This window comes from Labeo rohita, chromosome 15 (assembly GCF_022985175.1).
Source record: "Labeo rohita strain BAU-BD-2019 chromosome 15, IGBB_LRoh.1.0, whole genome shotgun sequence".
Taxonomy (NCBI): Eukaryota; Metazoa; Chordata; class Actinopteri; order Cypriniformes; family Cyprinidae; genus Labeo; species Labeo rohita.
Genome location: NC_066883.1, coordinates 27192443 through 27296917, shown reverse-complemented (window position 1 = coordinate 27296917; position 104475 = coordinate 27192443). Strand labels below are relative to the sequence as shown.

Sequence of the window (104475 nt, the reverse complement as noted above, 5' to 3'; positions counted from 1 at the left end):
CACCTCCATCTGCCACACCTCCGGTAGCACCACCCACTCGTTCATCATCACCCAAATTCTAATCAGTTGCACCTGGACCTCATTGAGCCACGCCCTATTTAAGAGACACTCACGCACACACTCACTGTCTGGTTTACTGTTCACATGCTACTTCCTTGTCTCTATGCTGTTTCCACGTGGACTACTACATTGTGCTCTGGAGATTGGCGTGGCTCAATACTTAGACTCCGTTTCATCTCAACGCTACAAAACCATTCAGTTAAGAACTCTTTATTCTGCTATTTACCCTGCTGTTCATCACTCACATGTTTTAATAAAACATTGGATTGGATTGGATTGGATTGCCACTCACCTCTTGTCTCCTCCATCTTAGTCTGTGTGTGTTTGTGACAGAAGACCAGACCGCTAAAACAACGAATGATGAGCACCGAAACACCCGCTGCAGCGAACCCTCTCACAGAATTGGTGAATGCCTTGAAGGTGGCATTTCAACCCACACCTGCGCTGCCATCTGCCTCAGGATCTCCCATGGCCATGCCTGCTACACTTGCAGGCAAGGCGGCTGAGTGTAGCGGTTTCCTTCAAGTCAACTTATTCATCCAGATGCAACCACAAATGTTCCCGTTGGAGAACGCGAAGGTCGCCTTCCTTATTTCACTACTCACCGGTAAGGCCCTACAATGGGCAAAAGCAATTTGGAACGCTGAAAATCTTATTCATTCCTACGAACAGTTCACGAACCATTTCTCCGAGGTTTTCAGTACGACCACGGGTTCACTTTCCACTTCTGATCAGCTCTTCCGGATTCAGCAAGGCACTTCTTCGGTGACAGAATACACTTCACTTCCGTACGCTGGCGGCGGCTAGGGGCTGGAATGAGACTGCGCTGTTGGGAGCCTACAGACAGGGACAACTCAGACATTCGTGCCGCGATGGCTTTGTACGACGACAGTATTGGACTGGAGTCCTTTCTGCAGAGAACCACTCAGGTTTCCCAAGGCGCCTGCCAGCCCTAGCTGCCTCGGTGGCCAGCTCCCCAGTACCAGAACCCATGCAAACCGACTCAACTGGACTCCTCGCACCGCAGAGGAAATGGATTATGTATTTATTGTGGTACTGGTCAGGTACCTGTCCCATCAGACCCCCAGTACCCTTTCCACATTGAGACCACCTCTCTTACTCTAGTGGTGACATTGCATACTTCTAATATGTCAATATGTGTTTCCGCTCTGGTAGACTCTGGATCATCTGGCAACTTTTATCTCCCAAGACTGTTTAAACCAGCTTCAACTCTCCTGTTGTCGACATTCACAAATACTGGCAGTGAAGACGATTCAGGGAAAACCACTGGGGTGTGGGAGGATTCGTCAATAACTGTTCATCACACTACAAGTTGGACTGTTTCACTCGGAGGAAATAAGGTTTCTGGTACTGGAGGATTCCACCGTCAGTATCATTCTGGGACGCCCATGGCTACAACAACATCGTCCTGAACTCAGCTGGGGTCCGTGTGACATCATCTGCTGGAGTGAACATTGCCGAACCAACTGCCTTGTCAACTTACCTCATTCATCTCCCGTTCCAGTTTACCTTTCATCGACACGAGTGGAAAGTCCAGAACCATCCTTCACCCCGGAGATCCCAGCTGAGTACATGGTGTTCCAGGATGTTCAGTAAGCAAGCAGCCACCCACCTACCACCGCATCGGCCATGGGATTGTGCCATCAAGCTGCTACCTGGGGCCCAGCTCCCCAAGGGGCGAGTATACCCTCTGTCCATCCCGGAGCGCCAGGTGATGGAGGAGTATATTGCAGAGGCTCTGAGTCAGGGATTTATTCAACCATCCACCTCGCCGGCCACTTCCAGCTTCTTCGTGGGCAAAAAGGATGGAGGTTTACGCCCCTGCATCGATAACCATACCTGCTCCCTCTGGTCCCAGCCACCCTCGAAGAGCTTTGTGGAGCCCAAGTCTTCACGAAGCTGGACCTGCGGAGTGCTTACAACCTCGTTCGTATTCGTGCGGGGGACAAATGGAAGACGGCATTTGTGACCCCTACTGGCCACTATGAGTACCGGGTCATGCCGTACGGCTTATCCATCAGCCCATCCGTCTTCCAAACGTTTATGAACGAGGTGTTCCGGGAGTTCCTCCATCGGTTCGTGGTTGTCTACATTGACGATATTCTGATCTACTCCCGGAACTTGGCCGAACATCGCCAGCACGTCCAGCAGGTCCTCCACAAACTATGTGATCACAGCCTCTATCTCAAACTTGAAAAATGTGAATTCCATCGTCCATCCATTCAGTTCCTGGGATACATCATCACTGCCGAGGGCGTGCAGATGGATCAGGGGAAGGTTTCTGCAATTCTGGAATGGCCACAACCCCTCACTGTTAAAGAACTTCAACGTTTCCTCGGATTCTCCAACTTCTACAGACGTTTCATCAAGGACTACAGTTCCATCACGGCTCCGTTAACCTCCCTCCTGAGGGGTAAACCTAAAGCTCTCATCTGGAACCCCTCTGCTCACGAAGCATTCCAGCGGCTCAAGGAGATTTTCAGCACCGCACCCTTACTACATCACCCAGATCCTGAACTTCCATTTACCCTTTATATCCAATACCTGAGGCAAGAAGGCTCTACCCCAGGCAAGACAGTTCTCTGCTGACCACCCTGTTGAACGTATCTGCTGAATCACCCATCACCCTGCTGAACCGGAACCCATCCTACCCTCCAACCTGATCCTCAGCCCCATCCTCTGGGAGCAGGATGACAACATCAGGCACGCCACCCTCCAGGAGCCCGCTCCGCCGGAATGCCCAGAAGGTAAGATCTTTGTTCCTCGTTCCCAACGACTAACCCTTCTGGGCACAGCTCATCAGTATCCGGGCTCTGGACACCCAGGTAGCCAACGGACCCTCTCGCTCCTTCAAACCCGATACTGGTGGCCCAGTATGCGCCGTGATACCATCAGGTACGTCCAGAGCTGCTCTGTCTGTGCTATGTCTACCTTTCCTTGTCAACTTCCTACAGGAAAACTGGTACCACTACCCATCCCACAGAGGCCCTGGTCCCATATAGTAGTGGACTTCGTGACCGATCTCCCGGGCTCCGAAGGTAACACCTGTATCCTAGTTATGGTGGATCGTTTCTCTAAGATGTGCAAGTTTTTCCCTTTAAGGGGGTTGCCCACGGCATTGGAGACTGCTGAACATCTGTTCCAACAGCTGTTTCACTTTGGCTTGCCTGAGGAGATCGTGTCGGACTGGGGACCTCTCTCACATATGGAAAGCTTTCTTCAAGCTTCTTGGTGTTTCTGTTAATCTCTCCTCCGGTTATCATCCACAGACCAATGGCCAGACAGAGAGAAAGATCCAAGAGCTGGGACGTTACCTCCGGGCATACTGTCACGAGGACCAGCACAGCTGGAGCAGGTTCCTCCCATGGGCCGAGTACGCACAGAACTCTCTCCGCCAAAATACCACCGGCTTAACACCATTCCAGTGCGTACTCCGTTACCAGCCTCCGCTGTTCCCCTGGACGGAGGAACCATCCCATGTTCCAGCTGTTGACCACTGGTTTCGACAAGAGGTTTGCCGACATCAGGAGAAGACCTGCTCCTGCTTACCAACCTGGGGATCAGGCCTGGCTATCGACACGTGACCTTCGTCTGCGTCAGCCCTGCCGCAAGATGAGTCCCCGCTATATTGGTCCGTTCAAGATCCTGAGGCGGATCAACGATGTCACCTTTCAGCTTCAGCTCCCTCCAAGGTACCGCATACACCCTACTTTCCATGTGTCACTTCTTAAACCCTTCTATCCCTCTGTCACAGACACACCGGGAGCTGAAGCGGAACCTCCTCCTCCAGAAGTCCTCGATCAACCTTCCATCTACACAGTTCACGAGATCCTGGGCTCACGGCCTCAAGGGGGCCACCTAGAATACCTCGTGGACTGGGAGGGGTACAGACCCGAGGAATGATGCTGGGTATCCCGAGATGACATCCTAGATCCCACCTTACTTCTGGACTTCCATAGGAGTCACCCGGATCGTCCTGCCCCTCGCGGTCGTGGTCGCCCTCGGCGTCGTGTAAGGGCGTCGGGAGCTGCCCCTGGAGGAGGGGGTAGTGTCAGGCATTCACCACAGCCACCTCCATCTGCCACACCTCCGGTAGCACCGCCCACTCATTCATCATCATCCGAGTTCTAATCTGTTGCACCTGGACCTCATTGAGCCACGCCCTATTTAAGAGACACTCGCGCATTCACTCATTGTCTGGTCTACCGTTCACATGCTGACTTCCTTGTTCTCTGTGCTGTTTCCACGTGGACTGCTACATTGTGCTCTGGAGATTGGCGTGGCTCAATACCTGGACTCTGTGTCATCTCAACGCTACAACACCATTCAGTTAAGAACTCATTATTCTGCTTTTCACCATGTTGTTCAGCAAACAAGCTTGTTAATAAAACATTGGATTGGATTGCCACTCACCTCTTGTCTCCTCCATCTCAGTGTGTGTGTGTTTGTGACACTTTTTTGATAGCAAAGTTTATTTATTTAAACTTTAAACTGGAAAGTAATACATCTAAGAAAGTAATAAATTAAAATATGTATTTATCAAAACAAACTGATTCAATGATGTTAAATTATACTTATGAAAATATTTAATACATTGTATATATATAACTGCACTCTATTTCAGTGGGCAGCAGAGGGCAATATACTTAGACTTCTGTCTCATGTAAAAATATTGATCTGTAGAGCATGTCACTTGGTTAGAATCTAATGTGCGCATGCTAAATGCCATCGTCCATTCCCATAGTAAACACACAAGTATAAATAAGATGACGAAAACAACAAAGCACTTTCCAACAACACCGAAGTAAGATAAGCTGCCACCTTTAGCTTCTGATATGTGAATGTCCTGCCATCATTTTGTCTTACTGAATATGTTGTGGAGAATCAAATGTGCTGTAGGTAAAAGTACTGATGACTTTTCAAGGATGTATAAGATGCAACAAGGAAAAATGAAAAAATTACTGCTCAAGTTTGGACAGCAACACAGATTCAACGGTTAGGTGAGATTTAGATTTAATCTAAATGCTTCATTAGTTTATATATACTGAAAATGCAAATTACCCAATATTCAACTTAGTTTAAAATTTTTTTTAACAGGTCATCACTAAGTAACATTTACCATGTATCCAAATGGATCTGTCCTCTCACTGGTCCTGACTTTGCACTCTTTGGAACTGCCTGAGACGAGCATTTATCCTGCATTTTTATTTGGGTTAACAACATACTTGTTTATCTTACTCTGCAATGTTACAATTGTTGTCACTATTTGCTTGAACAGGAATCTTCACAAACCAATGTACATACTGTTGCTTAACATGCCTATCAATGACACAATGGGTGCAACAAACCTTTTTTCTCAGCTGCTGTATAGTATATGGTCTCAGGACACATCAATATCGTACCCTGCATGTATGCTTCAAGGGTTTATAGTACATTTGTATGGTAGTGCATCGTATGTTATTCTTACTGCTATGGCCTTTGACAGGTATATCGCTATCTGCTCCCCACTGAGGTATGGAGCCATTATGAATACCAATAACTTGGTGAAAATCATAACTGGGATGTGGCTTTTTAATTTTACTGTAATAATTGTTCTTTTCTCTCTTTTTCTGAATTACAAAATTTGCCAGACGCACATGACAGATCTCATCTGCTATAATCCATCGATAATGAAACTCATGTGTGAAGACACAAGAGTGAACAATATCTATGGATTGTTTACGCTGGTTTTGTATCACGTCCTTGCATTTTCTGTTGTGGTATTTACATATATTCATATATTAATCACCTGTATTACTAATAAGCAGTCTGATGCAAAGAATAAGGCACTTCAGACATGTGGCACTCATTTGGTCATCTTTCTTTTCTTGGAGTTCAATACTCTTTTTCCTCTAGTTGCACATCGATCTGAAAGTGTTCCAGCTTACATACGCAGGATGTTTTCCATAACGTTTTTTGTGTTTCCTCCCCTTGTAAATCCACTTGTTTATGGTTTTAAAACTAAAGAGATCAGACAGAAAATTCTCACCTGTTTCAGGAGTAAGATACACAGTGTCTGAACATGCTTGTTTGAAGATGACATATTAAAACATTTTGAGCTTTTTCCTCACAGTTACTGTTTTTAATTATTATACATTCATTTTTATTCATCTATTGTCAGTAGTAAAAAATGAAATACTTGAAAGCTCACAAACCTTTAGCCGACAAATGTTTTTTATTAGCATTAATTATTAAAATTACTAAACAAATGTGGATCATTAATCTGCTGACATGCTACAATGTATTTTTTTGTACATTCTGCTATGCAGTGGCTTCCTTTTTCTTTTTTTTTTTTTATAAAGAATCTAACCTGCTGTTGATAAAAATGATTCAAAACAAATAAAATACTTTAGCTGGATATGTCAGAATGAAAGGATGATATACGTCCATTTTAAAAAGCAACAAAACTTCAAAACAACTAAGATTTAAATAATTTATCTTAATTAAAAAAAAAAACTCCTATTTATAATGTAAACAGGCATTGTATGAAAACTATTAATTAACTATGAATTAATGGGTAAAAATGACAAATTATTTAATATTCTTGTTATTAATACTTTCTTCCTCTTTCACAGATAAGAGTTATTGTTTTAAATTACTGTACTTTACGTTTTCCTGATCTGTAGTCAGTAACATCATTCGTGATCCAGCTTCACTTACTGCAGAAGTGAGTATAAGGGGTTTTTATGAATCTTTGCAATCGCCTTTCCTAATAACTAGCTAGTTAGCAAGTTTAATGGCTAAACGTGGCTAAATGTGGCTAAAGTAAACAGGCTCGTCACTCCACAGAGAGAAGAGAGGGGTTGTAACGAGGACGCTGAGGCGGCGTTAGAATCCAAATGCGGAACTTTATTAATCACAGCAGCAGACATAAACGTATAAACAGGCAGAGGGTCGAAACCAAAAGCAGTCCAATAGCAACCAAAACAACAGGGGTAATCCAGATAGCAATAGTCAAAAGGCAGATGAGGGTCAAACCTTGAAAACAGTCCACACAGGCAAACAATCCAAACAGGGGTAATCCGTAAACACAAAATCCAATAACAGAGCAAGACGGCAACAGGTAATCCAACAGAGTATATAATAAACGCTCGGTAAGGCAGGTTGAACTGGCAATACTTCGCAAAGGTGTGAGCACATGGTGAGTCCTTAAATACTGCCAAACAGGAAGTAGCAGTAGAAGCAGCAGAGGGAGCATGCAGGCAGTACTGGGGTGAGGGCTCCCTCTGCTGGCTTGGCGTTACAGAATCCCCCCCCCCTAGGAGCGACTCCTGGCACTCAAACAACAGTCCAGGTGGGTGGGGGAACAGAGGCAAAACAGGGGGTGGGACGGAGGGCCAGGTCCATGTAGAGCAGGTGGGCCTGGATCGTGGAGCAGGGACAGACAGTGAAGCACTGGAGGACCTGGGCCGTGGGGCTGTGGCAGACAGTAGAACCCTGGAGGTCCTGGGCCGTGGTGCAGTGGCAGACAGTGAAGCACTGGAGGACCTGGGCCGTGGGGCTGTGGCAGACAGTAGAACCCTGGAGGTCCTGGGCCGTGGTGCTGTGGCAGACAGTGGAAACCTGGAGGACCTGGGCCGTGGAGCGACAGCAGACCGTGAAATACTGACGTGCCTGGGCCGCAGAGCAATGACAGACAGTGGAACACTGGAGGTCCTGGGCCGTGAAGCAGTAGCAGACCATGTAGTACTGGAAGGCCAGGGCCGTGGAGCAAAGCCAGAGTAGGGAACCATGGTGGGGCAGGCAGAGCAGGTAGAGCTGGGAGCCATGGCGACACGGGCAGAGCAGACAGAACAAGGGGCCACAGCGAGGCAGGCAGAGCAGGCAGAGCAGAGAGCCGTGGCGAGGCAGGCAGAGCAGGCGTAACAGGGAGCCATTGCAGGGCAGGCAGAGCGGTGTGTACATGAATGATTTCCTTGGCCTTCTTGATTGCGACATGACGGGCAGAGAGTTCATGATAGGACGCCGCCCCCATAGGAGGATCTACAGCTTGCGCTGACACCTCTGGGGGCATGGGCGCAGATGCTCGGGCAGGTGTGGCAGGGCAATTATAAATGGCCTTCATGGCTGTGACAGGACAGGTAGAGAGTCCGTGGGGAAACGCCGCCCCTTTAAGAGGTTCTGCAGCCGGAGCTGCCACTTCTGGGGGCATGGGCGCAGACTCTTTGACAGAAGAGACCTCTGGCGTAGACTCGTGGACAGGCGAGGCCTCTGGGGCTGACTTGTGGGCAGGTGAGGCCTCCGGAGCAGACTCGTGGACAGGCGAGGCCTCAGGGGCAGACTCGTGGACAGGCGCGGCCTCTGGAGCAGACTTGTGGACAGGCGAGGTCTCTCGAACACAGTGTGCAGCCCACACACTGAAAATGGCTACCGCCATTACAGGCAGCACGGTAGATAGTGGGGTGTCTGGTGACCTTGTGGGTGTGGATGTTATGGACTCATGGCTTGCGAGTGTGGGCTCTGCGTGGCTTGGGAGCGTGGGCTCTGCGTGGCTTGGGAGCGTGGGCTCTGCGTGGCTTGGGAGCGTGGGCTCTGCGTGGCTTGGGTCAGTAGGTACGTGAGGTGGATTGAAAAGGTTGGAAGGGACCTGATGAGGTTTTGGTAAGACAATAGCTTTTTGCCTTAACTCGGGGAGGCCTGCCGTGGCCGGACTTGACTCGGGGAGGCCTGCCGTGGCCGGACTTGACTCGGGAAGAACGGCAGTGACTTGACCTGGCTTGTGCAGTCCAGCTGTGACTTGACTTGGCTTGTGAAGGTCAACTGTGACTTGACTTGGCTCAGGGACAATAGTAGCAGCTTGACTTGGCTCATGAAGAACAACCGTGGCGTAGCTTAGCTCAGGGAAGACAGCAGCAATTTGACTTGGCTTGTGAAGATCTGCTGTAACGTGGCTTGACTCAGGAACAACATGGCTTGACTCAGGAACAACATGGCTTGACTCAGGAACAACATGGCTTGACTCAGGAACAACATGGCTTGACTCAGGAACAACATGGCTTGACTCAGGAACAACATGGCTTGACTCGTGGGGCACAGCTGTGACTTGGCTCGACTCGTGGGGCACAGCTGTGACTTGGCTCGACTCGTGGGGCACAGCTGTGACTTGGCTCGACTCGTGGGGCACAGCTGTGACTTGGCTCGACTCGTGGGGCACAGCTGTGACTTGGCTCGACTCGTGGGGCACAGCTGTGACTTGGCTCGACTCGTGGGGCACAGCTGTGACTTGGCTCGACTCGTGGGGCACAGCTGTGACTTGGCTCGACTCGTGGGGAACAGCTGTGACTTGGCTCGACTCGTGGGGAACAGCTGTGACTTGGCATGACTCGTGGGGAACAGCTGTGACTTGGCTTGATTCGTGGGGAACAACTATGTCCTTGCTTGACTCATGGAGAACTACAGCTGTGACTTGGCATGGCTCATAGAGAACAGCTGTATCTTGGCTTGACTCATGGGGAATAACAGCTGTATCTTGGCTTGGTTCATGGGGAACAGCAACGTTGGCTTGACTTGACTCTGTTGCTTGACTTGACTCTGTTGCTTGACCGGGCTCTGAAGCTTGACCGGGCTCTGAAGCTTGACCGGGCTCTGAAGCTTGACCGGGCTCTGAAGCTTGACCGGGCTCTGAAGCTTGACCGGGCTCTGAAGCTTGGCCGGGCTCTGAAGCTTGGCCTTACGCTGTAGCTGGACTTGACGCTGTAGCTGGACTTGACTTGGAAGCCTGACTGGACTTGGAAACTTGACTTGACCCTGGAACTCGACTTGACTTGGAAGCCTGACTGGACTTGGAAATTTGACTTGACCCTGGAACTCGACTGGACTCGGAAGCTTTTGACCCTGGAGCAGCAACTGTGGCTTGACTTAGTTCTGCAGCTTGACTTGGTTCTGCAGCTGGACTTGGCTCTGCAGCTGGACTTGGCTCAGGGGTAGCGGCCGTGACATGAGCTGCCCATACAGCCATTAGGGGTGAGTCCAGCACGTGGGCCATCATGAGGCGTGGCTTGGAGACAGCGATTATCTTGTGGAGTGGCTCTGGGATGGTGGCCATCTTGTGAACAGGTTTGGGAATGGCGGCCATCTTGTGGACTGGCTCTGGGATGGTGGCCATCTTGTGGCCTAGCTCTGGGACGGCAGGCATGGCGTGAGCAGGCCCTGGGGCGGCAGGCATGGCGTGAGCAGGCCCTGGGGCGGCAGGCATGGCGTGAGCAGGCCCTGGGGCGGCAGGAGACGTGACGTGAGCAGGCTTTGGCTTTACAGGCATGACGTGAACAGGCTTTGGCTTGGTGGATGTGGCCTGAGCAGGCTTTGGCTTGGCAGACGTGACGCTAGCAGACTTGGTTTGAGGGGGTTCTGGCACAATGGTGACAATACCAGACATGAAGGTTGGGGTGTGAAGGGTCTCTGGTTTGTTTGAGATGACGTGAGCTGGTTGTGATGTGGTGGTTACTGCGGGATTGCGGGGTCCCTCGTCCGCAATCCCCACAGTAAATGTGGATCCACTTAATAGCAGGGCATGATCAATATATCTCTCCAGTGACCAATGAATCTTTCCCCCAGGTAGCCACGAACGAATGGGATCATTCAAACCCACCCGAAAAATGTCCTTCAGTGCCACGTCATTAAAATCAACAAGGTAACACAGTCCACAAAATTCCTCTACATATTCCTCTATAGCCTTATCCCCTTGACGAAGGCAGAGGAGACGAGATACTGCTGGGTTCATGTTGGCTGATCGTTTCCGCTGGATTCTTGGTAGGCGAAGTATTCTGTAACGAGGACGCTGAGGCGGCGTTAGAATCCAAATGCGGAACTTTATTAATCACAGCAGCAGACATAAACGTATAAACAGGCAGAGGGTCGAAACCAAAAGCAGTCCAATAGCAACCAAAACAACAGGGGTAATCCAGATAGCAATAGTCAAAAGGCAGATGAGGGTCAAACCTTGAAAACAGTCCACACAGGCAAACAATCCAAACAGGGGTAATCCGTAAACACAAAATCCAATAACAGAGCAAGACGGCAACAGGTAATCCAACAGAGTATATAATAAACGCTCGGTAAGGCAGGTTGAACTGGCAATACTTCGCAAAGGTGTGAGCACATGGTGAGTCCTTAAATACTGCCAAACAGGAAGTAGCAGTAGAAGCAGCAGAGGGAGCATGCAGGCAGTACTGGGGTGAGGGCTCCCTCTGCTGGCTTGGCGTTACAGGGGTGAGCAGAGCTCATTAACATTTAAAGCAACATCGACCAGAATAGGTTGATTTTTGAAGAGCTGTTTTTGGTGAGGTAAAAAAGGTGTTTTTTACACTACCATAGAGAAATTTGAACTAAAGCTTGTTATACACTTTTCATTAAGACCCTAAAGAATCATATCAACTTCTAGAAAATGGGCATCCGATGACCCCTTTAAGAAGTGTTTTGATGACTGATGATTTGAAAGTATGTTTACCAGTTTACTAGTTGAACATCATTTCACAAATAAAATATGCAAGTCTGATTATTTGTTACTGCATTCACTTAGTTATTCATTTAGAATAAATGTAAAAATAATAATAATAATTGTAAATGTGTGCTTTTTGAAAGCAATGTTTATTTATTTAAACTTTAAACTGGAAAGTAACACATCTAAGAAAGTAATAAATTAAAATATGTATTTATCAAAAGAAAATGATTCAATGGTTTAAAATTATGCTTATGAAAATATTTAATGCTTTGTTTGGATATATAACTGCACTCTATTTCAGTGGGCAGCAGAGGGCAATATACTTAGACTTCTGTCTCATGTAAAAATATTGATCTGTAGCGCATGTCACTTGATTAGAATCTAATGTGCGCATGCTAAATGCCATCATCCATTCCCACAGTAAACACACAAGTATAAATAAGATGACAACAACAAAGCGCTTTCCAACAACACTGAAGTAAGATAAGCTGCCACCTTTAGCTTCTGATATGTGAATGTCCTGCCATCATTTTGTCTTACTGAATATGTTGTGGAGAATCAAATGTGCTGTAGGTAAAAGTACTGATGAGTTTTCAAGGATATATAAGATGCAACAAGGAAAAATTAAAAATGACAGCTCAAGTTTGGACAGCAACATAGATTCAACGGTTAGGTGAGATTTAGATTTAATCTAAATGCTTCATTGGTTTATATATACTGAAAATGTAAATTACCCGATATTCAACTTAGTTTACATTTTTTTAAACAGGCCATCAATAAGCAACATTCGCCATGTATCCAAATGGATCTGTCCTCTCACTGGTCCTGACTTTGCACTCTTTGGAACTGCCTGAGACGAGCATTTATCCTGCATTTGTATTTGGATTAGCAACATACTTGTTTATCTTACTCTGCAATGTTACAATTGTTGTCACTATTTGCTTGAACAGGAATCTTCACAAACCAATGTACATACTGTTGCTTAACATGCCTATCAATGATGCAATGGGTGCAACAATCCTTTTTTCTCAGCTGCTGTATAGTATATGGTCTCAGGACACATCAATATCCTACCCTGCATGTATGCTTCAAGGCTTTATAGTACATGTATATGGTGGTGCATCGTATGTTATTCTTACTGCTATGGCCTTTGACAGGTATATCGCTATCTGCTTCCCACTGAGATATGGAGCCATTATGAATACCAATAACTTGGTGAAAATCATAACTGGGATGTGGCTTTTTAATTTTACTGTCAAATTTGTTCTTTTCTCTCTTTTTCTGAATTACAAAATTTGCCAGACACACATGACAGATCTCATCTGCTATAATCCATCGATAATGAAACTCATGTGTGACGACACAAGAGTGAACAATATCTATGGATTGTTTACGCTGGTTTTGTATCACATCCTTGCATTTTCTGTTGTGGTATTTACATATATTCATATATTAATCACCTGTATTACTAATAAGCAGTCTGATGCAAAGAATAAGGCACTTCAGACATGTGGCACTCATTTGGTCATCTTTCTTTTCTTGGAGTTCAACACTCTTTTTCCTCTAGTTGCACATCGATCTGAAAGTGTTCCAGCTTACATACGCAGGATGTTTTCCATAACAGTTTTTGTGTTTCCTCCCCTTGTAAATCCACTTGTTTATGGTTTTAAAACTAAAGAGATCAGACAGAAAATTCTCACCTGTTTCAGGAGTAAGATAAATAGTGTCTGAACATGCTTGTTTGAAGATGACATAATAAAACATTTTGAGATTTTTTTCCTCACAGTTATTGTTTTTAATTATTATACATTCATTTTTTATTCATCTATTGTCAGTAGCAAAAAATGAAATACTATTTGAAAGCTCACAAAACTTTAGCTGACAAATGTTTTTTATTAGCATTAATTATTAAAATTAGTAAACAAATGTGGATCATTAATCTGCTGACATGCTACAATGTATTTTTTGTACATTCTGTTATGTAGTGGCTTCCTTTTTCTTTCTTTTTTTATAAAGAATCTAACCTGCTGTTGATAAAAATGATTCAAAACAAATAAAATACTTTAGCTGGATATGTCAGAATGAAAGGATGATATACGTCCATTTTAGAAAGCAACAAAACTTCAAAACAACTAAGATTTAAATTATTTATCTTAATTTTTAAAAAAAAATCCTATTTATAATGTAAACAGGCATTGTATGAAAACTATTAATTAACTATGAATTAATGGGTAAAAATGACAAAATATTTAATATTCTTGTTATTAATACTTTCTTCCTCTTTCACAGATAAGAGTTATTGTTTTAAATTACTGTACTTTAAGTTTTCCTGATCTGTAGTCAGTAACATCATTCGTGATCCAGCTTCACTTACAGCAGAAGTGAGTATAAGAGTTTTTTATGAATCTTTGCAATCGCCTTTCCTAATAACTAGCTAGTTAGCAAATTTAACGGCTAAACGTGGCTAAATGCAGCTAAAGTAAACAGGCACTTCACTCCACAGAGTGAAGAGAGGGGGTTGAGCAGAGCTCATTAACATTTAAAGCAATATCGACCAGAATAGGTTGATTTTTGCAGAGCTGTTTTTGGTGAGGTAAAAAAGGTGTTTTTACACTACCATCAAGAAATTTTAACCAAAGAATGTTGTAGACTTTTCATTAAGACCCTAAAGAATCATATCAACTTGTGTAAAATGGGCATCCGATGACCCCTTTAAGAAGTGTTTCTTTGCAGAGTTTTGATGACTGATGATTTGAAAGTGTGTTGACTACCAGTTTACTAGTTGAACATCATTTACAAATAAAATATGCAAGTCGGATCATTTGTTACTGCATTCACATAGTTATTCATTTAGAATAAATGTAAAAATAATAATAATAATTATTGTAAATATGTGCTTTTTGATAGCAATGTTTATTTATTTAAACTTTAAACTGGAAAGTAATACATCTAAGAAAGTAATAAATTAAAATATGTATTTATAAAAACAAAATGATTCAATGGTTTAAAATTATGCTTATGAAAATATGCTTACATTCGCAGGATGTTTTCCATAACGGTTTTTGTGTTTCCTCCCCTTGTAAATCCACTTGTTTATGGTTTTAAAACTAAAGAGATCAGACAGAAAATTCTCACCTGTTTCAGGAGTAAGATACATAGTGTCTGAACATGCTTGTTTGAAGATGACATAATAAAACTTATTAAGAGCTTTTTCCTCACAGTTATTGTTTCCAGGTCTGAGGACGGGGACAGTGTGTTAACTGCGTTAAAATATTGTAATAGCACTATTTTTTTTATAACTGATTAATTAAGTTAACGCGTTAAACTGACAGCACTAGTATTTATGTGTGGAGAGATTTGTAAATTGAGATCTGGCTAGTCATTTAAATAAATAAATCCATAGAGTGTCCATACATGGGATTTCTTTACATCCTCTTGCACATATATGAGTTCTATCTAAGCATTTACTTGTCTGAGAGCTAGAGCTCGATCAACAAGATCTCTGAGCAAAGCGAAGTGTATAATTCTCAAAACCAGTAATCAACTGTAAACACTGTAAAAGTAAACATACTCTTTGAAATTTTACATTTAATATTAAAGGAATAGTTCATTCAAAAAAATAGAATCTGCAGTGAATGGGTGCCGTCAGAATGAGAGTCCAAACAGCTTATAAAAACATCACAATAATCCACATGACAACAATTAATGGCTTTTGAAGTGAAAAACTTCAATTTCAAACCAAAATACTATAATCCAAACAAAAATGGCTATCCCCTGTTGTCCTCTCATATCGAAATCAATGACATATTTGTGTAGAACTGTTCTGGCCTGTTTTTGCTTGATCTGTGCATATTTCTCTCCTGATTCAGATGGGATTTTATCAGCTGTTTGAGCTCTCATTCTGATGACACCCATTCGCTGCAGAGGATCTACTCATTCTGACGGCACCCATTTACTAGTATATTTTAAGCCAATTTGAATTTTTCTTTGAAATGTTCCTTGAAAACAGTCTGAATTTGCTGTATATGGAATGTTAATTGCTTTAACTTCACCATTTAAATCATAATGGCAGTATAATTTGCAGTTCAAATGTGGCCCAACTCATGATATCTCTCCTAATCAAGTAACAAAGCTAATATCTAACCAGAATACAGCACATGATCAGTGCATTTCTGGTCTAAACTGGTATTTTCAGTGGGGCCTGTGGTAACATGAAGAGTCTCAAGGCAACTCAGAAGTATAATTTCCCATGTGAATATCATTCTAGAGTCTCATTTGTTAAGTTCAAGATTTGAATGTAATGTGCAAATGCAACATAACACCACCCATTTCCATGGTTAACCCAAAGTAAACAAAGAGTTTTCAGCCCAGTGTGGTCCATTAGTATAAATCAGATGATCACAGATGATAACAACATTCAGCTGTGGAGAAGGATGATCACTTAAGGTGGCTAAATATTACATTTAGAGCTTTTGTCTTTAGGAATTAATGTGAACAAGTTACAGTAATGGGATATTAAAATGGATGCAAATCTAAATATTGATTATTAAAATTTAACTACTTTAAAGTAATTTAGATCATTAATCTGCTAACATGCTACAACGCATGTCTTGTATATTCTGCAGTTGCTTTTTTCTTGTTTGCTTATTTGTTTGTTTTTGAAGAGTTTATGGAGGATTTAACATGGTGTTGATAGAATTATTGCTTTTTCCCCAAGGTTGTAAGAACAATGATTCAGGATATGTCAGAATAAAAGGATGATTGATGAATGTCCTTTTTGGAAAGCAACAAAGCTTCAAAGGTTTTATTGAGATTTAATGATGTAAACAAGCGTTATTAGCTTTCAGGGTTATAAGAGCATTCAGCATGTACCCAAATGAATCTGTCCTCTCAGTGATCCTGACTTTGCACTCTTTGGAACTGCCTCAGGCAAGCATTTACCCTGCGTTCATATTTGGAATAGCAACATACTTTACTATCTTACTCTGCAATTTCACGATTGTTGTCACCATTTGTGAAAACAGGAATCTTCATAAACCAATGTACATACTGTTGCTTAACCTGCCTATCAATGACGCAATGGGTGCAACAAGCCTTTTTCCTCAGCTGCTGTATAGCATATTGTCTCAGGACAGATCAATATCATATCCTGCATGTTTGCTTCAAGGCTTTTTTATACATATATATGGTGGTGCATCTCATGTAATTCTTACCGCTATGGCCTTTGACAGATATATCGCTATCTGCTTCCCACTGAGATATGGAGCAATTATGACTACCAGTAACTTAGTGAGAATCATAACTATGATGTGGCTCATTCATTTTATTATTATATTTGTACTTTTCTGTCTTCTAATGCCATACAAGATTTGCCAGAAATACATGGCAGAGCTTGTCTGCTATAACCCATCTTTAATGAAAATCATGTGCGAAGATACAAGAGTGAACAATATCTATGGTTTGTTTATTTTATCTTTATACCACTCTATTTCACTTTCTGTTGTGGCATTTACATACATTCATATATTAATCACTTGTGTTACCAATAAGCAGTCTGATGCAAAGATTAAGGCACTTCAGACATGTGGCACTCATTTAGTGGTCTTCCTGTTCTTGGAATTCAACACTTTTTTCCCTCTTATCGCACATCGTTCTGAAAATGCTCCAGCTCACCTACGCAGGGTGTTTTCTGTATCTGTTCTTGTGTTTCCTCCCATTGTGAATCCACTTATTTATGGGTTTAAAACGAAGGAAATTAGACAGAAAATTGTCAGTTGTTTTAAGAGTAAGATACACAGTGTGCAATAAAACGTACACTGATGCTTATGTAAGAAATTACATCAAATGTCATTCAATAACATATTAAAATGATAATTTGATCATGCAATATATTCAAATGGTTATTTGCTGTATATGTATGTGACACATATGATGAAATATAAATTACATATGTATCTTTCACAAGTGCTTTAGATACAAGTTGTTGATAACAGTTTAAATACAAGGAGAAAAAAAGTCCTTCTTGGCCTGTTTATTAATCTTTGAAATGCACTTAAATTACCAGTCCTTAACTGAGTAATAAATGTTCAGTTCAACTGAACTGTCAGTGAATTATTTTTGTATGTCCCATGCAACCAACTTTAAAACTTTAAAACTGTAATTTGCACATGTTACGTAACAGCACCTGTACCTATGACTAACCCAATGCAAGCGGGGGCTTTTCCACCCAACTCCATGAGTATAAATCATTAGCCTACACGTGACATTTAGCAGTGGTGAAGAATAATCACTTAAGGTGACTAAATACTACGTGTGCAGCTTTTAAGAGTTTGTTAGGCCACATTAATACAAATCTCAACAACCGCTTATGGGCTTAATGAGAACTAAACATTATCATTTAACTTATAGAGTAATGTGCCTTATTAATCTGCTGCCATGTAAATTTTACAAGGAAATTCTGCTTTTCATTTTCTTTAATGACGTTTTATTTTATCTGTTGTTGTCTGTTTTTTAGGTTGTAAGAAAGATTATGCTGCATATGCCAAAATGACTGAATGACAATCAAACTTTAGATTACTGTTTATGTGCTTCTGTAAGCAACATGTATCCAAATGAATCTGTCCTCTCACTGGTCCTGACTTTGCACTCTTTGAAACTGCCTGAGGCGAGCATTTATCCTGCATTCATATTTGGATTAATAACATATTCGCTCATCTTACTCTGCAATCTAACAATTATTATTACAATTTGCTTGAACAGAAATCTTCACAAACATGTACATACTGTTGCTTAACCTGCCTGTCAATGATGCAATGGGTGCCACATGCTTTTTTCCTCAGCTGCTGTATAGTATATGGTCTCAGGACAGATCAATATCTGGTCATCTTTCTTTTCTTGAAGTTCAACACTCTTTTTCCTCCAGTTGCACATCGATCTGAAAGTGTTCCAGCTTACATACGCAGGATGTTTTCTATAACGGTTTTTGTGTTTCCTCCCCTTGTAAATCCACTTGTTTATGGTTTTAAAACTAAAGAGATCAGACAGAAAATTCTCACCTGTTTCAGGAGTAAGATAAATAGTGTCTGAACATGCTTGTTTGAAGATGACATAATAAAACTTATTAAGAGTTTTTTTCCTTACAGTTATTGTTTCCAGGTCTGGGGTGGGGCCAGTATATTATCTGCGTTAAAATATTTTAATCGCGTTATTTTTTCAGAACTAATTAATTCAGTTAATGCGTTAAACTGACAGCACTAGTATTTATGTGTGGAGAGGATTGTAAATTCAGATGGGATGACCTTTTTAATGGAGAAAGCAATATCAGCTGTTTTATCAGCTGTTTGAGCTCTCATTCTGACGGCACTCATTTACTAGTATATTTTAAGCCAATTTGAATTTTTCTTTGAAATGTTCCTTGAAAGCAGTCTGATTTTGCTGTATATGGAATGTTAATTGCCCTTACTTCACCATTTAAATCATAATGGCAGTATAATTTGCAGTTCAAATGTGGCCTCATGATATCTCTCGTAACCAAGTAACAAAGCTAATATCTAACCAGAATGCTATAGCACATGATCAGCGCATTTCTGGTCTAAACTGGTATTTTCAGAGGGGACTGTGGTAACATGAAGAGTCTCAAGGCAACTCAGAAGTATAATTTCCCATGTGAATATCATTCTAGAGTCTCATTTGTTACATTCAAGATTTTAATGTAATATGCCACATAACACCACCCATTTCCATGGTTAACCCAAAGTAAACAAAGAGTTTTCAGCCCAGCGTGGTCCATTGGTATAAATCAGATGATCACAGATGATAACAACATTTAGCTGTGGAGAAGGATGATCACTTAAGGTGGCTAAATATTACATTTAGAGCTTTTGTCTTAGCCATATGAGATTAGCAATTCATGTGAACAAGTAATAGTAATGGGACATTAAAATGGATGCAAATCTAAATATTAATTATTAAAATGTAACTACTTTAAAGTAATTTAGATTATTAATCTGCTAATATGCTTCAACGTGTGTGTTGTATATTTTGTTATGCAATTGCTTTTTTGCTTGTTTGCTTATTTGTTTGTTTTTGATTAGGATTTATCAAATAATTTTGATAGAATTATTGCTGTTTTCCCCTAGGTTGTAAGAACAATGATTTTGGATACAAGTATGTCAGAATAAAAGGATGACTGTTGAATGTCCTTTTTGGAAAGCAACAAAACTTCAAAAGTTCTGAGATTTAATTATATAAACAAGCATTATTAGCTTTTAAGGTTATAAGAGTATTCAGCATGTATCTAAATGGATCTATCCTCTCAGTGATCCTGACTTTGCACTCTTTGGAACTGCCTCAGGCAAGCATTTATCCTGCGTTCATATTTGGAATGGCAACATACTCTACTATCTTACTCTGCAATCTCACGATTGTTGTCACCATTTGTGAAAACAGGAATCTTCATAAACCAATGTACATACTGTTGCTTAACCTGCCTATCAATGACGCAATGGGTGCTTCAAGCCTTTTTCCTCAGCTGCTGTATAGCATATTGTCTCAGGACAGATCAATATCATATCCTGCATGTATGCTTCAGGGCTTTTTTATACATATGTATGGTGGTGCATCTCATGTAATTCTTACCGCTATGGCCTTTGACAGGTATATCGCTATCTGCTTCCCACTGAGATATGGAGCAATTATGACTACCAGTAACTTAGTGAGAATCATAACTATGATGTGGCTCATTCATTTTATTATTATAATTGTACTTTTCTGTCTTCTAATGCCATACAAGATTTGCCAGAAATACATGGCAGAGCTTGTCTGCTATAACCCATCTTTAATGAAAATAATGTGCGAAGATACAACAGTGAACAATATCTATGGTTTGTTTATTTTATGTTTATATCACTGTATTTCCCTTTCTGTTGTGGCATTTACATACATTCATATATTAATCACTTGTGTTACCAATAAGCAGTCTGATGCAAAGATTAAGGCACTTCAGACATGTGGCACTCATTTAGTGGTCTTCCTGTTCTTGGAGTTCAACACTTTTTTCCCTCTTATTGCACATCGTTCTGAAAATGCTCCAGCTCACCTACGCAGGGTGTTTTCTATATCTGCTCTTGTGTTTCCTCCCATTGTGAATCCACTTATTTATGGGTTTAAAACGAAGGAAATTAGACAGAAAATTGTCAGCTGTTTTAAGAGTAAGATACACAGTCTGCAATAAAACGTACACTGATGCTTATGTAAGAAATTACATCAAATGTCATTCAATAACATTAAAATGATAATTTGATCATGCAATATATTCAAATGGTTATTTGCTGTATATATATGTGACACATATGATGAAATATATATTACATATGTATCTTCCACAAGTGTTTTAGATACAAGTTGTTGATGACAGTTTAAATATAAGGAGAAAAAGAAAGTCCTTCTTGGCCTGTTTATTAATCTGTGAAATGCACTTAAATCACCAGTCCTTGACTGAGTAATAAATGTTCAGTTCAACTGAACTGTCAGTGAATTATTTATTATGTGCCATGCAACCAACTCTAAAACCATTGTGTCAACCATCCCCACTCACACCCATTAGGCGAATAATATTATCCAGATTACATCATTTATCACAGGCCAAATGTTATATCAAAATATAATTAGTTCACATTTCTGTAATCATTTACGTTTTGACAGACAGCTTTGACAAAATAAATTACTATAGACTATTTTTGGCAGAATCTAAGATCAGGATGTGCTCTGCTTTTGTAATCCATCAACAGCAATGGGGGAGCCCTGATATTGGAAAATAAAAAAAAAAAAAAAATCAACCCAAATACTGTATGTTATGCTATCCACCAGCAGGCCTCTCATATAATATGAATGTAATTTACACATTACGTAACAGCACCTGTACTCATGACTAACCCAATGCATACGGGGGTTTTTCCACCCCACTCCATGAGTATAAATCATTAGCCTACATGTGACATTTAGCGGTGGTGAAGAATAATCACTTAAGTTTTGGCCTATGACAGCTACATCGCTATCTGCTGCCTGCTGAGATATGGAGCCATTATGACTACCAATAAGTTGGTGAAAATCATAACTGGGATGTGGCTTTTAAATTTTGCTCTTATAATTGCAATGTTCCTTCTTCTCTTGCCAGACACACATGGCAGACCTTTCTGCTATTAGCCTACATTAATGAAACTCTTCTGTGACGGCAAAGAAGTGAACAATATCTTTGGGTTGTGTTGTATAGCATTTTACCACAGCTTTTCACTTTCTGTTGTGGTATTTACATAATATTCATATATTAATCACTTGTGTTACTAATAAGCTAATAAGTAATACTAATAATAATCAGACTGCAAAGATTAAGGCACTTCAGACATGTGGTACTCATTTGGTCGTTTTTCTGTTGTTAGAGGTTACCACTCTTTTTCCTTTGCTTGCACATCGATCTGAGTTTGCTTCCGGTTTCCTACGCAAAGTTTTTTCCATATTCAATTTTATCTTTCCTCCTCTTGTAAATCCACTTGTGTATGGTTTTAAAACAAAAGAGATTAGACAGAAAATTTGTATCTGTTTCAAGAACAAGAAGGTAAGCAGTTTCTGATGTAATCACATCTTTGTGTAAAATTGTCATGAACTGAGAACATATATTTTCTGTGCCACAAGTGCCAGTTGGTCATTTGCCATGAAGCTTAACATGTTTTTAATCATATTGTAATCTAGAATGGGTCAGTTTGTTTGACAGACACCCTTGTAGAAATTTTCTTTGCACAGACATTTTCTGAATGTGTCTAAAATTAGGCAGATTACAGAAATTAAAAAGTATTCAGCTGGTCATGTGATCTCAACATGATAGCCATATAAAGGGATAACCCTCCTTACAGAAACAATTTTTCTAGTTTCTGAACATTTAACTTAATCATAAAGAATATGCAGTTGTTTGATAGCAAAAGAGCTACAGGAAAAGAATTGCAATGCAGTGGACATGACATTGGTGGTTTACAATGTTAAACTTAACAGATTCAATTAAAGAACTGTATATAATCATAATAGTTATTTTATTGACCCACCCTAATAACTAAATTTGTTTCTCTACACAACAGCTTGAGTCTGTCCACACTGGATGCGACAAATCAACCATTGCAGATCATTTGTACTTGTTTCAATAAACAGTTCTGAATTCAAAATAGACCATTTGTGTGATTCAAGTAGATCCTATGAGTTTTTAAAACCCTTGCAGCTCATTCTTCAGTGCAAAACAATGCTTAACTTTGACAAAAAAAAAGTGATTTTTAAATGCTATAATACTGATTTTTATAATGTCTAAATATAAATCCAAAAGCAAAGCATGTGAAAAGAACTATATTACAGGGTGAAAAAGAGCCCATAAGTGATCCTCTGCAGCCAGCTACTGGTTATAGTGGAAATATCGTGACATTTTAATTTCAATAGTGCACCGGACAGCATCACTGATTATAATGGGTTGTATTGTATTTTTTTGTATTTGTTCTTCAAATCTGATTTGCTGAGAAGAGTGTGATATTCTAGTGATAACAAAACTCCAACTGTTTGATCGTTTGTATCACTCCGCTTGCTGTATTTTTCGCAGGGAGTGTCATGTTGGATGCCCAAATACAGTATAATATTAAAAATAATACTGTTTTTTAAGTGAGAATGTACTTGTTTAAACTTCATTTATGCGGTTTGTTAATTAAGATGTTTGTTTGAAAATTTGTGCTCATGAACCTGCTGCTGACTCTGATGTCTCTATAGTGGTTAAACATGAGATATAATTTGTTTTGGATAAGTCTAAGGGGCAGCCCTTGGTCTCATTAATCTATTACTTTTTCCAGAGCGAATAGTTTTGGCTGAAGTAAAATCTAATCACGTTACATTTTATGTAACATTAATGCTGTATATCAGAGCACTGCCCTTGTACTTTAAATGATTTGCCTAGCAACTTTATGGTGGCTGTTGTTATTTATTAAATATTATTATTCAATAAATATTTATATTAATAATAGTAGTATGTAATAACGTTATTTGGGATTGTACTGCACACACTTTTACTCATTCCCATTAACTGTGCATAGGGGGTTGTCTGTCTTTTTATTTGTTAACAGCCCAGGTACAATGTGATATTTTAGTATTTTTATCAACTTTTGAACGACAAAGCAGACAGATGTTTTTTAAACCATATGGTGTACTTATGACATCTTCGTGCAGGGCTGTGCGCATGCTACAAAACAATATCTGTTTCCATGACTAATCCAACACAAATGGGAGTTTTACCGCCCAGCTCCATGAGTATAAATCATTAGCCCACAGGTGATATTCAACAGTGCTGAAGGATGATCACTTAAGGTGACATTATGCATGACAGTATGTGCAAATAGATTTATTTAGAATTAGAATAGACTTAATTATTTCAAATCTCAACATTTGTGTATTTTTTTTTTTTCAGCAAATGAGGGCTAACAACTGGTTAAAATATAGAGTGAAAGATGTACCTTATTAATCTAATGAGACTAACCTGCTTTTTTTTAACGTTTATTCCTTTTTCAGGTTGTAGCCTCAGTAAGATAATGCTGGATATGCCAAAATGACAGGATGAAATGGAATAATGTTGGACACCAACTTCTCATAAGTTCTGAAAAGATTTTCACTTTTTTTTTTAATAATTACTCTTTGTTTATTTTGATAGCATTAACAGCTTGTTTGTGTAGGCGTCATGTATCCAAATGAATCTGTCCTCTCACTGGTCCTGACTTTGCACTCTCTGGAACTGCCTGAGGCGAGCGTTTATCCTGCATTCATATTTGGATTAACAACATACATGTTTATCTTACTCTGCAATCTAACAATTATTTTTACAATTTGCTGGAACAGAAATCTTCACAAACCAATGTACATACTGTTGCTTAACCTGCCAATCAATGATGCAATGAATGCTACAATCCTTTTTCCTCACCTGCTGTATAGTATATGGTCTCAGGACAGATCAATATCATATCCTGCATGTTTTATTCAAGGTTTTTTAGCACACCTGTATGGCGGAGCATCATATCTTATTCTTACCGCTATGGCCTATGACAGGTATATCGCTATCTGCTGCCCCCTGAGATATGGAGCCATTATGACTACCAATAACTTGGTAAAAATCATAACTGGGATGTGGTTTTTAAATTTTGCTCTTATAATAGTAGTTTTCGCTCTTCTATTACCTTACAGAACTTGCCAGACACACATGACAGATCTAGTCTGCTATAAGACAGCATTAATGAAACTCTTATGTGATGGCACAGAGGTGAACAATATCTTTGGGTTGAGTTGCATCATTTTTTACCATGGCCTTTCACTGTCTGTTGTGGCATTTACATACATTCATATATTAATCACTTGTGTTACTAATAAGCAGTCTGACGCAAAGATAAAAGCACTTCAGACATGTGGTACTCATTTGGTCGTCTTCCTGTTATTAGAGTTGAACACTCTTTTTCCTCTTATTTCACATCGATCTGAGGTTGTTCCTGCTTTCCTACGCAGAGTGTTTTCCATATCCAATTTTATCTTTCCTCCTCTTGTGAATCCCCTTGTGTATGGTTTTAAAACTAAAGAGATCAGACAGAAAATTTTCACCTGTTTAAATCGCAAGAAGATACGCAGTTTCTGATGTAATTAGATTAAATTATCATGAACTGATTTTATGTAACTTTTATGTTACATAAGTGCCTTGAATGCACCGTTTTGATTAACCTGTTCAATTTGTCATGTTGTAATATAAGCGGCAGTTTGTTTAACAGACACTATTATAAAAATTATTTTTGCACAGATACATTTTCTTAAAGTGTCAAAAAATAGGCACATTACTGAAATTAAATGAATAGTATTCAGCAGGTCATGTAATTTCAATATGACAGCCACCATGAATGGATGACCCTCCTTATGGAATCAGTTTTTCTAGGTCACTGATGATACAAGTCTTCATGCAAGGGTACTTAATTTTAATTTTAAACATATTTGTACTATTAATTTTGTAGGTGTACTTCTTTTTTCATCTTAATAATGAGGGATGAAATTGTTTAATATTTAGTAAAAAAGCTACAGGTAAAGAATTTAAGTGCTGTGTACATGACATAGTTTGTTTACAATGTGTAACACAACAGATTAAATAAAATAATTGTACATTATCATATAGTTATTTTATTGCCCCACACGATCTGTGTTTGAAACTAGAAACTAGTAGGGACTTATGGAGACACTTATGGAACGGCAATGGCATTACGACATCATATTGCACTTCGCGACTTCGACTCGCAACTTTTTGATGTTCTGCTGTAACTGTCTACCACGGAAGAGCAGCTGGTTTGCTGTCTTTCCAACATGACAGATTAGGTAGATAAATGTTACGTTTTATAGTATATACCACTGTAATTCCATCAGTATACGAGTCTACCATAGTTTTTCATTTAATCTGTTTTGATATGTTTTAAACTTAAGATAATCCACCATTTGTACTTAAATAACCCTTTGCTGGTTTTTGCTGGTCATGTTGCTGGTCAAGGACCAGCATGAACCAGCAAAGAACCAGCATAAACCAGCTAAGGACCAGCATAAACCAGCAAAAGACCAGCTTAAACCAGCATCAGAACCTACCTAACCAGCATTCCAGTATCAAAACATACCTACCAGCATATGCTGTTTTTTTCACCAGGGAAACGACTGAATGCTGCATTGCACGTCTTGTTTACGGTTGCTTAATGGTTTTTACGATCTTGGCTATGGCGGTGTAACAGCTTAGTTCCAGTCATGGAAACCGTTCCATTGGAAGCTGTTGCTTAAAGTCTCTATGCTGCCGTCGGATAACACATTCCAAGGCAGGAAAACATCAAAGCACGTTCAAATCCGATGCAGGGCTGCCAGATTTTCACAACAAAACCCATCCGAATTGCTAGTCAAAACTAGCCCAATCGCATTTTGAGGTTTGTCCACTGGTAAAAACAGTTCCCCTGGTAAAATTAGTATTCCAGGGGCAAAATATCACATTATTGTTGTAGCTTCAATCCGTGGACATGAAAAACAACCCGCGGCAACAATGTTAAAGTAGCCCAATTCCGCGGGAAAAGCGCGGACTTGGCATCACTGATCCAAGGTTATCTTCACTTCCTGCCACCTGAGATACCTTCATCTAGTTGATTTTTAAAGGCAGCATAGATGTATCCTTCCCTGCCTTAGATATCCCGCAATCCTGTGCATTCCATTCCGTGATGGTTGAGCAAAAAAATAAAGATGGCGTCTGAAAGTTGCGTTTGGTGGTCAGTTTGTGTGTAAATGTGTGTTTCTGCTCAACTTTGTACACTTTTGATGTTATTTCTAGTGAGAAATCAGTATTACAATAATGAAATATTCATTTAGTTATCACCAAAGATAACTAGATCATTAAACCATTGTTGTAGATCATTAAACCAGTACGCTGCCTCAGAAGCGTGTCTGAAATCAGTTTCAGAAGGTGCTTGGGTGGAAAATCAATACAGAATACAATAATTTGCCTGGCCTATTGGATTGAGACAGGGATGGGTGGAATTTCAGCACAATTCCCAATGTAGGAAGTCATAGCATAGCTTTTATTTTTTTAATCTAAATTAAAAATCTTCATCAACCAAAAAGGTTAACTGACATTTTATTTGTCAAAAACCTAGGTACAATGTGATATTGTACATTTTGACTGATGTAGAAGAGAGAGACGTTATTTAAAATCTTATTGTGTAGTTATGACATCTTCGAGCAGGGCCGTGCGCATGCTACAAAACAACACCTTTTCCCATGACTAATCCAAAGCAGGAGTTTTTTCACCAAACTCCATGAGTATAAATCATTAGCCTACAGGTGATATTCAGTAGTGCTGAAGGATGATCACTTAAGGTGACTAAATACCACATGTGCTGCTTTTAAGGCAGTTTGTCTTGTGAATACAGAGTAACGTGATCTAAATACTAATAGGAGATAAATTAGGATAGGATTTAAATTATACAGTGGAATATGTGCCTTATTAGTCTGATGAGATGTGGATCTAACAAAAATAAGGAAAAATCATATTGTGGCAAATATAACCTGCTGTTGTTTAACGTTTATTGCTTTTTTCAGGTTGAAGCCTCAGTAAGATGAAGCTGTTTATGGCAAAATGAAAGGATGAAACTGTTCAATGTTGGACACCAACTTACCATAAATTCTGGCAGGATTTTTAATTATCATTTTTAATCATTACTCTTTATTTACACTGATAGCATTAACAAATTGTTTATGCTATACTGTGTAGGCCGTAAATAGTAAGAACAATCACCATGTATCCAAATGAATCTGTCCTCTCACTGGTCCTGACTCTGCACTCTTTGGAACTGCCTGAGACAAGCATTTATCCTGCATTCATATTTGGACTAACAACATACTTGTTTATCTTAATCTGCAATCTAACAATTGTTATTACAATTTGCTTGAACAGAAATCTTCACAAACCGATGTACATACTGTTGCTTAACCTGCCAATCAATGACACAATCGGTGCTACAAGCCTTTTTCCTCAGCTGCTGTATAGCATGTGGTCTCAAGACAGATCAATATCATATCCTGCATGTTTGCTTCAAGGCTTTTTCGTACACCTGAATGGCGGAGCATCTTATCTTATACTTACCGCTATGGCCTATGACAGGTATATCGCTATCTGCTGCCCCCTGAGATATGGAGCCATTATGACTACCAATAACCTGGTGAAAATCATAACTGGCATGTGGCTTTTTAATTTTATTGTCATAATTGTAGTTTTCTCTCTTCTAACACCTTACAGGATTTGCCAGACACACATGACAGATCTAGTCTGCTATAAGACAGCATTAACAAAACTCTTATGTGACGGCACAGAGGTGAACAATATCTTTGGGTTGAGTTGCCTAATTGTTTACCACGTCCTTTCGCTGTCTGTTGTAGCATTTACATACATTCATATATTAATCACTTGTGTTACTAATAAGCAGTCTGATGCAAAGAATAAGGCACTGCAGACATGTGGCACTCATTTGGTTGTCTTCTTGTTGATGGAGTTTCATACTCTTTTTCCTACTCTTTCACATCGTTCTGAGTTCATTCCTGCTTTCCTACGCAGGGTGTTTTCTATTTCCAATTTTATCTTTCCTCCTCTTGTTAATCCACTTGTGTATGGTTTTAAAACTAAAGAGATCAGACAGAAAATTCTCACCTGTTTCAAAAACAAGAAGATAAGAAGTTTCTGATGTTAATGGCTCCTTTGGTGTAACTTTTTCTGTTACAGTTGTGTCAAACTGAATCTGTTTATTATATTGTTATCTATAAAGTGTCCAAAATTAGGCAGATTAATTAAATAAAATTAGTACTGTTTGGCTGGTCATGTGATGATGCTGCCATGACGGGACGACCTGCCTTATGTAAAATAAAAGCTTTTTCTAGACTATACTAATATAACAGTAATGTTTATGTGAGATTACATATTTGTGTAAATCTTTTATGGAGTGACAAAAATGTATTTCATTTCTTTTAGTGATGCTCTATTGTTATATCTCTAATAGCACATTTTTGTATTATAAAATAATTCCCTTTAGGAATAAAGGTCACCAAAGCATCAAATGTTTCAAATATTCAATATTTTATTTTTTTATTGCAGCCAGAACTCAAATTAAATGAATAATGATTTGTATTTGCCACTATATTTGGATCATTTTAAAACCTGCTTTATTATTCAAATGTTGGACTAGGTTTAAATTAATTTTCACTACTCATCATTGCTTGTTTGTCAGCATTATGCAATTTCAAATCTTTCCTTTGCATTTTAATCTCTTTATTTGGTTTTCTCTGTGTAGTGGAAACAAAACATACTTGTACAACAGCATAAATAGTCTTTGTGGGGAAATAATATATTTGTTTTCACTATTTGTTAATGTCATTCTGTTTATTTCATGACAAATGCATGCGAAAGTTTGGGAACCCCTTGCTGAATCTGTGAAAATGTGAATAATTTTAACAAAATAAGAGAGGTCATACAAAATGTGTGTTATTTTTTATTTAGTACTGTCCTGAGTAAGATATTCCACATAAAAGATGTTTACATATAGTCCACAAGACAAAAAATAGCTGAAATTATTAAAATACCCCTTTTCAAATGTTTGGGAACCCTTGGTTCTTCATACTGTGTGGTTACCTGGATGATCTACGACTGTTTTTTGTTCATGAGTCCCTTGTTTGTTCTGAACAGTTAAACTGAGCACTGTTCTTCAGAAAATCCTCCAGGTCCTGCAGATTCTTCAGTTTTCAAGCATCTTTTGCATATTTAGAAACACAATGCATTAAGAGCTGAGGGGTGAAAACTTTTTGAATTTGAAGATCAAATTAAATTTTACTTCATTTGTCTTCCGGGAAACATGTAAATATCTTCTTTTGCTTCTGAATAGCAGTACTAAATGAAAAAAAAATAATATTAAAACAAAATAAGAAAAATTCTGTTCAACAGTTTTCACCCCCCTGCTCCTAATGCATCGTGTTTTTTTCTGGAGCATCAGTGAATGTTTGAAACTTTTTTAATAGTTGTGTTTGAGTCCCTCAGTTGTCCTCAGTGTGAAAAGATGGATCTCAAAATCATACACTGCTGGAAACATTTTTATGTAAAATATTTTACTCAGGACAGTACTAAACAATAAATAACATGCATTTAGTATGATCTCTCTTATTTTGTTAAAATTATTCACATTTTCACAGATTCTGCAAAGGGTTCCCAAACTTTCACATACCACTGTATTCACACATGAAAAAAAGCCTAGTAACAAGTAAATTATAAACAGATAATACAACATTTATTTAAATGTTTTTAATGCATTCACAACAATTACAAAGAAACGATTTACACCAAAAGATGATGTAATAAAATTTTCTTTTTTTAAATTATCTTATTATACAGTTGTTTAGTTTTTGTTTGTTTGTTTGTTTGTTTGTTTTTTTTTCCATGATTAGTCGTACACAGTTACAATTAAACTTGTCTATTACATCTAAAATACAACATCAAGAAACATTTTTCAATGATTACATGCAATAATAATTATTATTTTCTGTTTTTAACAGCAGATGTATTTTTACCCGGGTTAACTTTGTGCCTTTTCAAAACCAAAAAGAATGCTATTCTAATATCTTTAGTTTTCATTCCATATATGACTGGATTGACAGCCGGAAGGACTGTGTAAATCATCAAGCCACAAATCCTCCGTGCATTGGCAGAGATGCTGGGGATCCGATATGATAAAATAGCAATGCTTGTCACTATTTCAAAAAGGAAAAATGTAGCGATCTGGGCTATACACGTATTCAGAGCCTTAACTTTTGAATCAGCATGTGTTTGTTTTATACATGTAATGAGAATCTGCGTATAAGAGTACAGCTGGATAGAGATACTGATTATCTGCATAAATGCTGTTATAAATAAACCATAAATGTTGTTCACAGTTAAATCCTCTCCACATGAAAGCGAAAGCAAAGATGGGTTGTCACAGTACACGTTCGTAATAAAAGAGTTGCATTTTTCCATTCTAGCCTGAAGGGAAAACAACACTAGTATTAAGGCAAAGTCAAGGCCCCATGCCAGCATTATGATTCCATATATTTTGCAAGGTGTCATGATAGAATTATATCTGAGAGGGTTGCATATTGCTATGTAGCGGTCTACTGACATGGCTGCCAGTAAAAAAAGTACTGAACCTGCATAAAAATGTAGCAGAAAAGCCTGAAGAACACATGTAGGGTAATACACATCATTTGTTTCTGTTAAAATGTCCAAAAGCACCCTGGGCAGACAGGCTGTGATTCCGATTAAATCGGTAAAAGGGAGGCTGAACAGGATGTAGAACATCGGCTTGTGAAGGCTTCTCTGAGTGATTATCAGTCCAAGAATGGTTCCGTTACAGAGCACAGAGAACACGTAGATCAGAGCTCCAGCCAAGAACACAGGATATATTGCTTTGGGATGGATATCAAGTTTTGCAATTTTAAGATTAAATGTGAAAGTAGGATTTGAAAGATTTCCAGCCATTAAAATCCTTGATGGAAAACAAAAATGAACACATTTTCACCATAAAGAATTTTACATAAATGATCGTGTGACAAGTTTTGTAAATCTGACTGCATGCTTAATCATGCAGTTTAAGTCACAATATGTCTTACCTTAGCTCACTTATGCTGTAAGATGTATGACCTGAATACACTAGCTATACCGCTGTAGGCTATGGTACAGAATCTTTTATGCAGAAAAAAACAGTCGTGGGACTTGAAGTCTTGGGAAGTCATGGGACTTCAGATGGTGCTTTATTGAAAACAATAACAGAAACAGTTGTCTGTTTTAGACTATGATTCCACCCAGTCTTTAGAGATCAAACATTTTTGATATTTTGTGGGGTGTAGTAATGGTAATTTTAGATGTCCTCTCGGCTGTATTTAATTATAAAACCTTTTATAATCTATAATAACCTTAAACTTATTTCATATTTTCTCTAAACCTTCTTGGATAATAAGACAAGCACCTGCAATTATGGCCAAATTAAAGATTTGTTGTATGTTATGTGCTCCCACTGAGAAAAAAACAAAACAAACTTAGGAACACCTTCTGATCAATGACAGAAATTTACCTTCCCATTATGAAGCAATATTTAACTTTTTGGAAGTTTTTTTTTTTTTTTTTTTAACTTTTGTAATGCCATTTTTCTAACTTTATTAAATGTATGTCATCTTTTATGACAAAAAAAAAAAAAGATTTTTTGTTTGTTTTTTGTTTTGTTTTTTGTTTTGTGTTTTTCAAAAATTTGAATTTAACCATAAATTAAATTAAAATAATAGGATACAATCAGGAAGAATAAGTTACCAGTCAAATTAAATCAGCAACAATTCACCTTTGCGTGGCACAAAAGTGCAAATGTAGCATTAAGGAATATTTACAGAATTTTTGACAAGATTTAGAGGAGGTATTAATGCATTCATAATAACAAGGTTTTAAGATCAATGCTTTCAATATAAAGTTTTGAATATATAAATATTAAATATTAATTAATATTTAAAAGTCTCAATTTATACTTTAAAAATGAAACTGAAACCGCCAGTAGGTGGCAGCAAGTCAAAGTCTTTGTGACTGAATCATTCATTCAATTGATTCCAAAACGTAGATTCATTCATAAACGAAAGAGCGCTCTGTCAGAGACTATAGATGCACAGCGGCTCAGCTGGGACTTTATTTGGAACTATTTTTATTGACAAAATATAGTACAATCAGACAACAGTGTTCCTAAAATGTAAGTCACTTAATAATAACTTTTGTATAAAATGTATAAAACTGTTGTATAAATTCAGTTTCACTTTTGCAAACTCTTTATAATCATTAAAAACTGTCCGCGATCTCACAGACTTGCTTTTTTAATTAATGAAGCTCTCTCCACTGCATACAGAATCTATTATATACATCGTCTTTACACATCGTTATAATGAATTACAAAAACCGCAGTCTGCTTTCAAGATCTGAGCTGTGAGGAGCAGGACGCACACCGATAGAGAAGCATTTCTATTGGCTGCAGTCTGCAGGTATTATGGCCAATCACAAAAGACGGTATTACGCAGCGAAACATAGACACAAATATTCTGCTTTGTTTTTAGTCTACATTGTGCTACTTTTACTCGAAGAACTAGGATCGCTTTCGTAGTCTTTTGAATGGATAAAATATAGAAATCACTTTAATTTACAAATAAAACTAACCTTGGAACTTGAAACCCCATCCCTCGCCCCCAGTTTGTTACACCAATGTGGTACAGCGTCACCTTTTATGCAGAAAAAGTCATTGTACACATCAACCCTATTATGACAAAAATCTATGCAGTGGTTTATAATTAATCTGTAAAAATAATATCCCCTTTTTCAAATCGAGTCATTTGGAGTCACACCGACAGAGGCCGCTCCCACAATAGTTGATTGACATGAGCGTCTTACCTCAGATCAGCTGTAACAGTCCGACCTCCATTGTTTCGATGCCGGAGCAGGGATGTTAGACAAGAATATCTCGGATTGAGCGATTGAGGTGTTGTGTTGCTGGATGTAATGATGAACATAGTGGTCGTCATTCAGTCCAGACATCTGAGCCGCTGAAGATGCAGTGGATTACGTTTGTTTGTGAAGGGAATGCACCTCCTGATCTACATAAATGCGTCTATGTTCACGCAAATCATTCGTGATCCAGCTTCACCTACAACAGAAGTGAGTATAAGGTTTTTTTTATGAATTTCTGCAATCACCTTTCCTAATAACGTGCTAATTAGCAAGTTTTGCATGTGGCTAAAGTAAACAATCTCTCCTAGCAGCAGAGAGAAGAGAGGGGCGGGGCGAGCAGAGCTCATTTGCATTTAAGGAACAACCCCTTAGAATGGGATGATTTTTGACAAGGTAAAAAGGGTGTTGTTTTACACAACGATTGAGAATTTTTAACCAAAGTATGTTGTAGACTTTTCATTAAGACCCTAAAGAATCATATCAACTTGTGGAAAATGGCCATCCAATGACCCCTTTAAGAGATGTGTTGTGTATTACTGGAAACAATGACAGACCTTCAATGACAGTACCTTCCACACATTATTTTAAACACTAAAGGAATGGACTGCAAAATTTTTATCCAGGTTTTTGGAGTTTCTAGTTGCCAAATGTTTTTTTATAAATAATTAAACAATATGTGACAGAATATCACATAATGTGTGACGAACATAGGTTTTATTTTTATTTTTTTTTTTTTTTGGTTTTTTTTGAAGCGATGATTCCACCCAGTCATCAGAGATTAAACATCTTTTATATTTTGAGCCAATTTTTGAACACATTTTCATTTTTCAAACATCTCCTAACAAAGAGGTGCATGTTTCTACTAAAGTCTGTTCGGAAGTGTGTGATCAGTCTTTAGTGAATTATTATTATTATTTTATTTTATTTTTTTTTTTTGGATTTAGTCACTGTTTACAAAATTGTCATGTGTTGTAAAGATCTGTTCATTCGTTCCAGACTTCAGGGGAAAAGTGGTTGAGTTTCTTTTTTTCTTTCTTTTTCTTTTTTTTAGCCATTTCCCTTTTCCAGTTTTAAAACCATTAAAAAAAAATTCTAAGATAAATAGACCAAAAAAAGTTGCATTCTCCCTAATACAGTTAAAGTTAAAGTGTTATAAAAATGTATTTGACAGCCTGTTGTGTTTGTATATTTCATTACAAAGCAGGAAAAAAAGCCCTGTTGCATTGAGTATACATTTTTAATAAAAGACATTTATGCAAATATGCCTTGAAAATAATTGCAATTACATTAACCATTGACATTTGTGCATACAGTATGTAGATATCATATTCTACGAAAAGTGATCAAGAACAGTGTTGGGAAAAGTTACTTTTAAAAGTAATGCATTACAATATTGAGCTACTCCCTAAAAAAAGTAACTAATTATGTTAGTTACTTTTTATGAAAAGTAATGTGTTACTTTACTTCTGCATTACTTCTTAAATCTGGGCAGGGCTTGATTGTTTGTTTTTAATATAAAACTTTTTGACAAAGTTTGACAAATGTAAAAGCCTTTTCACACCAAAAGCCTCAGGCTTTGAGAAAAGTAAATTCACGTATGTACAGTAGACCGCAGAAGAAAAAAATATCAACTCTTCAGCACTAAAAAGAAAAACAATGTTAGATTATCTTGAGTAATTTTTGCTTATTAGTATGGTTGAACTGGATCATTGAATGTCGGCAGCAAAGAAATCGGTTAATAAAATTGGATTAAATGCATAAAGGATATTTGTATTATTTAACATATTTAATCATTGCAGGTTTGCATCATATTCTGAGTTGAATTTCACTGTTTTTATTCATTTTGAGGAGTGAGACGAATTAATGCATGTTCACTTTTATTCTGGAACTAACATCTTATTCCTGATTTCTCTCAACATGGGGACAGGAGAGCTTTTAATCAATAAATGGGGGGGAAAAGTAACTGACGTTACTTATTTGAAAAAAGTAACTCAGATATTTTCTTGTCAATTAAAAAGAAATGCGTTACTTTACTAGTTACTTGGAAAAAGTAATAATATTACATAACTCACGTTACTTGTAAACACTAAAAGACTGAATGATGGCTATTTCTAACCCACAGTCTCTTTTGGACTGTTTTTGGACTAAGAGAGAAACCAGTGATGGAGGCCTTCATATAAAACATAACAAGAGTAAATTCTAAATTAACCAATTAACGTGTTCTTTTGACCTAATCAAAACCCATTGGATATAAAACTTTAATATTATGTTTTACTATGCATGTTAACACATGCACTTTTCAGAAATGTGAGATTGTTATAGTAGTTGTGCACACAAAACATACAAAGATATCAACATATCAGAACAAACAGTTTACAGGAATGTATCTTCTGTGATAATTCATGTTTTATACCTGACGTCTCTGAGACTCTCCAAAAGAGTAATACATTGTTCATAGATGTATCATTGTGAAAACTGAACTGTATACACTAATTGAAATAAGTGCATTTTAAAAGCAGTTTCTTTTGCTTAAAATGCCTAAATGGCTCATCCTGCTACACTTTTATAATTAATCATAACACTACTATGTAAAAGGTTTTTTGGAATCTCTTGGCATAAACAGTGACAAAAATATATGTTAGAAATATTTTACATTTTAGAGATTTTTCTGCGCAAGATTTTTAACAGGTTATTTCGTAATTCGTGGCTGTTCAATCCATAAACTATTGGATTCAGAAGTGGAGGCACTAGAAAAATGAGCATTCCCATAATCTTTTGCAGATTTGCGTTTACATTTGAAAACCTGTGTGACAGGATGGTGAAACTTCCAACAACCTCAAACATGATGAAAATAACCAGTTGGGCAATACAAGTGTTGATGGCCTTGCTCTTTGCGTCAGACCTACTCGTGGCCAAGCAGGTAATCAAAATCTTCACATACGAAAATACTTGAATGGAAACGCTAATAATCTGCATCATGGCTGTTGTAAATAAGCCAAAGATGTTGTTAACTGTAGTATTACCACAGGCCAGCTTAACAAGAGAAGGGTTATCACAAAACACACTCACAATATGGGATCTACATCTTGAATGCATTCCCTGCAAAGAAAAGAGCACAACGATGAAAAAAAGGTCAAGGCCCCATACAAAAGCAACAATTCCCATCACAAACTTTGGTGTCATGAGAGCATTGTAACGCAGAGGCATGCAAATGGCAATATAGCGATCAAAAGCCATGGCAGCCAGGATGAACAACACAGCACCCCCATACATGTGGAGCAGAAATCCCTGGAGCACACAGAGGGGATAGTATGTGTCATTGGTTTCCATCACAATGTCAGAGAGCACCTTGGGAAGCATAGAAGTGATTCCCACAAAATCATTCAGAGGGAGGCTGAACAGAATGAAGTAAATTGGCTTGTGGAGACTTTGTTTCAGAATAATGAGCAGCAACAGGGTCAGATTACAAAAAGCACCAAACATGTAGATGAAGATGCCAAAAAGAAATATGGGATATTTTGCTCTTGGAGGGATGGAAAATGGATCCAGGGTCAGCTCAAAACTGACTATGATGGATAAGTTCTCCATTATGACTCTAGAACCTGTGGAAAATAAGAAAAATAATAGTAAGGTTACATTCATATCAATAAAACACCAAACGACAACCATAATTGAAAAATAAAACAGCATGTCACTCACCTCATCCACACTTTAAACCTCTAACAGCACCTCAGTTAAAAGAAACTACAGTGTGTTGATGTTGTCATGTTTGCAAGGTCTTGTTGAACGTCTTATATAGACAGTCAACATACTGACATCATCCACATTATAACCCCTAAAGACAAATTATGTGAAAGTGCATATTACTTGTCACAGGTTGACGATGTGTGATGACACAGATTTGATGTACATATACATATCACATAATTAATTCCAGCACTGAAAAATCCACGCACTTTAAAAAATGTGTTTCAGTAGCATTTATAATAAAAAATAATAGGGCCAATTTTAAATTCATGCTGATTTCAAACACTAAAAAATGCTGGGTTATTTTTTTTAACCCAAATGCTGGGTTCAGCCCCATTGGGTCATTTTATTTGGGTTGTTTTTAATATTTTTACCCAGGTGCTGGGTTATTTTTTTTAACCCAAATGCTGGGTTTAACTGTTGGGTTATTTTATTTGGATGTTTTAAATATGTTTTATCAGGTGCTTGGTATTTTTCCGGTAACTAAGTTGCTACGTCATTTTTTTTGATGGGTTAAGCCTGTCTCTGACAAAACATCCCAGCTCCTGAGTTACAGTCAGAGTGCGGGCTTTTTGTGTCCTCTACAGGAAAGAGCAGTTCTCAGTGCCACCGATTGTTGCTCTAAATTGTATTATTTTATGCAACACAACATAAGGACGAGATGTCAGTCAGCTGCATCAGCAGCGGTCACTTTGCATGATGGAAACACCTTTTGCCATGCATAAAGTAAATGAATTTTTTTTATTAATAGTACTGAGTATAATTTAATTTGATGTTAAAATATGTTCTCTAATGTCAGTAGTGTTTGTTTATGGGCAGGTTTTGGAGTCAGTCATGGCATCTTTCAGCTACGAGTGAAACACGAGGCCGTGGTCTAAAGTTCGCGCTTACCCCGGCGAACAGCAGCCCGGCTAATATTTTGCGACACACCGGCACAAAAATTAGTGGTATTTCGGTAAAAAGTGATTACAGAGAATGGCTACACTAAAATAGAATACACTAAAATTACTACTACTACTACTACTTTTAAATGTTTCTTTTTTAAAAAAATCTTTATCTAAAACATGGTCATGCAGGATGAGGCATTAATATGTGCTTTATAAGTACTAATGAATAGTCAATATGCTAGTAATATGTCTGCTAATAAGCATCTTAATAGTGAGAATTGGTCCTTAAAATAAAATGTTACCAAAAGATTTTTAAAAAGTTTTTTGCTGCTTTTACTTGGAGGTCCAACCATGTGTTATCTAAATAATTTTAAGAGAACAGACTTTGAATGAGGAACATTTTAATTCAATTTCTACATTGTGATTCAACACTTAACATTCACTGGTACTTTTAGTTCACTACATTAATAATAACAGTTGCACATGCATGTGTTTATTGGTCCATTGAGACTTTCAGTAGGCCTATGTGTGATTGATGAGATCTGGAGGGATTTCATTAATGGCGTCCACTTGGTTTTGTCACATATAATAAACAACTTGATAATTAACCGCCTTTGCGTCTAAAGTGTTGATGTGATACCAGGCCAATATGAACAGTGCCACTAATAATACCTTTGGGATGCCAAGCTTGACTGCGAGTTGTTTTCTATTATTTTGAATTAAAAAAGATACAATGTTTGAAAAATAACTTTAATAACAAGAAATGTAAGACTTTACTAATAATAGTAGGTGCACATGCTTTATAATCATTGTGTAACGCATTGTGTAACTTCAAATAATTTTGATTCCGTTTGCTCTTCCCTTAAGACTATATTTTTAGTTCAATATCATTTTAGATATCCAGTCTGAATCAAACAATGTCTGTGGAAACAGAAAAGAACATAAGACTGTTACTTTACCTAAAAGGATAGTTAATTATCCTTAAATTTAATTAATTAAATGGGTTAAAGGGTTACTCCACCCCAAAATGAAAATTTTGTCATTAATCACTTACCCACATGCCGTTCCATACCCGTAAAAGCTCTGTTCGTCTTCAAAACACAATTTAAGTTATTTTGGATGAAAACCGGGAGGCTCATGACTGTCCCATTGACTGCCAGGTAAATACCACTGTCAAGCTGCAGAAAAGACATCGTCAAAATAGTCCATCTGCCATCAGTGGTTCAATCTGAATTTTATGAAGCAAAGAAAATACTTTTTTTAAGCAAAGAAAAAAAAAAGATTTTATTCAACAATTCGTCTCCTCCGCGTCAGTGTAGCTCCATTTTGGAGAGTATAGTGCCATTTTGACCCAGAACGGCATACAGAACGTATGCTGTTCTGTGTCAGCCGGACTACACAGATACGTTTTCTACGTATATTTACGCTTTGATTTGAACTAAACCAGCGTATCCAGCAGATACGTCACGTCCAGCAGATACTCTCCAAAATGGCGCTATGCAGAGGAGACGAATTGTTGAGTAAAATCTTTTTTTTTCTTTGCGTACAAAAATTATTCTCGTTGCTTCATAAAATTCAGATTGAACCACTGATGGCAGATGGACTATTTTGATGATGTCTTTCATACTTTTCTGGGTCTTGACAGTGGTATTTACCTGGCAGTCAGTGGGACAGTCTAAAGCTTCCCGGTTTTCATCCAATATATCTTACATTGTGTTCCAAAGAAGACAAAGCTTTTACAGATTTGGAACGACATGAGGGGAAGTGATCAATGACAAAATTTTCATTTTGGGGTGGAGTACCCCTTTAATTACTCACCCTTGTGTTATTCCAAACCCGTAAGAACTTTGTTCATCTTCTGAACACAAATGAAGATATTTTTGATGAAATCCGAGAGCTTTCTGAACCTGCATAGACAGCAATGCAACTGACAACTACCATATTCAAGGCCCAGAAAGGTAGTAAGGACATTGTTAAAACAGTCCATGTTACATCAGTGGTTCAACTTTAATTTTGTGAAGCTACGAAAAAACGTATTTTGCACGAAGAAAACAAAAATAACTATTTTATTTGATGCACGTTCACGAGAAGCTTCATAAAGTTAAGGTTAAACCACTAATGTCACATGGACTATTTTAACGATGTCTTTACTACCTTTCTAGCCTTGAGCATGGTAGTTGCAGTGCTGTCTACAGAGGGTCGGAAAGCTCTCAGATTTCATCAAAATATCTTGAACAAAGGTCTAACGGGTTTGGAACGACATGAGGGTGAGAAATGAATGACAAAACTTTCATTTTTAGTTGAACTATCCCTCTAAAGAAATTATTTGTCTGGCCTCATTATGTGTTATTTGCACAACGAAGGACAGAAACAGGCAGAACAAGGATTATATCAAATTTTTATTTTTTGTTTTTAACATAGATGCCAAAAAAGATTGTTTCACACTGAACAAAAACAATAATTTTCACAGTGTTTTATGGTTTTAATGAATACACAGGGACACATATGTCTATGTTGTAGAAGATCTTGCAAACCTCGCAGCTGAAAATTGTATATTTAGAAAGTACCTTTAGAACATAGACTTTTGCCTATTGATAAATGATGTTTGTCATAAAATGATAGCAGACATCAGTTAACACTGAAAGAAGGAGATCAAGGAGGAGATTTGCCTGATCTGCTATCGTTCCCAATCATTTGTTTCAGGAGTCTGTGGATTGATTGATTATGATCATCTGATGTTTGTCATTTTCTATAAAATCACAGATAAACAAAGAACTGTTACACAGGTGAAGGCAGATAACTGAATGATCTGTTGTTGGTTTTTATCTCCAAATGAACCCTAATTATAAAAAGTAATTTTGGACATATAGGTTTTGGCATTAATGTGAATTCATTCATTTTCTCAAAAATGAAAAGTGAAAATTGTTGTGCAATTGCCCTCTACTGACTACATATACGTAGATATTAAAAATAATTTATTGGAACTGCCATTAAACATGAGCAGAAGGCTTTACAAGACATCTTGGCACAAACTATGATAAAATAAAACATTTTAAGCAGAGATTTTTCTGTGAAAGAATTTAAGGAAGTGCTTTCGTATTTCATGGCTGTTCAGTCCATAAACGATTGGATTCATAACAGGAGGCACCAAAAAAATGAGCATCCCCGTAATTTTCTGCAGATTTGCATTAACATCTGAGAACCTATGAGACAGGACGTAGAAAGTCACAACAATTTCAAACATGATGAAAATAACCAATTGAGCAACACAGGTGCTGATGGCCTTGCTCTTTGCGTCAGACCGACTTGTAACCAAGCAGGTAATCAAAATCTTCACATAGGAAAATACTTGAATAGAAACACTAATAATCTGGATTATGGCTGTTGTAAATAAGCCAAAAATGTTATTAACTATAGTATTATCACAGGCCAGTTTAACAAGAGAAGGGTTATCACAAAACACACTCACAATATGGGATCTACATCTTGAATGCATTCCCTGCAAGGAAAAGAGTGTACAAATGAATAAAAAGTCAAACCCCCATACAAGAGCCACAATCGTCACAACAACCCTGGGCGTCATTAGAGCATTATATCGCAAAGGCATACAGATAGCAATATAGCGATCAAAAGCCATGGCAGCCAGGATGAACAAAACACCACCCCCATACATGTGGAGCAGAAAACCCTGGAGCACACAGAGGGGATAGTATGTGTTATTGGTTTCTGTCACAATGTCAGAAAGGACTTTGGGAAGCATAGAAGTGATTCCCACAAAATCATTAAGAGGGAGGCTGAACAAAATAAAGTAAATTGGCTTGTGGAGACGTCGTGTGAGAATAATGAGCAGCAACAAGGTCAGATTACAAAAAGCACCAAACACGTAAATGAAGATGCCAAAGAGAAATATGGGATATTTTGCTCCTGAAGGGATGGAAAATGGATCCAGGGTCAGCTCAAAACTTACTATGATGGATAAGTTCTCCATAATGACTCTGTGAAATCTATGGAAAAGCAGATATTAATATCAAATTACCCAAAAATGTCTTTATATAATATAACTTGACAGACAACACAATTAATGTTCTCACCTCATGCAGTAGAAAAGACTACAGTTTCAATGTTGACACCAACAAAGTGAAGTCAATCACGTAGGACAGTAAAACACATTAGTCTTATATAGACAGCCATATTTCTGACATCACCCACACGTAAACCCCTCAAGACAAAAAAAAACTGTGGGAAAAAAGCATGCAACTGAAGGGTGAAGAATATTTTTCCTTAGCAGAAGACTTGAGACTACATTAGTAGCACAACAATACTGAGTATCTAAAATGAAAGTCTAAATGTTAGTAGATATCGGCCATGCATGTACATGTGTTATTTATCTGATCAGGACAGCGTTTTCAAAAAGAATTGTAGGCGTGTAAGTAGATCATAGAAACCATTGCCGCTAACGGTCTCTATCAGGTAGGAAATTCAGCCCAGATCTTATCAGCTGTTAAATGTCACTTTCAATGAATCTCAAACATGGTTTGATGTCCTGTTTTCAGTACATGTCATAATTTTAATGTAGTGGTAATGCAAAGTTCTGTCATGAAACTCTAGATGGCGCTGGCTCATTAACACAAACTGATTATACTGACAGCATTAAACTTCTTGGCACAAGCTGATTGGTTCTTGTTGCTTATGCAGCCAATGAGCTTGCTGCTTTCATTTAAATAGCTGTTAGAATTCACTAGATCGTTTTGCAGTGCATTTTCAGAGTTCCTCTGAAACCCTCCACCTTCCCCAGCTCCACCTGTATAGATCTGCAACAGCAAGTTCCTGTATTTGTTAAAGCTAAAGTAAACAGGCTCGTCACTCCACAGAGAGAAGAGAGGGGCGGGGTGAGCAGAGCTCATTAACATTTAAAGCTACCTCAACCAGAACAGGATGATTTTTGCAGAGCTGATTTTGGCAAGGTAAAAAGGGTGTTGTTTTACACTACCATTGAGAATTTTTAACCAAAGTATATTATAGACTTTTCATTAAGACCCTAAAGAATCATATCAACTTGTGGAAAATGGGCATCCGATGACCCGTTTAACATTGTCACATCAGTGTAATCTAATAAAGTAATACTTATGGATTTCTGGATTATGGAATCCTGAAAAAAAGAATCACAGGTTCCAAAAAATATTTGCGTTGATAATTCTAATAATAAATCAGCACATTAAAATGATTTCTGAAGGATCATGTGACGCTTAAGACTGGAGTAACAGCTGATGAAAATTCAGCTTTGCATCACATGAATAAATTATATTTTATGATGAGCATAAGAGACGTTTTAAAAAAACATTACAAGTCTCACTAATCCCAAACTTTTGAGTGCTATAGTGTACATATTTATAATGTATCTGCTTTAACTCTATTAGTACATTATATTTGAGGCTACTGCAAATGTGAGTATTATTAAATACTTACCCTGGCATATATTTACTAGGCCATTGTGCCTTTTTTTATACGAACACCAGACCATTTCATCACCTTACAATGCCTGATTGATGAAACCTGTGGGAGAGTCTGTTAATGGCCTCTAGTTTTGTTTTGTCACTTGTAATAAACCCTTTGATAATAAACTTCCACCAGTGGTGCTAACTGCAAACACTGTTGCTAATAAAACCTTGGGGATTTATGTCGCAGTGTCATGATCTGGGCTGTGGGGCTTCCCTCAGCCACCTGAGGTCGCTGTTTTCCCTTCCCTGCACTGCACTTCCCTGATTGTACACCTGTCTGATCATTAACATGTACAATTTTTATAGACACTTTTAGGAAAACAGTCTAGATAGCCTTTTAGTCACATTATTTAAAAGTTTCTGTTGAAATGTTCTCATTATATGTATATTTAAAGGGACAGTTCACCTAAAAGTGTAAATTGTCATCATATACTCACCTCATTGTCTTCTTCCCCGTCTGATAGTTGCACCGGACGCTGGACTGTTTCGTTGGTTTTCGTCGTGTCTCCCTGTTGGATTGTATATTCTCGTCGTTGATCGTTTTGTGGATGTGTATTTCGTCACGGGAGTTTTCACCACATCACCATCAGCCATCTAGCCCCTGCGCCACCCAGCCGAGAGATCCCCTCATCACCACGGAGTTTGTGTTCACCTTGTCTTCAATAAATCTTTGTGTTTCACCTGCAGTTGCTTCCATCTCGTTCATTTCACCGTTACACGCAGAGCCTATACTTGCAAGTCTTCTCAATCATTTTTGAATCATAACCAAAACAACTGAAAACTAAGACTTTCTTTCCAAGAGATTTTTTTTTACAATTTTGCTTTTATTAAATATTTCTATCATGAACCAAGACATAGTCAAATCATAGTCAGATTTTGTGAAGTCACTAGCTCAGTTATCCATAATTCTGTATCATTTACCCCATTTTATTTCACATTGTGGATGTTTCCTTTCTATATCAGTCTATTTTCATTAATATATTTCTTAGTACAATAGCAAAGAGGTCCTTGACCTTGATTTGGGAGTGTCAGAATTCTCTAGATTATGTTAAGGTACCATGAAAACATGACCTTACTGGGACTAAAGACCAAAGAGAAAACATATTAATTAAGTCTCTTAAACATTGGTCAAGGGAAAGCTGTGGTGAGTTGATTAGGACCATAGAGACCAAGGGTCTGAATTGAGTAAGTGAATTAAGCCTCAGGTCACTTAAATGTTGTAGAGTTACTGATAGCACGGCCCAAGTTGCCCCTACTGGTAGAGTGTGTAACTGCACCTACACATCTGAGCCCTAAAAGCATCTTTTTACTTTGACACCAACTAAAAATAGCCATATTTTTGAAATGTCTTCTTAGCTACAGTGTAAAACAGACTTTTCCATGTTTTTCCTGTCTGCTGCAAGGAATCATACCGAGTGAACAGTCACACAATATGGGCCAAATGATTGGCTCAAAAGATGTTAGTGATTATGAAGTAAAGATGGCAGTGTTCAAGACATTTACCAGGCCATTTCTGCAACTGAGTTGAATAGGAATGCAAACAAATTGCCTTGTCAAAGTACATTACATGAGTGGAACTTATTGTTTCTCAACGTTAACAGTCATGTGCATTTGTAAGTACTGCGTGTAGGCCTGTAAACAGTTTGAGTCTTATTTTATAGAATTCTAAAAAACAAAGAAAGACATTTAGATCATTCCAAGTACTGTAAGGAGGATCTTCTGAGCTTTACAAGGAAAAGCAGTATATGGCTTCATGAAGTCATTTTCTGTTGCAGTATTTTCAGTAGGCCTCTTGAGTATATTAGAGTCAAGGGAACACATTAATTGGCCCTCTTGGATCTCTTGGCCTGCATTGTTTTGTTGTTACTGTATCTGTTTTCAGCAAGATTATTGCTGTCAACTGTTCCGTATGACTGTATGGCAAAGAATTCTAACAGATAAACAACTGTAAAAACAAAAGTATGAAAATAAAATCATTATAGCAACAACACTGTGTAACATCGACCTGAAAATTTGTGTCTGGATCAAATTATTCAGCATTCAAAGTCTAAAAACAATTCAAAACGTTCAGCATGACATTCATAAAGGGTGAAGCAAAAAAAAATACAAAAAAGTACTTCAGATTGTATGTTATTTCATCACTTTTGGATATAATCTTCAGCCACTATTTCTCAAACAAAACATACCTACCTTTTTTTTAATGTAATACCTTGCATTGACTAATACTTAACAGCAATGAGATGGGTGGGTTCTCTCTTATTATTCAGCGTCCTCTAGCGGTAATAGTTTGCTAATACAAGTCAAGTTACGAGTGATGTTTTGGGTTCACTATTTTTTTCTTACCTGTTAATATTAATTTCATGAGCTTTATAACTTTTTATTTATTTGTACTTTTTAGTGATTAACTTTACACTACAATAACATTATGTTGGGTAGAGTTGTTGATACAGTTACATAACCCTGGTGAAAAAAACAGCATATGCTGGTAGGTATGTTTTGATGCTGGAATGCTGGTTAGGTAGGTTTTGATGCTGGTTTAAGCTGGTTCTTTGCTGGTTTTTGCTGGTCATGTTGCTGGTCAAGGACCAGCATGAACCAGCAAAGGACCAGCATAAACCAGCAAAGGACCAGCTTAAACCAGCATCAAAACCTACCTAACCAGCATTCCAGCATCAAAACATACCTACCAGCATATGCTGTTTTTTTCACCAGGGAATTCATGGACAGCTTCATGGCTTCCTAATTTTGCAGAAATCAACATGCTTTTCTATATGCTGTCGTTATCACCCTTGTTGTCACTACTGCCGGCCTGCAACTTTAAGAAACAGGTAATGGCCTTTGTAACCTGATCAAGGCTTGAATAAATGATGGAGCTGTATCTGGGTTCACTATTGCCACGGCTGTTGCTGTTTGCATTTCCAAGGACAGAAACCAGCTGAACTAAGATAATCGAGCTGAAACACGTTTACACAGCATCCTGCTATTAATAACCCTAAGGATGAATCCTGAGTAGTAAGTAGCTTAGTCACGGCTCTTAAGATTGCTTGTCTACTGTATTGTGGTGCTAGTGTTTTTTTGTTTACAATACATTGTGTTGCTAATGGTCGACAGACTTTCTTCAATTACAGTACATAGAGGAGGCCTCTTGTGCCATTAATGTTCGTATTATCAACTGTGCCCACAATTAATAAGCAAATAAAAATGCAGCTTAAATTTAGCATGAATGCTAGTACAGTAACATAAAATGTTAATAATATTATGTTTTTCTCAGTGACTACCTGTTCAAGTTGCTGCTGATTGGGGACTCCGGTGTAGGAAAGTCATGTTTACTTCTACGTTTTGCTGTAAGATAGATATTTTACCCATTATTTTCTGCTTAAAAGTTGTTCAGTGAATCATTTAAAGTAGTTGACCCAAAAATTACAATGCTTTCTATTATTTGCTCACTGTCATGATGTTTCAAATATGTGCTGGTTGTTTTTATCAGTGTAAAACTGATTGCTAATTCAACTGATTGATAAAGTTGATAATTCTGTTAATGACAAACAATTTATTCCAAAAGGATGACACCTATACAGAGAGCTACATCAGCACTATTGGAGTAGATTTCAAAATCAGAACTATCGAAATGGAGGGGAAGACTGTTAAACTGCAGATTGTGAGTATAGATGTTACAGACATTTATGTATTTATATTCAGACATAACTACCCAGATAGCACACGTATGTCTGCAAGATGTCCGTTAAAGATCAGTTGATCTGGAAAGCATCTGCTGTGTACAAACATCTGACAGACGTCTGTAAGATGTCAGTTTTACATATATTCTAAATCGTAAACATTTTAAAGACATCTAATAGATATCTATTCAACATCTGATAGGAAACGTCCTATAGACGTATTGTAGATGAGCAAACAATCTAAAAAAATATGTCTTCCAGCTGTAAATGCAGAAGTCAAATAGACATCTCTGTGATGTACGTATGCTATCAGGGTAGTTGGTTTGTCCCAGATAGATGTACGTCTGCAAGACGTCTGTTAAAGATTACTTGATCTGGAAAGCATCTGCTGTGTACAAACATTTGAAAGATGTCTGTAAATGTCAGTTTTACATACATTCTAAATAATAAACATCTTAAAGACATCTGATTGTAAACGTCCTGTAGATGTATTGCAGATGAGCAAACACTCAAAAAAATACGTCTTGCAGATGTAAATGCAGACATCAAATAGACGTCTCCGTGATGTACAGTGTGCTATCAGGGGCTGTGTCTGGGTTGCTTGGCAAAAAGGCCCTAAATGCTTGGATGACGAATGATATACACACATTTTCTTAATCTTTTTACAAACAACATATGTGTTGTGCTTTTTTGTAACATGTTTTATGTGTTTTTCTGTCCTGAAGTGGGATACAGCAGGACAAGAGCGATTTCGTACAATAACATCAAGCTATTATCGAGGGGCGCATGGAATTATAATTGTGTATGATGTCACTGAGCAGGTAAGGCTTTTAAATATTACAAAATGTTATAGCATTTTAAGTACAGAGAATGTTAAATGAAGTACTTTGCTTTTACAGGAGTCTTTCAACAATGTGAAGCAATGGTTAGAAGAAATTGATCGCTACGCCTGTGAAAATGTCTCCAAGTTGCTAGTGGGTAATAAGAGTGACCTTGCCTCCAAAAAGGTGGTAGACTTTACTACAGCAAAGGTAAGCCTTCTGCTCATGAAAACTTATGGTAAACTCTGTTCTAGGAATGGCAGATCTAAGTTAATAATTGTACTGTTTTCAGGAATTTGCTGAATCACTCAAAATCCCATTCCTGGAGACAAGTGCCAAGAACGCAAATAATGTAGAGAAGGCATTTTTAACAATGGCCTCTGAAATCCAGAAGAGGGTCGGGACGGAGAGCGTTCAGAATGAAGCAGTTAAAATGGGATCCAAAATAAACAGTGCCCCCCTATGGCCTGGTGGAGAGAAGTCAGTAGCCGAGGAGGTCAGCTCTTGTTGTTAGTGTGTTGTATCTTTTAAATTCAGGGTAATATAACTTTTTTTGTTTATCATTTCATGTGTTTTTGTTTCTGTTTTCCTTCTTTTTCATTCTAAATGTAAAATAAGCCATTGACTATGTTTCCATGCCCTAATGAGCTAATGAAGACGGTACATGCTTTTGGAAATGTTTCTGTAAATCATTTTTCATGCATTGTTCTATGTTAAGTGCCCGTTTTTTTCTTTTTGGTGATGGACAAAACCTATAGGCATACACAACTGTTCAAAAGTTAGGGGTTGTTAAAATATTTGGTAACACTTTACAATACGGTTCATTAGTTAACTACTTTAGTTAACATGAAGTGAAAATGAACAATACTTCTACAGCATTTATTAATCTTAGTTAATGTTAAATTCATTTAATAATGCATTATTAAAGTCAAAAGTTGTGCTTGTTAACATTTGTTAATGCACTGTGAATTAACATGAGCTAACAATGAACAACTGTATTTTCATTAACTAACATTAACAAAGATTAATAACTACTGTAATAAATGTATTGTTCATTGTTTGTTCATGTTAGTTACTACATTAACTAACATTAACTAATGAAACCTTACTGTAAAGTGTTACTGAATGTTTTAATGTTTTTAAAATAAGTCTCTTACACTCACATTTACAATTTAAAATATTCCTTTTTCTATTTTAACATATTTTAAATTGTAATTTATATCTTTGATGGCTGATCAAGAAACATTTATGTGGTGTTGCGTAATATTTTGTGGAAACCATTATATATTTTTTTTCATTGGTGAATAGATTTTAACTGAAACTATATTCCCTATTTTTAAAAGAAACAATGCTACAAGATCTAAGAGAAGTGCAGCTTAAAATATATTTACTTTTCAATTTCTCAAAAAATAAAAATGTATATACATTAAAAAATGAGCTTTTTCTGATTATCAAGCAATCTCTCACTGTCCAGTGCATATACAGAATTTGCACTCTATATGAATCTAAATAAACACTCAGATCAACCTAATTAAATGCGTAGATAAAGCACTGGCATCATATGCGTCTCAGAGTCAAAAAGAAAATAAACAATCATTATCTCATGGATATCATTAGTGAAATAAGTCAAGTAATAATACAGTTAAGGAGATGTAATATACATGTATAATTTGATGGTCATATTCTGACATTTAACTGAATATATAATATTCATTTTTATGACATTTCAAAAGTTTTGAAAGGTGCGTATCTTGATTTATAATCAAAGCTCTAAAAGGGTTTGACTTTTTTAGGTCGTGCATTGCAAGAATTTGAATAAAACACAAAATGGCATTGAACATTACAACACGACAAAACAACTCAACTCAAAACAAGCTCAACTGACAAGATCACAACAACATATTAAATCACTATAGGCTTTTAGGCCTGTTTCACATATCTGGTGGGCTCATTTTGAGCCAAACACTCAGAATGAGTTATTGGGTAACTACAATGTAGGAAAAAACACTCGTAAAAAACGGATAATATCCCTGTAGAGAATTACCAGTATGCTTTCCTTTTACAGACAACCCTAAAACAATGCAATGCATATATCAAAACACAACTGAACTGCATCTAAAATCAATACAGAAACTTCATATTAACACAATACACTAGGCTGATTTTTTACATAATTTTTTACATTAAATTATTTTAAATAAATAGGTTAATAGGTTGCTGTAATTCAAAAGCCTCTATTTCAAAAATCAGTCTTTTCTGATAATTTCAGCATGTAATGTGCTGAAAGTCAACTTTCAGTGCTTCTTCTTGGACGCAGAACTGCTGCATGCATTGTGAAAGCTGTAACTTGTTAATATGTTCAAGATCTGTGAAACAGGCCTCAAACTGTACTTTACAATGAGCTTGTGTAATGAAAGAAAATAAAAACCATCAACACACATTACAACCAGGACTTTTTGCCAGTAAATCTAGCCATGCTGGCCAATTTCATCCTCATGCGTTCCCTCTCTTCTGGGTTCCTCTTTGAGGTGCATTCAAGGGTAGAGTCGGTCTCGAAGGAAATGGCTGGGCCGTGTGAAAGCAAAGCCGTCCCCGTTTTCTCCTCCGACAGAGTGGCTGTGGGGGTCTGCAGGACCAGCCTGCTTCGCATTGAATGTCTGAGGCGTAGCAGCAAAGGGTTGCGTTGAGAATACAGCTCCCTCTCTGGCCTGAAGCACAGGAAGCAGGCAGCACACAGCATGCGAAAAATGTACACCCAACCAAGGTAGTGAAGCTCCACAATGTTTAAGAGAAAGCAACCCAGGCTGATGCTAAACATAAAATTAAGGAAAATGGTTTTCTCGGTGGCTCGCGACACAAAACAGTCAGTCCGAGTCGGACAAGGGTACGTTTCGCATCTGAACAAATGAGGCACCTCAAATCCAAACAGGTAGTACTGACCGACAAGAAACGTGATCTCTAGGACGGAACGGATCAGGACGTGAACAATATAGATGAGGAGAACCTGACTGGAGAGTGTGGTTGGATCCTTGCTGACCTCACCGAAATCTTCCTGCAGGAGACTTTGCTCTACACTTTCCTCATCCTGCCCACCCCATTCTTCTCCCTGGGCTCCATATCCCAATCTGACACCGTCCCCTTCCAGCCGCCCAGAATAGTCTCCTACGGGGTATTTAGCTTCTGCCTGGACCTTGTCTGTCTCCAGCTTCTCGTCTTTGGTGATTTTGTGCAGCACATAGATGATGTAGAAGATGGAAGGTGTTGAGACCAGCACAATCTGGAAGACCCAGAAGCGTAAGTGTGAGACGGGGGCGAAAGTGTCGTAGCAGACATTGTTGCAGCCCGGTTGCAGGGTATTGCAGGTGAACTTAGACTGCTCGTCGCTGTACACAGCGTCTCCAACCAGGGTCACCAGCAGGATGCGAAAGATCAGGAGCACCGTTAGCCAGATCTTACCGATGACCGTCGAATGATTCTGAACCTCGGTTAGAAAGCGGCCCAGAATTGACCAGTCCCCCATTTTTTAATCTGGACACAATGAGGAAATAGTGCAAAGGCATATTCTGTTATGTTGTCATTTAATATATTACATAAAATTGCATTTCTTAAAAGAATAATTTGCCTAAAAATGAAAATTTGCTAAAATGTACTCACTCTCAAGCCACCCAAAATGCAGATACAGATTTAGAGAAATTTAACATCACTACATCATCATTACATCACTTGCTCACCAGTGGATCCTCTGCAGTGAATGGGTGCCGTCAGAATGACAGTTCAAATAGCTAATAAAAACATCACAATAATCTACAACATGAATTCATTCATCAGTTTATATCTTGTGAGGTGAAAAGCGGTGTGTCTATAAGAAACAAATCCATCATTAAGGCATTTTAACTTTAAACCATAATTAAACTGTAATTTCTCCAAATCTGTTCTGATGAAGAAATGGATCTACATCTTGGATGGCCTGAATAAATTAATAATAAATAATACATTTTTAGCAAGTTTTTAAGTTTTGGTTGAATTGTAGTTTTAGGAGAGTTAAATTACAGACAGTTCAAAAACAATATTTCAGAAAATTTCAATTTGTAGTGCTAAAATGTTGATTTACATGCATTTAATTCTTCATTGTGCATGTTTCGTGTTTTAAATGTATTTAAGGTTAATCAAATTTCTTTATTTTTTGTGTCATCTACATAGAAGTGAATTTAGGTAAATTGGAACACTTTTACCTCAGGAAAAATGGCCCAGTTATCCTGAATTATCCGTATGTCCTCCTTACAATCATTATTTAATTTGGTAGGACAACAAAATGGCTAAGTCATTCAGTGAAAGTGTACAACATCATGATCATTATATTGATTAATATAATAATATACATAAGAAAAACACTTACCTTTGGATAATTTGTCTACAAAAATGACAAAATGCAATTTGCATTGCTACATTTGAAAAAAAAAACTTCTGTTTGTCACCGGGAAAGGACCTCAGTGAGTGAGCTGGGGGAAATGGGCTGACCACAGGCATCTATCCAAACACTCATTGTACTGTATTTAGACAAAGAGTCCCAATGTACAATGTCACAAAGATTTAAAAATACAATGGGATGCAACATCTCTGAATGTCCCTGAACAGTCAAACAAATTGTTCAGGAGAACCTGCTGGAATGAGGAAACAATGCTAATTCATGAGAGATTTTGTCCTATACCTGCTTTGAGTGTCAAAGCTAATGAAATTATTTTCTGTATGATACATAGTTGAACATATACACAGTATAAAACTACATTTAATCCAAGTACAGACCAGTTACACTCATCTTTTTATTACTCATCTTATTAAATTATTGTCAAGACTCAGGCTTCCTAATGGTGAAATGTATGATAAACACACACCACATTATGTCACTCTTCGAGTCAAAACAAGCAAACCCAGCAGTCTGTTAAAATAATAACTCGATTTAATCTTGAAAATCTTATTTAGAGCTTTTGAGATTTACTGTAAACTCTGTGAACTCTTTTGATTTAAGGACAGCTGGGTAGATTACTTACAAATTGTAACCCGTTACTGATTCCAAATTACATGACCAAAAATGTAGTGAGTAACATAATCCATTGCATTACACATTTTAGGTAATATAACAAGACTACTTTTAGATTACTTTATCACATTGATTAAAATGGGATCATATTGTACCATATTGACATACAAATACAAAAAGTAAGAAAATATATTCCATTTATTGTTAATAACAACATGAAGTGCATTAGACAACATACTGCATTGACAAAAATATTTGTGAATTTGTGCACTTTAATGTGTTTAAAAGACAAAAGCCTTCCAAAGATATAGAAATACATGGTTAAATAACCTACAGAGTGATAATTAAAATAAAAATTAATGTTTATCAGTAGTCGAAGCAGTGGTCAAATGCTGTGTAGCTGACTGCTACCTGACTAATGACTGGACTTTGTATCAATGCTGACAAAACTGGAAGACTTTCTGAGTGTATATAAGCAGTAGGCTATTTTAGAAAGGAAATATAAAAAGATGAAAAAGAGAAATTGGAGAAACAATAAATTATGAATAATTTACTGCTACTGTGTAAACAATATGTAATCATGTAATCCATAAAAAAGTAACTGCAGTCTTATTCTGAGTATTTTAAACTGTAATTTTATCTAATTACAAGTACATAATTTTTGAAATCTGATTACGTAATCCAGATGACATGTATTCAGTTTCTACACAGCTCTATATAAGGATATAAATATAGTTTTTAAGTGCAATACAGCACTTCAAAATCATAGTAAGAAAACAGCTGTCAAGTTGATAACTTTAAAGTTACAGTTGCAGCTGCTGTGCATGATTTTTTTTTTTTTTAATTAAGCAAAAAAATAAAAATGCAAGCAAACAAAAGACAGACAGATGCAATTTACAGTTAGCATTTTGCACATTGTCAATATTTCACTACCTCACCATCTGCCCCTGACACACAATATCTAGAGTAAAACATAATTTGCACCACCTCGACATCTGTCTGGGTTACTCCATATACATAATCTTGTGTACTGTACTTCTAGTGTACTTGTGTGTGTGAATATATATATGCTAACATATATTATTGTACATTATTATTATTATATCATATTTTTCCTCTTAATGCAACTAATGGTAGGTAGGTAAGCAAATAAATAAATGTCTAATGTTTTTACATTTTTCAATAATTTGACTTAAAGTCAATTGTTTATATAGCACCTAAAATCTGCATATTCATTTAAGAAACATCGTTGACATTCAGTTTCGTTTTGTCGCGTTAAAAGTCGTTTAATGATATAATCCATAAATGTTTGATCCAAAATAAAAAAGTATCGTTGCTCTAAAGTGTGTTTTGTGAGTGCAGTGCTGTGATGGAGTGAGCTGGCAGAATCTCAGCAGCAGCAGCAGCGCGTATATCAGATGAAATGGTTTGGCCCTCGGGGTTACAGGAAGTTGTAGCAGCTGCCATGTTTAGCTGCTTTGTTGTAGATTTCTTGTAGGTTTCCTGCAGATTTTTTTAAGTGTTGCAATGGAGCCGAGCTGGAGTTCATTTTTATTTCAGGTAAGCCAGCCGTTCGAAATAAATCCCAACCGCGCGGGAAAAATAGAAAATCGATCGGGACTCTTAAAAACAGCGCGAGGCGCGGAGATTTGAGCTTTAAAAGCGGGATTTTAAGGCAGTAAAAACAATGGTAGCTAAGCTAGCTCACATTAGCCGCTAATGCTGCATCTCTCCCAGACTTCCAGCTGTGAACTATGAGGGAGACGTACAAGGGATTTCTTTCCCTCTTTTTCCCCTTCTCTTTCTCATTCACACTCTTTTTACGTGCTTTTTGCCTTTTTGTCCTGAGTTAAACACTTTTAGCTGACAGCTTATTACATAGTTTTGTGTACTCATTGATCATGTTCTGACACAATTTGGATGTTTTGACCAGACGCAACGTCCATGTCTGCGTGTGTAATAATAGAATACGGTGTTTATGTGCATTTTTGGCACAGTTTTTTAATACTTCAGTTTCCTTTCCCAGTCGATTAACCTATGTTTCTACTAAATTTCTTGTTTATTTTTATTTGTTGTTAACGCAGCTCCCTTTGCTACTTTTATTGGAGGGAACATGGGGATAATGGCTGTGTTTCAAAATCTTCTCAGCTGCCTACCTAGACATTATAACCGAATAGAACGTGCATATGATGGCAAAAATAGTGTAGAGGTTCTTTTCAAAATTTCGAATACTACTATGATACCCTAAAATTCACTATTGTGGTAACGTTACCCCAGATTCTCAGTCATTGTTGAAGTTTGAAAACACTTACATTTTGACTTATTTTCTCTCTCCAACCTCAAAAAGGTGTTTGTTTTTAAACTGAACTGTTCTGTGTAGTCAGCCCATGCTTATGCTGCTGACATCCTTAAGGTTTTGCATGTAGTGATTGATGTTGTTAAAGTATGCATTGCATTGGTATGTAAGTGAGGTGCAAATGTAGCTTTTTCACTAATGCATGAAAAATATGTGCATGTTTATGCTGAAATGGGATTACTTCGGTTAAGGCTGTTATTGGCAGCATGCAACTCTATTTACAATTTATCTGATATGATCTGATACTTTAAACTTAATATAAAAAACAAATATTGTTCACCCTTATGGCAAATTCCTCTGAATTTTCTCATTTTGTAAGTAGTTTGCTGAAGGAGTCAATGCAACTTCGTAGAGATCAACCAATATTATTTTTACAATGATATTGCTAATGATTATGTCTGATAATTGATGTGAAATCAGCTAAGTTTTTTTTTTTTTTTTTTTTTTTTTTTGCAGTCTTATTTCTAACATAGAATCAATGCATTAAATAGGAAAGTTACTTTACATGTGAAAACTCTTGTTTCCTGTTCAATGCATTGAAAACACTCTTTGCAGAGATCCACTAAATGATGCAGTTTATTAGTGGAACATTTAATGGGTGCATTTATGCATTTGGCAGATGCTGAAGTCCAAAGCTACTCACTTTGCATTCAAGGTATTTTTATTTTTATTTTTATTTTTTTTTTATCAGTTTTTGCTTTCTTTGGGAATCGAACCTGTGACCATTGTGTTGCTAGCACTATGCTCTACTGTTTGACCTACAGGATAGCTAAAAAACCCAAGTAGAAAAGTATAAATGATGGTGAAAAAAAAATAAAAACAAGCCAATAATTATATGTAGTCAAGACATGTATATTAAAGGATAAGTCCACTTCCAAAACAAAGATTCACATATAATGTACTCATCCCCTTGTCATCCAAGATGTTCATGTCTGTCTTTCTTCAGTTGTAAAGAAATTGTTTTTTTGAGGAAAACATTTCTTCATTTTTCTCTATATAAGTGACTGGTATGGTGCCCCGATTTTGAACTTCCAAAAGGCAGTTTAAATGCAGCTTCAAATGATCCCAAATGAAGATGTAAACAATCCCAGCCGAGGAAGAAGGGCTCTATCTAGCGAAATGATTGGTTATTTTCATTAAAAAAAATACAGTTTAAATACTTTTTAATCTCAAATGCTCGTCTTGCCTTGCTCTCCCTGAACTCTGTGTATTCTGGTTCAAGACAGTTAGGGTATTTTCTCCCTCAACTTCAAAAATAATTTCAAAATCATCCTACATTGCTGCAGAAGTACCGACACAGTCTTTCCAAAGTGAACATGCAAAGAAGATCAAACACCCTTAACAAAAAAGGTAAAACAGTGATATAGGACGATTTCAAAGTTGAGGGAGAACTTGAGATGGGAGTTTTTCAACATACACTAAGTGTCATGAACCGGAACAAAAACAGTTCAGGCACAGTAAGGCAAGACGGGCGCTTGGCATTAAAAAGTATATAAATTGTATTATTTTTATTAAAATAACCGATTGTTATGCTAGATAAGACCCTTCTTTCTCAGCTGGGATCGTTCACAACCGCATTTGGGATTGTTTGAAGCCGCATTTTAACTGCATTTTGGAAGTTCAAAATCAGGGCACCATAGCAGTCCATTATATGGAGAAAAATGCTGAAATGTTTTCCTCAAAAAACATGATTTCTTTACGACTGAAAAAAGACAGACATGAACATCTTGGATGACAAGGGGGTGAGTGAATTATTTGTAAATTGTTGTTCTGAAAGTGGAGTTATCCTTTAAGTTCAGCGGAGTCCAGTTATAAGGAGTATAAAAACGTGACTCAAAGCTTTTTCTATTAACTTTTCTCTTGGGAGAGAAAACATTTGAAGCGCTCTACGGCTCTAGGCTTTGTTCCAGAAAAGTTTCCCAAAATGCATTTACTTGAAAACAGAAGCAGGCAATGTCCAATATGCTGTTGGGAGTTAACAGTAGGCTTGTATCTTCTTCAGCATATGCTTCATCATCATCAGCATCATCCTAACACTTATTTTTAGTTGGACGCATAGTGAAACAATTTTGCAATCAACTCCAACATCAGATTTAGAATTTTCTGTGAGTATAGATTCATTGTCAGACACTATTTCTAACTTTTTTTGACCACATTGTGCAGTTTGTCTTTTGAAGGATTCTCAGAAGTTTCTTAACACCGCTTACATCCTCCAACATCTTGCATGCAGCGTTCATAAACCATGTTTGATTTTGTGCAAGCTTTGTCTCACATGCTGATCTGGATATTATCAGTAACAGATAAGAATTCACCATTTAAAAAATAAACAACAGAATGTTTGTTTCCTAAACTCCCTAAAATAGTTGCAGTTATGAAATATTTACACTTCAGTAACCTTAAATCAGTTTTAAATCCACAAAATCAGTAATTTAGCTTCCAGACCAATTACATTTGGTGTAAAAAGTGCTTAATTTGTTCTGCTTGATTCCACCCATGTGATGAAGCATCTAATGAGACGACGGTCTAGCGCGTCACTCCTCATTGTTCTGCAGGCGTCGGAGGTTATTCATGAGCGAGGCATTGTCCGGCTCCCAACAGGCATCTCCTAATCCGTCTGCAGCAAACAAGAATCTGATTCACTGGCTTCTGTCTTTGGAGTAAAGGGGTTCTGCTTGCTCTTGTTCTTCCCTTTGGTTTTTTGACAGATTACATGAGCAGATATGTTAGTTTTGATGCCACAGATGTTTAAATTTGGCATTGTTTTTAAGCCATTTTTTTTCTATTTCACCAACAGGAATGGCTGTAATAGGCTTAAACGGATTTAACTGTGCATCTGCCATCTTCACCGATCACGGTTGAAGTTTTGAAGCTTGTGCAGCAGATCAGAGCATGCCAGTTTATTATACCATATTGTGAATCCCAATTCCAGTGCAGATTAACCTATATACCAATACTGTCATTCAAATGTGGCTCAGAATAGCACATCTTAAAAGCACATCTTTTGCATTTAGTCAGATTTAGGTCTTCATTTTGTGTTTTTATTTGCACTGCTCAACCTCCATGTTATTTCTGTTGTAGTGACCTCAGCTTTCAATGCGCATTTGTATCAAAATCATCCAAGCGGCAAGAAGAACAGACCGCTGTCACTGATGTTTGGCAAACTTGAATGCGTCCAAATACAAATATACTCACAGAGCGACTGCTAACAGTGCTACCCATACCAGCAAATAGTCCTGGGTTAACAATGTTCAAATCACTTAGCCCCCAAAGCAGCTGTGTCTCGTCTAATTGCACATTTTGTACAGCGAGGTCACCTAATCAAGCTCACAAAGACCTCCTACGGGGATTTTAGGTGAAAACGCAAACTGAACAGTCTGTTCTTACATACTTTTCGGATATGTAAGCCTGTAAGCTTTAACGTGGCATAGTGTTTCCCCGGTCGTTGTAGGAGGCTGGTCCAGCCTGCAGGTCTCTCGTTACTGTAGGCTTTACTATATTTCCTCAGTGGTACAATTGTGTTGGTGAATGCCCACCCCCCACCCCACCAACTGGATGCCGTGACCAATGGGACAATGCAGGCAGCTGCAGAACGGGGAGCCTAATAGTCGTGTAGTCTTTCAGCTGCTCTTGTTTTAGGCCCTGCGCTATGGGTTGTACCCCCCCCCCAAACCAAGGACCCCACCTCTTATAAGCAAGTTATGCTCTACCGACCAAATTTTGAGTGAAGGCTGAAGGTTTTTTTTTTTTAAATTAGACAAAATCGTACTTTCATTTTATATATTTATTTTAATTTAGTTCATATTTTGATTAAACCTTCATTTTTTTTTTTTTAATTAAAGTAATTTTTTTAGTTTTTTTTATAGAAGTGGAAGTAATAGCCTGTAATCCAATTCGTGGTTCGTTCTTGAATTTATAATAATGTTCTGTTGTTGTTTTGTGTAGTTTTTATTTCTTAACCTGTAGCAAACACTCCTGTCTATAATTTTTAATCGTTTTTAAAAGTTTCGTTAATATTTTATTCCAAAAAAATTATCATTTTTATCATTTTAAACCAATATGAGATTCTGTTTCTTTTGTGAAGCGCTAAACAAATTAAGAATTTTAACACTGCCTTTTTACAATGAAATGGAATGGATACAGATGCTGTCATACTCCAAATTTGAATTACTGTCAGAATTCTGTAATAGTTGTATTGCACTGTATTCCACATTTTTATCATTATTATTATTAAAGATATAAAGTAGCTTTTTGTCATGAAAAGATCATTTTCCTCTCCACAGTAGCTCTCGATTTCCCTTCTGTTCACTAAGCTTGCATTTATTTGATCCAAAGCACAGCAAAAACAGTAACATTTTGAAATATTTTTTACTATTTAAAATAACTGTTTTCTAATCGAATATATTTTGAAATGTAATTTATTCCTGTGATTTGAAAGCTGAATTTTTAGCATCATTACTCCAGTCTCTTGATCCTTCAGAAATCATTCTATTATTCTGATTTGCTGCTCAAAAACATTTATTATTATTATATGATCAGTTTAAAGCATCCTTGCTAAATAAAAGTATTAATTTCTATCAATCCTGAAAAAAAAATGTACTCAATTGTTTTGAATATTGATGATGATAATAATAATAAATAGAATAAATGTTTACTGAACAGCAAATCAGCATGTTAGAATGATTTCTGAAGGATCATGTGAAACTGAAGACTGGAGTAATGATGCTAAAAATGTAGCTTTGATTACAGGAATAAATTACATTTTAAAGTATATTCAAACAGAAAATGGTTGTATTAAATAGTAAAAAATATTTCAAAATTTTACTCTTTTCGCTCTACTTTTGATCAAATAAATGCAGGCTTGGTGAGCAGAAGAGACTTCTTTAAAAAAACTTAAAAATCTTACTGTTCAAAAACTTTTGAGTAGTAGTGTATTCAAACATGCATGAAACAATAATGTTTAGCGGCACTAACATAAAAACTGACATCTTGATTTACCATGTTTAAATATCCAAAAATTTAAGCAAGAATTTATGGAATGCATTGGATATTTTTTAGCGCTTTGTCATTTTTGGTGCTTGACAACATCTCGCCTTCACTTCATTGTATTGTAAGGTGCTATGTGAACATTCTGCCTTTAGACTTGTTTCTATGACCATTTAGTCTCACCATGTGTGTTTTTCAGTCGTTGTTGTGTATGACATGATGTAAGTTTAGCAAAACATCCTGAGCCTGTGAGGCCAGTCACATGAGGAACCGCTTTCATTACAGGCTCAGATCATTTTACATGCAGTAGATTTATGTTTGCAGGCTGCAGGAAGCTATGAGTTTCTAGTGCAAAAGCACTGAAGTCTCTGATATGATGCACACGTCTGCACATTCACATCTTGCCCTGACGTGATCCAAAGATTCCTATTAGTCACACAGGGATTATGTTTGCCAAGAATTACGTCTTTTTTTTATGCATCTGCTTTTTCTCATCTTAAAGTATGTTGCTCTTTTTTTTTTTTTTTTTTTTTTTTAAAGAGTTGATTGCTTTTTATGGACAGTTTTTGGCATGTTCTCTTACATCTGAATGCATTATAGTCCACATTCCTTCTCATTCTCTCTCTCCCTCACTTTCTGTGTAGCTTTCACACTCTCTCCAATATCTCATTAGTCATCCTGCACTTTGCTGAACAGCTGACTGTCCCCCTGCTAGGTCCCAGTCAGGGCTTCTCTTGTTTTCCAAGTTGCACAGATGCCCTGGAAATGAGTCAGTTTCTATTTTTGCTAAACATTTAACACCGTCTCTCAGCTGAGGTCGCGTCTACCTCATACTGGCCAATAGCAACGCTGGCCCATAATATCACAGCCAGTCTTTCACACAGCTCAGGCTATGAGTTTGCATCATGTGGTCAAAGCGAATGATACAGTCAGGTTTTATTACCGAAGTTTATCATTCATGGTGTTTAGCATTTAAATTAAACCTTTCACATAACTTAATGCTCACTTATTTTTTAAAAGTACTTAAAATGTTATAATCCTGTTACATGTAATCTTTTTCAGTCTGTACTATTATGATGCCTAAATTCACTTGTAGCATTAAAATGACATTTTTGTTTTTTGTTTTCATTTTAAATACATTGTCAAAATATAATCAATTTATCAATTATCAGCCATGAGGTCAAAAGTTTACAAACACCTTGCAGAATCTGCAAAATGTTAATTATTTTGGCAAAATAAGAGGGATCATACAAAATGCATGTTATTTTTTATTTAGTACTGACCTGAATAAGACATAGTTTTTCCTTCTGGAGCATCAGTGAGCGCTTGAACCTTCTGTAATAGATGAATATGAGTCCCTCAGCTGACCTCAGTGTGAAAAGATGGATGCATTAAATGTATGAAAATTGACACGAAAGACATTTACAATGTTACACAGGATTTATATTTCAAACAGTGCTGTCAAACAATTAATCACATCCAAAATAATAGTCTTTGTTTATATAATGTGTATTTACATGTATATATTTCATATAATTGATATTATTTATAAACATTTAAATATAAACTTAAATATATTCATGCATGTGTGTGTATTTATATATACATAATAAATATACACAGTACACAAACATATGTAAACAAAAAAAAAAGTTAGGAGCTATTAATCACTATTAATCGTATGACTGCGCTCATTTCAAATAAGTGCTTTTTCCAACTTTATCAATAAATCCTGAAGAAAAGTATCATGGTCACACAAATATTAAGCCCCACAGCTGTTTTCAACAATGAAAATAATCAGAAATATTACTTTAGCACCAAATCAGAATATTAGAATGATTTCTGAAAAATCTTGTGACAGTGAAGACTGGACAGCAACAAACAATTAATCGCATACAAAATAAAAGTTTGAGTTTGCCTAATACTGTGTGTAATTATTATATAAATAATATATATGTGACCCTGGACCACAAAACCAGTCATAGGGGTAAATTTTTCGAAACTGAGCTTTATATATCATCTGAAAGCTGAACAAATAAGCTTTCCATTGATGTATTTGTTTGTTTTGTTTGTTAGGTTTGTTTGATTTGTTAGGATAGGACAATATTTGGCCGAGATACAACTATTTTAAAATATGGAATCTGAGGCTGCAAAAAAATCTAAATATTGAGAAAATCACCTTTAAAGTTGTCCAAATGAAGCTCTTACTAATGCATATTATTACTCAAAAATTAAGTTTTTATATAATTACAGTAGGAATTTTACAAAAAATCTTCATGAAACATGATCTTTACTTAATATCCTAATGATTTTTGGCATAAAAGAAAAATCAATAATTTTGACCCATACAATGTATTTTTGGCTATTGCTACAAATATACCCCAGTGACTTGAGACTGATTTTGTGGTCCAGGGTCACATATAGTATATATAAATACAAACACATTCATGTATATATTTAAGAAATATTTACAAGTATATGCATTATAATTTTCTCTAAAACTTTCTCTAAAAACATAAACTTACCAACCCCAAATTTTTCAACAACAGTGTGTTAAAAACACGTCTTATGACAGTGTTTCATGTCTAAAAGCTTCAAAGAAATGTTCAACATGTTAAGAAGTCTTTTCTTTCTATCCCAGCAGGCCAATGAAGCCCTCCACCACCAGCATCAGAACAGCCTGCTGCCGCTGCTCAACTCTGAGCCACAGGATCAAAAGCCTATTCTTCCCATCCTGCACGACCAGAAACCCCCAGTCAGTGCGGCTGACCTCCTCAAAGACAACATGGGTGGCGGGACGGGTGGAGGGGGAGGAGGTGGTGGTGGCGGTGGCGGTCAGGTGGTGATAAAGAAGGAGCCCAAGTCAAAGACACCCTTCATATGTGGCTACTGCAACAAGGCCTTTCGGGACAGTTACCACCTCCGGCGGCATGAGTCCTGTCACACGGGCATTAAGATGGTGTCACGGCCCAAGAAGACAACCACAGCGCCCACCATGGTGCCTCTCATTTCCACTGTGCCACGCGATAACAACGGCAACCCCTCCTACGTCTCTACGGTGGCGGGCATCCTCACCACAGCCACCACCTCCGCGTCCACGGCTGCAGGCGTGATGTCGGTCCTGCCGCAGCAGCAACCGGCCGTACCCAAGAAACCCCCCAAACCGGTGAAGAAGAACCACGGCTGTGAAATGTGTGGCAAGGCCTTCCGTGACGTCTACCACCTCAACCGCCACAAGCTCTCGCACTCGGATGAGAAGCCCTTCGAGTGCCCTATATGTCACCAGCGCTTCAAGAGGAAGGACCGCATGACCTACCACGTGCGCTCGCACGACGGCGGCGTGCACAAGCCGTATATATGCTCCGTTTGTGGGAAAGGCTTCTCTCGGTAGGTTCAGCAAATCTTGCATGAGCAAATCATCTTCATGTAGTGCTTTATGCTAGGGTTGTCAAAAACTAAATTCGAATTTTGTATTCAAATATTATATATTATATTCAAATTTGAAATGCATAAATTCAGTTGGGGTAAAAAAAAAGTTTTTGGCTTCTCTCCTAAGGCCAAAAGAGGGCGCATCGGGCTAAATATTACTAACGCACGTTTATACAAAGCAATAAAATAACACGGCTATCTGTGAAAAAGTGCACAATGTTTAAAGGGGTCATCGAATGCAAAGTTCAGTTTTACATGTTTTCAACAGTCGATTATTCTGACGATTAATTGAGTAATCGGATAATTATAAATTTTTTTGAGGTGATAAAAATAGACCTAAGCGCAAACAAATGCCTAACATACATATAGAATAAGTATGAGGCAATAGTAATCAGTTCAAATAAAGTATCAAATGCAAGTAATCATATTTAATGAAATTGTAGCATTTATGAATTTTAATAGTATTATGCTTTATTTTAATTTTAAATGGTTTTAATATATCATGGAGCCTTAGAAAAAGATCTAATAATGCATTTCATGGATTCTCGTCCATGGAATGTGCCACTTCCGGCATGTTGCCAGTAAGTTGACAGGCAAAATGCAATCAAGGATTATTTTAGAATTGAATACTTGAATTGAATCGAGGAATCGTGATTTATATTAGAGTATTTGATTTTTAGTATTCAAGGTTTTAAAGGTTATTGTTCACTTAAGTCTATTTGTATTACTACAAAAAAAAAATATTATAGTTATCCGATTACTGGATTAATCGGCAGATTACTCAATTATCAAAATAATCATTAGTGATAGTCCCAAACTTTACAAATCCAAATTCTGCTGTAAAGCATCTCTAAATAAGACAAAAGTCTCTTAATATGCAATATTTATTGGTTATTTTTCCTGAAAACATTTCATTTTAGTTTGACAAGCCTTCACAAGCTTTCATGCTTGTTGCCAGATGACAAAAATTTTAATGCCTCAATCCCCCAATCTGCCCAGTGTTTTGTTAATTCTCCCAACCTGGCAACCATGCACTTTCCCTGCTTTGAGAAAAAAAAGTGCATTTAAAAACATAGCAGTTTAGCTATTTCCTCTGTGATATTTTGTTCAAATGAAAGTATAATACAGCCAGTCTGTTTTCGTTCATGCAATCATTTGTGCTATAATAAAGCCAAATGTAAATCTTAACTATATTCAGATTGCGGTGGCTCAATAAATGCGTGCAGCCTCTGTGCCACAATAGAAACTCATTTTTGTTGTTTTTATTAGAAAAACATTAACACGACTTGCAGTTGTTGGATTTAATATTACTGGTTACTGGTGAATTTCACTTGTTTAGCTTTTGAAAGCTTCTTGTACCAGTTTTCATAATGCAAAGACTGTGTGAATTTATTTGAGATTTACTGCATCAGGAAACTAGATAAGGTAAAATGAGCCATGCGAGTTGATGTTCTCTTGATTTGTGCTTATGTGAAAGTGCAAGAATTCTAATTAAATGTGAAAAGAAATGTGTAAAATGACTAACTGTTATTGTGCAGCCCAAATAATAGTGTCATCTGGCAGCTTAGTTCAGTCAAAGTGTACATCCATTTTTTTTTTTTTTTAATTATGTCATTTCCTCTCCCAGGCCGGATCATCTTAGCTGTCATGTCAAGCACGTACACTCCACAGAACGACCCTTTAAATGCCAAGTAACGGTAAGACTGCGCATGCCCCTCGCTCTCCTGTACACTCAAACTGACTTCCTGTGTGTTTCATTGGTCTGTCACACTCAATCCACACACTGATTTGTCTTTCTGTCACTGCAGGCCTGCACGTCCGCCTTCGCCACCAAAGACCGCCTGCGTTCACACATGATACGGCATGAAGGCAAGGTCACCTGCAACATTTGCGGGAAGATGCTGAGTGCCGCCTATATCACCAGCCACCTCAAGACCCACGGCCAGGCCGGCTTCACCTCCCCCTGTAATAAAGGTATGCCAATTCTTCAACAGTTTTAAAATGTCATCTGTGATGACTTTCACACTCAGATGAAGGTGCCACTGGTTTCTCTTGATCCTGACACATATATAAGTACTTCCTGTTTGGCATCTGTGTGACTTGATGTGGCTGATACAAAATGTTTTTCACTTTTCATAATAATAGGCACTAAAGGGTATTTTCCCCAACCTGGCTTTGTAAAGTCCACAAATGTCTGCTGTCTAATGTGAATGTTAGATATTCAAATATGTAGAGGTAAAGTAAAAATAAGAGAGATTCAGGCCTTAACTGCAAGAATTTTTATTGTTTTGATTGTTACTTTTCATTAGTCCCACCATATTAACTATGTTTTAAATACCTCTACAATTAATTTACTAGAAATATTTATATTTTTCGACAAGGTTAACTTTTTCGACAACTTGTAAACATTTTCCTTTTAGAAACCTTTTTTTTCTTTTTTCTTTGGAAATATTTATTTTTTATAAAATGTTTAATTTTTAAACATTTTTAATTTTTTTTAAAAAATCAGTTTTATTTACAAAGAAAATGTAAACATTTTTCTTTAGAGGCATGTCTTTAACAATATTATTCATAAAATGTTACATTTTTACAAAACATTTAAACATTCTCACATAGAAAAGTTAAACGTATATCTTTTAGAAAAAAATTCTTTAACAATGTATTTTGTTTTGTGAAATGTTTTGTTTTCATGAAATGTTACATTTTTATTTACAAAGAAAATGTACACATTTTTATTTTTATTATTGTAAACATTACAGAGAAAATTTAAAGATTTATATAACAATGTATTTTTATAATTACAATAGATATTTATTTTTCATAAAATGTTACATTTTTACAAAAAATAACAATTACATAGAACATTTAAACATTTATCTTTTAGAAACATTTTTCTTTAACAATGTATTTTATTTTTATAATTACTAGAAATATTTACTTTTCATAAAATGTTTAATTTTTACCAAAAATTCAGTTTTACTTTAGAGACATTTGTCTTTAATAATATTTTTCAAAAAATGTTACATTTTTACAAAACATAAAAAAAATTCACATAGAAAAATTAAATGTGTATCTTTTAAAAACATTTTTCTTTAACAATGTATTTTTATAATTACTAGAAATATTTATATTTTTCATAAAATGTTACATTTTTTACCAATAAATCTACAATTTTATTTACAAAGAAAATGTTAACATTTTTCTTTAGAAACGTGTGTCTTTACCACAACATTTTTTTAACAAGATAATATTGTTCAAATTTTGCTAAAAAATGGTATATTGTGCAAATCGTTACTGATTGGCTTGTACGTTTTACTGACAATTTCAAGACTATCACAGGTCATTTTTGACAAAATCTAGCCTGCTAGATAAGCTTATGTTGGTGACAAGTTTGTAAATACAATATAGAATACATTGCAAACCAGATGTATAAATAGATTTATAAGATCAATGAATTTAAACTATGCAATGTCAATACACAACTAGCCTGAAACTCTCACGCTGACCATAGGCCATTCTGCATTTTCTCTCTTGCCCATAGTGTAACCCTAGAAATCACCTCAATGTTTTATTCACTCTCTTCTTTTTCAACTTTTTCCGGTCAGACTCTAACAACGTGTGCAACTCTGCCTCAGCCACACCAGTCACTGCTTCGAGCGCGTCCAACACTACGGCCATGAACCGCGGAACCGCCAGCAACCCCGTCACCATCGCCGCCCAGATGAACATCACCACCAACACGGTCAACATCACCTCCCCCGTCAGCCTTCAGCACCCGGTCACCATCACTGCTCCCGTCAACATCGCCTCGGTCAACATCCCGGCCACGGCGCCCATGAACATCGCCCATCCCGTCGCCATCACCTCGCCCATGTCAATGAACATCACCGGCCCGCTCAACATCGCCATGAGGCCGATGGAAAGCATGCCTTTCCTCTCACAGGTCCTGCCTTCCACCCCGCCCTGGTAGAACCCAACGTCCCACACGCCTTCTCCTAGTAAAACCTCATGTCTCCCGTTTTAGTCTTCCTCTCCAGCTGTGAGGGAAAAAAAAGAGCCTGGAGGAATGGCGAGTATAGGAAAATGACAGTCTGCAGCGGCAAGGAATCTTGCGGATGTTAGCTGGCACTTTGCGTCTCCTTCGCTCGGCTGAGAGATGAGCAGATTGTCTAGAGTTTAGTGACGGACAGAAAAAATAGTTATTGCATGGAGTGGAAGACTGACATGCTGTATGTTTGGTGATTTCACTTTTCTAGTGCCAGAAAATCCTTGCCAGTCGGCTGTTTGAAGCGGAGCGCGCCGCCGCTTCATTGTTAGTGTTAACGGTTTAAGGACTTCGGCAAATATTAACTGTGAGGATTTTATTTTTGTTACATTAGCTTGCTTATCAGTATTTCATAGTTTTATGCATTTTAACGAGTCACGTACAACAAAAGGGACAGTGGCTTCCATGAATTGGAAGATGAGAGGGTTTTATTTTTTTGTTTCTTGAGACAATACTCTACAAAGGAAAAATTAGAATAAGTTTTTAAAAGGCCTCCTTTCATTGTAAGCCTTTTAATCTGTAGCTGTGTTTTTATTTTTATTATTATTATTATTATTATAATTATTATTCTTTATAGGTAATCTTTGGAGTTGGTCATTCCTGATTGTAGAATAATTACGTTCTGTTTTAATAGGCTGGGATATTCTTCTGCTTAGTGGGGTTGAACTACAGTTACAATCTTGCACTGAACGCATATCTCTTTGGTGATTATTCTGACGGCAGTATTATTTTAGATCAAATATTTTGAGTGTTCATATAGATGCCTGGTCACCAAGTGGCCGATTTCAACACTGAAAGGTCCATTTTTATTCTTAAGAGCATTTAGTTTTGTAACCGTGACGTCTCTGCTCTTCCTTTCCGTAGGACGAGGGCTGTTTTTCCTTAGGACCTTTTGCTCAGGAAATTTGCTGAGGGTGCCCCAACTTACTCTGCTCCTGTAGCGGACCGGATCGCGCCTAACGCTTTCTTCCAGACCTAATTTTCTACGCAATTAACACACTAAACATAGTTCCCTTTATTGGCAAAAACTGAGACGCGCCTCAAAGGTCGAGGTGCCATCAGCCGTTGATGTGATCGTCCGTCGCAGGAGCGTAAAGTTAACCTCTGTTGCTTGTTCGTTTACCCCAGTCACAGTAAAAAACCAAAACTGCCTTCAAAATTTCAGGGTATGTCATATTGTTTGGAGTAACCCTGATTCAAAATAACAGAATCGGCTTTCCCAGATACCTAGATTTCCTCTTTGATTTTCCTCTCCCTGTTGGATCTATAAAAGCAATATGCCTTTCTCAGTCCTCTTTTAACCGAGCCGGACAGCTGTCGTGCCCATTTTATGTTGCAATGCGATGGGGAAACCGATGCAAGGTATGTAGTCAAGCGTGACCTTCTAAACCAGGGTTGTGTGCGCTTGTGTGATGTGAATGAGTCTCAAACAAAGAGTACAACCAGCTGAATGTGATCGTACTTTAAATGATGATGTCATAGCTACCACCGCCTGGGCGTAAATCGCCGTAAGTAAGTTTCCTTTGTGTTAACTCGCACCCCTAGTGTTTCTCATCCAGAGTTGACCTGGTAGCAAAGCATTTGTGGTCTTAAGTTAGTATTACATGGACTTACATGTAGGGATGTGAAAGCTAAAATCGCTCAATGGCCTATTTTACGTTTTCGTTTTGTTTGTTTTTAAATGTTGCCTTCGGTAGAGGCGGATTATTTGGACTGAGAACTGGAATTCGAGGAATGTGACTGAAAACACTACAACTGAAAAAAAACAAAAACAAACGAAAGGGTTTTTAATTGTGCTTGTGATTTAAATGTTTGTCCTTCCGCAATGGCGTCACTTCCGTGCCTGAACTGCATGTCTGAAAATGCCACCGTGAAACACATCAGTCTGATAAGACGAGCAGTGCTCAGCGATGGAAACTGCCTGGGCGGCCAACTGCAGTTAAACTGTTTACCAAATGTGTGGAGATTTAGAATCTATTTTGCATATGAAATATCAAGTTGCCATGTTTGAGGAATTATGAATTTGTTATTTTTTTTAATATCCTATAAAGTATTGCTCATGAAGTAACTCCTTATGCATCAGTATCTTTTAAAGAACATTAATGGGGGAAGAACAAGAAAAGACTTTGTGTTCGGTTTCGGATTGGAGAGTTTAAAATGAGTCCAGTCCTTTCATGTCCTTTTGGTTAAATTGGCAAACCCATGTGAAGGCCAATGAATGTATATCTTTGTACAAAAACATTTAGCTCAGAGAACGTGGTAGTTATGATAGACACATGCAAGGAAAAACACAAGTAAAAATAACCTTTTATAAGACTTTTTGTATTAGAACATTAACATTGGTAATTTTGTATATATATGAAGACTAGGCTTTTTTTGGTTAGCAGAAAGGTAAAAACATTCCTACATTTTTTTTTAAATGTATGTCAAGAATAATTATGTAAACACATTGCGCAATGTTTTATGTGCCTTTTATTTGGGTTGTCTAAATAAAAGAAAACTGTCAAGTATGATTTGCCTCATTCTCTCACTGCTTTGCAGGGAATTTTTTGCTTTTGTCAGTTAAAATTCAAATAATTTTTTTCTTTTCCAGCATGTTAGTATGATTTCTGAAGAATCGTGTGACACTGAAGACTCCTTTCAAAAACATTAAAACTGAATAAAAATTAATACACAGGGCATACATTAGGCATCTGCGGATTAATGAGCTTTAATGTGACTTGTATATCTTCAATGAATGTCATACAGATTTAAATCCATTCATCAACTCATTCAGTATTTGTGGATGTTACTATACAGAATGAAAATATAATTCTCATATCTTGTCTGCTAATGCCATAAGCAGTAGTGATGATGGTGGTGGTGTATAAACTAGTTTTGCACTTGCAGTTCATATAAATCTAGGTTCCTTTTTACAAAATGCTGATCAAAATGTGTTTTTTAGTATTATTATTAGTTATTACTCTTGATGTACATTAATTTTAAACAATTTTACTAAATGTACACTACCAGTCAAAAGTTTTTGAACAGTAAGATTTTTAATGTTTTTTTAAATAAGTCTCTTTTGCTCACCAAGCCTGCATTTATTTGATTCAAAGTACAGCAAAAACAAATATTTTTATTATTTAATTTTTTTTCTTTTTCTATTTGAATATATTTTAAAATGCAATTTATTTGTGGGATTTCAAGCTGAATTTTTAGCATCATTATTCCAGTCACATGATCCAGAAATCATTGTCATTATGATGTTGAAAACAGCTGAATAGAATTTTCTCAGGTTTCTTTAATGAATAAAAAGTTAAGAAGAAAAGCATTTATCTGAAATAGAAATCGTTTGTAACATTATAAATGTCTTTATTATCACTTTTGATCAATCTAACTCTAATATATATACTGACTCCAAGCTTTTGAATGGTACAGTGTACAGTATAATGTTACAAAAGCATTTTATTTCAGATAAACGCTGAACTTTGGATCTTCCCATTCATCAAAGAATTGTGGAAAAAAAGCTGATTTTCAAATAGAAAGCAGTTATTTTAAATGTAGTAAAATATTTCACATTATTGCTGCTGTTGCTGTACTTTGGATTAAATAAATGCAGGCTTTGGGGTGTAGAAGAGAATTCTTAAAAAAAAAAAAAAAATCATACTGTTTAAAACCTTTTGACTGGTAGTGTAAATTATACTAATTATACTAATTGTGTTAGGGGGAATTCAGGATAAGAGAAAGTTTTAATCTACAATTAAATGCTGTACTTTGTTGTCTGTCATGTTTTTTTAGTTATAATGCAGATAATAACTTATTTGCAAATACAGGTTATGTCCAACATGTATAAAATTTTAAGTATAGATATTGTTTGGAAATTATATGCATTTAAAAACTGAACATTTAAGTACAATACTAAAAACTTAAAAAATATATATTTTTTAGACAATGTAATATTTTTATTTTTTTTTATAAGTTGACATTTACTAAAAATATTCATATTTATTTTCAAACAGATATGTAGGCAATACATACACAGTTTTTGCAAATAATATACTTTTGTTGAACGTACATGTAATCAATTTGTAGATTTAAAGGGATTGTTCACCCAAAAATCAAAATTCTGTCATCATTTACTCACCCTCATGCTGCTGTATGAATTTCTTTCTTCTGCTAAACACGAAATAAGATATTTTTAATTGAAGAAACTGTCACGTAAACATTCACTCTTATTTCATTCATATATTTTTCTTTTTTACAAACACATCATTATATTCATATTTATTTTCTCAAACATTTCCCTGCAGCCTTGATGTCTTACTTTATGTTGCTGGTTTAAGAATATCAGAACATTAATTTTTTCAACAGTTAGCAAAAAAGGGAAAACAAAACAACATCTGCCACCCACCCACACGTTATAATTGTCTTAAATGTTTGTCAAAACATTTGTCATATCAATGTTAAATAAAGGTAGAGTTACAATAATTAATGACAATGAAAAACAAAAACAATAATGTCTAGAAATGAAGCAAGAAAATAAGAGAAAGGAAAGATACACATAATTAATATACAAACTGGTTAGTCATTAAAAGCCTAGATGTCTTACATTTGTACTCAGCAGGTGTAATTCGGCTCTCTGTTCACTAGGCGGCCGTGTGGCTCTTTGTTCCCTCACACACAGACTCTGGCTGTGACAGATTTTTTCCCATCTCTTTGATTCATCCCCATACACAACAACACAGTGCTACTTCCCTTTCTGTGGGATTTCAGGCGTTGCGGCATGAACGCACCGACCGGGAACGAAGCTATGTCGACAGAGATAATGCATGCCGATGTGAATAGTCTTTTAAAACCCACGAAAATGCGCAAATAGTGTTTATTTTTAAGATAAAAGAAGAAGACGGGACGGGTTGGGAACGTGCGCTGTGGCATTCTGCTTCTGTTCACCTAGAGTAAGTAGCTTTGTTGTTTTTTTTACACTGGCTTGGATTAACATTGAATTCCACGGATTGCTCATTATGTTAGCGTTATGAAACAGGTTTGTAGTTACTACACTGATAAAATCGCTATGTCGATGTTTTTACGGTTGTTTTATACGTCTTTGTTTAGAGTAACGTTAGGGCTGTTTGGTTGCTGTTGTTGAGGACTGTGTTGTGAACTGCTGCGGCCTCTCGTCTTATTTACACTTAAATTGTATGTTTATATATGTGGAAGGTAATTTTGCTGTACGCCTGTTGAAGTAAAGACTGAGAAGTCCACATCTTTGATCTGAAAAGCGTTGTCCTTCTGCCATTAATCTGGCTGGTTGTGTTTTAAAGCTAGTCAGCTGTCTACCTAGACAGCATTTTTAGGCATCACAGACGCGAATCGAATTTGTTGGTCTTCGCTGGCTTGTTCGATAGCGATGTCCGATTCGTGAATTAATGGTTAGTTTAAGTCGGATCTTTTAATTGAATCGGTTGATTCTGTTCGCAGAACTGGTCTGAACGATTCGTTCAATCAGGGTCACTGTGAATCGGACAACACACCAAATCATTGAACCAAATGTCATTCCTTGTGGTTTTTGAGTCAACGACTCTTCTGAACATGTAAACCAGAGTCACTGTGAATCAGACAACACACCAAATCATTGAACTGAATATCATACCTTGCTGTTTTTGAGTCAGCGACTCTTCTGAACATGTAAACCAGAGTCACCGCGAATCGGACAATACACCAACTCATTGAACCGAATACCGTAACACGCTGTTTTTGAGTCAACGACTCTTCTGAACATATTAACCAGGGTCACTGCGAATCGGACAATACACCAACTCATTGAACCGAATACCATAACACGTTGTTTTTGAGTCAGCGACTCTTCTGAACATGTTAACCAGGGTCACTGCGAATCGAATATCACAAGAAGTCATTGAATCGAACACCATTCCTTGCAGACTTGTCCATTTCATAATGACTCGTAACAATAAAGTGTTAAAACTCGCAAAAATCTACTTTTCCGAGATTGAAATGCATTTAATTTTATTAAAACAAGCGATATTGGCAATATGTGTAAATAAATTTTTAGAGATGCACCGATTGCAATTTTCAATTGATATTTAATTATGTATTTATTTTTGTAAGTGTGACCTGCCAATACCAATTTTTGCCAATTCCAATTTTCTTTCTACAAAGTTTAATTGAGAGCATATACAAACAAAAATCTATACATTTTTTAAAAATGCAATAATAATAATAATAATAATCATTTACATAAAAAAAAAAATTAAACATTACAATTCCTCCAAGCTGGACTATGTAACCAATATTCTCTATAAATGTATTTACACTGCAAAATGCATAAATAATTTTATTAGATTAATGTTTTAAATATTTTTTTAACATGCAAATAAGAAATGTGCAATGATAGGTGGTGGCAAATGACTGCGAGTCATGTAGTCATTCGTTCAAACTGCAGATTCATTCAGAAAGGATGCAAATGACTCTCTTTTGTAAATGGGTTTCTGAATCATTGACTCACTTGATTTGTTTAAAAGCATGGATTCAGTAACGAAAACACCGCAATTTTGCTAGGACACACACATTTCTGCTGTGGCTTTGATTGGAACAATTTTCGTCAGCAAAACTGTGCAAAAACAGTCAATATTGTTTCTAAGTCACTTAATTGAACTACTGTTGTATAAAATCAGTGTCACACTGCAATCATGTTGATATTTGGAAAACCAACTAATTCCGACTAGTCCCTGGTGCATCTTTACAAATTTTCACAATGTTTTATGCAAGCGCACACATTATATGTAATTTTAAATTAAATTACTTTTTATATAAAACCAGAGCCGTTGAAAACAAACCGATTCATGGAAATCAGATGGTCTGGGCATAATTTGCACGTTCATATTGAATTTTGTGCTTCTTCTCAGTGTGTAAACCCGACACATCGTGGCTCAGTGAACGCAACAGGAGATTTTAATTGCAAATTTTTTACTCATTACACTTTTGACAGCTTCTTTACAACTTTACGCTAAAGAACCAGTTTTAGCCCTTTTAATAAAATCTCATGATTTCATTAAACTGCGCACGAAAACTTCAGAGACTGGATGTCTCTCGTGCTTTCTTGGCTGACATGCTGTTCCAACCACCAAAATAACCATTTTGTTTGAGGCCTTCAGTTTTTCCCCTTAGATTTCAGATCTGACAAACCAGAGGCCTGTGTAATCTCTGCATAACTTCATGTAGTACAAGGCACAACATTCAAGAAGTTAAAGTAATATTTATTGGTTTTTACTCCGTTTTCATGATTGGAATTTAATACTAACATATCTTTTTTTGTTATTTTCTGAATTGTGTGCCTTAGGAAACCCTACGGTCACATTTTAGGACACAAAACAGCTGTGTTTGGTTTGTGAAGCACATTTCTGAGTTCAAAGATCTAGATGTCAGTGTTATATACGACGAAGGAGGTGGTGAAGGTCTGTCTGTTGGACAGCTGGTGCCACTCCTCTCCCCTTAACAGAGTCTTTATTTGCATATGGCCACTGACCCTGTTTTTGCCCTTCTTGAAGATGCTGGAGGGGATGATGGACTCATTGTATCCACTTACACACCTCCCATTTTGTATGGCATTATCCCATTGAAAGCTTTTAAGATGTCTCTTGATCCACCCAAGGACCTCAGTGGTGATGAGCTGGATGTAGCTTGACCCTTCCTTATTGGTGATGTCAACGCTCAGTTTGCCTACATGTGTTAAATGGCTTGGTTGTATATTAATGATTTTTTTTGTTAGCATGTGAATAGTTTGCAGTCAGAGACTTTTGGGAATAAAGTGCACGCAGGGCAGTCAGTATAGCTTTGGGATGTTATAGTCAGAGAGATTTATTCCTAAATGTGTTTAGTCCCAAAAATAGCTCATCACTGTCTAATGTGTTTAAGCCTTTGTATTTTTAAAATAAGTTCCTAGGACAACAAACTCCTAAGCGTCTTATATTATAGCAGGCATAACGCAAATAAACAGATTAGTTTTGATAAACTGTAGTACAAATATCAATAAAGAGAATTTTGAAATAAAAACATGCAGTGAATCAAAATTTAATCTGTGTTGTTGAACTATACAACGTGACCAGTGTGGTTTAATTTTCGAACAAATAACTCTGGAGTGCATATTTTTACAATAAATGGTTTTAAAAGATAAGTCACCAGTTTGAATCAAATGTTGCTGGATCCATCAGAGCAATTAATGAATCAATTTCTGATTCACTTTCTGAAATGCAAATTATATTTATTTTCATAGATGTGTGTAATTGATTGTGCATATGACAATGTGTTGCTTAAAATATATTTTTTATACATATTTTTACACTTCAAAAAAGTAGTAAATAAAACAAATAAGATTATTCAAGTATATTTTACCATATATTTCTTATATTTTAGAAAATACTAAAATATAAAAATTATTATTATTTTTTTGGTTTGTGCAATTTACTGAAGATTTCTGTGTAAAAATTGTTTCTATACCATTTCTTTTTTTCTTTCTTTTGGCATTTTACACTGCTGTTTATAAGTTTTGGGTTATTTTATTTGATTAAAAATACAGTAAAAATGCTAATATTATTACAATTTCAAATGACTGTTTTCGTATTTAACATATTTTAAATCGTCATTTATTTCTATCGTGACAAAGCTGAATTTTCAGCACCATTACTCCAGTCTTCAGAGTAACATGATCCTTCGGAAATAATTCTAATATGCTCAAGAAACATTTCTTATTATTATGATCAGTGTTGAAAATAATTGTGCTGCTTAATATACCTAACATTTTTGTGGAAACCATAATACATGTATTTTAAAAGTTCAAAAGAACAGATTTAAAAAAATATATATTTATAGAAATGTTTTACAAAGTAGAAACATTATAAATGTCTTTACTGTCACTTTTAATCAATTCAGTGCATAATTCTTTTAGAATCAGACTAACAAACCTTTGTATAGGCCTATCACATCACTGTATTTACAATATGTTTATGTATTTGAGTGGATAGTGGCTGTTACTGTACTTTCAGAGGCTGTTCCTAGCAAATGTTTTGTGTGTTGGGCTCCCAGGGGACAGTGGCAGACTTTTGTTCCTTCTGTGGCAGATGGCCCAGAAAAGGTCTGTTAAGATCATCACTATCGTTATTGGGTTTATGGCGTTGAGCCTCAACAGATGCACTCGGTGGGGCGACACTCTGAAGACCATCCAGCAGTTGGAACAGTGGACATGCTGGGGGGTGTCATAGTCAAGTCAGCCTTTTTCTTCCCACCTTCCTGTTTCAGAAACCCCAGTTCCCTCATGTTGACTATGGCTTTGGAACCAGGTCAGATAAAAGGAGGAAGACAGAAGAGGAGGAGGGGGATTGTCAAACCCTTACGCTATTTGGTTCAGTGTCCGCCTGACTGATTCCTGCTCATTCATCTGACCTAGAGTCACAAATGACAGTGCTTTTCCACAGAAATACCACAGATATTAACTCCACATACAAGCCTTCTCTTGTTGTGCTTGCAGAAACAGCCTTGAATCAAACCCAGGCTGTTTTGTGTCCCCGATCAAGTGAATTCGCCAATGAATGGCTCCGTGGCATCCATCCAGTCAGTGATGCATTCAGATAGACGCACATCCCATTACAGATAGCAGCGAGCTACTCCCTTTCAACCATGAATTATTCTACTTTTGCAGACTTCACACTTCCCTCATTCAGAAACACGTACGAGCAGAAGCAGCCAGACGTCACAGACGGCGTAATTGATTGTGCCTCTGTCTAAGGTCTGTTTTGCAATTAGTTTTGCTCTTGTCCGTCTGCCAAGGTGTTAGCGCTGACTGGCTCACTCGAGAACGCGTGGAGGCTTTCCAGTTTCTCCCCCCGTGGGTCCGTTCTGTTCATCTGCTTGCCGAACTGCCATATTTTTGCTTTTGACTGCTCCGTTTGCCTTTTTGACTCAGAATATAATCACAAGACGTAATATTGTTATAGTCTATTTGTTAACTTCATTTTTGTCTGTCTATGCCAGACTGATTTTGTACACAGCAAGCTTTGTCTTTAATCAGCGTTTGACAGTTTGAAGCCGGGCGGTGTCGAAGGAATGAAACGGCCTGATATTTGAGCATCTAGATTTAGCATTCTTTTGATCATGGCACACACTGCTTGGAAAAGATCTTCTGTCAACAAACCCATGTTTTTTCTCCTTCCTCTTGGTGAAAGAGCATTTCTCTCACTTCTGTTTCCCCCCCCCTCATGATTTGCTAGCCTGTTTGTTATCTTTTTTAGCTTGTGCTGATTTTGCCAGATAGTTTCCGATTTCAAAAGTGGCTTGGTCTCTTTGGACGTCTTTGGGTTCTTCTGCATTTTTGGAACGGTTTTAAACCGTACTCTCCCACTCTTATATTGCAGCACTTTGACGTGATTAGAGCTTTGTTAAATATTGATCACAGCGCACACTTGAGGAATCGTTACATGAAAGCTTGCATGCCAATAATGCGTTTTATTCTCCTTTGAAGTTGTTCTGCCTTTCAGCGTTTGGCGGTCTGTCAGATTTAGCGTTATTAATGCAAAGTGAAACCTATTTTGGAAAAAACAGCTACTTGATAACACTTGGACAAGGCCTGTGAAAACACAACCTGCAGGCTTTAATTGGCCTTTATCGGCTGTCAAAACAAGTTGAGTGCAACCAGTTTAGTGCTTGCAATCAGGAGAGCTAGAGTCACTGTGACAGGGCCATGGTGCACTAATGTGGGTCAACACCCAAAATGTCCCATTGTTTCCTTGACTTATCATGTGCTTGTTGTTTATGTGGGTAGTTTCTACTTTGTAAGTAGCATTGCAGATTTTGGCTAATTCTACATTTACATTTATTTACTTTATCCAATCTTGTATTATTATGTTTTGCGCAGTTTGTTTTTTTAACTCTCACTGAATAATTAATTGGTTAGCTGTTTATATCCCTGTTTCAAAATTGTATTTATTTATTTACTGACCCACAAGGAATCTGCAAAGGAGCTCCAGATTTGTAATGAATTGGACTGACCGTTATTCACAAATCCCCTGCCTCATGCTCTTTTATGAAATATTTTGGCTAATTTGATAATTTGATGATTTTCAGCTACCAGTAACATTACACTCTAAAATTCTGCACTGTAAAAAAAAAAAAAAAAAAAAAATTTAAGTTTAGTCAACATGAAATGTTAAGTTGTGCTACATGAAAATGTGAATATTTGAGCTGAATAAACTGAACTTTAAGACAGCACAAACACTTACTTTTTAAGCTGAAACAACATTTTTTTAAGTTGTTTTTTTTTTTTACAGTGTGGGTTAAAAACAACCCAACTGGGGTTATTTGGCAGCCCATCTGAGCTGGTGAAGGGTTGCTGTTCGCCAGGTTAACTGCAAACTTCAACTTTATAAATGAAATAAAATGTATACAAATCTTTATTTTCCTGAAGAGGTGCACCAAACTGACGGTGCCAAGAACCACTCTCTCCAAAAAGCCAGCGCTGTAACTCAGCAGCTGAGTTGTTTCGACAGAGACAGGCTTAACCCAGCAGTTGGGTAGAAAAAAACCCAACATTAAAAATGACCCAGCAGCTTGTTACAGAAAAACTACCCAGCACCTTGGTTAAAAAAAAAAAAAAAAAAAAAAAAAAAAAAAAAATATATATATTATAGTATATATCCCACACTGTTTTTGTTCCTCAGGATTGACAAACTTGCTATTGTTGAGTTATATCGAGTTACAAAGTCCGAACTACGAGATATAAACATTTGCGGAGAAAAATTCAGAATAGTGTAAATGTAAAACATTATACGTTTAAATAGTATTTCACGATGTAACTGTATATGTAACTGTACATATGTGAATATTATGTAGACAGATGTAAAGCAAATTTATGCTTTAAAAGCAGAGAAATCATAGCAGGTTTCATCCATGGTCTGTCTGTTTAAACATCTGCGTTTAGCTTCAAATGGCATTTTTGGTGACAGTATTCTATAAACATGATTTGCATTCCTATTCTGACATCCAAAGGCACAACAATAATTTTTTTCTCTTATTCCATTGATTTTTACCCATTTCCCTCCACTTGTTTTTCCAATGTTTTTCTGCCTCCACAATGTGTGACGTCTACTCTAAATTGGTCTATAGAAACATATTTAACCATGGTATTAAGCTATGCATGATCATACTTTTACTGTTGCTGATATCAACAAATTTTCATTTTTATTTGCATCCCAACTTAAAATCAGTGCTTTGCTGTCAAATTAGCATTGTAATGAGGCAAAATATGTAATGATGTTAGTAAATGCACTTATTTGTTAAATGCAAGAGAAGTTTCTGCTCTTAAAGGGATAGTTCACTCAAAAATGAAAATTCTGGCATTATTACTCACCCTCATGTCGGTCCCAGAAGGGTAGTATAAGGACATTGTTAAAATCATCTGTGTGGCATCTGTTGTCCAAATTTAATGTTATGAAGCTGCGAGAATTATTTTTGTTTTCGCAAAGAAAACAAAAATAATGACTTTATTCAACAATTTCTTCTCTGACATTACTGTGTATAAATCCATTCCACTAAACTGTGCAGATTTTCTTACACATGCAAAAACAAATTACACTTGAACACTTAAGAATACTCTTAAACTCAAGTAGGCCATTTATGATGCCTCAACTACATCTGAGAGCAAGCACTGTTTGGTTTTTACAAGTACAGGACATCAGTTTAATTCTTTCTTATGCCCATCAAGACCTGCCCACTTGAATCCATCTCTGTCTAAACAAGAAGACTGAACAGAGCTGAATAATGCATGTGAAAGTGGACATCTCACATCCATGTATCCTCCGAGCAGGTGATGGTGTTCAGGCTTTTCTAAATGGAGTTTTTAAAGCACTACAGCATCTGGATGTCCACTGGCCTGCAGCCAGCTTGCAGGCAGGATATGATGTGTTTCTTTTCCCATAATTCACATCATGTGTTGGACCTGGAAACCGTCTGCGCGGTGTGCACCATGTGACTTATTGACCAACCTGGATGAGTTTGCTAAATCCTTGGTTCAAGAGTTCATGACTGCTGCGGTTGGCAGTTGTTTCCTCTGTTGGATCTGTTTTATATCTGTTTTCGGGAAGCATGGTAGCTTCATGTTGAGATTTTAACGGGATAAATAACATCTTTGATTTAAACTTGAGTAGTTTAAGTTAAGTAATAGTTTTCAAGTTTAATTAATTTCCTTGAATTCAGTTTGAACTCTTTATTTCTTTGAATCAGAAACGGTTTTCATACTTAATTTGCATTATTGAAAATTTTCACAGTTTCACTGTGGCAATTTACAATTTAAATATTTTAGTAGAAAGGTATGTATTTAGATAATTTTTGTACTTTTTCTCCTCTAAAAAGTGATATATAATGTTATAAAGTACAAAAATTACCACCATTACCACCAAAATTACTACCATTTAAAAGTTTGGGGGTTAGTAGATTTATTTTTTTTTTTTTTTTTTCAAGAAATCAATTTTTATATAGCATAACTGGAATAAATTAATCAAAAGTTACAGTAAATGTATTTATAATGTTAAATAAAATTGTTTTTCATTAAAAAAAGGTCAAACAATACTGTTTTCAGCATCAATAATAAGAAATGTTATTTGAGCATCAAATCAAAAAGTCATCATTACTGTTAAATAGTACTGTAATAGTACATTTCTAAAAATATTTTTTTTTTTTATAACCACTGTTTCATTCAGCTACACTGTAAAAAACAATCTGTTGAGTCAGATTAAAATAATTTGTTACCTCGCTGCTAAAATTAAGTTAAAGTCAACTTTAAGTCAACTTGAAATGTTAAGTGACAACTTGGATATTTGAGTTAATTCAACTTAACATTTTAAGGCAGCTGGGTAACAAGCCCAACAAGTTTAACAAACCAACTTTTTAGTTTAGTCAACTTGAATATCTAAGTTGTGACTTCGTAAATCCTAACTGTTCAAGTTGGCTAAACTTACTTGAGTTGACTGAACACAAAATCTCAAAGCAGCAGGGTAACAAATTATTTTAAGTTGACTCAACAAACACTGTAAAAAAATATATATATATATTGTTGAGTCAACTTAAAATAATTTGTTACCTCGCTGCCTTAATTTCAGTTAACTAAAAAAAAAAAAAAAAAGGTGTAGTCAACTTAAAATGTTAAGTCTTACTAAATGACAATTTGGATATTTGAGTTGATTCAAGTTACAATTTTAAGGCAGCCAGGTAACAAACACAGCTTTTAAGTTTAGTAAAAGTAATATCTAAGTTATCACTTAGTACAACTTAACATTTCAAGTTGACCAAAGTCATTTGAGTTGACTAAACTTAAAATTTTAAGGCAGCAGGGTAACAAATTATTTTAAGTTGACTCAACAAATAGTTTTTTTGTTTTTTACAGTGTATATGACAACTGTAAACCATGAAGTTGATTGGATTGTGATCAGTGGACTTTCCTAGATGTTTTTAAGGTTATGTATTACCTAGTAAGAATAAAAGCGGAACTGCCCAAAGGCCCCCCTATCTTTCCTTGTTTGTAAAACATCCCGTTATAGTCATAATTCCTAGGTAGGTAACAGAACCAGAATTATGACGCACATTTAGCATGAATAGTTTACATCTGCTCTGAATTTTTTTGTCATTACATTGGCTGTGGAGACAGTGAGTTGGTTTTCTGGAGGAGTAAAATCTGGCTCCCATTAGTAAATATAGAAGGTTCTCGGATACAGATCATAGTCATGTGAAAAATAGCTCTGTGGAATGTACGGCCTTGGCTTTGTGCAGTCTGTGCCAACTCTTAGTGCACACGTATACTTGCACTGCCAACTCATCTGTGCTGTGTTCGTCTTCAGTTCAAAGCTCTTTGATATGGAGTGTTACTGATGGGTCAGACGGGTACTTCACAACAGGAAGTGAGAGTCTCAAGCAGGAAGGCTAAGTGGAAAGTGGGATGTTCAGAATTTCAGCTGATGATAACCTCATCTATATATATTGGCTAGAGCTCTTTCTAACCTGCATGCGTTAAACTCCAGATATTTACATCCCTGCATTCATTGTGAACAAGACTTCTTTACTAGATTTCTGTTTTGTTGACATTCATGTTACATTATTGAATATAGTCTTTGCGCTAAACATGTTACAAGTTTCTGGAACTTGAAAGGCTTTGTTATGGAGCATCCTGTTCCCCATTTCCTGTCTCCAGGGATCCCTGATGGGAGTTGAAATAATACAGAAAGAATTCCATACTGAAATACCAGACAACGAGCAGCTTTGCACTAAATATAGTATTGCTTTTGAGGAGGAACTATTTACAGGCTGAGTGTTTTAGAGGCCATGAAATTCATCTAGAAGGGGATTTTTTTGTTATTATTAATACTAATTATCATAATTGCAGTGTAAGCTCACTACACTACAGTTTAAAAGTTTGGGGTTGGTAAGAATTTTTTAAATTATTTTGATTCTTGAAATAAGTCATCTATTCTCACCAAGGCTGCATTTATTTCATCATGAATATGATAAAACAGCAATATTGTGAAATATTATTGCAATTTAAAAACTCTTTTCTATTTCATTTATATTTTAAAATGTCATTTATACCTGTGTTGCACTGCTGAATTTTCAGTTCTCAGTGTCACATGATCACATGATTAGAAATCATTCTAACATGCTGATTTGGTGCTCGAGAAATATTTTGTTTCATTTTGTGAAAACTTTTCTTTTTAGAATTCTCAGATGAATGATCAATTTAATATTTTCTCTTTTGATCAATTTAATGCATCCTTGCTGACTAAAAGTAGTAATTTCTTTAAAAAAAAAAAAAAAAACATTTATGAAAACTTGGCACAGAACTTATGAACTGTAGCATATGCAATAAAGAAAATACCAGAATTCAGAAAATAATCAGAATTCACAGTACAAATAGTGCAGCGACGACATCACTGGTCTGAGACATTTTAAAAATAAAATGTTCAAATTTTGCTTTTAAATTTCTTTCATTAAGACACTAGAGGTCGGCCGATATTGGATTTTACCGATACCGGGAACTAGGTTGGCCCACACTGGTCGAAACTGATTAATCGACCGATAGTTTTAAAATGGATACTGAACAGAAAATAAATAGTGCTCTACTATTTAAAAAAATAAAAAAGTAGCCTACTGAACCATACTTTGTAAATGTACAATATTAATATTAATTATATATTGATCATTAGAATTAGTTCATTGTTCATTAATGTTAACAAAAGCAACTAACATTTTTAAATATATCAGTAAATGCTGAAATTAACACACTCCAACAAGGAACAATACTTCTATTCTACAGCTTTTATCAATCTTAATGTTACAAATGGACTCATATTGTAAAGTGTTACCATTGCATCAACATTCATGCTAAAGATGGCCATCTTTAAATATCTACACAAAGGCCACAGCATTGAAATTGCATACATATCGATATTGTGTACTTTCACAATTTAACTGCTTCTATTCTAGAACATTTGTGGTTATCTTATTAAAAATACAAAAATATGTTAGTCACACAATGGGCAAAAGTGCAGCACCGCGTCTAGAAGAACTCGCAGCAATCCGGTATCACACACACTGGACGCGTCACGTCCGAATGAAGTGGCGGGCTACAAGACTTTATTTGATCACCAAACGGGTAAAAGTATAAAGGACTATAGGGACTTTGCTGTATAATGACGACCTTCTCAGCCGCTCCAGCAATGGACCCAACTCGGAAAAACCAACACCGGCATGGATTTTTGCAGATAACCGATAGTTCCTCCAATTAACTATCGGTGCTGATTAATCGGCAAAACCGATACATCGGTCGACCTCTAGTATGTTCAGTAGGGCTGGGCTTTGACACAAATTTCACAATTCAAGTCACAAACTCACGATTAGATTTCTGATTCAATTCAAACGCCTACTATTCTGATGACAAAATTTGCGTTATGCGCACTGTACGCTGTCCCTCACGTATGCCCCCACTACAATGTTCAATTCATTAACTGAAAACAGGCTAGACTAATCGATTCTTGGGATTTCAGAATCTATATTGTTTTGTAAAAATGAGAACTGATTAAAATTGGGAAATCAATATTTTTACCCAGCCGTAATGTTTAGGCAGTCTAATTTTAGAAAACCCCAAACTAGCATGTTTTAAGGAATCTCAACAACTCTTAAACTTATCCTCGTTAAAAAAGTTAAACTTATCCAACAACTCTTAAAATTATCTGGATTTTCCAGAAATCTCAGTTCTCTTTGGCTTATTTTTCTAAATTGCCATTACTCCTTGCCAAATAGGTCATACTCTTAGAAAACCACTCTTGTTTGGGTGACCTTTCTTGTTGTGCGTCGTCAAGGCATCGCGGCGTCTAAGCCGAATGACTAAGTAGATGCAAAATAGGCGCTTAGTTCAGTAGAGAACTAAAACAATACCTTTTCAGTCAGAACACAATCCTCAAGCCACTGAAATTGGCCACGAGAGGAATTTTTCCTCGAGCATTAAACAGTGCTCCCCGCTCTCTTGCCGGCATCCCTGCAGGCGTGCATACGCTTTCATATCAGTGCATGGCGAAGCATCCTGTTTACATCACAAAATGTCTCCATGCCAACGAGAGGCTGGTGAGGGGTGCTGGGTCCTGGCAGTGCCATGTGGGCTTGGCTCGGGCTCGGCTGTGTGCATTGTTTCACCGAAGCAGGGATTTCTCTGCCCTGTACTGAGAGGAGAGAGAGAAAGGGAGGGTGGTAATGGGGCAACTAAGGAGGCAGGCATATGAGATCCTACAACATCACAGCAAAGTTGCAGCCATGCTGTGCAGACTTGTGCATTTTTAGCATTCCTGTTTCGCATCGTAACCAAAAGCAAATATATGGAAAACTTTGGACCACTAGGTGTGGAGAAGACTGAGGCCTGATGATGGGCATTATGTAGCCCAAAAAAGGTAAATGAATGCATTTGCATTTTAAATTAAGATTTGCTGTTTGACAATAATAGTTTTTCTGTTAAAAAAACATATTATTTAAACCTAGAAAAATTTTTTTGGATGATTAAAAAATGTTGAATGTGTAATATGCAACCCATTCTCATGGCACTTCGTACATATTTCACAAAGTGGCTAATTCGTACGTACTCACTCGTACATATTTTACAAGTTCCCCAATTTATATGAATTCGTACAAATTAGCCACCTCGTAAAATACGTACTAACTGGTCATGATTAATTTCAATAACTTTATTTAAATCTTATTTAAATAATTTTACATTTTTATTTAAAAATTTTTTTATTAATTTTATTTACATTTTAAATTCTTTAAATTAAAATATAATTTAAATTATATATAATAACACTTAATAAAAAATTTAAAAATCTAACATTTTCGCTTACATTTATTACATTTAAAATATATAGATATAAGATCTATCGATTTATATATATTTTTTTCCTCTATAATATTATTAATACTTTAAATTATTCACTTTTGGCATTCTTTGATCAGAAAAACGTTATAATTAACCATTGTCCCAGGCAATTTTCAAAATAAGCATTTTAGTTTCTTGTCTCCACTTTGATCTCATATAATGAATTAATTTCAATACTAGTCAATACTTTGTCCATTTATTTGTTTGTTTATTAGGGAGCCCTAGTAGTGAGCAGGAAAATGAAGAGTCAGTGCAATATTATTGCTTACATATATGATGAAAGACAAAATAACTTAATTATAAAGGCCATTTACACACACAGTATAATAGTTCTCCACAGCAAACTTTAAAATGTTATAAATCACTGCTTTTCCAAAATGTTGGTTGAAATGAGAGCTTGTTCTGTCAAGAAAAAAGCTTTGTGGTCAAAGACATTCTACAGCCCTTTTCTTCTGTCTAACCATCTAGTTTATTGAGTGGAGACCATTCCAGTAGTTGCGGTTGCTCCTTGATTCCAACCACTATATCGTCTCACACTGTGGTTTCATACACACTGACTAGTGCTAATCCAGCCTGGCCTTACTGTGTTTTGGGGTGGTAAGCTCGGCATGACTTTTTCCTAAGGTCTCTTCTTTAGGCTTATGTGTCTATTCAAGCTATCTCTTACTGGCATGATGATAATTTAGCTAATCTTCCCTTGCTGCAGTTCCTCCAAGCAAGTGCTGTTACTGAAGCTGAACTGATGTTATGTGATAATATATGCCCTGTGGGGCCAATGTTGAAGAGTTCAGGCCAAATGATGGAACTGTCACATGACCTACTGAACCAGGGCTATGTTGTCACTGGATACTACATATTTTGATCATGTGTATTTTTATACCTTGCAGTTGTAAACATCTGTTAAATATTTATGTTAGCAAATAAGGTTATAGTATGTTGCTGGCTAGTATAGATATGGATTTTGTTTAAAATGCAAGAATATATTCCACTATACACTACCATTAAAAAGTCATTTAAAAAATAAATAAATAAAATCCTGCAAAAATTTCCGCAAATGTTAGGCAGCTCAGCCGTTTTCAGCATTGATAATTATAATGATATTGTTTCTTGAGCACCAAATCAGCATATTAGAATGATTTCTGAAGGATCTTGTGACACTCAAAATGGAAGTAATGGTAATGGCTAGTGAAAATACAGTTTGCCATTTATATAAAATAAAGCATTTGCAGTTACATTAGTTATGTTATGGGTATCTGTCATTTTCAAAACAGATTTGCTGATAAAATAATTTAAAATGATGACATTATCTGCGCTGGTATTAAGCATTTTTATGGTTATCAGTATTGGTCATTTTCAAAAGCGATTTGCAGATAAAATAATGTAAAACTTTTGCCATTATCGGCCTGGCCAATTATTGGCACTGATATTAAGCTTTTTTTACAGTTATCAGTATCGGTCATTTTCAAAACTGATTTTCAGAATAAAAAAAAATGACAAGTCTTTACATTGTGAGCCTGGTCGATTCTCTGCGCTGATATAATTTTATATATATATATATATATATATTGTATCGGTCATTGTCAAAACTGATTTACCAATAAAACAATGTAAAATTATGATATTATGTTAGCCGATTATCTGTGCTGATATTAAGCATTTTATGGTTATCAGTATCGGTCATTGTCAAAACTGATTTGCCAATAACATAATGTAAAATTTTGACATTGTCAGCCTGGCCGACTTGGCGCTGATATTAAGGGTTTTTTTTAGATATCATATCAGTCACTGTCAAAACCGATTTGGCAATAAAATAATGTAAAATTATGACATTAGCGACCTGGCCGATTATCAGTGCTGATATTAAGCATTATCAGTATCGGTCATTTTCAAAACTGATTTGCCGATTAAAATAATACAAAAATTTTGACAACATCAGCCTGGCCATTTATCAACGCTGATATTAAGATTTTTTTGGGGGTATTGTATCAGTCATTGTCAGAACCAATTTGCCAATAAAACAATGTAAAATTATGACATTATCTGTGATTATCCGATTATCTGTGCTGATATTAAGCATTTTTGTAGTTATCGGTATTGGTCATTTTCAAAACTGATTTGCCGATAAAATAATTAAAAATTATGACGTTATCGGCCTGGCCAATTATTGCCGCTGATATTAAGTATTTTTGTGGTTATTGTATCCGTCATTTTCAAAACCGTTTTGCCGATTCAAATAATTAAAAACTTTTTCATTTTTCATTTTTAGACCAGATACATATATATATATATCAGTTCAAAATATCGGTTATCGGTCTACTTGATCTGCAGTAATCGTATCGACAACCTACCTACTGGCCCAAGTGGTCTAACATAAAAATTGTCCTTAATCTTGAATTTAGTGTAATGATGCCTTTCCATATGTAGTTTTTGGATACCTTTTTGTCATCCAGCTCCTGGATTTCTCACCCTGTATTTATTTCCTAACCTAGAATTCGACTCCACTCGCTAGCTTTGGGGTTTTTTTCGTCTGCTTATTTCTGCCTGTGTCATTATATCTGCGGATGTCATTATATCCGTCTCTTAGGGATAGATGACTTTGTAGCAACGTGTGTGGACTAAATACAGGCTGGTTAGTCTTCAGAACGAGCCAATGAGAATCTAGAGTTCATATCATTAAACAGTTGATGTTTGGCAGTCAAAGGTCTTTATAATGAACAGTATGATTTCAAACCCTTTTTTGTCTGTGTATTTGTTTTCAGTTTGAGCACAGCTAATGGGGATATCGCACAGTCGGACACAAAGCTACAGCGCTCAAGACCAGACCATCTACTTCCTCTCGTGTCGGCGACTCCGTCCTGTCGTGTTGGATGCAGCTTAACAAGCAGAAAAAGAGAAAGAAAGGATTTCTCTCGCTCCAGTGGACTAGATTGTATTCGGAATGATGAAAAAGTGAACTTGAATAGTAGCAGAAACCAAAGAAACACGTGAGACGGACAGATATAGTTTGTGGGAGACTTCAGGCGGAAGTAGACGCCGGCGTTTACCGCGTGGCGTCGTTGGTCGGGTAAGAAAACGGGTCTTCCTGTAGGATGACCAGCCTTTTCCGACGCAGCAGCAGTAATGGAGGGTCTCGGAGTGGCGGGGGCTCGGCTACAGGTGAGCTCAACAACTCCAGGCCCAACCGGCAAGTTCGACGGCTGGAATTCAACCAGGCAATGGAGGACTTTAAAACCATGTTCCCTAGCATGGACTATGAGGTGATCGAGTGCGTACTGCGCTCCAATAATGGAGCTGTGGATGCCACCATCGACCAACTCCTGCAGATGAGCATTGACGGGCAAGGCTCAGATGACAGTTCGGATTCGGATGACAGCATCCCACCAGAGGTCAGTGACATTTTAATATATATATATATATATATATTAAAAAGTGGTCCATATGGCTTATGTTCTATAGTACAGTTTACTGAGATTAGAGCTAAGTTTTGTTGCATTCTCTCACACTTATTTTAAGCGGGGTGTAGTAATCAATATGCTTCTTACCCACAATCCTCTTACACCTGACTGCTCTGATAAGAAAGTGGGTCAGTACTGGGCCCCGAGATGGATCTGAAACACATTACTGTCTGTCTGTCTGTGTCCTTGTAACTGTCTGCTTCATGGCCCAGTGGAGATGCTCCGCCATTAGACTTCGATGCGATACTAAGTGAAGCATAAACTGCAGTGCATTTTGTTTATACGTTCTGCCGTGATTCTTTGCTTTTTAAGGACATTCCCCACTGGTGTATTTTTTTTCTCTTGTATTATTTATAATCTTATGTTTAGATGGGGGTGTGCTGAAACAGTATGTACTGTACTGCATATGCTGTTAGTATGAAAATCACAGCAAACATTGAGCTAAGGTACCAAAAAATTGATTGCTGATGCTGATACCATTTAATTTAGCCATTTAATTTTTAATGTAATATTCTGATTGATTAAATATTTAATTTAATTCTAATATTAACCAATTAATTAAAAGACATTACATTTTTGTTATATTTTTCGTTTTTTGAATATCTTAAAACAATGTGTACATGTGCGGTACTGCATATGCAGTTTGTATGAAAATCAAAGCAAATATTAACCAATAAAAAGTATAATTATTTTAATTACAATTAAACAATTAAATTAAAAGAATGACTTTATTTTTTCATTTCATTTTTATTTATTTTATCATTAGATTGGATGTGTTGGCTTTGTTGTTCATATGAAAATCTCAGCAAATATTGATCTGAGGTGCAATAAAAAATAAAGAAAAAATAGTATTCATTACACTGTGTACAGAAGATTCATAATTATATATTTTTATAATTGTCATTATACTAGACTTCACAAGCTAATGCTTACAGCAGTAATTTAATTCAATTTAATTGAATTATGAACAAATTAAATTAAAGCTATGTCTTGTAGGTTTCAAGCAAAGATTAGTCTAGTGTTATTTAATTATCAGCTTACCAAAGAACCAATATTGTTTACATCCTTCCACCATTATTGGTTTTATTACCTGTCCACTACTAAATAAATGAATGGATCTGTGCAATCTAATTTGTTTTGGGTTTTTTCCGCAATGCAAGTTTCATGTTGCTGCTAACAAATTGTATTTGTTTTGTCTTGTGCTTTTATCAGATTCTTGAGCGGACCCTCGAGCCAGACAGCTCAGATGAAGAGCCGCCCCCTGTCTACTCACCACCAACATATGACATGCACATATATGACAGGAAGTACCCGGATGCTCCTCCTGTTCCTCCACCCAGGTTATAAATAGCGCTTTCATGTTCTCTACTTATCTATCTTTCCAATTTCCTCAAAAACGGAGTTTGAAATGGTTTTAAACTAATTACTGAAACATCAGTCTTGAAAACATGTAATGGGGTCATCGTGGGTCTCGGCTTCTTGTTCATTTTAGTCACACTTCTCTAAATGCTACCCCCTGGTGTTCATTGACCAAACTGCAATTCTTGTTGATCCCTGTTGGTGTGGTTTAATAGACAGTATGCATGTAATTCAATTTATCCACGGATAATAATTGTATTATAACTCTAATCCGAGTGTTGAGAGTTGGCATTGAAGCTATGTCGGTGACACTGGCCTCTGTTATCTTTCAGATTTGAGGCCCAACCTCCCCCTGGACACAGACAAGTGCAAGGTTACAAAAACTGGAACCCACCATTACTTGGCAATTTGCCTGACGACTTTCTACGAATCCTGCCCCAACAGTTGGATAGTATACAGGTAAGCATTAATCATGTGTTTTAAAAAATGGTTCATAAAATGAGGAAAATGCAGCTTTGTCATCACAGCAATAAATAATAGTGTAAAATACATTAAAATATTAGTTTTGATCAGTTTACTCATAATTTACTCACCTCCATGTCACCCAAGATGTTCATGTCTTTCTTTAGTCGAAGAGAAATTTAAGGTTTTTAAGAAAAACATGTCAAGATTTTTCTCCATATAGTGGACTTCAGTGGTGGCTGACGGGTTGAAGGTCCAAACTGCAGTTTCAGTGCAGCCTCAAAGGGCCCTCCCAGCCGAGAAATAAGAGTCTTCTCTAGCAAAACGATTGGTCGGTTTCTGAAAAATATATTTTTTTTTTTTTTTTTTTTTTTTTTTTTTTTTTTAACCGCAAATGCTCGTCCTGCATTAGCTCGACCTCACACATTACGTAATTACGCACGTGTGATGTAGGCAGAAGAATGAACCCCTTTCTGAAAATCAAATGCCCTTTACAAAGACGGGTAAAACATTGATGTTGGATGATTTATAAGTTGGAGGAGACAATGAGATGACACAGAGTACACATGTGCATTGCAGAGCTAGACAAGATGAGCATTTGAGGTTAAAAAGTACATAAAATGTATTTGTTTTTTATAACCAATCGTTTCGCTAGATAAGACCCTTCTTCCTCAGTTAGGATCGTTTAGAGCTGCATTTAATCTGCATTTTGGATGTTCAAACTCGTGGGCACCATAGAAATCCACTCTATTGAGATTTTTCCTAAAAATGTTTTCCTCAAGAAACAAAATTTCCTTACGACTGAAGAAAGAAAGACATGAACATCTTGGATGACAAGGGGGTGAGTAACTTATCTGTAAATTTGTTCTGGAAGTGAACTTCTCCTTTAAAAGGCTCTGTATTCTCAGTTATCTATCTCAAACTCTGAGTCCATGTGGCCTCTGGGCTTGATGTCAAAATCTAGTTCATGCTTGAATTTTGGCCTTGATTTTGCTCCAGCTCTTTTTTCTTTTCCGATGACGTTAAAGAACCGTTAATAGTTCAGTAGAGTTTGATCTTTAAAACATCTGAGTGCAATACTGAAGTGCACCTGGCAGGCCAGTGTGTGGTTGCTTTTAAGCTCTTATGCCATATCATGCTCTCTGAATGACTAAATGAACCGTTATGGTGTCCTTGTTCTATTGTACATATACAGTTATCCTGCGTATGATACATAAAGCATTGCATTTGGTATTTGAGGCAATGTGACACTGATCGTGTTCTCACTTTAACAGTGTGTTTTTAGTAGAATGACTCTCCTCTTAACATGTATGCATCAAATTTAATCTAAAAATAAAACACAGTCTGTTTTAAAGGAATAGCTCACCCAAAAATGAAAATTCTGTCATTAATTACTCTTCTTCATGGTGTTTCAAACCCCTAAGTCCTTCTTTCATCTTTGGAATACAAATTAAGATATTTATGATGAAATATGAGAGCTTTTGACTCTGCATAGACAGCAATGCAACTGAAATGTGTCCCAGAATGATAGAAAGGTAGATCAAATATACAGATGCTAAACTAAGAGAGATGGGCGTTCTACATCAGAACGCCAGTTTCTGCGTCAGCAACAGCACACGCTTGTGTTGTACTACTCTCGTGAATGTTGTTGGACACTGGCACGGAAATATAGGAGTAATTGTTGAATTAAGTTGTTATTTTTGTTGTCTTTGCGCACAAAGAATATTCTTGTAGCTTCATAAAATTAAAGGAGAAGTCCACTTCCAAAACAAAGATTCACATATAATGTACTCACCCCCTTGTCATCCAATATGTTCATGTCTTTCTTTCCTCAGTTGTAAAGAAATAGTTTTTTTGAGGAAACATTTCAGCATTTTTCTCCATATAATGGACTGATATGGTGCCCAGATTTTGAACTTCCAAAATGCAGTTTAAATGTGGCTTCAAATGATCCCTAATGCGGTTGTAAACGATCCCAGCCGAGAAAGAAGGGTCTTATCTAGCGTAACGATCGGTTATTTTCATAAAAATAATACAAGTTTATATACTTTGTAATGCCAAACGCTCGTCTTGTCTTACTCTGCCTGGACTGTTTTTTCTGGTTCCTGACAGTTAGGGTATGTCGAAAAACTCCCATCTCAAGTTCTCCCTCAACTTCAAAATCGTCCTATACCTTTTTGTTAAGGGTGTTTGATCTTCTTTGCATGTTCACTTTGCTGGGTCGGTACTTCTACAGCGATGTAGGATGATTTTGCTTTAAATAATTTTAACAGACAGTCACTTGTAATTACATCGATGTAGGATGATTGAAGCCGCATTTAAACTGTATTTTGGAAGTTCAAAATCAGGGCACCATACCAGTTCATTATAAGGAGAAAAAGAAATGTTTTCCTCAAAAAACATAATTTCTTTACAACTGAAGAAAGAAAGACATGAACATCTTGGATGACAAGGGGTTGAGTACATTATATGTGAATCTTTGTTTTGGAAGTTCACCTCTTCTTTAAGGTTGAACCACTGATGTCACATGGACTATTTAACAGCGTCCTTACTGCCTGTCCAGGCCTTGAACATTGTAGTTGCATTCCTGTCCATGCAGGGTCGGATTTTATCAAAATTATCCTAATTTGTGTTCTGATGATGAACGAAGATGAACAAAGTCTGATTTTCTTTCTGCAGGGCTCTCAGAGTAGCATCTCCAAGCCCTCTTCCTCCACCTCCTCCTCCTCAGCGCCCCAGAAGGTCCCCACTGTGGCAGCAGCAGCAGGAACAGGTGGCGCGTCAGAGCAGGAACGCAAATTGAAGCAATATTTGGAGGATGAGCGAATTGCACTCTTCCTGCAGAACGAGGAGTTCATGAAGGAGCTGCAGAGAAACCGAGAGTTCCTCATTGCGCTAGAAAGAGGTAGGAAGACACTCGCCCACACGCTAAACGGGACAATGAGCAGTATCTGGCATACTCCACTTCCCCTCCTTTCACAGTTCCACCTACACAAATCCTGAAGAGTCAATTCTTATGCTAATTCACTCAACCCGGCTGCGAACGTTGGCGCTAACTGTTTCGGGTTCTCTCCAAGGCCATTAGCAGTGTCTATTTCTCACAGCGAGGGTTTTGTTATGATTTGTCATACACACTTTAAGGGTCCTCATTGGATGATCTCATATCCTCACTGAATGTTGAATGTCAAGGCCTAGTTTTCCTTCCATAACACTGCCTTCTATGTTGTAGATCGATTGAAATACGAGTCAAAGAAATCCAAATCCAGTCATTCATCAGCTAGCATGGAGAACTCCACAGGTAGTTATCATTCACCTGAACGGTGTCAGTGCATGTTTGTGTGTATGTGAGCATGTACGTCACACTGTCTGTGTGTATATGCACAATTTTCTCTTTTAAAAAAAAACAGTTTTTAGTATATAACCCTGTAAAGCCTGACATGGTGTTTTTTGTTAAGTGTATTTAATACATCAGGCTTTTATGGCTCATACAGTTGCATGCAAAAGTTTGGGAACCCTTAGCAGAATCTGTAAAAATATAAGAAATTGCATACAAAATGCATGTTATTTTTTTATTTAGCACTGTCCTGAGTAAGATATTTTACGTTAAAGATGTTTACATGTAGTCCACAAGACCAAAAAATAGCTGAAATTATTAAAATAACCCTCTTCAAAAGTTTGGGAACCCTTGGTTCTTAATACTGTGTGTGGTTATGTGGATGATCTACGACTGTTTCTTTGTTTTGTGATGATTGTTCATGAGTCCCTTGTTTGTTCTGAACAGTTAAACTGAGTACTGTTCCTTAGAAAAATCTTCCAGGTCCTGCAGATTCTTTAGCTTTTCAGCATATTTGAACCCTTTCCAGCAGTGACTGTATGATTTTGAGATCCATCTTTTCACACTGAGGACAACTGAGGGACTCAAACACAACTATTAAAAAAGGTTTAAACAGTCACTTGATCTTCAAATTCCAATAGTTTTCACCCCCTGGCTCTTAATGCATTGTGTTTCCTTCTGGAGCAACAGTAAATGTTTGAACCTTTTTTAATAGTTGTGTTTGAGTCCCTCAGTTGTCCTCAGTGTGAAAAGATGGATCTCAAAACCATACAGTCACTGCTGGAAATATGCAAATTCAAATATGCAAAAGATGCTGGAAAACTGAAGAATCTGCAGGACCTGAAAGATGTGCTCAATATAAAACAGTGCTCAATTTAACTGTTCAGAACAGACAAGGGACTCACAAACAACCATCACAAAACAAAAAAACAGTGGTAGATCATCCAGGTAACCACACACAGTATTAAAAACCAAGTGTTCCCAAACTTTTGAAGGAGGTTATTTTAATAATTTCAGGCATTTTTTTGGTCTTGTGGACTATGTAAACATCTTTCATGTAAAATATCTTACTCAGGACAGTACTAAATAAAAAAAAATAACATGCATTTTGTATGATCTCTCTTTTATTTTGTTAAAATTATTCACATTTTCACAGATTCTGCAAGGGGTTCCCAAAATTGTGCATAAAACTATATAGTATGATGTAGGAGAATATAGAGCTCACACTAAAGAAACTGAGCAAAAATATAAAACCAGATGCTGATATTTATATAGCCAGAAAGTCGTAATAATTCTGATAGCTTTTAATGTAAATCATGCTGTAGATATCAACATGCTTTACTTTTTTCCCTGAAACACAGGTGACCACTATGCTTCCGGGTCTGTAGAGGCCTGCACAGCAGTCTCAGATGACGCTCTGTTCAGAGACAAGCTAAAGCACATGGGGAAATGTAAGGGTCTTGCCTAAAACACTTAAGTACATTGGATGATAATTGTGTAATTAGGATTTAACTTTAGGATTTTATAGGACATTAACATTTCTGTTGGATTCTCATCTACAGCAACCAGGAAGAAGCTGTTCGAAATTGCCAGAGGCTTCTCAGAAAAGACGAAGCGGAGGAAGTCTAAAAGAAGAACGCTGCTACGGCATCATTCGTATCTTTTAAAATGTGTCAGATTAACATTAGCCTAATACAGTAAGTCATACGTAAGTAAGTAATATAAAATCAGATTTTTTTTTTTTTTAGAGCAAGAATGAAATATAAATTAGGACACCGATGAAGAAGCTAAAGAATGTGAAATATTTCAAGATATAGGGTTAGTTATGATGCTGTGTTTTTACTCAGTGGCTCCCCAGTTTGTGTACAGAAGGCTGTGAATTCCCTAGCAAATGTTATTTATGATTCTTGGCACAGTAACTTCGGTTCAGTTCAGCTGAGTAAATTTAGTGTCAAATGTTTACTTTGACTGCACTTTCTCAGATTGGGCACTGCCAACTCCACTGCCAACCTCCTAGATGATGTGGAAGGAAACCCATGTGGTAAGTCTTTCTTTCCAATTTTCCAAGCCATTTTTTATTTACATCTCTGGGTAATTGAAAGTATATTTGCTTGGGTGGAGTTCATTGCTGAGATTGCTGAAATATTAATATTTTCTCAGCAATAAACGTGACAAATGTAATATTTTATTAACAATATCTTATTAATATTTTAATAAATCATACAGTGGAGATAAAAATGTCAAGGTCACTGCTTGGTCCTATTTGAAGCTATCCTAAAAGGAGTAGAAGGGCAGTTTTTTAAGCACTTTTCTTTTTAAGAGCACTTGTGCTGCTAACTTAAAAAAAAAAAATTTAGGAGCACAGTCAAAATAGTAGGAGCACCTTCTAATCAATAATCAAAAAATCAAAAATTAGCCTTCCCGTTACAAGGTGATATTTGACTCCTTAAAGTGAATTAAAGGGTAATTTTGTTCAAATGTAATTATATTTTAAAAGCTTTTTAAAATTTCTAATTAAAACAGAAGAACAAGTAGAATAAGTTAACAATCAAATTAAATCAGTATTAACAAAATTAATTTGTACTACAGAGGTGGCACAGAATAACACCAAAGTGGCTCGTAGGTGCATTTTCATGTTTAATGAGGCTCAGAGGTGGCATGAGTGTAATTAAATTAATTAATGTCGAGATTAATGTTTTAAATATAAAATTTTGAATATAAAAATGTTAAATGATTTAAATAACTGAAATGATGCTTTTAAAATGAAACTACAGCAGCCAGTAAATTAATTCGATTCATTTGAATGGCTGATTCATCCAGGAATAAAGCAAGTGACTTATAATCACAAAGTTCCATTATAATGAACAAAGCTCTCTACACTGCACAATTAATCTTTTATTTATCTCTTATGTACACTTTCTCTACATTTTATGAATGGATTTGTTAGATATGTCTGTGATACATTACTCAACGTTGCAAAAACACAGAAATCTTTGAAGCTCCCCTCAGTGCAAACACAAATATGCTGATCGGGTCAGTCGCACTGGTGCTCTAAATGTTTTTTCATAGTTGCACTCAGCAGTTTTCAGTCGCAAATATGACTGAAATGGACGCACTGTAGAGCCTGATTCTGAAGCATAGTATAAAAAACTCAAAGGGGCCCCATTAGGCCCCTTTTAAAAAGATGTAAAATAAGCCTGTTATGTCTCCAGGGTGTTAATGTGAAATTTTAGCTCAAAATACCCTACAGATAGTTTTTTTTTTTTTTTATAGCTTGTTAACATTGTAAAAATAACTCATGGTGCCATCGTGTGCTATCACAAACTTTATAATCCCCACTTGTGATTATGAGCTTGACAGATTCAAGCGGTCAGCTTCACATTGCTTTCCTGTGGACACAGATGAGCTAAAGTCATTCAGAGCAAGTGTCTCTACAGTTCCTACTAATTTTTGAAAGCTGTAACCCTTCAAAATTTTAGCTATAAACAGTAACAGTGGTTACTGTTCTCTTCTCTAATATTATGTTCCTCAAACGTTTTTTAAAACACTGACCCCAGGTATATATTTATATATTTGTATGTATATATATGAATGTATTTTTAATGTATTTATTTCGTTTTTAATTTTTAATTGTATGTTTTTAGCATCTTTTTATAATTGAATAAGGGCGTATTGTGGATTCAGGTAATTGTGCAGCACTACTTGGGAGTAAATACCTGTTTAATTTTGGATGCCTTTTGTGTGTCTTAGATGAAGAAAGTCAGTTTAGACGATTGGCTGCGCAGGAAGAGGAGGAGCCACATAAGGAACCACTATCATGGTGAGTGTCTCATGCAGGGAGATAAACCAATTTCCTATTGTAAAGAGGAAAAATAGAGAACGATTATGTTACCACTCAGCAGTAGTAACTGGTTTTCTGTCATTTAAAGGAGTAGTTCACTTCCAGAACAACAATTTACAGATAATGTACTCACCCCCTTGGCATCCAAGATGTTCATGCCTTTTTTTCTGTAGTCGTAAAGACATTGTTTTTTGAGGAAAACATTTCAGGAATTATCTCCATATAGTGGACTTCAATTGTGCTTGTGAATTTGAACGTCCAAAATGCAGTTTAAATGCAGCTTCAAAGGGCTCTAAACGATCCTAGCTGAGGAATAAGGGTCTTATCTAGCGAAACAATCAATTATTTGTAAAAGAAAAAAATTATATACTTTTTAACCTGAAATGCTCGTCTTGTCTAACTCTGCCATGCACATGCATACTGTGGGTAATCCGGGTCAATACAGTTAGGGTATGTCAAAAAACTCCTCCAACTTTAAAATCGTCCTACATCGCTGCAGAAGTACCGACCCAGTGTTTACAAATTGAACATGCAAAGGTGGTCAAACTGCCTTTACAAAAAAAAATAAAAAGGTAAAACAGTGATGTAGGATGATTTTGAAGCTGGAGGAGAAAATGAGATGGGAGTTTTTCGACATACCCTAACTATATTAACCCGGATTACACATAGTACGCATGCACATCGCAGAGCTAGACAAGACGAGGATTTGAGGTTAAAAAGTGTATACATTTTTATTTTTAATTTTAGAAAATGACGATAATTTTGCTAGGTAAGATCCTTATTCCTCGGCTCTGGAATCGTTTAGAGCCCGTTGAAGTAGCGTTGCACGATATACCGTTACTTAAAAAGTATCGCGATACCCTGCTTTTAAAAATGGTACGATTCCACATTTTACTAGTACTGGTACTTTAACAATGCATTTTAATAAGAGACGTATTTCTGCATGTCTGTGTTAGTGAATGGGGCAGACGCTGTTTTGTTTACTACACACAAACACGTGACGCTCGCTGTGTTTTCAGCCTCTGCCGCCTCAACATATGAGTACATGAGCATAATCTGTAGAACTGCTCTGACAGTCACTTTGTGAGAATTTTACCATTTCTTTTGCGAAAAACTATCGTCATATAATGAAGACCCTGAAGGTCTTAACAACAACCCGTCAAAATAAAAGTTTGGTTTAACTTGACAGTCAAAATTATATTAATATATTACTTAATGTAAAGATAGTACTATTAATAACAATAAAAATATTATTAAAACAATGTTTAAGAAATGTTTACCAGAAAAAAAAAATATTTACCAGAAAATTGTACATTTGTTAAAAAAAAAAAAAACAAAGTAAAGAAATAAATATCCTATAATAAATGAATTCTTTATCAAATCTAATTATCTTTTATAAATTCATTAGACATGCTTTTGATTATTAAAATGTAATGAAATGATTAAAATAGAATCCAGAAAATTAATGGAAAACAGAGATTCACGAACAAAACTGAATTTAAGAAAAAAATAATACGTATTTCACAGGGCCTTAAAAACATGCAATTTAAAAAAAATAATAATAATAATAATAATAATAATAAATTGCTGTTAAATTCTGCAAGTTTCATGATTTCAATTAATTAGACATGCTTTTTGATAAATATTTTTTTAATGTATCTATTAAAATAGAGTCTAGAAAAATTAAAATGGAATTTGGGAAAAAATAAAATATTTCATAGGGCCCACTTTGTTGTATTTGTTTCTGTGTTTTATTGTAGTTAACCTTTAGTTTGTCACTAACTTACCAATACAGCAAAGAATTCTACATACCTGTAGGCTCAGTAGTTGTTCCCCATAATCCTGTGTTGTGGCACTCACATGTGATAAATATTATTTTATTTTATTTTATTTTATTTATTTTTTTTTAAGGGGGGATGAAATGCTTTGTTTTAATAGATAAAATAACTATGGTCACCATTTGGATCATCTATTATTCAATTTCTTTTCCTGTTGTTCTATGTTTTTTTTCGAAGTATCGGTTGAGTAGTAGTATCGTGATATTTTAGTCAGGTATCGTATCGAAGTCAAAATTTTGGTATTGTGACAACACTACTTTGAACCTGCATTGAAACAGCATTTTGGATATTCAAACTCGCAGGCACCGTTGAAGTCCACTGTATGGTGATAATTCCTGAAATGTTTTCCTCGAAAAACATAATACTTTCACAACTTTAATGCTAAGGTAATAAAACAAAGTATAGTTTATTCTTTAAAAATGAAAATACAGTCTGCGAAAAGGGTTCATAGTCCTATAACTGACGATATCTGTAGTAACAAACCTCTTGCTAATTTCATTTCAGATCCCTCTGTGCTCTTGGGAAATTAGGGTTTCCATGGTGACCTCAGAATGACCCATGGCTGATAGCGTCTTATCTCAGTGGCTCCAGTGCTTAGCTAAGTGCCAGGCATTTGCAGACACCAGAGGAACAGCCTCCCCCAGACCAGCCGAGGCAGGACTGCGTCATCATTTTGTAGCAGCCTTTTTGCGAGCCTAAGAATATTGTTACCTACATTTGATTACTATTATAATTATTGTAACTGTTTGTTAATATTTGGTTTCATATGTAAAACTCAACAGCGATAGTACTGATTTCAAACTATGTATTTTTCTTTTTTATCCCAAATTATTTGAAATCGTCCCTTTATGTTTGTTTAAAAAAATATAATTTACTTGAGGAATTTTATTTTCCCTACTTACACTTGATTTTGATTAAGAGGCAAATATTTGATTTGTTTATTACTGTCCACAGTTAATGGTCAGTCATTTCAGCACATTAGTATTTAACACTTTTATTTTTAATGGACTTTCAGAGTCTATTATGCATATTAAACATCAATGGCATTTCCTCAGAGAATGTACCCAGAATGTCACGTTCATTACTAGCTCAAAAACCTTTCTTTATCATTGCTATTAAGAAAAAATAACACCATTATTCTTGCCATTTAGTCTGGTGTGATTTTAGGGTGCTGAATAGTCCATACAGTTAAATCAAACCACTAGTTCGTCCAGATGAGATGCCCTCCTTTTGACAAAAGCAATGGACACTTTCTATGAAATACATCTTAAATACCAAAATTCGATTTCGGTCTTTTTTTACACACACACAAAAAAAGGCAAATTGCTGATCAACCGAAGAGTTTGCCTGCTTCTCATGTTTGCACTGCCATATCTGTTTTATAAAATATTTAAATGCTTTTTTCAACCGTTTCTTCGTAAAAGGTGATTAGATTGAGCCAGTGTAGTTGTCTCTAAACATGTTTGTTTTGTAGTTACCGTTGAAACGAACAGAACGAGCATAGAACCATTTGAATGATGCTGTCCTTGAACCAACCAAAACGCTGCTGTGTGCTTTTTTTTTTTTTTTTGCAATTCACACTGAATGATTTACCCTAACCCTGTGCTTCCAGTAGGTCACGTGACTGTCATAAGGTTAGAGGTCTAATTGTGATCCACCAGTGAGAATGTGCCATTTCTTTTCGTGTTGTGAATCCCAGTATTGATTCAGTGTAAAGTAGCCCATTGGAGGACACTGTGTGACATTGATGTTTGTTTGTTTGTATGTTACGTACATCAGATTGTCAAACAGTTAAAACTGTCAATATGAAACCATCTAGTATTATATGCGTTTAGGCTTTTTGGATTCCACCATGTTACTAATACACGTTGTGCTCCTGAAATCTACCGATATGACTATCTACCTATTTGGGCATGGCCATTTGTAAATTTTATGGGTCTGGCTTCCGGTTTAGCTGCTTGATATTGCAAATTGGTGTGTCTTACCATACTATTTTAATGTATTATCTTAATTATGAACACACTGGTTTGTAGTGCAAACAGTTTTACCGTACTGCGCATTGTTATTCTCCTCGCAGCTAGTGAACCGGAGGTCTCGCCCATAGGCCCATATCCGCGGTGGATAGGAGCTTGCTAGTTTTATTTAAAGGGCATTGTTATGTATATGAAATCATGTTCATGTCACATCAATATGTGATTGATTTTGCCATTATTACAAATTATATAGGTATTCATAGGCATCATAGCACATAATCATGTGAAGTGTAATCGCCATTATGAAATATGTGCTCATTCTGTGCATATTTGCATGATTTCCTTATTGTTATTTTTTTCCAGATCTTCATGGATGGCACAGAAACAAGTCTGTAATCTGTTGACGTGAATTGAAGAACGAAGGTTTTGTAAGAGCGAAATCTTATTGAGAGAAATGATGCATACACGCAGAACCCGCGTTTCCAGCGCGTACCGTTGTCGTTTGTAATGCACAGGCACGACTGTGTGAGGTTTTCCCTTTCCATCCTGCTTGTTAACATGTTTTATCCTCTCAGGGAACTTGCTCTCATTTCACTTTCTGCTAAAAGCACAACTCAACCTTAAAACTTGTTAGCGCAGAGTCTTCTTTAATAGGCAAGGTAGCGCCATCTGTTTACCCATCGTGAGATTAAGAATTCAAGTGTGGCTGATATGCCTCAGTATGTAGCTAAGTTCCTTTTCTTGATTTACCTGATATCTCCTCAAGATCCCTTTTCCATCTTCGGTTTTTGTATGAGACAGACAGAGCTGAAAACACTGGCAGATGTGTTCAGAGAGTGTTGTGTGTGAGCCATTTGATTTTGAGTGGCTCATAACAATTAGTGGAATGTACTATTTATACTGTATTAGAAGGAAGCAACTGTACATGCAAATTTTACATTGCCTAAAATATTTGATTTAGACATTATTTCTGTCCCCTTAGGTTCTCCTGAAGAATATGATTTTTCAAATTAAGTTGACTCTGTCTACTTGTCCAAAGTCAATGTGATTGTTCCACATCACATCGTTCACTTAAGACTATTTTAAGTTCTGGACTTTTCTTACAATCCAGATGTTTATTAGCTATTGGAATAAATAATAAAATTGTTGTACTCTGTCTGACCATGTCGTTTTTCTACCCCAGGAAAGTCAAGTGTCCAACAGAAATGAGCTATAGATGGCTTGCATTACAAGTCAAAAGTTTTTGAACAGTAAGATTTTTATTCTTTTTTTAAAGAAGTCTCTTCTGCTCACCAAGCCTGCATTTATTTGATCCAGAGTACAGCAAAAACAGTAAAAAATGTAATTATTTTTACTATTTAAAATAACTGTTTTCTATTTGAATATATTTTAAAATGTAATTTATTTCTGTGATCAAAACTAAATATTCAGCATCGTTACTTCAATCTTCAGTGTCACGTAATCCTTTAGAAATCATTCTAATATGCTGATTTGCTGTTGAAGAAACTTTTTTTAATCAATATCAATATTTAAAACAGGTGAGTAATTTAGAAATATTTAAAACAGGTTCTTTTTTTGGGAAAGATATAGAAATTAAGCAA

The 104475-nt window shown here is 36.5% G+C and overlaps 13 protein-coding genes and 1 pseudogene across 16 annotated transcripts; 10 read left to right on the top strand and 4 right to left on the bottom strand.

Moving 5' to 3' along the window:
- Positions 1 to 5201: 5201 nt before the first annotated feature.
- On the top strand, positions 5202 to 6140 carry LOC127176724 (olfactory receptor 52J3-like). Its single transcript, XM_051128489.1, has one exon. It carries the CDS (start codon positions 5202 to 5204, stop codon positions 6138 to 6140), a length of 939 nt encoding a protein of 312 aa, XP_050984446.1.
- Positions 6141 to 12352: 6212 nt separating this feature from the next.
- On the top strand, positions 12353 to 13291 carry LOC127177775 (olfactory receptor 52J3-like). Its single transcript, XM_051130285.1, has one exon. It carries the CDS (start codon positions 12353 to 12355, stop codon positions 13289 to 13291), a length of 939 nt encoding a protein of 312 aa, XP_050986242.1.
- A 3135-nt stretch (positions 13292 to 16426) lies between these two features.
- LOC127176931 (olfactory receptor 52J3-like) lies at positions 16427 to 17368 on the top strand. The gene has a single exon (XM_051128780.1). It carries the CDS (start codon positions 16427 to 16429, stop codon positions 17366 to 17368), a length of 942 nt encoding a protein of 313 aa, XP_050984737.1.
- A 2482-nt stretch (positions 17369 to 19850) lies between these two features.
- LOC127176930 (olfactory receptor 52B2-like) lies at positions 19851 to 20792 on the top strand. The gene has a single exon (XM_051128779.1). The coding sequence runs from the start codon at positions 19851 to 19853 to the stop codon at positions 20790 to 20792; it is 942 nt and encodes a 313-aa protein (XP_050984736.1).
- A 692-nt stretch (positions 20793 to 21484) lies between these two features.
- LOC127176929 (olfactory receptor 52E2-like) lies at positions 21485 to 22187 on the top strand (annotated as a pseudogene).
- Positions 22188 to 24314: 2127 nt separating this feature from the next.
- On the top strand, positions 24315 to 25256 carry LOC127176928 (olfactory receptor 52J3-like). The gene has a single exon (XM_051128777.1). It carries the CDS (start codon positions 24315 to 24317, stop codon positions 25254 to 25256), a length of 942 nt encoding a protein of 313 aa, XP_050984734.1.
- A 2668-nt stretch (positions 25257 to 27924) lies between these two features.
- Positions 27925 to 28866, top strand: LOC127176927 (olfactory receptor 52J3-like). Its single transcript, XM_051128776.1, has one exon. It carries the CDS (start codon positions 27925 to 27927, stop codon positions 28864 to 28866), a length of 942 nt encoding a protein of 313 aa, XP_050984733.1.
- A 1835-nt stretch (positions 28867 to 30701) lies between these two features.
- Positions 30702 to 31844, bottom strand: or71at1 (odorant receptor, family 71, subfamily AT, member 1). Its single transcript, XM_051130123.1, has 2 exons — positions 31814 to 31844; positions 30702 to 31689 (listed from the first exon to the last, which is right to left on the bottom strand). The coding sequence occupies exon 2, from the start codon at positions 31680 to 31682 to the stop codon at positions 30702 to 30704; it is 981 nt and encodes a 326-aa protein (XP_050986080.1). The 5' UTR covers positions 31683 to 31689; positions 31814 to 31844.
- A 4482-nt stretch (positions 31845 to 36326) lies between these two features.
- Positions 36327 to 37265, bottom strand: LOC127177718 (olfactory receptor 52J3-like). The gene has a single exon (XM_051130130.1). The coding sequence runs from the start codon at positions 37263 to 37265 to the stop codon at positions 36327 to 36329; it is 939 nt and encodes a 312-aa protein (XP_050986087.1).
- Positions 37266 to 41363: 4098 nt separating this feature from the next.
- Positions 41364 to 42299, bottom strand: LOC127177782 (olfactory receptor 8D1). The gene has a single exon (XM_051130296.1). The coding sequence runs from the start codon at positions 42297 to 42299 to the stop codon at positions 41364 to 41366; it is 936 nt and encodes a 311-aa protein (XP_050986253.1).
- Positions 42300 to 46677: 4378 nt separating this feature from the next.
- Positions 46678 to 49676, top strand: zgc:171927 (uncharacterized protein LOC100124616 homolog). Its single transcript, XM_051130297.1, has 6 exons — positions 46678 to 46821; positions 47081 to 47153; positions 47372 to 47467; positions 48212 to 48307; positions 48386 to 48517; positions 48600 to 49676. Exons 1-6 carry the CDS (start codon positions 46808 to 46810, stop codon positions 48819 to 48821), a joined length of 633 nt encoding a protein of 210 aa, XP_050986254.1. The 5' UTR covers positions 46678 to 46807; the 3' UTR covers positions 48822 to 49676.
- A 1071-nt stretch (positions 49677 to 50747) lies between these two features.
- LOC127177781 (gap junction delta-2 protein) lies at positions 50748 to 51827 on the bottom strand. Its single transcript, XM_051130295.1, has one exon. The coding sequence runs from the start codon at positions 51825 to 51827 to the stop codon at positions 50748 to 50750; it is 1080 nt and encodes a 359-aa protein (XP_050986252.1).
- Positions 51828 to 54717: 2890 nt separating this feature from the next.
- On the top strand, positions 54718 to 70226 carry vezf1b (vascular endothelial zinc finger 1b). Of its 2 annotated transcripts, none has more exons than XM_051129942.1 (5): positions 54718 to 54905; positions 63329 to 64071; positions 65741 to 65810; positions 65922 to 66087; positions 67719 to 70226. In XM_051129942.1, exons 1-5 carry the CDS (start codon positions 54873 to 54875, stop codon positions 68081 to 68083), a joined length of 1377 nt encoding a protein of 458 aa, XP_050985899.1. In that variant the 5' UTR covers positions 54718 to 54872; the 3' UTR covers positions 68084 to 70226. The 2 variants fall into 2 exon arrangements, with proteins under 2 accessions (XP_050985899.1, XP_050985897.1); XM_051129940.1 differs by having other exon boundaries at positions 54722 to 54905; positions 63326 to 64071.
- Positions 70227 to 72839: 2613 nt separating this feature from the next.
- cuedc1b (CUE domain containing 1b) lies at positions 72840 to 104035 on the top strand. 3 transcript variants are annotated; one of them, XM_051129499.1, is made up of 11 exons: positions 72840 to 73095; positions 89372 to 89998; positions 91280 to 91407; positions 91759 to 91885; positions 94568 to 94793; positions 95118 to 95186; positions 96584 to 96673; positions 96785 to 96878; positions 97205 to 97263; positions 98973 to 99042; positions 101406 to 104035. In XM_051129499.1, coding segments are annotated over exons 2-11 (1161 nt in total). In that variant the 5' UTR covers positions 72840 to 73095; positions 89372 to 89701; the 3' UTR covers positions 101407 to 104035. The 3 variants fall into 3 exon arrangements, with proteins under 3 accessions (XP_050985456.1, XP_050985454.1, XP_050985455.1); XM_051129497.1 differs by lacking the exon at positions 101406 to 104035 and having other exon boundaries at positions 98973 to 99046; XM_051129498.1 differs by lacking the exons at positions 72840 to 73095; positions 101406 to 104035 and adding an exon at positions 85951 to 86133 and having other exon boundaries at positions 98973 to 99046.
- Positions 104036 to 104475: the final 440 nt, after the last annotated feature.

Coding starts and splice junctions, on each gene's coding strand:
- LOC127176724 (XM_051128489.1), top strand. CDS start 5,202: ATGTATCCAAATGGATCTGTCCTCTCACTGGTCCTGACTTTGCACTCT.
- LOC127177775 (XM_051130285.1), top strand. CDS start 12,353: ATGTATCCAAATGGATCTGTCCTCTCACTGGTCCTGACTTTGCACTCT.
- LOC127176931 (XM_051128780.1), top strand. CDS start 16,427: ATGTACCCAAATGAATCTGTCCTCTCAGTGATCCTGACTTTGCACTCT.
- LOC127176930 (XM_051128779.1), top strand. CDS start 19,851: ATGTATCTAAATGGATCTATCCTCTCAGTGATCCTGACTTTGCACTCT.
- LOC127176928 (XM_051128777.1), top strand. CDS start 24,315: ATGTATCCAAATGAATCTGTCCTCTCACTGGTCCTGACTTTGCACTCT.
- LOC127176927 (XM_051128776.1), top strand. CDS start 27,925: ATGTATCCAAATGAATCTGTCCTCTCACTGGTCCTGACTCTGCACTCT.
- or71at1 (XM_051130123.1), bottom strand. CDS start 31,682: ATGGCTGGAAATCTTTCAAATCCTACTTTCACATTTAATCTTAAAATT.
- LOC127177718 (XM_051130130.1), bottom strand. CDS start 37,265: ATGGAGAACTTATCCATCATAGTCAGTTTTGAGCTGACCCTGGATCCA.
- LOC127177782 (XM_051130296.1), bottom strand. CDS start 42,299: ATGGAGAACTTATCCATCATAGTAAGTTTTGAGCTGACCCTGGATCCA.
- zgc:171927 (XM_051130297.1), top strand. Junction 47,154..47,371: donor GTTTACTTCTACGTTTTGCT/GTAAGATAGATA, acceptor TTATTCCAAAAG/GATGACACCTATACAGAGAG. Junction 48,518..48,599: donor TAGACTTTACTACAGCAAAG/GTAAGCCTTCTG, acceptor TACTGTTTTCAG/GAATTTGCTGAATCACTCAA.
- LOC127177781 (XM_051130295.1), bottom strand. CDS start 51,827: ATGGGGGACTGGTCAATTCTGGGCCGCTTTCTAACCGAGGTTCAGAAT.
- vezf1b (XM_051129940.1), top strand. CDS start 54,873: ATGGAGCCGAGCTGGAGTTCATTTTTATTTCAG. Junction 65,811..65,921: donor CCTTTAAATGCCAAGTAACG/GTAAGACTGCGC, acceptor CTGTCACTGCAG/GCCTGCACGTCCGCCTTCGC. Junction 66,088..67,718: donor CACCTCCCCCTGTAATAAAG/GTATGCCAATTC, acceptor TTTTCCGGTCAG/ACTCTAACAACGTGTGCAAC.
- cuedc1b (XM_051129497.1), top strand. CDS start 89,702: ATGACCAGCCTTTTCCGACGCAGCAGCAGTAATGGAGGGTCTCGGAGT. Junction 89,999..91,279: donor ATGACAGCATCCCACCAGAG/GTCAGTGACATT, acceptor TGCTTTTATCAG/ATTCTTGAGCGGACCCTCGA. Junction 96,674..96,784: donor GCTAAAGCACATGGGGAAAT/GTAAGGGTCTTG, acceptor TCTCATCTACAG/CAACCAGGAAGAAGCTGTTC.